Source organism: Lonchura striata, chromosome 4 (genome assembly GCF_046129695.1).
Source record: "Lonchura striata isolate bLonStr1 chromosome 4, bLonStr1.mat, whole genome shotgun sequence".
Classification (NCBI taxonomy): domain Eukaryota; kingdom Metazoa; phylum Chordata; class Aves; order Passeriformes; family Estrildidae; genus Lonchura; species Lonchura striata.
The window spans coordinates 71,259,711-71,363,815 of NC_134606.1; the positions used below are offsets into that span (position 1 = coordinate 71,259,711).

At 40.8% G+C, this 104,105-nt stretch overlaps 1 protein-coding gene and 3 long non-coding RNA genes across 8 annotated transcripts; 3 read left to right on the forward strand and 1 right to left on the reverse strand.

Annotated features, from left to right (window-relative positions):
* Nucleotides 1–1,066: 1,066 nt before the first annotated feature.
* On the reverse strand, nucleotides 1,067–36,914 carry UGT8 (UDP glycosyltransferase 8). Of its 4 annotated transcripts, none has more exons than XM_021531494.3 (6): nucleotides 36,575–36,914; nucleotides 20,752–21,575; nucleotides 7,482–7,624; nucleotides 5,912–5,988; nucleotides 4,316–4,535; nucleotides 1,067–3,376 (listed from the first exon to the last, which is right to left on the reverse strand). In XM_021531494.3, the coding sequence occupies exons 2-6, from the start codon at nucleotides 21,571–21,573 to the stop codon at nucleotides 3,013–3,015; spliced, it is 1,626 nt and encodes a 541-aa protein (XP_021387169.1). In that variant the 5' UTR covers nucleotides 21,574–21,575; nucleotides 36,575–36,914; the 3' UTR covers nucleotides 1,067–3,012. The 4 variants fall into 4 exon arrangements, with proteins under 4 accessions (XP_021387169.1, XP_021387170.1, XP_021387171.1 ...); XM_021531495.3 differs by lacking the exon at nucleotides 36,575–36,914 and adding an exon at nucleotides 35,403–35,562; XM_021531496.3 differs by lacking the exon at nucleotides 36,575–36,914 and adding an exon at nucleotides 34,440–34,460.
* Nucleotides 35,874–49,729, forward strand: LOC144246236 (uncharacterized). Its single transcript, XR_013339904.1, has 3 exons — nucleotides 35,874–36,070; nucleotides 46,933–46,983; nucleotides 49,072–49,729. It is a non-coding gene; the product is annotated as an uncharacterized LOC144246236 (long non-coding RNA).
* Nucleotides 49,730–55,470: 5,741 nt separating this feature from the next.
* Nucleotides 55,471–68,437, forward strand: LOC110471177 (uncharacterized). The gene is made up of 3 exons (XR_002465547.3): nucleotides 55,471–55,598; nucleotides 67,058–67,197; nucleotides 67,997–68,437. It is a non-coding gene; the product is annotated as an uncharacterized LOC110471177 (long non-coding RNA).
* Nucleotides 68,438–76,024: 7,587 nt separating this feature from the next.
* Nucleotides 76,025–99,393, forward strand: LOC144246237 (uncharacterized). Of its 2 annotated transcripts, XR_013339906.1 has the most exons (6): nucleotides 76,025–78,696; nucleotides 78,958–79,081; nucleotides 81,077–81,137; nucleotides 83,433–83,511; nucleotides 85,026–85,110; nucleotides 97,340–99,393. It is a non-coding gene; the product is annotated as an uncharacterized LOC144246237 (long non-coding RNA). The 2 variants fall into 2 exon arrangements; XR_013339905.1 differs by lacking the exon at nucleotides 97,340–99,393 and having other exon boundaries at nucleotides 85,026–85,495.
* The last annotated feature ends 4,712 nt before the right edge of the window (nucleotides 99,394–104,105 follow it).

Consider the following 104,105-nt stretch of genomic DNA (forward strand, 5'->3'; position numbering starts at 1 on the left):
AGATTTCCCTAAATACTGTTCAACCTTCCATCCCCTCAATGTATGAGGAACTGAGCCTTTTCTATCCAAATTTTGTTTCATTACAGAGAAACCAAGACTACCCAACACAGTGTGCTTCTTCAGTTAACAGTGAAATGAGATTCAGCATTTGCTGGCCTGTTTGAGAAAACACACACACACTCATAAATAAATCAGGTTTATAACTTTCAAAAGGTGTGATTTTGATTAGGATAAGTAAGGCCCAACTGTGGTATTTTCCAATCAGTGGCACAGCACTGTCTTGGAAGATGAATTCAGTTTCTTCTAAGTGTTTTGTCTGTTCAATGCCTAATAACTACTATTGATCAGAGGGGTGACTAAAGCCTCAGTCCTGATACTGTGATGCAGTCTGGAGACACACAAGTATTTTTAAACCCTTTCTTTAGCATTCCTTCAGCCATTTGACTGATTTCAACACTGGCTGGGCACCAACAGCAATCACTGCTCAATTCTGTGTCTGAAACACAGGAACAATTTGCTTGCTGTGGTAAAGAGGGGATTGAAATAACCACAGTAACAGCTTGTGCTTGAACTTAGAAGTTGAAACACAACAGGTATTTCTAGACATGAGGTGGATCCGCCTCATCACGAATTTGGCAATACCATGAACGCAGCAACTGCCTCTTGCAAAAGAATTGCTGCGTGTTTGTACCTACAGAGACTACTCAAGAAATCAATCCATCATCCCAACTAACATCACTGTCAGCCCTGCTTTTCAAGTGAAGAGCTTACCACATACAGGGAAACAACAAAACACTGTGCCAGGTATGTACACCAACCTCAAAAAATTTGAATTGCTTTTAAGAAACATTTCTCTTTCAATTCAAAGCCCCAATAGGAAATGGACCTACACTCACCAAAAAAAAGATATTTTGGATTTCAAATACATACCATGCAACACAGTAAACATTGAGAAGAAAAGGTGTGTGTACCCCAGTAAGCATCCACATTTAAGTACACCACATATAATGGGTACTAGGAGACAACCAGCATTCAGCTGAATAAAAATATACTTCCAACAACAGAATTTCTCTATTAAATCCATGTTTATTGCTTAAGTTTTATCACAGTGGAGATTAAATTATGCTTAATCATCCGGTCAGTGCTTTTGTACCTTCTTTAATGCCAAAAAACCCCCACATTTTAAACCAAGTCATTCATACACTCGAAGTCTTCTCACCATCCCACCATTCATCGCCTCTGTGTGCTCCTGTAGTCGCCACGGGCTGCGAGATTGTAAAAAGGTATAGCTAAGAGGCTTATATTTATAATACCATTTTTTTGTTCAAGTATTCAGAGAGCAGCACAAGTAGCTGCCCTGCATATTAGAAACATATCTGCACTGTTATTTATTGCTGTAGGACCGAGGCTCCTGATGGAATGGTGATGAAATTTTGCATCACTGTGTATGAAGATGAGCTCAGCATCCCGTCATCATCCCAACTCCTCCCATGTTAGTGAGCGACACAGGGCAAAACGGGCTTCCCTCCTTTCTCTTTCAGCCACAGGACCTCGAACTACAAATAAATAAAGCATACACTCACAACATGTGTAGTGCAAATTCCAAGTAAACAGAATGACATGGAAATAAAACTCATAGTTGCCAACTTTGGTTGAGCAGGGCAGCAACGATTCCACGCCCGGCATTCCCGCCCTGGGAGCGCACACCGCCGCCAGCGTCCCGTGTCGGCGACAATGATTGAAGGAGGTTTTGGAGGCAGGGGGACACGGGGCCACCTTCGCACCCCAGGTGGCCAGGCCTCACCCTACACATGCCACCAGCCCCGGGCAGGATGGGTGGACACCGCCCGCGGCGTGGAATTCCTATTGGCAACTACGTGGAACATGGATTGCGTGGCCCAGACTAATAGAAGGTAATATTTCTGTTTCTCCAGATACAACCATTGAAAGAGAACATCTACAACATTGCGATTCAGAAAGAACTTAATGAGAATTAACAGGAAAGACATTCAACTCTGGGGGAGTGCTGTGTGGGGGTTGTTCCCTTTAAACAAACCCCAAGGAGTGGTTTGAGTTTGCACAGCTCTGGGCCATCACAAAACCTTCTGCACTAAGCACAGAGCTAGATTTTTATAAGTTCTTTTTTTTTATTGTTGTTGCTGTTGTTTCACTTATTTTTCTTAATTATGCAAATCTATTTCCCACACAGCCGTATTTGGAACTGAAATAAGACTCCCTAATATTTTTGTGGCATAAATTCTGTATGCAGAGAAAGGCGACAAAAAAATTTGTCTCAGTTAAAGTTAGGACACACTGTAGACTTACTCAGGACCCTTTTCTCCAAAGTACTGTAGCGAGCAGAAGAGTCATGCAGCTTTATCAGTAAAACGAGTTCATATTTTTGCCATTTTTCTTCAGTGCTCATTAAGATTACTCCTATTTTTTTTAAAACGTTTGTTTTCTCAGTCCACAACTTGCTATTTCTCGCATAAAGACTGGGGGAAATAATTTGTGTTTTAAATAGCATTCTTACACAACAGGTTGAACCTTCCACAAAGGAAACAGAACTAGCACTAGAGAGTTCTCTCAGCTAAAAGGATGGAGATATTAAAATAATAAAAAAATAAAGGGAGAACACCTCTGCAAATAAAAAGAAACCTCTCCTCATTTGGGACACACACACCGAGCTTTTAAAAGCTGAAAATTCATAAATACGGTCATCATATAGAATTTTAGAGAATTAAGGCTTCTAAAAACTTCAGTGCCAAAATAACCTCTCTGCATATCAGTATTAAGAATAAAATATTTTTCATTTTAGGTTGTGCTTGCCTTTTTTTTTTTTTTTTTTTTAAGACTTCTCTTAGTTCCATAGAATTTTGTCACATAATATTACATACTGAAGGGGAGTGTTAGAACTGCTTATTGAGGTTTTAAGTAGTTGTTAGACTAAGTTACAGCGATAAAATTCGATTACTGATCTGATTCATTACTACTTTACAAGGGGCTGTTGGCTCATTTCACCTTTTTTTCATGCTTAATGTGGCCATTTCTTCTATACTTGCCATTGGGGATCCCGTTCTGGTAGTGTCCATTAACAGCGCTATGTTTGTCATTGGACCAGAGATGCTTGCTCTGCTTGCAGATTAATTTTGCCATCCTGGCCAAAACATAGTAAAGTAAGGCAGCACCCACTAGTAGGACCAAGGCAATATCCAGTAAGAAATACTGAAACAGGGAGATGCTGTAAACAGCAGCACGTAGATGCTGGGCTCCGTTGTGGCGCAGGATGTAATTGATCCAGTACACAGTCCGGTTCACGGGGTGTCCAGGCTGGTCCTTGTGGATCTCCGACAGCCTCCGCGCCCGCTGCCGGTAGCTGCGGGGAGGAAAGCAAACAAGGAAGAAAGGAAAAGCTGTCATCTCGTGTCACTGTGCAACTGAATCACCAGAGAAATGCCCAACAGTGGAAAAACATGAGGTTGATTTTGCAATAAACCATTTCCACCCAGGTCCAGAGTTTCGCCCAAAACTCTTGGTTTTTCACCCCAGCAGCCGATCCTGCCAGTTTCTTCCTCTCCTGTCTGCAGCTTATTTATACAGGACTTGCCTTTACACCAAGGATAATTGCACAAGGGGAAGGTGATGCAACAGATGTTATCAAGATCACTATCAACATTCCCCCTCTCTGCTGCTGCCCTGCTTGCTCCTGACAGCAATCTCCTTTCCCAGAAAGACTCAGCTGCCATGAAAGAAGGAAGCATCAATAGCACCACACTCCAAAATTAGGGTTAGCCCAATACAATATACTTCCAGATAACACCTCACTAATATTAATCTGGATATGAGTGAGGCCAGGACAGGAAAATAACACTTTAAACACAATTTTTTTCATAATAAAATCACAGAGCTTAGAGTCACTCTTCCTGAACACCTCCCCATTCTAGCTAAAACCCAAACCATGTACATGTATCTTGCTCCAGGCAGCACCACAGCCAGACTGCTCGTGTGGAGTAATCAAGACAGGCACAAAGGGACCTTGGTCTGCAACACGGAATACGTTGGGACAGGTTTGTTCCCATAACCTCTGTGCCTTCCACATGGCAACTGCTACAAAGCGCAAGCAAGACAATTGAATTTTGGTGCTGAGCAACAAGCCCAGCACCCACACAGAAACCTCGGCTGTTGGGTAATCTTGGGAAATAGGACAAACACCCAGACTTGCCTCAACTATACACACAAATAATAAACCACATTTTTTTTCCACTGCACAAAGGTTTCATATCTACTCACGCACAACCAATTGCTTGTTCCATACCTGGGATCATTTATAACTTTTACTAGGGCTTCATAGAGCTCACTCTCAGTCATGGTCTTCCAGTTGAGCAGTATTCCCATCCCTTTGGCCTGCACACGGGTCATGGTGTCATAATGGTCTCCAAAGAGGGGAATGCCCACCACTGGGACACCGTGGTACATGGTTTCAAAAATGCTGTTCAAGCCTCCGTGACTGAGGAAAGCTTTAATGTTAGAGTGACCTGGAACCACAAGAGGCACGAAGGTTACAAAATGCACTTCCATCTCCTTTATATAAAGTTGTTGAAGCACGTGGGTATGACAGATTTTTCTTCCTTTCCAGGACTGTCCTTTTAACCTTTCTTTTATTTCCCACATGTACAGCTAAAAATTCTGAACTTTCAAATACAGACGGCAGTAACAAGACTAGTATGTGTCATATGTTCTGCTTATTTCAATAAATTCCTGGCATCTTGTAAATTTTAATTTTTCAAAATCTTCCTATCTAATATGTTTAGCCATGTTGATTTTTAGTAGTTTATTTTAAGCAGACAAGTGGAATTATTTCATTTCGTGTTGATGCATTTGTCTAGTGGACCATAACTGCAACTCAGGCAGGTTAAAATTACTGCAGCTTGTTCTGAAGTTCTACCTAAACCTACTCTGCTGAAAATTCCTCATGCATTAAATCATTTCCTTATACACTGAGAGAGAGAACAGCCAAAGTAAAGAAAGAAAATTCTCATGTGTATGAGTTGTGTAAAATGATTAATGGAGTAATTAATATGCATTACCTGCTCCTGAGGAGCTGCAGGTGGTGACTCCAGCAGGTTCAGCTGTACACATGAGCAAGGGGGAGCACACTTTTGTATGGAATATATTTTTTTTTAATGGCAGGACAACTGATGTCACACTCTCCCTTAAAGCTTCACATACCTTATTTGAGGTTAGCAAGACCTAACAATCACAGCAACAGCCTCACATGGTAGAAAAAGCAGCCTGCCTCAGAGCAGCCCTGTAACCAAAACAAATCTACCTGCTCTAGGAGTCATCTGCCTACTCACTATGCTCTCCAGCTCACACACACACTGATGCTTAATGCTAGTTAAGCTCCCATCAGAGCTGCTTTGGGAACACACAAACATCCAGAAGCAGTCAAATATTCTGTGGCCTCTCAGATCTGCAATGGGCTTAAGTACGCTTTGACAGGGAAGACAAAGAAAAATAAAACCTCGAGTTTGATTTCCCTCTGAGAACCTGAAGCACCTCAGTTCATCAGAAAGGTTATCAGCTTGCATCACCTACCCAAGTTCTGGTGAAGCTTGTCTTTATAAAACAGTATTTACAGACTCCTAAAACTTACTCTGATGCTCAGTTTTATGACTCCTTGAACAGTCTTTGAACTTAGGGAAAACATGAAATTCAAATCAGGGAAAGACAATTAACAGAGAGGCCTTCAATTCTCTCTTCAGATCCTAATTTAATATTCTTGCTCCATGACTGGCATGATAGAAATTATCCTGGCTTTATAATAACTCCTAATTCAGTGGAGTACTTTTACAAGAACAAACTGAACTCAAGAGAGAATAAGCAATAAATAATGGAAACAGATACTCACCAAGGAGGTCATTTTGTGGCAACCATTCGATCAGCTTGGTATTGTTGCCTAAATTCCTTGGTTTGTTTCCTGAAAACCTAAACCAGTAACATGAAATGGAAACAGTTATCAACTCCTCCAAAGTAACTATTAAAGGATAGGTCTGTTTTGTTCATTAGCGAGGACTAGAACTGCAACTTCAGAAAGAACCAGCTACGCACTACAATTAAGCAAGACCTACATCTTTTACAATTTGCTTGTACTTTTGTAAGTCAAAAAAGGCTACATTATTTATGCAAAGTTATATAAAAGGAATTGATTATCTTACTGGTTTGTCCTCCCTAACTAGAAGGGCATAAAATCTACAAAAATCCCTTGATTTAGCATCATGACATTGAGACTGCCAAGCACTACTCACCACTTTTCTGTTGAACACACAAGTTCATGATCTGAGGCACAAAACCAAACCCCAAATCCCAGAAAAGGTTCCAAATTACATACGACTGATGTATAAATACCTAAATTTTAATAGAAGGCTTTAAATGAAATTGTTGGGTTGGCATTAAAAAAGCTGTCCTCAAGAAAAATCCTCCAGATTTCTTTACTACAAAACAGGGAAGCTTCCTAAAGAGACATATTCCAGTGAAAACATAGTAAAAGGACAGAAGAAAAGCAGTAAGATAAATTTGGATTATTAATTAGAAGCCAAGCAGTGTTGTGGGATTCATAAGGAAACAGTGGCTCTACTCCAAACTAAAACTGATGTCACCTTTACTACCATAGATTCTGTGCCACAGGCTGAAAAATTCACATTTTTCCTGTTCATTAGTGGGATTTGATCCTTGAACTACACAGAGCAGCAAGGACATCCCCTAAAATATTGTGGGGAACAGGCCACCAAAACTATTAATACAGCTCCAGGACTGTGGCAGGTTGTGAGACACCTACATGAGGTGTAAGACACTGAATATGTGAAAAAAATATGGTTCACATGAACACCACCAAATTATATCAGTGATGCTTGATGCAAAGCACAGCTGACTAAACTGTTTTTTGATTTTTACAGGGAATTGTGAACACCACTCAAGATGTTTTCAGAAGTAGGACAACTTCTTACTGATTCTAACTTCTGAAAATATCTCTTCCTTCAATTTCTCACAGAGAACAAGCAAGTGGAAAAATGAATAACAAACATCCGTGTTTACACATAAAAAAGAAAAAGGGGCCTTAAAAAGTGAGGGAAAGGGGGAAGAAGAAAGAAAAGGGAGGCTCTTAATCATCAGGTTTCATTCTTGAACCCTGGGGTAATTCTTTCATCAAAAATAGAGACAATATGTCCTAAATGTTATAATCTTTGCTTGTTTTCACTGTCCCCAATCCTTCCAAGGATATAAACTCAGCCGAGGAGTGTAACCACGCCTTATTGTGCCACGACAATAACTGCTTCTCCTTGTTACCAGGGCATTGCAGTATTTTCATGCCCAATGTTTTTCAGAGTGTCACATCACCTCTACCACCCAAAGCAGTCTCAACTCCAGCGGGAAACAAGCAAGCTCCAAATCACTCTAAGTTCATCCAACACTGCCTTTACCTCCAGATAACCCTCTGGGGCAGCCTTGCCAGGGCGTGTGCCAACTTATTGGCGATGTCTTCAGACAGGTACTTGACTCCAGCACCGAAGGAGACGAGGACAAAGCCATTCTCGTGAGCACCGTTCACCCACGCCTGCAGATCCTGCGGAAAACAAAGTTCACACTGAGCACTCGCAAACATGGCTGAGAAAGAGCAGTCACTGGTGCCTTCGTTGCCTCAGAAGCCAAAGTTCGCAAATCCCCAACATTCTAGAAGTCACCGAGAACAATGGCTCATGATTCAAAATCCAGGGCAGAGGCCACGAACAGAAAAACGCTTCCGTGTTTGTTTTAGCTGCACTATTACCCACCAGCGGCTTCAGACAATTTGTCCCTCCTTAACTGAGCAGCTGACACACATTCACAAGTTAACAGGCTGCATTTTAACTCGGCAAAGCATAAATAGACCCCATCTCATAGTATCAGCTTGGAAGCCCTGCACAGGAGAAGTGTGAACAAAGCCCAGGACTCATGAATGAAATGACACTGGAAATGTGTCATTTCCAGCCTTTAGCAAAGTGAGAGTGCTTCAAAAGCCTTGTTTTGCTTTCATTTATATAAAAAGAATAAACACAACTTGAAAGAAGCCAGAACTTCTAAAGACACTGTCAGTTTCTACTGCTCAAGGAGTAAAGAAAATGTACCCTTTTACTTTTTAAAGCATAGACTTAATTTCTGGGTTTTTCCTAACACAACTGTTAGCAGTGGAAACAAAAAAAATGCTACAACTGGCATATCGGTCAGATGAAGAGTATCTCATGATATGGTTTAATTCAGGTCTCGTCAAGTTTAAGCACAAGCCTGCTCAACACCAGTTCGGCAATAGGAAATGAGCAAAGAGAAAAATGAAGAGCCTTGCTCACAATGTGCCTCTTGTCCTGGTAATAAATAGGAGGGCAGACAGGAATGGAGTAACGCCGTGCTATCGTATCCGAGCACAAAATCCAGCACACTGCACTGGGGGCTGTGCACTGCTCTCTGCTGTAAAGCAGAAAATATTTCCATTTTCCTTAAAATCCACAGCTTGTCCTTCTCAGTGGACTCTCTGCCTTTTTTTAATTCATGCGGAGGGAGAGGGAGAAGGCAAAGGAGGGGAAGTGGCTCTGACCTGCCTCAAAGCTGAATCATTTATTAGGGGCTGAACTTATGACACCAAAGTTTCCAAGTGGTTTTGTGATTTATTTAAAGCTCGTCCTTGAATCCTACTGCAGGACCTAAGGCACGCTGCAAATGTCATTATATTACAGTCACTGTCGTGCTTCAACTAGTTACATCTTGAAGTCTTTCCCATCAGCTTTGTAAAGCTAAAGGGAAAATAAGTTTTTTGTGGGCTCTAGGACAAACCATTCTGAAAAGCCCAAATATTCACAGGCCCTGGTCTTCACAGGGCACTCACCCAGCCAGAGAGGCAGATTCTTGGAGGTTTTCATAGTGCCTTCCTGATGACACCTCCCTGATAGAGGTGCTCAGGAAGCCACAAACAAGGTGTTGGTGCTGGCTCTCAAACATACAGACATGGCAGACCTCGGGACACAAAGGTCAGGGTAGCCTTGCCTGCAGTGACTGTGAGATGGAGTTCAGGATACTGAGGCAACATGGCAGGCAACAGCAGCATCTCCTGGACTGCAAGAAAGCCAATTCCAGCCTGGAAAAATCCCACGAGACGCAGACGTAGAAAGACAGGCTTGGGAGAGCATGTTCCAGCACCAATTCCTCCGAGCTCAAGCATGGTTCATGCTGATGAGCTGGAGGCCAGCAAAGGTGGCAGAAAGATAAACAAAGATGTAAAAAGAAAAGAAAGACAAAGAACACTTGAGTCAGAAACAGGTTCAGGTAGAATATCCAGGCACTGCTTGAGCAGGCAGGGATGGGGTTTAGAAAGCCAAAGCTGAATGCGACAAGGGACCTGGTGTCAAGAAGTTCCAAGTGCTTCCTGCTTTCTTCATTTTAGCCTTTATTGGTTTGGCCTTTGGCAATGCCAGAGCAGAGTTTTGAGTCTAAATAAACTGGACATAGATTGCTTAGACAGGGCCTGATAGGATGAACCCAGAAATGCCAGGTGTCGGGAAACTGGTGTGGAATGGGCGGTGAAACAGGATAAACAGCAAATGTCACTTGTGTTCTTAAAGAGGAAAATCCAGGGAGCAGTCTACTCTGCTTCAAATTGATCCCTGAAAGGGATGGAAAATAATCCTAGATCATCCTGGCATCAGAATGTCCTACCTGTGACTACCTCTCCTTGGCCAGGCACTTGATTTCAGCTGTTGGAGACAAGTCTGTTCTAGCTGAGAACTGTCTCCCAGTCTCACTGTTCCTCTGTGCTTTATGAGAAATTCTGGGAGGCTTCACAGGCCCCATGTATTCACAAAGTAACAATTACACTTCATTATAGAACCATAGAGGAGGTATAAAGATTCCCCTGTAATGGAATTCTTAAAATAACATTGAAAAAAATCCCTATGCATAATAAAAAATAATGCTAAATACTTATAACTTTATGTAGGGTAATAATGATTTTAAAAAAGAACTTGACTATGTCACCTACAGATTTTTGCATTTTGCTGTGCAACAGCAAAGCAACATGCTCTGTGTTATGGTGGTTTCATAGCCGAGCCTCTGCAATCCTTTTCCCTTTGAAGGTAATCCCACTGGCTCAGGGGAACATAACATGGACAAAGGCAAATTTACAATCTTGACAGGCAAGACAAGATCCTGCCATCAGGCTGAAAGCATGGGATTTGTTCATCGTATTAAACAGGATTACATTAACAAAAATAACTGGAATACAAAATAAAATAGTCTACATCAACAGAACTACCATATTCAGACGAGAGCTGGATGATGCCTGGCCAGAGCTGAGGAACCTGATGTTGTCCTTGGAGTTTCTTTTGGAATGTTAAATTAGCAAGAAGGTAATGAATTCCTAAGGGTCAAAAACTGCTCAATGCCAACTTCAGGAAGACCCAGAGTTTCATCTCGGCTTGCTGTGTTTTGACATCAGCTCAAAGATTCTTTCCTACCCCAGATTTTATCTATGCTTTACATGGTAGTGCTAGCAAGAGGAATTGCTTACCTGCCCTCTGACCTGCAGCCCCTTTCCAACCTGCTTGCCCAGAGGGGTGCTGGACATCACTACCGTGCATGGAATGCAGAAAATCAACTACAGACTTGTCAGGATGAGGGTTCTTCCTGCAAACATCTGTGTCATTCCTGGCATAACACAGCCTCCATTCAAGGGGATCACTACAAATGTAGGGAGCTGGGTAAAAACTAGGCAATGGAAAACAGGGAACTTACACTGCATCCTCTTAGAGCTCCCTGGGTTTGTGATCTTGATGAGTCCCTTCTTCCCAGGTTCCCCAAACTTACTGTAATTATTTCTGTGACAGCTTTTTAAACAGAATTTCTAAACAGAGAATCAAGTGAAACTGATCCCAAGTGAGTGGCATTGCCAGCCTTGGGTTCTAAGACACATCTGAACGTCCTGGTACAAATAGCCAGGGCATGGCACAAAGCCTCAGTATTTTCTTGTATTTTGCCTGTTCTTTTGTGCAGTATACAAGGTGTAGCTGTGATACCCACAGCAGATAAAAAGCAGGCTGTGCTCTTGGCACATCTCTGAAAGGGACTGAATACTTCAGCAGCACTGTGACTGTGGCTATGAATGTCACTTAATTCTTGCATGTACACTCCTAATGTTGACCAAAGAATCCGGGAGCAATGCTCACAGAACCTGAACACTGGCAAAGCACACACTGATGCCACAGAACAATTTTGGCTGCCCACAATTTCAGCAGCCTTCAGTCGCCTTCCTACCTTCCCACTCTCTAGGGCCATATTAGCCATAACATCCCCGACAGCAGCCTCGATGAACCCACAAAAAAGCCCTCAGAGACAGCCAAGTTCATCCCCCATGAACTCACCCCCTTCTTTCCCTTAAATCCACTTACACTTTTGACCTCCAGCACATTCTGCCCCGGCGATCTAATTACTCTCTGTATGAAAAGGCACTGAGTCAGGATGAGTCATTAGAGCCGCCCTCATTAAAATCAGCATTCCCTGATGGGGCAGCAATTCACGGCTCCTGCCTTGCAACACAGCCACCTCCTTTTGCCCACTTTAAAGAATTTTCAGGTTTTCTTTTAACACAAAGGAAATTACCATTTTGGAGATCTAACCTACAGGGAAAAAAATCGGGGAAGGGAGCTTCTTACAGGATGAGCTGCTTTGAGCCTTCCTCAAACTGGTTCAAACGTCAACTGAGCACATACATGAGAAGTTAATTCAAACTTAAGATATACATCATCAGGCCATGCATTTCTTTTAAAGGCTCTTTCTTTCAGTGACTGGAAGAGAACACCTAACCCTCTCCCTCACCCCAAAATATAAGTAATTTTCAGGTTTTCTTTAAACTGAGGCAAGGGCTTTTTCTTCTAAGTCCTAGCACAGCCAAGAGACAAAATTGCCCCTCATTGAGGCTACTCGACAAACCTAGAAGTGACAGAAATAGGCAGCTGGCTTTCCCTTTCCAAACCAGCAATCACACCTTAAGGAATTTTAACCCCCAAACGTCGATGAACTTGACAGCAAAACTGCCAGTAGAAGTTCTGATGAACAATCAGAACAGACATAATAAAGAGCTTCTGTACATCATGTCCATTGAAAGTGCAGGCCTGGCAAGTCAATATAGCACATTCACATTCTGAACTGAACTGTGAACTGTATTTTCCAGCTCAGTTTTGTTTTTCATCCAGTTACAGCTTTACACATAGTCATAATAAAGGACCACCTAATGCACATATTATAACCAATTCAAATTTTCACTTGAATCGTTTAAAAAATAATAAATAATGCAACTATCACCCAATACCTATGTTAATAACCATTTTCACCCACGTTATTTTAAGAAATAATAAAAAATGCATACTACAGTATAAAAATCTTTAAGGGCCTCTAGTCAGAACACTGTGCCCAAGCCTGCCAGGTCTCTGCTTGTTTCCATGTAAGTTCTGTGCAAATCCATGTCCTTTGGGAGAAATAGTACAGGACTCTGTGCTTGCATAAGGACAAGAAACACTTATTGATCCGTGCTGTACTATAGGAGCGAGGGGGGAGGAATAAAGAAATAAAATCCATCTTTTGACCAATGTGAGACAGGAATGCTATTGTGCCAGCCCCACTGTGTGGGCTTTGTTCTGCCTGGCTGTCTAATTAGCCATTCTCTGCAGGCCCCGGTGCTGAACACACAGCTGTGAGTAGGGAGTGAGGGCCCAGCTGGCAGTAACCAGTGGTGCCTAATACTGAGCTTTGTTTCAGATAAACAAAGTGCACAAATACAAACATAACCGGGTGTAATATCCGAAGCTTCCCCTGTTCAGCTGCTCCATTCAAATGTGCAATAGCACAAACGCCTGTTCTTCGAATATGGTTGCAAACCACCCTTTCCCCAAGGCAGAGCACAGGCATCCTATGCAACTTCTCCTATAAAATGCTGCTTAGAGCAGACAAAAACAGATCTATCTTAAAATAAGAAGCCACATTAAGCCATCTTTAGAAAGGAGAAACTCACTGATAAATTAACAGAAAGGTATGAAGAACATTTTTTTGGGCGTCCAGACTTTTCTGCTGTCCTCTGAATAGTACTTCTCTCATGTGACAGTTAAATTGTGTATTAATACATTTTTATTTCAGATTTTACTAACACAACATATCAGAACAGGTGGCCTAAGGTCATATAGGTGCCCTTATACAACCTTTATCATCACAAAACAGGATCACAGCATATAACCTTCAAGTTATAAAAACCCATAATTCTACAGCAAACTCAGAGAAACTATCACTCCAAGCAAAGTAAGTTATTTGTATTTACTTGCCATGGATTTTTAAGTCAGTCTAGCACCAAAAATAGGAGTTTTTATTTGCTTGGAGCAGCAAAGGACACAGAACAGGCCAGTGCACACCCAGGGCACGAGGCAGAGGATGGAGTCAGCCTCCCTGACACCGCACATCCAGCTGCTTCTGCTGGCTCCGCATCACCCGGCGCCTTGCTCACACTCCCAAGGTTATTTTCCACTGACTGAATTCCTGCCTTTTAAAACCTATGGCTACCAGGACTTGCTCCCTTCCAGATCACCCATCTTAATTAAGTTCTTCGTTCAATTAAGAGCAGACACACAGCTCCCAACTGGGACAGGATCCTCCCAAGCTCTCTTTTCCCTCTGCATTAATAACAAATTAATTATTCTCCTCCCTGGGCTTTATTAATGAGCTTTACCACACAAAAAGCACATGCAGTTAATACGCACACAAATTTTTCAGATTTTGTAATTCATACTGGCACAGAGTAAGGTAACTCCAAAAACAATACCTTGTGCCCATTAAAGGAGAGTACTCGGATTGTGGCCTTAGACTAAACCTCTGTTTTCTTGCTGGCTAAATAGAAAGAAACTTGCTACCAGTTGGGAAACAAACTCTAAAGATCTGAACTGTTTCCTATCAAAACACCAAGCAGTACTAAGTACACTTACCACATATTAATCTAACAATGTTGTTAAGTTTTTCAACATTAGACACAGAATTCAGCCCTTCTGAAATACAGACAACTTTTTCCTTTCAGATTTTTCACTAATTATTTGCTGTTGATATATATACACTGTGTATCTGCCTTTTCCAAAATACGAGTATAAAACAAAAGCCTTTAAAATCCTAAAAAGCTTTCCAGTGCCTAAAATGTTGTATTTTCTTATACCAGACCTTTACTGCCTTTTTCCATCAGGCATCCAAGAGGGACAGCAGGTTTAAGTCCATTTAACTTCCAAGAGGAAAGTAATTCACACTCCAAACCAGAGTCGGGAAATGCAGTCCTCCAAGCCTCTGCTGTGTACCTGAGCCCCCTCTGGAGTTGCAGGCGTATCCAGTGCAGCTCCGGGAACAGGCTCTACCCAGAGCTAGAGGTCAACCAGAAAAGTGCCGCGCAAGGACTTCCCTGGTGCAAAAATCCATTACTCACCAGACCTCTGGCAAGCACTCTGGAAAGGCAACCTTGCCTTTCACATGAATGGGAGGAGTGGAAAACAAGGAGCCTGCCCTTCAGGAGAGGTTATTAAAATCACTGCAGAGAGCAGTGGGTGCAGCAGAGGGATCCTCAAACCCAGGACTCCAATTGAAAACCTTGCTGGCATTACCCCACAGGCAGCATTCTGTTACAAAACACCCCCAAAACCCACCTTCCTAAGCAGGAACAGAAAAGTTGATTATCAAGTGGAAATGCAAACCAAGGTCTTACCAACCATCTCAGCTGCTCCATATGGAGCAAAAAATTCTACAGGAGTTAAGAAAAAACAGTATTAAGACTGAGACTCTTTTTACTTACTCTGTCTACAGAACAAGTTAAGAAGAAAATTGACAAGCAGCTAAATCATAAATACAGACCTCTGTTTTACAGATACTGACATAAATCCACTTGATAATTTCATTTAACTGGGAAACTTTGTCTGTCATTGTTCTAGTATGACACCTGTGCTCTGTGGATGGTAGGTGATAAGAATTCTGACCTGGAGCTTTAAATCCTTTAATCTAATCATAGCAATTTCTTCTTCATTTTCCTCTTCCAATAAAACAGCTTTCCTTTCTTCCTGGGGTTTAACTCCTCCCTTCTCTTTTTTTACAGCTTTATAAATACATGAAAAGTACACAATACATACACAATACCCATATATATTTTAATATTATGTTTAAACAAGCCATCAGTCACCAGAATTTCTTATAAAAGCCTATGATCAGCTGGCTTCCGAGCTTGTCTAAGACCCACATCCTCCACCCACACTCCCCTCAGACAGGGTGAGCAGCAGAACACACACTGCCTGCAGAATTCCCCTGGGAACAGCCTGGGAAGGCTCAGGAAGAGATCTCCTCACCAAGCTAGAGATACCTCATCCCCCAAAGCAAGGTATTAGCCATAAACAAATTACCCACTTCACCTTTAAGCAACTAGGACATCTGAAAAGCAGTCTTGATTAATGATTTTTTTTTTTCAAGTCAGTAATCTTAATAATTAGGTTTGCTACTCATAAATGTCAAGTTTTGAGTACATCCCAACTTCCCAAATTATAGGAATATGATACCCAGACTCAATGATATTACATAAACCCCAGGAATAAAGAGCACCCTTTAAAATAAATTCCCATCTGTTATACATGGGAGAAATATGGGAAAAACACTGGCTCATTATTTGTCCTCTATGGAGGTCATGCCTCAAAATTTTCAAGAGACACTCAGCTAAACCACTGCACGTTCCCAAAATGAATAAATCTTGTTGGTTTGTGTGTTCCAATATGAACATGAGCAAATAGAATATTTAAAACCACAAAGCCTGTGGTAGTAGTAGCCTATTGAAGTGTTGGGTTGCTAGGGGTTTTTGGGTTTTTGTATGAATAAAAAAACCAAAGTCACTTCTCTTGCTTTTAGCTTTCATCATCTGACCTATCCAACATCTAGGTCTGGAACTTCTGTTTTCCATTTCCCAATACAAAGAACTGCTTGAACTCAACAACTAACTATCCTGGACTGTAATGCATGAACCCAGAAAACTTGCTTTTTGATGGACAGCACAGGCTCACTGAAAGTTTGGTGCTCCTTGTTCACCTCATGGGATGCCAGCTTTATGCCTGGCATGTGCACCTGGAGGACCTGCCTTCCTCACAAGTTTAACTGGAGCTTGATTTAACTTAACCGAGCTCCAAAAATCAACCCTGTGTCCTTCTCCCTGTGTCTTGCACTGAACAGACAGATGCTGAGTCACATTTCTTCCCAAATTTAAAATGCAGCAGTACAGCAGAACAGACATGGTTCACCAACCCAGTCCTGCTAGAGCAGCTGAGAATGGACACTACAATTTTAGGACTGCGGGTACCTGGAGAGCTCACACGTTTTCTTGTGGATCAAATCATCAAATTCTGGGGGGAGAAAAAAGCTTTATCTAAAATAATTTCAGAGCCAAGATACATGATCATACAGTTCAATACAGAATTTACATAGTGCTGCATCATCTCCATAATCCTTAAAAGACTTTTTGCCTCCCCAGCTGACAACCACATGCATTTTAGAACAGTTCTGGAATTGCTTCACATCACCAGAAATTTACTGGCTAAACAGGTCTGTAAGAACCATTCCCTGGACTTGAAAAATACTGAAATGATGGTACTACACCATGCGCAACAATCTACTTCTACACTTTGCAAGGGCTTACAGATGCATCCTTGAATCTGAATGAAGGAGAAAAAACAGGTTTAAGGAATAAAACATGTCTTGATTCTTCCACATCTTTTTCAATATACATATCAGTATCAGCTAACACACCTAGTAAACATACAACTGTCAGCAAGGCTCAGGGAGGGGAAAAAAACAAAAAAAAAACCCAAAATACTTTTTAGTGAAGATATTTCAAAGGCACCCATTTGCTGCATAGACTTTGATCTGTATGATAATCTCAGATAAGAGATGTTCATGGAGGAGTGAGGAAGTTCCTGTAATTATCTGTTGACAGCTGTGGCTGTAAGGACAACTTATTACTCCAAAATGAGAGCACCCTCCTCTGCAGCACAAATTCAGTTTCCTCATGGACTGAGTACTTCCCAAGGCAGCTGCCTGGAGCACCCTGGGGCTTCCTACCCTGATTCAGGGACTTATCAGGCTGATTAATGCCTAGTGTGCATCAACCTGGTCACAAGGTATAAATGCCAGAGCAGAGGTTTCCCTGCTGTTGCTTAAAAGGGTGTCCCTTTAAAAATCCAGCTTCATTCAGGTCCCTCTGGAGAAGTGTGGTGAGGAAGAGGCAGAGGAGCCTGTGATTTTCCTAATGGTTAATGACAGTTATCTGGGAAATACTGCCAGGGAACACTACACCCTCAATAGTTTAAATCACTGATGACCTTAAGGACTTCATAGCCAGTTTGTCTTTAGCTTTTCATCTTTTAGGACTAATTCTGTTCACACTGTCCTCCAAATAATTCAGCACATGGTTTTATGAGATATGTACACAAATCCTGGACTCTGCACCCATCACCTGTAAGTGAATAAAATTTCACCTGCATGTGGGATAAGTCACCTTAAACCATCTCCTCACCTTTTACTGAGCAGTACAGGACACCGTGCAAGAAGCACCGTCCAAACCCAGTTTAACCAGTGAAAATCCCACACTGGCTCTCACAGAACACAACAAAAATCGCCTATGCGGAGCTTTGCAAAGCCACCATTAGCCCTCCCAGCCCGGCAGAGCAGAGTGACAGGGTGTGCTCGGCTTCATCCACCTGCAGCAGGGATCCAAAGGGACAATGTGCCAATCCCCAGGCACCTCAGCTGCTGCCTGCCCAGGTGAGGCTGCCCCTGCCCTGCCAAGGAGGGAGCTGCAAGGCACCGCAGGGAGCCGGGCAGAGCGGTGACCTCCAAAGGACCCGCTGCTCTCGCCGCTGGCTCCCCCTCCTTGGCACGCCGATCACTGCGACTTCCCGAGGGACACTGCGCCAAGAGCAGCCCGACACCCGGGCACTGCCCGGGAGGGAGAGCAGGGAGGAGGATCGGAGCCTTCCCGAGGCATCTGGGCAGGCTGCAACCCAAAGACAGGCTCGCAGTTCGTGTGCCACAGCCGGCGGCTGCAGCGTTAATCGCTACAGAGCTCAGCAGCAGCTAAAAATCATGCTTGACACAAGCTAACTGCAGGAGCAGCAGGGAGGATGTGCCCCAGGATTGAAATACTAATGCAGATGGGACAGCAAAGCTGGGTCAGGTTATGTATTTTAATATGTACACATAAACACATATACCTGATCCAGCTTTGCTGGTCATCTGTGTTAATATTATATTTTATAATTTTCCCCCTCACACTGTTACACGACATGAATATTCAGCACCCACTGCTATGTGCTACCTTGAAAGCTGGGCTTTTCCAACTTTTCTTTCAAGTTCAAGGAACAGATGCAGAATCTGCAGAATCAGCCACAAAACAGAGTTAACCCATCCCCTAGAAAGAAAGAATGGCCACCTTAAAAGATCTTGACCTTTATCTCCTCATGGAATGCTTGTTACTATCTGCCTCTTATTTTCAAGATGCTGCTCATGAACAGAAAGCTAGAACTTTTAACTTATGTGTAGGGATTCTATTACAGATAAACAAACTACTTGTTTATCTTTGGTGGGGGCAGGGGGAAGGAAAAAGCTGTTGGCAACACAGGGGTGCCACTACTGAGGTGCCCAGGTAGTCTGAGCAGGTATTTTGGACTTAAAAGAACACCCCTGATTTTTTTTCCCCAATACATGTCTAGCAGACAAAGTTAGGCTACTTACATGCAATTTTGTGAATTTAAGACACTGGAAAGACTTGTAATAACAGCTTTAGTGGGCAAATTTTAGCTGCTGTGTCCTGCTACGTGCTCCCCTTTCTAATCATCATCCACGGACAAGAAAATAACTTGAGAATGCTGCTGAAGCATCACCAATTCCAGCCCAGCACAGAAACATGAACTAGCTCTGCTTCTGGCTCACCTTAATGCACCAAACTGGAAGCTGCAGAAAATAAATTAGCCAAGGCTGCTGCCTTAGAGATGCAGCAAGAGCAGACAACAGCTACAGCACACACTATCTGCACTTGCAGTTCTCATCTGCCAGGACAGAGGGACACGTAGCAATTTCATCCAATTGCTCAGCAAACAAACTGATTGCCCAGTAATTTACCTACAATACACACCACAGGGGTATGCATAACAGCTTAGGCGTGCGCAAGTGACAAGATCAAAGAGGAACGTGCTCACTTCGTCCCTCTCCCTCTCTCGCTTACAATGAAAACTCCTCCTTCAAACACTAAGAATGAATTGCCTGATAAAACTGAAAAGGTAAATCATGTCTCGGCTCACAAGTAATTATAGGTAGTTTCTTACCCCCTCTGTAACAAATATTTACCACCACTTACTTGACCTACAGGTCTGTTTCAAGGTCACTCTAACTCCTGTTACACAGAACATCAAAAGACACACAACTGACAGCATTAACCTCATTGCCCAAACTGATTATGCAAATACCTTTTTTCTCTTACAGAAAAAGGAAATATCAGTCTGGAAAATGAAGGAAAAACTCAATCCAGACAGCAAAGTTTTCCTAGAGGGAAAATAGGGATGATCTTTTAGACAGAACAAGGGTACCTTCAGTCTGCTCTCCCAGGCTATCTGACCCTTCCTTAACACAAACACATTGATGCACACGTGGAAAGAGCTGGTGAGAAGCAGCACTGCTATGGTCATCCATGCTGACACACCGGACAACAGACAATAGCACTTTTCATACAAAAAAGCAAAGGCTGAAACAGCCATTTTAAGAAGCAAATTGTTGAGCACTGCAGGTCTACCTAGCCCTTCCTATCATCCAGCCAAAAGCATCCATTAAAAATTCCCTCAAATTGAAGATCTATTTGTTTATGTACACATAAACAGAAGTGCAAATGACATTGTTTTCTGTGAGATTGTTCTGCCTGCCACTCACCACTGTATTGCTCGACAGAGGCATTCTTGGATATAACATATCAAAGATCACTGAAGTAATCAAACTTAATAATTAATCTGTGCAGCCAGGTTTTCTGGAGTCAGTCCAGTCACTATCACTGTTCAGTCTGAAGTTCTGAACCCAATATTGTGCACGTGCACAGTAAAAACTCCTGAGTGCAGCCTTAATGCTATTTATGCCAACTCTTATCTCCATTTCTCACTCAGTACAGTCTCTTCATGCTTATGTACTCGTAGTCTTAAAGTCACTCCCAAACCTAAGGTACAAAAACAAATACCATAAAAACAGCCATACCATGAAGGTACCTAGTACAACCAAACAGCAGGCTTCTTTAAGCATGAACAGTATTCATCTATTCTCCCTCATGTTCATTTTAAACCATGTCTGGTTAAAAGCTACTGATGGGATTTCCAAGACAGAGTGTACTGTTTTCATCTCTAGTGCAGCATTAAGCACCTCACTTGAAAGCGGAATACTTCCTGCATCCAAAAATGATTAATTTTGTTGAATTTGTGATCAAACAGTTCCCTTCACCACCACATGAGCTGGCTTCCAAGGAATACTTCATCAAGCAACAACAGAACAGGTCCCACCTGAAAAATCAGTGCTTAAGAACTGCCACTCATCACATGAGGTCAAGCAGAAAGCACAGAAATTACTGTAAAACTCAGCAAACCTTACTTCTGGCAGAGGGCTGGCCGGCTTCGTTAGGATTCCTCCCACATAAACAACATTGGGTAGCGTAGGTCTTGGAAACTCCAGTGCTACATCAGTACAAAGCATCCACAGGCTGGATCCATGGACCAAGTCGTACATGGACCGCTCTGGAAGAACCTTGTGTTTCTGCATTATCCTTTCATATTTTGGCAGAACCAAAAAACTGACTCCAAATCTTGAAATAAGATAAACAACAGTATTTTTAATCCTCTCTAATAGGTTCATGTGATCTGTGAGCAGCGAGTTAAATTCTGGAACGTAGGACAGGGGAGCTGGAGCGCCCACTTCTGCTGGATACCAAAGGCCAGTGGAAAACACGGCGTACTTAACTCCTAAAAGATGGGCTATAACAAATCCACACATCTCATTGGGATCTACCAGGAGCAGGTCAAACTTCTCCTGTTTGAGGGCACGCATGAGGTTGCGGTTGCCAACGATCATGTCGCAGTTCTTGGAGTAGTGGTCCAGGATATCAAACAGTTCGAGGGCAGTCAGCCTCCCCGAGAAAATACTCCTCATCTTGGACTGGAGGAAATCATCCGAGGTGCTGCTGTTAAAGATCCCTGGGTAGCGCTGAAGTCTGTAGTGATTAGATGGAGGAATCTCTCTGCCCTCAGAGAGGAGAAACACTGTCTGGTGACCTTGGTCATGCAAGGCTGAGGCCAGAGTCTTGAAAATATAAAGATGGCTTTCAAACATAATTGGCGGCACAACAACGATTTTGGCAGCCCTTGCTATCCCAACAGCACTCCACAGGAGAATGAAGGCTGGAGCGTACAGCTTCATAGCTGGAAGGAGAAATAAGAGCATTACATCACAGACAACAGGACAACATTTTGCAGTTTAAGCAAGCCACCCTTTCATTTGCATGGTTATGAGCACTTCCACTGCGAGGTCTTGTCTGATAGTTACCCACAGGCTTCAAGCTGTCCTCCCTCAAGCCGCAACTTCACTGTGATTTTAGCATAACATTTTCTGGGGTTTTGTTTTTACATAAGCTAACAGGACAGTGAAGATAGAGAACTTTTCCTCCTAAGATGACATGCAAATTCATGCTATGTTTTTCTTTAGTATCAGTGATGATCAGATACGTAGGAGCAGAAAGCAAAAAATCAGGCAGGAAGATGCTACCATTGACTAAGAACCAACTTTGAGCTTCCAAAAATGACATTCTGCTTATAAGAACAAGTGTAATAACAAGGAGTTAGTACTGCCTATGTGAACACCACAACTTCCACTGAAGCACTTTAACAGGTACTTGATTCTCAACCTATTTAAATCAGCACTTAAAGACCCACTTGAACGCCAGCCCTACCTATGCTGAAGGACCTCACTGCCATTCTAAATGCACAGTTCCTGACAGCAGCACACTGCTGGAGAAAGGGAAAATACTTTTCACACGTGGTTGGGTGATTTAAAATGCTGTACGCCACAGAGGAAAGCAAAGTGCCTTGGAAGCACAACAAGGACACGTCAGAAACTCCTCAGTCACCATCACCCTCCTAGGTCAGAGAAATGAGTACAAGCCAAACCAAACAATCTGCTCTTTCCTTGTGCCAAACCAATCCAGGTGGACGCCTGAGTCTGTTGCAGCGTCCTTTATAAATAAGAACAACAGAAAACACTGCTACTCAGTCCTTGGTATCTCCCCCTATAGTATACCCATATAACCCTACTACCCCTCCTTGCTCCTGAGATTGCTCACGACATTTTCTTAGTTAATGTTACATGGGTTACCAGCTAACAAATAGAGCATCTCATATTTTATAGCTATTTAAATGACATACCTATTTATAAATTACTGTGTTCCTATATGCTTATTATGTAAAAAGTTTAAGGGTTTTTTTGCGTTCTATTACTCTGAAGGATGTCCCTTTGAAGTAGTTGTAGACAGCAGTTAGGTCTCCCCTGAGCTTATTTTTCCCCCAATTACTCCTCACAGGACTTACTCTCTAGATCCTTCACCAGCTTCCCTGCCCTTGTCAGGGTGTGCTCCAGCACTTCCATATTGTTCATGAGGTGAGAGGCCCAGAACTGGACACAGCACTCAAGGTGTGGTCTCAAAGGGCCAAGTGCAGAGAGGGACAATCACTGCCCTGGCCCATGCTCACTTTTCCTGAACAGGACCCCACTGGAGGTTAACGCTCCTTAGCTAAGAGAGGTGTTAGAAAAAGAACATAAACATGGCTCACCAATGAAACATTCAAGAAAAATGATTAATCAAACTCAGAAACATCCCATTACTGATTCAATCTCCCCATGCATTCCCACGGTATTGAGTTACTGCTCCTGTCAACAAGAGCAATATTACAAAACCATGAATGAAGGTGCAGGACTAGGAAACTCAGTTATGTTTCTATCAGCAGCAGAAATCAAAGGTTACAGGAGCCTAAGGGCTCGTGAGGATCCAACACGTTGCCACAGGCTAGCCCTACTTCCAACTCCTGATCTGAGGCATAGAGCACAGCAGAGACAATCCTTAGCCCTAAGGCATAGCTTCCATGGCTGGGTGACACAAGTGCCACCAAAAGCTATGAGAACCTCAGGATGTTGACAGTGTTTCCCCACTGCCTCCTGTCCCCACACTTACCTGGCAGCCAAGTTTTAAACAGGAATCACACTGCACATTCTACTCCTTGTGAAGCCATTATAAAGACTAACAAAAACCTGGCAATAACTAAAATTATTTACCAAACAATTTTTTATCCTCTTGCAGTGTATCAGTGTCAAGAGATGACACAACACACTCCCCTGGCAGTCTGTACCTAGAGATACCTTCACAACTGGTAAAACAATAATCACTTCTCAAAAACCTATTATGCAACTCCCCTTTTCAACATAAGCACCTTCCACAGGAGCTGGAAAATATATGAACAGGACCTGCCAAGCCATAGCAATATTAAACACATGATGCTATTAGAGAAATGCCGATTAAGTGACATTTTTACTGGGAAAAATGGCATTGACCTTCTATTGAACTTCTGGCAGGAACCTGCAGCCTCATCATTTCATACCCTGGCCAGACAGAAGCAGGGAGCTCAGGTTTGAATTCTGCAGGAACAAGGGCAATAGGTAACAGCATTCTGTAAGCCAATTAATCATAAGCCTAATTCCCATTTGGCAGACTGGACTGGGGAATAAGTGGGTGCCCAGTGCCATCAGCAGGGCATCAGCACACTACCACCCAAGCTCAGCTCCAGGCTCTCTCCCAGACACTCCCTCAGTCCAACTGCCCTCAGCAGTGAGCTCCCCCAGCACAGCAGGTATTCCCCCAGGACACTTGCCTATTCCAGTGGGAATTTCTGATTCAGCTCTTCTCCCAAAGCAGCAAGCAGTGCCCAGGCACAGAAGTCTTGAGACATTTCAGGACAATGCCAAGGCGGTGCTCAGCTGAAACCAGCTAATCACAACTGGTGCTCAGGGATTCTTCTGAAGTTCTACTAACTACCAGCTACAATCCAGCTGTCAACTCCCAGAACAAATCACTGGCCACAATATATAAAAAGGATCAATGTCCAATGCAACTGCCTTCCATTTCTGCACACCAGGAACATGAAAAAGAATCTGTCAGGTGTCCTGACAGAAAAGAGGAAAGTAAAGCCCAGAGACACAATGATGCATTTCTCCAGGATGGTTAACAATATAAAACCATTTTGTACCTCTATCTTAAGTCCCTCTTCTTAGGATCTGCCTCCATTAAACAAGACTGTTTCGGTGTCTGAGCTGGCATGCAACATCCTTTTATCACAGAAGGTGAAAAGGAAAATCCAAATTTGCTAGCACTTAAAAAATCCCAAAAACACCATAACACCCAACCAAACAATACCCATAAAATGATCCCTGAATTGAAGCCATTCCTTTCAGCCGAAAAGCCCTAAAAACAAGGATATGGAGAAGAATCAGATGCAGAGTGGCATTGCAGTAGTAAAACCAACTGTTCATTGTCAATGGTTCTCCTATTGGAGCACAGCAAGAACAAGTTAATGTTTAACTTCTTGGTATGCCTTTAACTTTATGAGTAGCTGGTGTTGGAGAAGAATTAATGACCTCTGTGTAGGGGTTTTCAAATGAAAGAGGAAGCATGAGTTTTAAAGGGTTACAGAAAATCAAACACTCCTGGACAGACTGTTGGAGCAGTTTTCAGCTGACCAAAACACTTCTAAATTATAATTTTTTTGTTTTAAGGAAGTATTTTTCCATTCACCCAGAAGGACTAAGTAGAACCTACAATAAGAAGTGTGACTACACAGAAAATAATGACTTTCAGAAGAAAAAAACAGGAGGGAGTATCTTCCCTTCCTTCTTCACAAAGCTCTGATACTTGAAGGTTGGACAATGTGGAAAATAACTGAGTGACATGGAAATAAGTGTAGTGCTAGCTGACTTTCAGAATAATAATTTAAACATTAAGACTTAATGTAGTTTATATAAACATCGATCTTAAATTATTTTCAATAGATTCCAAGCAATAATTGGTCTAACAGTCAATTACAGTCCTACAACACGTACCCAAGATTACATTTAGATTTGCTGCCAATCCTTAATAATCTGCTAATCACTGCTAATAGAACTTTTTGGCATGTTTGAGGGTTTTCTTCTGCTTTACACTCCTGGCTACCTACCTGCTATTTCTGAAACTCGGAAATAGCTATTTTCAAGCCAGCAATACCATTATCCACATTTTCCTCCATCACAGAGAGAACCAGAGGCAGAAGAGCCTCTCGCTCACCTCCATCCAGCACAGCCTGAATGCAAACTGCTCCCACACTATCACTACTCAAAAGATGAAGCAGTTCTTATACATTTGCACATAAGGATATGAAGGCCTTTTTATTCACTAAGCAAGAACACTCCTGACTCCAAAAGCAGCAAAGGAAGTTTGACAGAGCTTGAGTTCAGTGATGCAATTTGCTTTTTTAAGTTCCTCCCTTCCATTCAGCCTTTCTTGAAATTTGCTAAGGTTTGCTGAGTTTACCTGGGCAGTTTGAGCAGGACCTCTGGCGGGAAAGGTGCCCTTCATCCCAAACAGCAGTGCTCCTCTGACAGCAAAGGAGCAATCTCTGAGCTGCTGATCACTCACCTTACCCAAAGGGCTCAAATTACTCATTACCATTCCACAGAGACAGCACAGGTTAAAGGAACAGGCTGCCACCTCTGCAAGCCCAAATCCAGGAGCTAATTAGCAATTAAATGTCTATGCCCAAATGGAAAGCTAATGTTCACATCCCAGGAATATTATTCTTTTTTTTTAAAGGGGAAATGTAAGATTTTCATGTAATTCAGTAAAGTGTGCATACTACAAATCGCCAGAGTTGTGGTGCTAACACACAGATTTATTCCTTTGTCTTGCTCTCAGCATTGTCCCACTCCCTTTTCTACACCTCATTACACAAAACTCCTTATTTTAGAAGGAAGAACACGAACTCTGCTCTTGGAGCTGCAAACTCTCTAAAACTTCACTTTAGCATCTGAGCCAATTGGAACAAAAAGGCAGAAACACCCTTTTTAAATTCTATCTTTTTTCCGAAAGAGAGATGTATTTAATCAGCAACTCACATTAAACTGCAGAATTGATGCAGTTCCCACACAGGTAGAGGGACCTTGACCAGTTGTCAGTTACATACAGCAACCACCCATGCCAGGCTCCAGAGCCAGTTGCTTTTCTCTCACTAAGGCATATTTGACCTCAGTTATCCCACCTGAAGTCAAAAAACTGGAACCATGAGCAGGGCAGTATCACCTCAGGAGCCAATCCCACCCTACCATGCCCAACTGCAGCGCTCATCACAGATTAAACATAAACAGGATGTTGACTCCTCTCAAGATCAGATGTACTGTACCTGTAGGAAGAGACGTGGTTGAAAGCATAGCAAGAGAAATGCTGAGGGAAGCTGCAGAAGAACTGGTCATGGAGAGCACTACAAACTGCCTGTGGGAGAAAACAAAAAAAAAACCCAAACAGCTGCTGACTGCAGCTTACTACTGCTCTCAATAGAAAGGAAGCGTTAAAACAGAGCAAGAAATGACCAGTGATCTCAGATTGTTGCTGACATTACCCCATTCACTGCTGTTCCAGCCCTGCCCACTCCAAACCCCACTGACATGAATTTCATGTGAAGTTCTGTTTGCTTTAGCTGCTATTAAAAACTGTTTTACAGGTAAAACATGATACCCATCCTCCAGAGGCTTGTGAACACCTCAGCTATACAAACACAGAGCCAAGCCCTACAACCCAGGTTGCACAACCAAAGGCCCTGTAAGCAAAGCCTTTTATCAAGCCCCAGATAGCCAGGAATGACTAACTGAAGGCACTTGCAGTTAGATAAAATGTTAAAAGACAAATAAAATACTTCAAGACAAAGAGAAGGTTTCACTAATACTAAGTACAGGATGATTCTATGCTAAAATGCACTCAACTGAAATCTTAGCTGTGCCAGCCAAATACATGTAGTTGATAATAAAGACAAAACACAAATACACATACACACAAATATGCATTGATTCCAAACCAAAGGAGTGAGCATTGGAAAACTCTTTCACACATCCTTCAACATGTCTAATTTTTCACATCCCCCGCAAACATTTTAAGATTTAATAGCAGTCCACCTCAGCATTTTTTTGCCAAGAACCCAGAAATGCTACCTGCGTGAGGAAATGCACTGACCAAACTATGTTTGACAGCAAATCTCAGAAAATAATTTTATCATGGAGACAGGAAGATTTCAATTAGTGGCATAACAGATGACACAAGTAAGGGTCTTCAAGCTAAAACTTGCCTCCTAACCATTTCTTTAAGCTAGGAAATGTAAAACATGTTCTTAGCCCACAATACTGTTTGCTGTGCTGTACATATTCCACAGGCAATCCAAAATATCCTAATCCTTTAGGAGCATGACAGTAAACCAGGCCCACAAGCTGACTCGAGGCAGCAAACAGCAGTTTAAGATCAGGAAGCCCTTGGTACTAAGTGACCTGCGTGCTGAAAAGGAGCAAAAAAGCACCAGAAACAAAGAAATGTGCTGAGTCTCAGAGCAACAAATCAGGAAATCATCTCGGAAGAGACTCTGGTACCAGGTATTGTACATCCTTTGTGTTTATGTCCTTAAATTTTATCTATCACACATCCTGTTGCTAATTGCTGAGGCAATTAGTATGCTGCAATTGCTATTCTGTGTTGCAATGCTTTAGATGAGTGGTGTGATTTGGCTTTCAACCAAAGGCTCCTTTTTTCAACTAAATGAATAAATTAAGAAATTAGTAAGACACGTGTATCAACAAGAGCAGGTTTTTGCATTTGCTTTGTACAGTCTCCCAAACACTTTCTATCCAATGACTGAAGCATTTCCACGAGTACAAGAACATCTCATCCACAGGCAAAAAAGGAAGATTTACAGGCATTACAATCCTCTGTCAGACAAAGGAGCTATTAAGAAGGAGTCAAAAGGATATTCAATTTATGAAACCACTTTTAGTAACCACTTACTGTATGTGCAACAGGTTTTATCAAACACTGAAAGGTTTTACCTAAGCTTTTGTACTCAACCATGGTAGAAAAAAAGATTTCAGAAATCCTCACTTGACAGGTGGCATGGCAGAAGAGGAGCTTCTTCAAAATACAGGTTCAACAGCTTATACACAAAATATTTTCCAAAAGGATGCTAGCAGATGGATCTTTCAGAAGTTACATGGAAATACAACTCTTATGCAAGGCATTCTGTCCTGTTAAAACAACATTATAGCAAATGGCCAAAGCATAACACTCCTGGTAACACTTCGCCACTGGCTTTTGGAAAGAAGTGCTCTGTGATTCTTCATGGTTACAGAAAACTGCCCCAAGCTTCTGAAAGACTGATCATATCTAAAAATATTAAATACTTACAAATATTATCTTTATGAAGTGGTTATGCTGTAAATCTACTCAGGATTTCCAAATCTATTAATAGCAGTAATTTAATCTTTTAATCAAGTCTCTTATAAACCTGTATGCTTTGGGGTCATAATGCTGCAGTAGTGACTGTATCAGCCAAAACCTGATTTCCCTGAGAGCAAAAGATTCAAGTCTAATTAAATATTTTCATAAGGTGAACTGAGTTCCAACAGGGACAAGGCACCTTCCACTCCACATGACCTACATTCCTTAACACTCCACGCACTAAAAGTAAGCAAACAATACACAGTAAAAATTATAAACTTTATTCAAGGTCAGTATTGTACAAGCACCCATTTTCCATGTTCAGCCCAACTAACTGCACGGAATTGAGTTTAATCAAGATTTTAAAACCTGTGAAACATTAACCTCTGTGGACCTACCAGGTAGAGTAATCAAAACAAATCAAAAGACATTCTTGAGTCATTTTAATAACCCAAATAAAAGCAAAGACAGCAAGAACAGCCAGTCCTTTTTGTCCTGTTTTGCACTGGGCATCTCAAACAGGGCATTTCAAGATGCCTATAATTTGCAACACTTTACATAGTGAAGATTAGCAAAACCAAGCACTCACACATTGCTCCAAAAGCTGCGTGCCTTCCACCAAGGACAACCCGACTCGGTGTGCCAGCAGCTCGGATTGCTCCGCATTGGCGCTCTCCATGAGGCAGCTCTGCTCCTTGCTGCCTGTGGTTATCCCAGCCCTGGCACCTTGGAAGACAACTGCTGCCTGCACACAGCCAAGAGCCATCTGTTTGCAAGAGAGACACGCACGCTCCTGGTGGAGAGATTTGTCTGCTTCGTCCAACACGACGTGAGAACCTTGCCTGACAAATTACACCTCTTCCTTCTCATCTACCTGGAGCTCACCCACAACACGGTGTTTTGGCAACAACATTCAAGTCCCTTGACTAAGTCACCTCAGCTCCTGGAGACCCTCCCTCCAAGTACCCAGACCTGAAAGGCTAAGTTTCTCCACCCGCTGCAGCCACTTTACACCAGAAAGAACCAGAAATATTGCGATGATATCAGGGCTGGGGGTATCAACAGAGAGAAGCCAACAGGTTATTCCACATTTCCGGGGACACCTGTGCTGGTAAAGATGTTTTATACTGGCCCTGCTCCTGCTATGTGACCACTGTGCCCTGAAGAGCCCAGAAACAGAATAATTCACCACAGGACTAAGCGCTGAAAATAAAAGGAAACTTTCTGCCTGCAGAGAGGATGAGGCATAAGCACCACAGGAGCTGATGGAGACAAAGATGCCTCCACTTTAGGGTCAAAGCTGCCCATGAAGTCTTTGGTCTTGCACTGGCATCAAAAGACAGGCTGAAATAGCAGCTGAATTAAGTGCTAAAAAGATGGAAATATGCACAAAAGAAAAAACCTGACTCTGATTTTCAACACTTGAATTAATGGCTGGATGTCCTTTGCTATAATGGTCCTCTGAAGAAGGGGCTGGAAGAAATCGCAGTGCACTTTGCTGTAAGCCTAACTCATTGGTGCCTGTAGTTATGTGCTACCAATCACCCGAGCATGAATTTTGCCTCATGAACAAGCCTCAGGTCCTGAGACAACAGTAGTTTTAAACTGAAACCCATTTTACTGGGATTTTCACTTAACTTTGATAATTATTGGGGGGATGCTTTGCTTTTCACTCCAGCTGGCTTCAGCTTGGTACAAGCTCTCCCTGGTCACGCCATCACATGACACCCAGAAGAACTCAATGAATTTCTTTGTTCCGTTTCTGACTTCATCCTATAGCAAATAAGCACATTTTAACAAGGCACACAAACAATCACAAAGGAAACTATCACAGGTTTGTTCCAGCAGTGGGAAATACAACCTGGAATAAAGTAAAAACACTTGCTTTCATCATGGTTTGCTCTTATTCAGCCCCATTAAAATAATTGCAGCAACACCACAAATGCCAAAAACATTTAGCTTATTCAGTCTGTTAATAGCTTCTGTTTTGAAATTGACAGGTTTGTTTTCTTCAAATTCAGTTGTTGCCTGTTGCTCTCAGACTTGTATTTTGAGTGCCTCCTTTGAACTATCTTCTAGTAGAATCTGGGCCTAGAGTCAGGATAAAAGCAGTATAACAGCTTTCCTCTATAGATAATCCTAAGATCCTGATTTTAAGAGCAAGATCGCATCACTTATCAGAGCTACAGGGTATAGAAATCAACTCTGGAATCTTCTAAAAGGTGCAAAATATACTCCAGTAAGGGTTGGGGCTTTTTTTTTTTTGGTAGCTGTACAAAAATTTTTAAACACACATAAGCTTCTAAGCCTCGTGCAAATTTCTAGCACCAGTAGTTGAGTGAGTCTAGAGTATAATTCAAAATAATTTCAAAGACAATCTAAGACTTAAGTACAACCTGTTAATTCACAAACATTAGGGACAAGAGAAAATAAATGCAAAGGTTACAAGGGGTCAAGACAAAGATGGTTCCCATCTCCAAGACTACAATTTCCAGAACAATCTGGGTATAAAACCAAAACAAATGAACAATAACCCATCCAGGTACACTCCCAAGTAGTTCTACACATGCATGTGTCTGTTCCTACCCACTAAAATGGAACTTCCCAGGTATTCCTTTACTTCTGGAAAGCAACTAAAGCTTTCTCAACATTAACACTACATAGTAATAAATACCTGATGGGGGTTTAATACAGAAATAACTTCATAAACTGTATCGTAGTTATGTCATTAGTAAGCAGTTTAAGGCAAGACTGATTGTCTAATAAAAGTATAGTCTGAGATAAAATGGTTTGGAATACTCCAATCCGAGTGTACTTCCATGAAAATAAAGCTAATTGATAAACAAGCAAAATAACTACCGTGTCACAAAGCACAGTAATTAATGGTTTATCATTAGGAGTGGTTAAAGAAATAGGACAGCTTTACTCCTGTATTTTATACACTCAGATGTGTTTTTCAAGATTCTCAACTTGGGAAAAAAAACCTCAGATAATCATCAACCATCCTTGGGCAAGTTTCCACACAAGTCCTCACAAGACTGACACCAGCAGCTCCCATTTACTTTTAGCCCCACGAGTCATGGGTGCCCCAAGCACTAGACTGGCCTATCCAGACATGTTACTGAAATACACGTGGAATTTTCCACTCTGCACTGCTGGGAAGCAAAATGTGTAGGGACAAAACTTCACACAAGCATTTTAAATCACATTACTTATGGTGAAGTTCTGTGCCCAGGGACCAAACATCACCACACACCCATCAAAGCTCAGTTTAAGGCAATAAAGTTTTTCTAAGGACCAGCAAGGCTTCATCAGGGGTGTAATTCTCAAGCAAAGCTTTGCTGGCATTTACAGAGCATTGATGCAAAGGTTTTAACTGAGCTATGGTGATTTTGGACCATGCCAAACCCAGAACTCCGGTGGCAGCAAGCTTCTAGCCAAGAACACTCCTGAGCAGGGTACTGCTGCAAGGTCCACCTCAGCACACTGTACTATCAAAAAGAAGTACTTCTGAGCAGATGTTTGCATTATCATCAATTGGTACAAGTGGCTTCCCAAGCAAACCTGCCAAAAACCAAACATTTAGGTCCTTGCAAACACCATTACACTCTATAACAACTCTCTCATTTAAAAAATCCCTAGCACTTACAAATCTGAAGCAGATAGTACATCTGAAGCTGGGGTTGGCCATGGCAGCAGGCTCTGCTGCCACACTTCCCACCTCACCTCACAAGCTGTGCTTCTCATGCTGACAGCAGTACCTGGGGCATAACTCCTGCTCCTCACCCCAATTTCATTCAGACAGATGCTCCTTCCACACTTACAGTGTCTGCCAGAAAACCTCACTTCACAGTGTCAAGCAGACCTCACTTTGCCTCAAATTTGAGTATTTCTTGGTTGAAACATTAAATTGGGAAGACAATGATGATGTCCTGAAAATAAAGTTAAGAGCAAGTTAGACCACATGAGTACAGCCATCTGTTTTCTTGAGGCCTTTTTGTTTCTTTTTCTTTGCTTCATGCTAGGTTTTTGTGATTTTTTTTTTTAAGCTAGTACTTAATTTTTGTTGAAAGTTTTAGCAATACTTTTAAAAATGTGCATTTCATGAATTGGTACTCCTGGCATTAAAGCATCTTATTCATTTGACTTAACTAAAATAACTTTCAAATGGGATAAGGGCTGCAGAAAAAAAAACCAAAACAAATACAAAATATGCAACTGCATTTTAATCTAAAATCCTGGATGTCTAAATTTCATGTTTGAAGTTTTGGTTACACTTACGCACTCCATCTGCAGGTATAAGAAATAAGTCACTTTTTCCAGATTGATGGTGAAAGTAACTTCTCTAATGGAATATAGTCTTGAACTAAGAAACTTGAAAGGTCCTCCAACTTCTACATTCACACTGCTACCTCCCTCTAAATACACTGAGACACAGCCTTAATATTTGATTTTTTTTTTAAGGCATGCTGTTTCTGCAGGGCATTAAGGCTCACTTTCAGAAGCTGACTCAAGACTTCCCATTAACTCTCCCCTTAGTTACTGAGTAAGAGGGGAAAATACTCTTAAGTTGCTTATTTTTTGTGAAGCTGAACCATCCATTCATAGGAGGAAAGAACAGCACACAGCAAAGAAGAAAGCTATGCTTGTTTCCCTATACAAATAAAATTATGGGCATGACAAACTAGTTCATAGGCAGAGCTTGGGCTAAACACCATTTAGGTACTTATTTCTTACACGGAATATCAGGACCTCACACCCTGAGCATTTTAACATGCGCACATCCAAGTGTCAGTGTCATAAAAGATGAAAAATAATTCATCAAAAGGTTCAAGAAACCTTATGTCACAAGTCTTGAAAATTGCCTCCCAGCAAAGCTGTCCTGGGGGAAGGACAGAATTCTATTAAATGCTTCCAGTGTATTTTACTTCCTGGAAAACAGAGAGAAGAGCCCTCTACAATATCTATTCACAAACACTTGGAGCTGTTTCAGAAAGTCAGTTTTCAGCCCAAAGATACTCTCTAAAACAACAATAAACCAATCCATGCTGAATTTTTTCTGAGGACTAGAAATACCAACAACAGGAGGTGAATGATGTCAAATGCTTCTCATGTGTCAGCACCTCTCAAACACAGTTCTGTTCTCTTCACAAATATGACTTTGTAATAAACAGAAATAAAAATATTTGTTGAAATATGGAGCTGGAGAAAAAAAGTTATTTTATTTGCTAATCATCCCACAAATTTGATCTCACCACAAACAGCCCAATAGGCTTTAATACTGGAGTGGGATTTCTCTTGTGATTAAAAGACAAGAGATTTGACCAATAAGGAATAAACCAAGGTAAATTCTTGTACTGTTCTGAAGGGAGCAACCTGGTTAAAACAGCAATGTGGACAAAAAGCACTTGAAAGAGCCCTAGTGGATAACAGCAGGCAAGGTAGTCAAGGACAATAAACACTGCAGTTTAAGTCAAAACTAATATATCTCCTGCTCAAGAACATCAATTAGAAAATAACCAAGTCAGGACAGACATTGTTACACTTTTAATTATCGCAGAACACTTTTCAAGTAGTAGGAAGAGTATTCCAGCAAACCACGTCCTCTGTGCACGTCTCAACAGGTAGAGAGAAGGCCACACTCAAAGCCGTGCCAGCGAGGCACAGTAGCCACGCACCCAGCTGCAATTGCCATCGATTCCATCCACCAAAACCAGCCCACTGCTTCATTAGCACTTACTCAGCACGCCACTTGCCTCCAATCCACTGGCACCGGCAAGGAGAGGACTCAGAGCTCAGGTGACATCACCCTGCACAATAGAAGGTTGCAGGACCTTTTCAGACGTCCTCACGTCCAGCCCTGGTTAATCCCATGGGTTTCTCCACCCAAATCCTGCTTTAGAACAACTCAACTGTTTAAAGGCACCCTAAGAAAATAAAATCTCCTAAAACACTGACATGATTCTCACCTCTGAGTCTCAATATTTAACAGACACATCACAAAACAAATAGCTTCTTTTCTTGGGTTCCATAAAGAGCTTCTGCTAACAGGAAACATGCAAAAAAAAAAAAAAAAAAAAAAAATCACAAACATTTTGTGCTAAATACTCATTTCCCTGTATTTCACCTGAAGTATTTTCACAACAGCATGAAAGCTGTCTCAGAGCACAAGACTCCAGCACAAACTGGTTGGTCTTTTGGAAAAGAAAAGCCACTGCAGTATCCAGTGTTCGGCCTGGATCAATGACTGAAACAAAGGAACAAAAACAAGGAAACGTGAAGCAAAGGTTAATTGCACACTACAAAGTGTCCGTGCTTTAAAACTAGCTCAGCTAAAAATCTAAGTGCCCTTGTGTGATAATTGCTTGGAAAAGCAGGCAGCTTCAGACTGGAAACGTTAAGTGGGAAAACACTGGCAATGAAAGTCTGGAACTAAGTAATATCACGTGAATTATTCACAAAACGAAGTCATTTGGTCGTAACACAAAAAAAGAACTCAAAATATATTCATTTCAAGGTTTGTTTCGGGGGAGAGGACCTTCAAGGATGTCTACTACTAGAGTTGCTCCCTGCTGTCCATCCCCAGGGAACTCTGACGAGCACGCAAAACGGGCTGCGCAATTCCCAAAAATTCCTTGCTTGTTCCGCAGCCAGGGCCCAAAAGAGTAGGTTGTTTAGACAGAGACAAAATGCCACTCGATACCCGCTTAAATACCGCAACTTCAGCGATGTATCGCCCGAAAAGTTCGCGCATCACGGTTTTCCTCCTTTTTGAGCTCAACCGGGAGGCGCAGCAGCAATTACGCAACGCTGCTCCTTCAGAGGCGGCTGGACTGGAAACTGAGGGAATATCCAGGGAGGGCACTGCATCCCGGCCGCTCTGGGAGCCACCCCAGGTCTACGATGTCCCTCACACCGCGTCCCCAAGCCGGCAGCCGGGAGCCAACCCAACAAGGGGCGGGGGGGGGGGTCTGCTCCCACACGCCGCGGTGCTACCCGCGCTGACACCACGGCGGGGCGGCTGTCGGCGACAGCCCCTCACGGCGACGCCGAGTAGCAAACGGGGACCGGCCGAGAGCGGCCAGAATTCGGTGTCCGAAAAGCGGCGCCGTCCCGCGTCCCCCCCCCACCCCGCTCCGCTCCCGCCCTCAGCGCCCCGCGCGCGCCCCTCAGCGCCGCGCGCGCGCCGCCCCTCAGGGCTGCGGAGCCGCCGCCGAGGGACCCCCGCGGGCGGGCGCCCCTCAGCCTCCCGGCTCCCTCTTCCCTCAGGGCGCTCCGAGTCCCTCAAGGAGCAGCGCCAGCACCTGCCGGGCTTCCCCGCTGCGGCGCCGGACGACGACCACGCCAGAGCCCGCCTGCCGCGCCGCACAGGTACCTGCGCGCCTCCCCCGAGGCCCTCTCGTCTTCCCCGCCCGAGCGCCCCTCAGGAAAAGGGCGGGAAGGGATGTGTCCTTCTGGCGCCCCTCAGGACATGGCGCTCCCCCACACCCCTCAGCTCCCTCCTCAGGTCACACCGTCCCCTCGCTCAGAGACACTGCATCGACGCGGCTCCCCTGCGGCTCCTTCTCCCGGCTCTCGCCTCACGGCGCGGCTCTTCCCCTGAGCTCCCCAGTACTCAGCCCGACTTCCATGGCTCTTCCCCCCAGCCCTTCGACTCTCACCCCTCCCATCCCCTTGAACGCCTCTGTCTCCTCCCGCTACATCAGACCCTCCATCGCGGACCCCCTTCCCCTTGCGGGAAGGGAAGAGAGCGAAGGCAGACTGGGACAAGCAGCGAGGTGGAACGACATTCCCTCTCCGCCTCCCCAGCCGGCCCCTCCGCTCCGCGCCGCACCCGGGACCCCTCGGCCCCTCGGCACCGCCGAGGCCCCTCACCGCTCTCCCTTCAGGGCCGCTCCTCCGCGTCGCTGCCTCTGGTAAGGAGCCGACGACCGCAGCTCCGCTCGGGGCTCTTGTCCTTCACCGGGTCCGCCCGGCCCGGGCTGCGGCGCTGCTGCGGCGCCGAGAGCGCCGGGCCCGCCGGTGCCTCCGCCCGGGCTCTGCTGCACCTGCTGCGGGGCTGGGCTGCCCTGCGAGCAGAGGAGGCTCCCTCGCTCCGTCCTCCCTCAACTTCGCATCACTCCGGGCTGCCCCCGCTCCGCCCCACCGCATGCACCGGCGCTGCCGCTCGCCCCCGCGTCCGGGGAAAGGCTCGGCTGCCCTCCCGCCCCATGCACTGCCCCGCTGCCGGGACGGCGGGCAGCTCCCGGCACAGGGCAGGTCCCCTGTGCCCGCCTCTGGCGGGCGGGACCGGGGTCGCCTGCACCAATCAGCCCCAGTGCGGCTGCTTTTCGTTTCCAGCCCTTTGCCGTGGGCAGAGGTAACTTCTCCTGGACCAGGTTACTCCAAGTCACATCCAGCTGCTTGGTTAGTCAAGTAACAACTAAACGACGTAGTTATCACCACCTCGCTCACCTAACAGGCTTTAAATACGAACGCTAATTATCCAATTGGTTCTGTGTGTGTGTGTGTGCGTGTGCGTGCGTGCGTGCATGCATGCATGTATGTGTGTGTGCGTGTGTGTATGTGTGTTTCGGGTGGATGTGGATTTGGGTTTTTTTCCCCCCGTGTTATTTCTTTGTTATCTAATAATGATATATCAAAATGTAATAAAACTGTAATCTCATAGCTGACAGACAGTAAAGTTCTTTGAAACAAGATTTGCCCCTCACCTCTCACGCACTCTAAAATCCAAACTTCCCCCGTTTCTTAAAACTTACATGTTCACTGGAGTTTTTGCAATGAGCTTTAAAGGACAAGAAGTGTCAGGTTGTCTTCCTGATTTGCTACATCAGGTTACTCCTTTAATAAAAGCGAATGTTTAAGTTTTGTCAGACAAAAAAAAAGCTAATGAAATTGGAATCATAGGTTAATAAAATAGCACGATAAGAAAAATGAACATAAGCTTTAAATTGATACCCATTTCAGTCAAGACAGCTTGAAAAATAAAATGAAACAACTTCCATTCAAATTAATCCAATTTATTTGGGGCATACAGTTTTCCTTTGCATTAATGACAGAGTTTTTAAGAGCTCTTCTGTTTCTCACATATAGAACAAATCATTAAAGCTTCTCAGACCTCTAAATGTGGCAGTCGGTGCAGGTACCTTGGGAATTCTATTACAATTATTTACCAGACCTTTGTAAAAAATTAAATGTTTCTTCATGGAATGTTGTACTGAAGATGTCTCACAGTGGTGGTAGCACTTTGAATTTAATTACTGTGTGCTATTTCATACTAGCTCAGGAGTGAATGTTATTTATTAAAGCTTTTGTATTATTCCCCACCCACTCTACTGTCAGCACATCAGACTTGCATGATTTTGTCATTGTTCTGCCTTCCCAATTTCCTACCTTGAGCAGATGAGAATAGGTCAAACCCCTTGAGAATAGGTTTTGTTGAAAATTACTGGGTTCAAGAGTTAATGATTTTCTCATAACATCCTACATTTATTGTAATGGCATCTTTCCTTGCTTTGTAATGGCAACTTGCCTTGAGTTTCCATCAACTCTAGGAGTATGTACATCATAGTGTCCTGTCTTTGCCTGTTATGATTCCATGCTAGTGCCAAATTGATTTTATTTCAAACTCCAGATATGTGCAAAATTTTGTATTTAACAATTTTGTATTTCTTTCAAAGTAAATATGAGGCATTCATTATTAGCTAAACTATGATTATAAGGTGTGTAAGGTATACAGCAAAATACTGAAACAGAGGATTTTCATTTTTTCATATTTTCCAGACCCTAAGAAAGAAATTCTGTGTTGCAAAAATTTTGGAGTCTTAGAATCCAAAATTGTGATAAGGAGATCAGATTCAAATTTTAAAAATAAATATGAAGCATTCTTAATTTTTGTTACAAATTCACAGTGTTAATAAACACTTCAAAGCACTTTTGAAGAACCTTAAATTATTTTCCAAAGGGCCACCCTCATATTATTTTTCAAGGCAGAAATTTAATGAATTTGCTTTTAATGTGAACAGTGATGTCATCAAAGTTATTTTTACTGGCTGAGGAGCAAGAAATGCCTCTTGATGTGACATATTTCTCCGAGGTTGTGGAGTGCCTTCATCCAACAGAATGAGATTAGAACTTGATTGTGTTGGAGGAAGACAATGGTTCCCTGTTGCAGTTTCATCCCAGTGGAGTTTTTATCATGCTCATAAAAATCAAGAAATACTACACTGTTAATTCCAGCTTTGTGATTCTGAAAATCCAGTTAATTGAGCTGCACAATATGCGTAAGTTATATTGAAGATGTGTCCCTTTTGCATTTCTTCTTATTCGCACAGGTCTGGCCAAAGTGGAAGGAATTTCTCCAGTAGATTTCTGGATCATGATGATTCACATTGAGGTCTTTTAAGTGGTTTTTCCTCAGCCTCAGTTGTTTTGGCTATACATGCACATACCTCGAAAGAGTTTTTAAAGAGCAAAGTACAAGTATCACCTTCCTTGTAACTGATACCAATTGATACGCAGTCATAAGCAGCCAAAGTCATTTATTTAAGTAAGGTTCATAGTTCTTTAGCCTTTCCAATATGCCAGAATGAATTGATCATCTGAAATGTATAGTAGCCCATTTCACTGCAGGGTTACCAGACAACCAGCACTTCTGGATCTGCCTGCCTCATCTTTGGAACCTGCTCACAGATCCTCACAAAAGCAAGGAAAACTTAGAAATGAGTCTGCCTTTGCCGTAGGCAACTGTTAGCCTTACTGCCTCACACAAGTGACACTAACACTCTAACACACCAGTTAATTCTGAGTGGGAGAACCCCTCGACTGTGTGTTGTTACAGCTGTAAATGGTGGCTCCCAACAGAGAACTACAGTGATCATCCCATGCTTTGTGGCTCGTGGAGGTGTGAAATGGTAATTCCTATTTAGCTGATGTAATTTGGGTAGCAGCAGACTATTTTTCTCCTAGGTGAGAAATCTGTGATAAGCCTGCAGTTGTTCTTTCAGTGCAGTCTGTGTAATTACAAAACACAATGTTCTATTTCCTGGGGCAAAGATTTTAACAAAGGAAGAAGGAATCCTTTATGGACAAATTTAGGTGAGACCTCATGTCTTATTTATTCCTTGCTTGGCAGTAAGTTTCTGAAGAGGTTTGTTGACCATGGAGCTAGGACACGTTAACGTAGAAAAATATTAAAACCATAAATCCCACTTTGCTATGCCTTGTTGTAAGGGACATTCTGTGGTTAGAGAAGGCACAGGGAAGAGCACTTAAAGCGTTTGAGCAGATCAAGCAGCTCTCCTATGAGGAAAGACTGAAGAAGGTTGAACTCTTCTGTGTGGAAAGGGAATAGCTGAGAGAGGATTTGGTCAAGATCTGCAAAACCGTGAAGGGGGTAGAAATGACAGCTACACAACTGCTTTTCGCTACAAGCTGTGGTTCCAGAACAGGCGAGAGTAACTGCAGCAAGCACCAAAGCAGGTTAAAGAGATGAAAGGCAGGTTTTCACGACAGGCAGCTGACCTTGATTTCCTTTATTACCCCCAGAAGTTAAAAAGGCAGGCTGATTGAGCAAGGTTAGTCATGGAACGAGCAGCTTTGTGAGTGAGGGCAGTTCAGCTCTGGAGATCAGCTTTGGCCCTGTTGCTATGCAGATGCAATAACTCAGTATTGTGAGTGAGTAATAGGGGAAGTGGTTAGCAGAAGGGGTTATGCTGTCTCTCAAGGGTCTTTTCTTTTCCCACTGTTAGAAGCTGAATAGTGACCTGGAAGAACTTCACTAACTCTCAGAGTATTTTTTGTGTTGAGAGCTCTAGTCTAGGGATCAGAGACACCAATTAAGTTATTTTTTTCTCTTTTATTTTCTGCTTTAAGCAGAGTTCTGAATGTGAAAATGTAGTCAGAAGACTGAAAGACTCTCTGAGTGGTTTTCCTGTTAGTGGGTGGAGAGACTATGGTTTTGTAAAAGTTGCTTCTGGAAACTTAGACTCTGTTTATCCCAGAATATTTTCGAGTTCTAGAGTAATGCTGAAACACAAACAGGCAGGAAGTGTTAGGTATGGTGTAGGTGCTTCTTAGTTGAATTGAGTTGTTTATGTTATATGTTCTGGTGACTTTTTGTTCACTTGATGTGTTTTTTTTTATTGTACGCTTAATAGCAATTTAGTAATGGAGGTTCAAAACCTGTGACACTCCTTGTTTCAGTCCTGTGTTTCAATATTGTTTCTCTCTGATTGTGTAGTCACTTCTTGAGTAGCATGATAACATATGCTTCAGTGTGCCTTTAAAAAGGAATACAGAAACGGATTAAAGTTTCTGTTTATACTTGTGAGGGTTGCTTTGAATTCAATTTCATAAGATTAGTCATTAAGTGTGTAAAAACACCGCATGTGAAAACAGTGTCCTCTTAGTTGTAGTTAAAAATGTTTGCACATGTACTTGGCTGTTTTCCAGGTTTTTATCTTAGCAAATAACTAACATGTGTAGCTCTCCTCACCCCCTTCAAAAAGAAGCCCTAGGACTTGATCTCTTTAAATCTGAAGAGGGGAAAAAAAAAAAAAAAACACAAAATAGGTAATGGTGGTAGTCTTTTTTCAGCCTAAAACACCAAAAGGTATTCCAAGTCTATTACCTGGTGGGGGTTGCTTGTTCTAATTTGTTCTTTAGACAGGAAGAAGCAATTGCAAAAGGCCACTGAAAACTAGGGTAGTTTCAAAACGAGGCAAAAAAGTTTCTAAAATATCCTAGCTCAGACCTAGTACTAGTTTTATACCTAGCTTTTGCAAGAGGCTTTTTCAGACCCCACTGACATTATGTACAACTTCTAACAAGTATTGAGTTTAAAACCTGGCTGCAGAGCGAGCAAGCCCATCCAACAAGATGATTGATAGTGCTCTGTTTTTACTCTTCCTTGGGAGTAGCTTCAGGAAGCACTACTTAGTTTTGCATCCATGGTTCTAATTTAAAGTATCCCTAATAAGCTAGGGTTTGTGTATCTCTCCTGTGTAGAGTAGAAAAGGTTAGTTTGTACGTAATAAGTAAAATAATTAATAGTGCCTGGATACTCTACTGAAAGGTGTTGCTGATTGACTGAAAGGAAAAAAAGAGCAGGAAAACAAACAAATGTATTGCTCCAGCGGTAGTGTATTGTGTTTGGTTCTTGAACCATTTCTCATTGATAAAAGAGCACTTGCCACAACTATTAAGAAAACACCAAATGCCAAAGCTCTGTATAGCTTGTTTGTTCTCCTTAGCCCCTCTGGGCAGTAAGGAACAGAGTGAGAGGGCAGCATCTCAAAAGGGCTTCAGGGAAATAGATAAATGAACTGAGATCTGCTTGGTAACTCCACACTGACACAGGTGATAGGGGTGTGGTATGGTGTGGGCATGTTTGGTTTTCTGTTTCATAAATTACTATAAGGCAGTTTTCATAGCCTTGGCTGTAGTGTGGTAAAAGCTTGTCAAAAGATGAGTTATTAAACTCTTTAAATGAAGTTCTGTGTTTCCTTTGTGTCTCATGTAATTGGCTCCTTTTCTCTTTTTCCTTCTCTTTTCTTTTTCCTCTTCCTGTTGTCAAGCTCTACTGGGCCTGGTATTTTGGAGTCTTTTTAGTTGAAGATGACACTAAGCAGCAGTCTGAAAATATTTGTTAAATAGTATTACTGTTAAGTGTTTAACAGTATTTGTTAAACACAAAAAGACAGCTTGTCCTTCCTTCATTTGATGTGTTCTGCCTCCTCAGGTAGTGCTAAGCTCGACTTGGTAAATTAATTACAACTCTACCCATTGTACCAGTTCCTTTGTCAGAAAGCTGCTCTGATTTTAAGATGAATTTGATGGGTCTGTAAAAGTCATTATAGGACTGGGTTCTATATGAGTTAATAGTCCCAGCCCAGGAGGGCCCTCTCAATCCTGAATTGCTGATCAGGTATTGATGAGAACTGAGAGATTGAGATTAAGAACCAGAACAGGGCTCTCCAGCCTTCTTTTTGGGATGTTTGGGAATGGGGCAGAGATCCCGAGTTTAAGCTCCAGTGCCAGATGACTGATAGACATACACTTTAATAGAAAACTTGGGAGGGGTTGGGGACAATGACTTCCAGCAATAGGTAAGAAGCAAAACAACCCAAGTCTGGTGAATTCAACGTGCTATGGGAATCAAGTATGGCCACTGATGTGAGTCCAGAGAGGGGATAGAATATGGCATTCCAGTTGCCACAAGCATATCTCAGCTCTGCAGTGCTTTGGGAAGCCAGGAACTTCTGACACTGAACTTATGGTGCAGCTGTGGCCCCTCACCAGCAGTGCTGGTTCGTCTTGTTGTAGCTCTGTTGTTGGGGGTGATGGGGAAGCTTGCCAAAGTCACTCTATGTACCTACCACATGCCAAGAAGTTGTTTCCCAATGTTTGGGTAGCCACCACCACATCCTCATGCCACATCTTCCAAACAAGTTCCTCACTTGTGTGTTTTATTTTGCAAGCCTTATGATGAGACTGCCATGTTGAAATAACTGCTTCAAATATCAGAGGAACTCTTTGCTCTTCAGCTGGAGAAGCAGGCTTCCCAGGAACTTTTTCTGTTTTTCTCTTCAATCTTTACAGTAGGAGACTTTCATCTTGATGTATTCCTTTCTGCTTTACCAACTATTTTTCCTCTTCTGTGCTTTTAAGTAGCCCTAGTAATAAAAGCCTTCTGTCAAGCTGTTTTCTGAATGCTGAAGAACCCTTTTTTACTTAGGTGTCCCTTCTGCGCAGAGCTAAGAAATGTATCCCTACTGTGCAATTCCACCATCAAAGTCTGTTTAAGAGACCACAGCCTTTTGCAGCTGAAGTTGTCTTTTTTTTTTTATAGCTGCACCTTTTAGAATACCTGCTGGGTCATTTTACATTGTCCCTTTTGTGGCCTTACCATTTCTTGCTGGTTTATTTGTTTTTAAAGAGTGTGTCCAGTACCATTTCCTACAATGTCACGTTTTTCCTTGTTGGTTTCAATTATTTCATGCTGTCCTTGTGCTTAAGGCAACCAGAAAGCTTGGAGGCCTGAAGTGCAGAATGAATCATTTAGGGCAGGCGATCGGCTTTGGAAGAGAGAACAAATTGAAAGTCATTTTCTCTCCAAACTGCTCTTGGTAATTTAGTTCCCAGTGTAGCATTTCTTCTTCCCTTTTATTTAGAAGATGAACTAAATACCAAGAGAAGGATGGAAAAGACACTTCTAAGAATGTCAAAAAAACCCATTTCCATTCCTCCCAAAACTAGGGAAAAGAATAGCCACATCAAATTAGAGCTCCAATAAGCTAAAAAGAAATTGTTAATTATACATGTAGCTATTAGAAGTCTATTGGTGTGCCATGTCATACCCCTGCTGACATATTTGTTTCTTTCAAGTCAAAGGTCTCAAATGAGTCATTATATGTATATTTGTCCAAGGTCTTCATGAGTTCCTTATGTACTCGCTTTTGAATTTTTTGTGCATTTAACAATTTTGATGTAATTCTGAATAATGTAATATTAAAGGCTGCTTTTCCATCACAGTATTAAATAGAACAAGGGAAATATATTTAAGTAAGTAGCAAGTTTGTACAGAATATCGGCAACATGGTTTATACAAACTCTAGGAAGTTGGTTTTAAATAGTTGCCAAAAAAGAAACTAACATTTTGTATTATTGAAAAGATGTTCTCTCCTTTTCAAATAAGCATTCTGTCTGCTTTTATTTTCTAGGAATCTTCTCTTCTTGAAGGGGAAATTTGCCTTGAATTAATTCTCTGTTGATTTTCTTTGCTTTGTTTTTCATTAGTACATTCTCAAATAGTTGTGTGGAAATGCAGCTAACTAGCTTGTGTTTTTTATTTGTGGGTATCTATGCAACCCCATCTGTGCTTTTAATGCACCAGGTACACCAAAATTGGCTAGGAATAACCTAATTTCAGGCACATGTGTTGGCCCCAACTTGTGACATGGGGCAGAGCAGATGCTGTTTCCCAGTACGGAACTCTTCCATCACTCTGCAGCCCGGGGCTGTTATCATCACATAATGATGTTCTTCCTGTGTTTGTCTCCTCATATCAGTGATCTTCGTTAGCAGGACCTCATCCTTTACTCAACCGTCAGTGATTTAATTGAAGCTATTGTCTCTAGCTGGGTGCATCCATGTTAAAGCCCTCCTAGGAACGTTGAATAATGCATTGGATGATTTGCTAAGGGAACCTGGATCTTATTTCATATCAAGAGTGTGTTAAACATATGCAAGGGCATGAAAATCTTTGGAGTACACTTCCCTTTGTCCCATTATCCAATTACTCTAGCTGTAGTGACTGAACTGCAGCTGATCAAAGTGTATGTTTAGGAAAAGTAAAAATCTGCCATCTCATGATTAGCCTTTCTTCTTATGCTGTTGTTCTACCAGCAGTTTTGAAAATTGGTTCTTTTATTGATAAGGCATGGTAAAGCTTGTTCAGTTTGCAGTTAGTGTGATTTTTTTTCTTTTTGTTGTGGTTGAGGGAGGGGTTTATACATTTTTCTATATGTGATTATTAACTGAGACTTATGTTTTTGATTTTGTGTGTTGTGAATGGAACAATGTACTAAAATCCATTATGGAGCTGTCATGTGTAAATTTGAGTATTTGGGAACCTTAATCCATCTTCCTTCTGTAGAAGTCTGCTGCTTCATGTTGCCCTTGTTGAAGTTTTGGAACAGCTTTGGAGATGGCTACTGGCTACAGTTACTCCAGATACAGGCATCCATGAGCATGTGAATCCTAAAATAATCCAGGTTAGAAGCTATGTCCAGAGGTCTAATCCCATTCCAGCCAGGAATTGATCATATTAGTTTTGGGTGCTTAGGGCCTGGCTACTTCAGTCTGGAACACTTGAGTATCAGGGTTCCACAGCCTATCTGGGCAACCTTTCTCAGTGTTTGACAACAATGATGGTTTTTTAAATATCTAGGCAGCTCTTGTTGGCCTTTGTGTCCACTGCCTTTGATGCTATCACTGAGCATTTCCCAAAAAGCCTTGATGTTCCTTGACCCAATCCCACTGTTCAGCTGAAGACAGTAATGAGTTCTCCCGTCAGCTCTCTCTTGAGATATAGGACACCAGAGAATCTAGTCACCTGCATTCCTTCAATCTTGCCAGAGTGTGGATTTTGAGTGAGAGTATGAAGATATCCCTCCACACCTACTGAAATCTTGGCTTGTTTTGCAATGCTGGTGCTGTGAGTTTGTGTGGATCAGAGATGGTGATTCCCAGAAAGAAAGTGTTCTTTATTTTTATTGGATCTGCTAGGGCTGGAAGGAAGACAGAATTCTCTCTTTGATTTTGTATCTATGAAATGGCTGGGAACACACTTGGGAAGGAACTTATTGCAGAGGAGGCAGCTTGACAGATGGAGTAAAGCAAAAAAAAAAAGATAGTATTAATGAAAATGAAGGCATTAGTAGTATCAAAACCAGGAGTTAAGTACAGGTGGTGCAGATGCAAAGAGCAAGTTGGAGTTACTGTGTGGTGGGCAGGGGATTGCAGACATTACATCTTAATTGCCTCAGGCTTTGTCTTTTTAATATCTCAGTAATGTGTTTGTGGACAAGTTAAGAGTGAAAAAATTAATACAGATATTGCAAGAGAGGCATCATGGATACCATAGAGTTTGATTTTTCTAGAGTGGAGAGAGCAAGATTATTGGTTGAAGGGGGAGGAGTTGTTCTGCTTTTTCAGCCGCTGTTTTGAATAATGAAATATTTATTCCCTTGGAGAAGAATAGCTGAAACAATAGAGCTGTGTTTATAGAAAAATGGTCATTTGTCCAGACTCTGATTTCTGGTTCATCAATACCTCTTTGTGAGAGGTACTTCCCTCAAATATGCCTTTGTTTCCAATGGAATGCAACCAGGGGCGTATAGTGCAAGCAGTCTTAGTTGGGCTGGCTTAAACAAACAATAAAACAGTGCAAAGACTGAAATTAAAATGTATATATTTGTTCTGTGCCATGTTCTATTCATTACCTGACTAGAGCATGAGGCAAATCAAAACATCTTGAAGCTTCCAGCTGGCTGAGTTGCATATCTGTACAGCAATGTTACATGTTTTTTAAAACATGATTAACGAGGCAGTTGCCAAGCTTTTCTTATGGTTTGTTTAACTAGCTTCTGAATGGTGGAAATAACCAGAAGAGTTCTCAATTCATGCCTGTTCATAAGGACAAATACCAACTTTTTTCCTTTTTTCCCCAGACCACTGAGCCCAGTGATCCAGTCTTATGCTTGGAGGGACTGTGACAGGTGGTAAGTGAGATGGCTTCAGGTCACTTTGAATGTAATTCATCTTTTTTCTGAAAATGACATCTGCTTGCCCAGAGGGTGCTTGAGTCTATTTTCTTCTCTCCACGCCCTGGTATCCTTTGCTAGAAGCAGTTGAGAGCTCGGAATATTTATTACCACGTCATTGCTCGTCATGTCCCTGTTGTGATGACAGGGTGTGTTAAGGCTCCCTTTCTCTGCCAGAGAACCACAGCCTAGCCTAGAATGCAAGTTTAATAACATAAAGCTATGTTTTTAGTTTGATTTGTTGTGCTTTTTTCTCTCCGTTCTGGTGTGTTGACCTTGCCTGCTGCTTTGACTTGACTTGTTTAGTTCTCTTGAAAGCACCATCTAGTGGTACAAGCTCATTAAGGAATAGGTTTTCTTGCTTCTTTCTGGGGTAAATCTGTCTCTTGTTTTGTCTTTGCTAAAAATAAGGCTCAAGAGAATTTCTCCAGTTTCCCTTCCAGCCTAGCTCACATTTAGAAAAATTTGGCTGCATCCCCCTGCACCTCTATGGTGCCTTTAAAAAAATTTTTTTTGACAGGAGCTTAAGTCAAATGGGTTGATCTCCAAGAAGAAATCAATGGTAAGTGTAAAAGATGATTGCTTTATTAGAGCAAGAGGTGGTACTGCACTGTGGTTTGTTCTAGAAGCAGAGATGAGTCTGCAGGAGGGGTGAGGAGAGCTGCTCTTCTGCCAACTGTTCAGGGCTTTTTCCCAAGGGCTTTATGCATATTTTGGATACGGCCAAGTAGTAAGATGTAAGGATATTGCCCTCTCTGCAGCAAGAAGGGTGGCATTCAAGGAACAATGAGTGCACCCTTCAGCAGGATGTGAAACAAGGAAGCTTCAGAGATTCAGAGAGAGTTTCTGCCACCTATTGCAGAGCAAGCAAACACCATGGGATACAGGGAAGGAAGTGACTGGGAGCCAGAGATTAAGGAACTGAAGCAATGATAAATCATGGAGAATATGAATGTGAAGTCAGTGAATCAAAAGCAGCTGACTACAACAGTGCTAATGTGTGAAGAGTCAATTGAGAAGTCAGGACAAGTCATCAAAGAATTAGTGAAGTGACTTGCACATGTTGGTGACAGGGCTGGCAGTAGTTGCCGTGTTGGGTCCATATGATAGCCTGGGTTTAACAAGATGGACATCATTGTGCCAATAACTTATTTGTTCTGGTCACTGAACAAAACACAAATACATGCAGCACTGTGAAATGAGTAATATTTCATTCTAGAAAACAGAAGCAACATTCATGAACAACTAAATTTCATTAGAATTGACAACCACAGTGATGGGCAGATGGTGTCACACCTTGCTGCCTTGTCTGGATCAAACACTTTGTGTGACTGATAATGGGAAAATCTCTCTTGGAAAATTTCTCTCTCCCTTCCAGGTTAACGCTACCTGCCCTTTTTAGTGTCCCAATATTACAGAGCAGCAGAGGCATCTTTGAATTTATTTTTAAATATCAAGGAAAAAGTATTTACTAATGCCCAGTAAATATGCAAATATGTAAGGGTGGCATCTTGACAGATCCATCATAAGGGACTTGTCCTGTGGGGTGATACAACCTGCTTGTTTGAGCATTTGGACAGCAAAATCTGAGTTTGAGCATCTTTAAATAGAAAGAGATTTGAAATCTTGTGGTTTTTGGTCCATGAAAATGACACATAACTACCCAAATAAAAATAATGCCTTTAATTTTTTTGATTCTAGAAATATTTTCAGCCTAACTTCATTCAGTTTTTCAACCAACTGATATGAGGTTTGTGGTAAAGTCAACCATCAGAAATGAAAGAAAGGCTGCTCATCAGTGTTATGCTTCAATATGAAGTTCTTGCTTACAGCAGAGCAGTGATGGTTTTCAAATAGACAGCTTAGCTTCAAAGATACACTTAATGAGCAAGAGGGAACAACTGTTTTGACTATAGAGGGAATGACTATAGACTGAAAATGAAGGTGAAACACATATTTTTTGTCTGCAGTACATAGCAGCACCACCACTAAATGCATGGCATTAGTAACATAAATTGCATCCCATTTTATTCCATATTGTGACAGTACATGCCCAAAGGAAACACAGAAGGAGAAAATCTACAGACTGAAACAGGGAGGACAGGGGGCAAATTGTGGAAATACTTCATGCCTAGAATGTTGCTGAGGTAAGTGAAATTTAAGCATGTGAACCTTGCCAAAATACAAGTTACCAGCTCCTATTCCAAAATTGCAACATCCTGGCAGATGAAGCATTTGTAAATAGTGACATGGCTAGAAAGAAATGGATGCTGATAGTTGGGAGATATGATGGGATTCAATTTGCCTTAAGGAAAGGGTCATGTAGTGATGCAATATCAAATTATGTGTGAGAAAATGAACTGATTTAGATATCAATTGTATGAGATGGGAAGCTACAGTTCATGCCTGGAACTTCCTGTTGTAGACAGGTTATATTTACCTGGTCAAGTTTGAGAACATCTGGGGCCTGGAGCAGTGCAGGTAAGCCCTGAAAACCAAGGATCTCTGATGGTATTGTGCTGGTATTCTGCTCTTGGTATACCACACACACACAAAAACTCCAAACCAAAAAAAAAAAAAACCAAAAAAAACCCCAAAACCCAAATATTAGAAACAGAAATAAAAAACCAGACAACCACAAACCAACAAACCCTATCACCACCAAAAAAGAAAATAAAAACAATTAACCCAACCAAAAAAAAACACACCACAAAAATCCACCACCAATTAAACAAAAAACCCCAAAACAAACAAAAACGCAACCACCAAAGATGCCAGAAAAAATAGCTTCCTTTCTAAGGTGCAATTATTTGTTCTAGCTAACATTTGATATACTTGCTGATTCTGACCAGGTTAAAGGCTAAATAAAAACTATTTATTTAAGTCCTTTTATGCCAGTAAGGTGAAGTAATCACTGGTGCTGTCTTTGGTTGTGTCTCTTTGCAAGTCAATCAATTAATTTTTTTTATTTCGTGTTTAGTCTGAGTTGAATTTCATCTGTGTGGTGGAATTTGCAGTATCCCGCTGGCACCTGTGCCATGGGATTGTAGTTGAATAAGTGTATTTCCCAATCATACTTGTATTATTGTCTTGAGTTTTTTTTCTTGCCCTTTCTTGGAGTGTTCTGTGTAATGGCTGTTAAATTATTTTCTTTACTTTCTATAATGCTGCTGACTTCCTTTTGGAAGGCGAGATGTGACACATGCCCCTAATTTCTATTCCACTATAATGCAGCTGGGGGAACAAAGTGTTGACTGTCCACTGATTTGACTGTGTGAGCTGATAGCTTTTAAAACAGTGGGTTTATTGGCAAAGGGTTTCCCAAATGTGGTTTTAGTAGTGGTTGTATTCAGACTGACATAAAAAGTGCATATATTGATATTTCAAAGAACAGTCGTGCAATATATGTATACATTTCTCTTCAAAAATGGGTGAATTTCCAGAAATAGCTTGGAGCTATCTGCCATATAATGCACTGAAGACATATGTGAGCAGCAAGAAAGCAGCATTTGTGCCATGAGAAGTTAATTGGTAAGTAAAGTATCATTTCTGAGCTGTGGGCTCCTGAAGCAATTTCAGGTTTTGTACACAAAAGCTTCATCAGATGGATGCTATCTTCGATGTGTGTCTTTGTATGCAAAGGACATTTACATATAGGAGTCTGTAGTTTTATTGTAGTGCTGATGTGATGTGAATACTCCTTTTTACATACAGGGCAGAGCTCACATGTGGCCCCATTATCAAGTTTCATGTTAGGCAAGAAATTTTTGCATGCTCAGTCATCTTATTCTGGTGTTTTTTCTGGCTGCGTGGATTCACAAAGGTGACTTTTCACTGAGTCCCTGACTGTGTGCCCAGGGGTTTGCCTAACAAGACTACCTGTCCCTACGAGCCTGACCTCTCTTAGATCACCACAGCTATGGAATTACTATCTCAGTGTATTGTGAAAATCTTTGATTGGCACAGCTTTTGGAACATGTATCTGCACATCTCACTGCAAAGATCCCATTAGTTGTCTGAGGCACTGCCTTCCAAGTCCATGGCAATCAAGAGCACGAAAGTTAACTTGGAAATTTTATTAGGTTCAACCAAAGATTTGGAGCCAGGATAAGCTGGTTTGGTTTTTGGGGAATGCCCCTTGCTCCATACAGTAATTTCAGGAACAGAACTTTAAAATTAATTTAATAGTGCAAGAGTTTCCAGCATGTAGTTGTCCAGGTAAGATGTAGGTCCATGGTCATTGTCTTTACTATGTGATGCTGTCACATGTTTTTAGATGGACTACAGGAAAACCAAGCTTTTCTTTACAAGGAAAAACTTTGCAAGTTTTTGGTTTTCCTTCTTCTTTCTCAGAATCTTTCCAGTCACAGTTGTTGATAATATCTTGGTGTAAATGAGAAAAATATCTTCATCTGTTCATGTTCTCCTTAAGGGGAATGCTGTGAAATATGTGAAGCATTATCCATGGGGTTTCTCTATTCCTATGCAATTTCTCTTTTTATTATACTCTGTGATAATAAATATATCCCTTTATTATAAGATAAGGTATCTCTGTTCCACTTCCTTTTTACTGGATCTGTTTATTCATCTTATTCCAGCTCAACCCATCATGCTATTGCTTCCATTTTAGCTTGTTTATAATTTCCCTGTCAGTTACATATGATAAATATATTTGTAAGAATCAGTAGATGTATATGTTTAAAAAGATAATCTGGATGCAAGTGTTCAATCTTTTTTTGCCTTCATTCTGAAACCTGGTAGTGACTGAAATTAGGATGAGAATTTAAACATAGAATCCTAAAATTGATGGTAACTTTTTTTGAGATCCTGCAAGGACTTCAGTGAGGATTAAATGTGGCCTTAACTCTGGTTTGGCAAACTTCCTGCCATAATGCATAGTTTTAAATATCTCTCAGACTCTGCAGGGGAAAGCAAGGGATGATATGTGACACTGTGTAAGGAATACTACAGTAACAAGCTCCTGTGAGCCGTGCTGAGTGTTCAGATTGCCTGTACAATCCACGTTCCAGGACATCAGGCACTGGGTACCACAGAGGCTGCTCTGCCTTTTCAGTAACTGCCACCTAGTCTGCCAGGCAAACTCACTGTGAATCACAAGGAAGTTCTGGAAAAATATTTGTTTCCTTTATTTATGGTGTGGGAACAGAAGCGTGCTAAACACAGCTCTTCATCTTCATGCTTGACGTGCCTCATCTTAGGCAAAAGGACTGGATTGTGTCATAGCCTGGCAATTGCCTTGGCAATGAGTGCCAGTGTGACCACAGTGGCTGGGCTGGCTTCTGCCCCAGACGGGTGTGGGGATGTCAGTGTGCCGATATGATCTCTGCTGGATTCACGTTCCACCTCAAGCAGCATCAGGGCAAGGGTCATGAGTGTGTGCTTGTGTCTGGACCACTGGATTCACAGGTACACTCTGGAAGCCATTTGTTTGTGTGCCAAAGCCTTGTGAGGGCTTAGAGCAGAAGCCTGACATGCTGCTGCAGTACAATCAGAGCTTAGGAAAGCATTAATATACTTCTGGTAGAAGCTGCCTTATCAGGCATAATTCAAGTTGCTGACTCCATGTACTTTGTGGATGTTGCCTTTGGTATACAAATGGTAAAATCATCAAGCTTGTAGCTTTAGTTCAAAAGGCTCCAGGTCATAACTCAGGAAATCAAGTTCTAATTTCTTCCTTTGCCAAATTTTTGTGACTCATTCAAATTACTTGATCTTTTACTGTCTCAATTTACTGCCTTGGAAATCAACATAAACTCACCTATTTTTTCCCTAAATGTTTTTCAGCCATTTTTGAGGCATAAAAGATAATGACTAATTTCAGATGTTCTCCTCAGTAGGATTGGGAAGAAGTGCCATTAACTTTGTGGTGTCATTCAGAAAAGTTGCTGAGGAGAAAAATGCCAAAAGTAGAGCTTGTATGATCCTCTGTGTATTGCGTAGTTATTCTTCTCCGTGTGTGAGAGGAAGAGATCCCCAGAAATCAAAGGTTATGTAAACCTTTTGGAGGTATGCTTTGAACATTAGGAGATTATTCTAGACATGTAGTAACCTCATATTTTCAGTGCTAAATACCCTTATTTGTTTAAAATATAAGGTGGCCAAAACTAAGAATCCAGGGGGTTTTCACAAGTATTTTATTGGAAAACAACTTGATATTAAAATATCATGTCTTGGACTTTCTCTGTTGAATTATAATTTTAAGGGTAGTTTTTTTATAAATTTAAAATCTGGGTGAGGAATGTGGTCGAAAATGTTAAAGCTAAGTCAGACAATGGTAATCTTTGGTATCGGGAAGCCTTCTGTGTGCTGGCATGTTGTTTTCCAAACAACAGATGTCTTTTAATGTCACTCATTAACCAGTTGTACGAGCCATTAAAAGCCCACTTGCCATTTTCCTAGCATTACTTTTCCTAAGCAGGACTCTGAGAAACCTTCAATTTACCTTAGCTATGGCTCTACAGAGCAGTCTGTGGTGTTTGTGCCTGGTAGGGGACAGATTGTAAAGACTGCAACCTTAAGTATGCTTGTGAAAATAGGAAATAATACATATTGATTATACAAAATAATAGGAAATCATAGATATTATTGTGGTTGTGATCAAAAACACCCCAGAATGGGCTAATTAGTCAGGCTGTTTGTAGATAATGAAGACTAGTTTTGTTTTTACAGTTTAGGTTTTTTTTGTCTGAGGAGTAATGTGGGAGTGCTGCCTTAGGTGCCTGGCTTAATTTCATTCTCATGTTGCATCTAATGTAGTAGATTTCTCTGTTACATGTTAAAAATTTGGCAAGTCCAAAAAGTTTATTTGCACATTGTGTACAGGGAGTGCTTCATACTCGCACAGATCCCAAACTGATGGTGATTTAATCTCTTATGCAAAGGAGAGACTATATAGCACTATGTCATCCAGATATCATGGAAAAAAAGGGGGTTTATTTTCTGTTTTTTTGACCTTAGGAAATTATTACTGGGAAGTCATTCAGCTGATATGATAAAGTTTTTCTGTGTAACAGCTGTGAAGTAGTAGCCCTAAAGATTTCCAAATGAATCTAAATATCTATGAGATATTTAGCAGCTTCCTCAAAATATGTTCTGTTAGAAAGGCACACTTAATGGGAGGATGAGCAATTAAAACAGAGATTAAGTACTTGAAGTTCTTAGTTTCTCCTTGTTTCTGAGCTTGCCAAGAGGATTCCAGTGCAAACTGAAATGAATGATGGCCATGAGAGTCAGGCAACTTAAACCACTTGCTGCGTTGGTAGTGATGACTTGTTAGCTATGCTATGGGGAAATCATGTTTATGAAGAGAATTTATGACAGCAAAACTGGGATCCTAATGTTCTAAGTCCTTTTTTATCTATTTTCCTTGTTGCAGTGACTTCTTTTAGGTTGTTTAGGAGCAGCCTACCTACTTTTAGCTTGCTGGTGTTCAGCACATACACATGGTCTAGACACATTTGAAGTGCTGGTTTTAGCAGCAACTCATCAGAGGGAAAGGTGTTAAATCATCTTGAAGATTTTGGTTTCTTTAGGCCTAAGCGTGTGACTTTCACAGCTCTGTGTCTCTGGCATTGCATTAAGTATTGTTGCTCATTTTGTGGTATGGAGAACCATCTAAGAATGTTGATATTAAGATTTTCTCTCCCTCTCTAGATACAGATAACAGTACTGTAGTCTCAAATAGTCTGGATCTGCTATAGGAAAGTCAGTGAAATCACTTGTGTAACAGAATGGCTGCTAAATTTCAAAATATTTGTCAGGTGAGTTTAAAACAAAATAGGAAACATCTATTTCTCCCCATCAGATTGATTTCTTATGTGACCTCTTTATGATCAGGTTTCGTTGTAATTAAAGTATTACACATGTTCAGGGAAAAATTTTGTAACATAGCCACATAGCTCTCAAAAGAGTGACAGGCTTGGGGGATTGTAAATTGGAAGTAAAAATACCAATCTGGGAATATATCTAAATGTGGTGAGGATGCTTAGAAAAAATTATTTTAAAAATACTAAAAATATGGCTTAGAATAAAAAGATGCTAAACTTTCTCACCTGCTCAGACAATTTGACTGTTTAAAGACACTTAATGTTCACAGCTTCTGCCATCTGATGATCATCTTGACTCTAGAGAAAGCTCCATTCCTCCCTCCAAAGAAAACCACCAAAAAACAAGAGAAGCTATATCTGTTCAGCTCAGCAAATCTTCTAAAGGTGTCTCTGTAAGTATAGTGTTTTTAGGACACCATTGATTTTAATGCTGACCTCTGACTAGCTCAGGTAGCCTTTCCTGCCCAGAGTTTACAGCTGTTGGATGGAAGGACATAAAACTGTGGTTTCCAAGGTATGACCTGAACTTCACCATTCATAAACTGGACTTTCATGGGTGTTGCCCACTATACAGCAGTGTAAGTCCCTAGGAGATGTTCTCTTACCTCTTGCATTTTATTCTTAAACTGTACTTTCCTTTCCAGGTCTAGTTCTCAGAGTTATCTGAAATAGTGCCATCTCAATATCTGCTTTAAAGATGGGAATGTAGATATTGGCAATAAAAAGGTGATGTTAGATCCACACACATTGTTAAGAGTTTTAGTATTGCCCCAAGTTAGTGGCACAGAACCTTCCTGTCCTCCTGCTTTGCTATGAAGTAAATTAATGAAATACAGATTATCTTGGATTTCAATATTGTTAAGCAGAAAAGTTTCATGTGCTCTTGGCTTGAACTGTTTTGCTGTTAGACCTGTAACTACCAATAATGTTTTTAACTTCTTGTTCTTTAATGTCATCCTGAAAAGATTTTTTAAAAAAGCATTGCTCTGATGAGCAGGTCAGTCACATCTATTAGAAGAAGTTCCACTTAAACATGGAATTCATCTGAATAATGTACCAAACATGGAAGGAATTCTTCTGAATAATGTACCTCCACTTTGCATCTTTTCCCCATGCAAACAGAAAGTACTGTTTATGCAATAAAAGTAATATCCTTGTCTGCTATTGCTGTTGGGAAGTTTGAATGTGTCCCCTCTGGGCAAGTCCCACTATGGCCAAGGAGGTGCTCATGGCTCACTGGTAGTCCCGAGCTGTTGGAAACAGCTCTCTTGGAAACGATGCCTTTTTAGGGATAGCTTTGTGGGAAAGAGAGATGCAGAATTAAATAAGAAATTAAACAGAGATGACAATCAGCTTCTACCTTTCCCTGTCCATTGAGAACGATTGAATTTGGGTTTATCTCCTGTGAATAGGGTCTGTTGTGAAAACGGTGGTGACCCCTCCTGGGACTGCAAGTTGCTTTTAAATCTGTTAAGCATTAGAATATTGTGGCGTGAAGCTTGGCTTTCCCTGAGTGCTATCTTGCACTTGCTACCAGAGACAAGGCAAGGCTGATTCCAAAGGTACAGCACTGCAGCAAGTGAGGCTGAGAAAAAAAACAGCTTCATTTCTTAGGTGTGAGCAAGAGGGCTTGTAATACTCCCTGCTGTCTATGGAGCAGCAAGTGTTACCGGGACTCCAGGGCACGGAAACGGCAACCTGGCGAGTTCCAGCATCCCCCTGAGCTGCCGGCACCAACCAAAGGCACGCTGCTAGCCCCAGGCAAGCGGTGTGCCGAGGGCCTTTGAGCTGCCCCGGGAGTTCCTCATCCAGGGAGAAACGGCCATGAGACTCTAGAGTTGTTTGGAGACACTGCCGTTGCACCCCTGCTATTGGCAGATCAAAGACAGCCCCTTCCTAAAAGACAGTTTTATTCCACAAGGGAAGCCATATATTTAGCTTAATTGTTATGATCATAGGGAGAAAAAAAATCAAGGTTATAACCACAGGGCACCAAGTGATGGGTTTTAGTGATGCAGTGCTTCAGGCAGGTGGGATGTGCAGCTATAGAAAGGCATTTTATCTGTTTGAAGAACTGCATAGATTTAATTGTGAACTTTTTCCTTGGGCTTTGGGGAATTGGGTGGGGTGTTTTTGGGAAGTGATGTGTGAGGGTAAGAAAAGGGGCAAGATAATCCTAAACGTGACTCATGATGAAACGAAACTGTTTCTACTTTGTTAGTTTCATGCTGGATTTTTTTTTCTGGTATTTGCTGAATGTGGGATGTTTGCATTCCCAGCAATGTTAGTGCTTAGAAATTGAGTAGAGATGTTATTACACCTGAGATGTAAGATCTCATTTTAATGGGTAACTTATTGTACACTTTCCAGTTATTAGCAGAGATTAATCTATCACTTAAAAGCCAAAATACAGCTCCTGGTTTTCTATGTGGCAGCTCTGATCTGATACTAGACTTGTAATTTTATTGATCAGCTTGGTTATTTCTCTGTATTCCTCCAAAACAGGTTTCTGAATGGCAAAATAATTGTACAGAAGTGTTATATTATTTTTCTACAGTCACAGGGGTCTAGCATGTTCAGTTTTGGGGAACCTCAGTCTCCACCCAGAATTCAGTTCACAGATGTAAGTAACTGTTTAGTGTACAAATATTATTTGTGTTGGTTCAAGGGGAGGCAGGTGGTAGCTCTTGTTTGGAAGAGTAGCCTGAGGAACATGACAGATCTAGGTGATTATATCACAGAATGTATGCCCTGTGTGTGGTGTTCTGAATTTATTGCTGGTTAGTTTAGGGAAATAAAGAGAGAAGAGCTTTCTGTCGAATATATTAAATATCATATGTGAGTAATTGCTGTCTGATCCCAGATAGAAATACTAAAAAATGCCTTGTTTTCCCTCTGTTGTGAGTTGGCCAACTGCTGAGCTGTGGTCCTTAATTTATGGTCCAGAATTTTTTCTTACTCTTGCAGAGTTACTATAAAACAAGTGTAGGTCAAGTTACTAGGAAATTATAGATACAGCTGCACTCTGGTTGCAAGCACCAGCAGCAATGTGCAAGATAGTGAAAAAAGGATGCATTTTGGATTTGGAAATCCTGGTTGTTTCCAAAGGGAACAGGAAACACTGAAACAACAAATACATCCCTTCTGAAAGCTCACTCAGGCATGTGCTGGGAACTGCTGTCACAGCAAGAAGAACCTAATTTGAACAGCCTGAGTAGCACAATTGCTTACAGCATTGCAGCAGCCTCGAGGTCACTCCTCAAGGTCTCACAGCACCGTTTGGTGTTGTTAGGCTTTTTCTTCCAAGGAGCTTTGTGTATACAAGCTTTTCTGTTTTGTCTGTATTAGTAGCAATTGGGAAACTTATTCATTTTCAGAAAAACTGTTTGCACAGAAAATGGAATTGCTCCTTCTTCCTCGGAGAGTGTGTATTAGTGCTTCCAGGGCAGAGAGAGTCTGGCTGTGGGAATGGGGAGGAGGAACAATGGTTTCAAACTGACTAGAGGATAGTTCAAGGTGGGATATGAGGAAGAACTTTTTTATTAAGCTGATGAGAGAGGTTGCCTAGAGAAGCTGTCAATGCCTCATCCCTGGAAGTGTTCAAGGCCACATTGAATGGTGCTTGGGGCAGCCTGATCTAGTGGAAGATGTCCCTGCACATGACAGGGGGGTTGGAATGAGATGATCTTTAAAGCTTCCTTCCAACCCAAACCTTTCCGTGATTCCAAGGACCTCAAGTTGTTCTATCCAGCCTCTGGGCTGCTTTTCTGCAATTGGATTTTCTCTCTTTTAATTACAAACTTTGCCTTGGTGTCCAGTGTGATTTACTCAGGATAGGTCAAGATCATGATTAATGCATAATTTATATCTATCAGCAACAATCATTGCATTTAATAATAATTAGTAATTGCATTTAATTATTTCTGCAATTATGTGGTATTAAGGATAATGTCGCAAGGTAACAATTAAATTGAAGTTGTTTTTCCTGTAATTCAATAGCCAGTATTTTAGACTATTAAGTAGAATTTGAACCCTAAAAGAGAAACATTTCTTCTCAGCTGTGTTTTTGGATGATAGCAAAGCAGTATCTGGCTTCTGGGAGTGTCTAAAAATGCAAATGAGAGCAATAGCTAATTTGTTTTACTAAATAGCCAATCAGTTTTAGAGAAGCAAAGGTATGACATTTGTCTTCATTTTTCAGTAAAAGATGTTATTTGAAGAATAAGCATACTTATTTCACATTAAGAAGACTTGAAGGCTTGAGGCAATATGACCAAGTTGTTAGTGTACAAAGTACATGATCAATGTGAACGTTAAAAAAATCCTTTTACTGTTTGGTTTATTTTTTTCTACAGCATGTTTCATAGGCTTACATCTTGTTGATGTTAGCATTGCAGTCATAGCAGATACAGTTCTTATTTCCTAAAAATATGTGGTCATTGCAGAGCTAATACTGTGGTGTGTTCCCATGCAAATTTTGTTTCCATAACTCTCAATCCTTATGGGGATGTCCAATGAAAAGTTATATGGCTGTGAAACTGAGAAAAAGTGGCATCTTCTCGGATTTTCTTACTGTTAAACGCAATGTCTGACCTGCGGATACCAAGTGATGCTCTGTATTGTGTACATTCTGTACAGGCAGTGGAAGAAGCAACTAAAGGAGGCCCAAAGAACTTGCTGCACTGTTAGTGCTCCACAGCAAACATGTGTTAGCTACATTTTTAAGATCCAATCTGTTCCAGCCTAACTCAGATGGAATACAGGCTACTGAGGAATAGGAGTTAGCATTGTAGTTAAAAATAAGAGTGTGTCATTTTTACTACTTTTGCCTCTTGGATAGGAAAATTACTGTCATTCCAAAGGGGCTGTGTTGGTAATATCCTATACACAAGTACTTCTCTGTGTACACAAAATATTAGTGATAACAATACCTAGTATAGAACATGGTATGTAGGTTCTAAAAGGAAAGTAAGATGGGAATGAAGATGGAAAGCTTCTATTCCTGTAAGGAAAAGCATAATCTGCTGAGCATCACACATTTAGAAACAAACAACCATAGATAAAATTATTCAATATTTATTTATTGAGTTGATAAATTACTTGAGCTGTAATGGAAGCCCACTTGTGTTCTTCTGACTCATATTTAATCCAATCTAATTCATGGTCTCTGTGTAGAGGCCATAGCAACAGTTGAAATTGTGCAAGTATCTTCTGGCAACAATGCCATTATACCATAAGCATGTACTGAACCCAGCTCTGGTGTGCTCAGCATCAGCCCAGAATTCCTAGCCAGAGTCTAGGTCTGTTGCTGATAGACACCCCTGTGTGTAATGGGGAGTTAAATGTTCTCAGCTGTAACCAGAGTTCATGATGATTTGCCACTGCTGTTTTTAACTGTGCACTTAAAGATGGTCAGTGGCCGGGACCCAAGAATTGTTCTTCAGGGTTCATGGTAAGTCAAGAGGAAATTTGGGTCCTAAGATGAAACTTGTGTAGTTAATGTTTCTGGAAAAGAAAACCTGCAGATACCAGTGGGAAAGGAAAGCTGCATGTTTGTCCCCATAGAAACTGGGGATTAAATTTGCTGTTATTTATGGGGGGGGGTACCTGAGGTAGGCTCTCTGGTGTGTGGCTTTTCTGGCACATGTGCTGTCATTCTACTCTGATTTGACAAACAGATTTCTAATCAATCATATCTCAGTAGATTATCCTTTTCTGCCTTTTATTCCTGTTTAACTTTGACCAGCATAGTCCAAAAATAGCTTATTAGCTGAAGAACTGTTATGTATAGAATGATGTACTTGGTCCCTGGAACTTGCAGAATCTATTTTTTACACCACTGCTTATGAATACACTTCAAATTACTGATACAAAATCAGTTGGTCTTTTTTCCCTGTTGTATTTATCACAACCATGTAATTATGGAAGAAGAGTTTCATGAAGCATGGCATGTCAGCAGTACTACTTAGGAGTAAAAAATGTGTCAAGCTCTGAATAATATGAATTAAATAGGAGATGAATTCTGCAAGAAGCTGGTCCATCCTGATATTCCCTGATGCAGTTCTCTCGGTCTAATCATTTGAGTGATGCTTGTGATTCAAGCACTAAGTATAGGCTGGGATTTTGGTTTCTGCTCCTTAGATGATGATGGGAACATCTGAGTAACAAGAGGTGCTGGTAGAACAGGATGGTATTTCTTCATTCCTCCCCCTGCCACCCCCCAACTACGCCTCCCCAAAAAGGACTCCTCAAGATCCATGTCAATCATAGAGGTAGAGGGTGAGGCCATGGAAGCAATATTATTGACTAACCCTGGACTATGTTCCTGCATATCCTGCTGGGTGTCCTTGGGGTGGGCCTTTTTGTGTCCTTTGGGAGTAAATCCTCACTGGAAGTCAGTGTTGCCCCATGAATCACAGCTGGTTTGTAGCCATGGGATCCGATACAGGAAGAGCTGAGCGCTCCCTGTTCCACTACTTTGTAAAAAGCACCTTCTGCTAAGCAGGTTGTTTTTGTTTTTTTTTAATGTCAGAGAAGGTGGTGCTTCCCTCTACAACAGTTATATTTTGAAACAGAAATCTTCACAGAAAAAATATTGCTTGTTTGCAGTTGTGTGAAGTTTTTTTCTACAGGTTTTTTTTCTGAATACTCTAGGGGAGAAAAAAGAATTAATAAGCAACTTCAATGACATTAGGAAATTTCATAAAATGTATTAATGACAGAAGCACCCTAAACACTCATTTTCTTAATGGATTTTGCATTGCTTGTGTCCAGGGTCTTAAACCATGAATATAGGTTGTTTATTTAGTTTTAACACCTTCCCACTTTAATTCAGGTGGGGATAAAAAAAAGACAAAAGGCTCTGAGATTTCTTGAAAAGCTCCAAAGCTAAGAGGGGAAAACTAAGCATGCTCCTATTTTGGCTAAATCCAGCCCATGTCAGGAGTTTGAGCAAGGCAAATTGCCTTCACGTAGTTAATTTCAGTGTAATTTTTGGGACTCAAAACCTAGGTAGGTGTGATGAGTGTTGAGGCTCCTTTGTGTGGCAGGGTTAATTCCTCTCTCCAGAAGTTCAGGATTTAAAACCCATGCTAAGTGCAAGTAGCCTAGAACAAAGTGCTTTGATTCTGTGCTGGATTTTTTTTTTTTGTCTGGCAACAAAGAAACACATTCATTTTATGGAATGCTTTTCTCTCGCAGTTCTGGAAAAGCTCATTGTTTATTCATGAAGGAAGGTCAGTAAAGTCTGGTTAATCCAAGCCTTTCTTATTTCTAATTTATTTCCTAAAAGGGATGACTCTTGCCTTATCAAATAGGAAGACTCATAGGGAAAATCTCCGTGGCTTGCAGAAGGGAAAACAAATGGGAGATGCAAAGTGGGTATGTGTTTAAAGGAATTTTAATTATCAGAGCAGGTGGTATTTTTCAATTATTTTTTCTTTTTGATCACTGACATCAGTACTATTTGCATTTTAATTTTATTAAATGATGATGGGTGAAGAGATGAAAATTATACAGCAGGGGCAGTTTGTGTGCTTTAGCACTGTCCATTGGGAGAGCTGGTTCTGAAGCTCTCCTCTAGAAACGTGATCCTGAGGTTACACCAAGCTGCATCCTTTTAATAAGTGAGACACACTGATTCCCCTGTGGAGGAAGGAAGAGATGTATGCAGGAGATGCCATGGCCTCCAAGCTGCTTGGCACACTGCAGTCTGCTGTTTCCTGAGCTGTGACTCTGATGGATGCACACATTGCCTTTGGATTTGTCCCTGATGTAATTTATGTGGCAACTGACTTGGCCTTTTTTTAACAAGTTGTTTACCTTGTGCGTTGCCCTTAAAAAATTAAAAAGCCTATTAGATAGTTTAAATAATTCAATTAGAAGAAACTAAAGGGCCAGAATTCTTTCTCATTCTAAAATAAAACACCAAACTAAAGCAAATTTTGACTTCCCAGCATTTCATCCTGACAAGGTTCTAGTACACAGTGACAAAATTTTCCATTCTCAATTATTAAAATGCAGTTAAGCAGCAATTCACAAGCATTACAGAACACCATCTACTGCTAATAACTTGTTTATAAGAGAATGTGTTAAGGCTTCAAGGTTAATGGAAATGTAGCCAATAAATGCTGATTTATTTGATTGTATTTTTTAAGGCAGCACTGAAGCAGTTTTCTTATTGACATTGTTAGTGCAGCTGCCTCTGTTTTGATTTGGAGTTATTGTTCAGTGTAGCTGAGAGAGTGAACTGAGACACTGACAGTGTGGGAGCATGCTTAGAGACAGAGATATCAAGTGAGCTATTTGAGCTGCTCATCAATTGTTAATTGTCTACTGATCCTTAAACCAGATACCTAAACTGAAAAGACCACTTTCAGCAACAGATGCAAATTATATGGATCCTGTAGGTGTGCAGGCCCTACAACATAAGTGGGGTGCTAAATATTTTATTATGTATTGTAGCTTTCATATCTGGGCAGTTCTAGTGTGGGCCTCCAAACCTAAAGTTGCTCTGAATTCATTTGTGATGAGAAGGTAACACCTGAACTGAAGCTGGATTAACAGCTGCATATTGGCTAGTTGTCCATAAATATATTTATTTGGATTTCCCATGCCAAATGCACTTCCTCTAGAGTAGGCCAGGAGTTGGAGACCTTATGTGTTTTCCATAAACTGGGATTTTTAGGTGCATCTTCAGCCATGTTACTATTAATGCCTCAAAGCAGCACAATGCAAGTGTTGCTCATGGTTACCAGTAATGTGGTTGAGGTGTTTTGGTGGAGCTATTTGAGTGAAACATGATACAGATGATGTATTTCATGTTTAAACTCCTTGGAACATCTACCTGTTTGCTTTCAGTGCTATGGGATAATGTGCTTGTGTTGTGAGTCTGCCGTGCCAAGTTGGAACAGTCCTTGATTTATGTCCCTATAAGCTCTCCACAGTTATTGTGTGTGCCAAAGGAGGGAAGCGCTGCTGGGAACAAGTTATGCGATTTTTAATTTTTTTGGTGACAGCATAGATAGTTTCCACAAAACAAGCCTGTGCCACTTTTTATATTAAGTAAAAAATGTACATATTTGTACATCAGATGTTTTTGACAGAAGAGCAGCTTGAAGGCTATGATCTTTCAAGCCCCTCGAGTAGTCAGAATCAGTCTCAGACATCAGTGACTGGGCTCTTTTCTACCCTTGTACATAATTCTCTTGCTGCAAAGGCTGCTGGCCATTGGTGGAGTAAAGATATCAAAAGAAACATTACATTTTCCTTGTCCCTTCTTACAAATCAAAGACAAAACACCTGGCCCTGGAACATCATCTGTCCCACAGTAGTTAGTCTGTTGTATGAGCCCCTGGGAGCATGATGTTAGATCTGTCATCCTTGTGGATGCAGCAGTGCTTTTTGTCACAGCACAAGCTGCTCTGCCCTGGTGATCTGATGGAAAAGCTGTCTTTCTTCAAGGTACCTTAAAAGTCTATACAAATAAATAAGGAAGGACTGTGCCCCTGATTAGCAGTTTCATGGACAAAATAGCAACCTGACTGAAGTTGGACTGATTTTGTTGGTTTGGGCTTTTTTTTTGGAGTGAATTCTTGTCTTGATTTTTTTTGGAATGTGTGATTTGCAGTTTTTTGACTGTTTGGGGTCCTTTTTGAGAAGCCCTGGATTAAACGCTTGCAGTTCATCTCTCGCAGACCTTGTGATCTGCTTTTTTTGAGCTTTAGTTACAGGTGAGTTTGTTACTTTGAAAGTTAGGAGCTGATATCTATTAACTCCAGCCTTCTGTTAAGAACATTTTTCAGAACTTAGTACTCTTCTCTATCCAACATAGTATCAAAAATTCTATTATCTGCTTTTCTGTTACATAGATCTGTGTTTAACTGAAATCCAAAATCCTCTCTAATGTGTGATGTTTTTCAGTGCCCGAGATAGCAAATGCCAGCTTCATCTTTGTATTCCACATTACCTTTTCCATTCCTGCGTAATGAATTCACCCATTTTTGTACTCTTTTTTGATCCAGTATATTCACAAGTTTCTTCTTGGAGACAAAACTCAAAATTATAATTAGGACCTTAATTTCTGTCCATTTATTTGAAGACAGAACATTTAGCTAGTAAGGGGTAGTTGCATTTCTGCTTCAGTTTGCATATTGTCTTACAGAATCAGCTGTATTTTAGCTTGGCTGAATAAATTTTTAAATCCTTTGAGTATAGCCCAAAACTCAGCCAAGATTTCCTCCTGGCTGTGGTGTCATTCATCTGATGGTGCTGAGGAGAGAGTGCAGAAACAGCACAAGCTACAGCTGTCCTGTTCCTGGTTAGCTGGCATTTCATGCACCCACAAAACTTCCCTGTGGGGTACCCAGTCATGTCTTGGTGTGCTTTATCACCCAATATACTTGGCCACAACTTGGTGCTTTATGTCCCAAATGACACTTTTTTAATCAGCTGTTTCTGGTCGTGCATCTTGTCCTGGTTTATCACTCTGTAATCCCTGTGCTTAGTTACAAGCCTTTGCAACTCTTCTCTTTTCCAATGATGAATGGAGTGTTTTTGCTGCTTTATAGAATGTATAATATCAGGTAAGCCTTCCTTGTCTGACTCATTACCATTTGCATCTTGAGTCAAAGTGGGAGCTTCAATATCAAACTTATTTATCTGTACTGCAAGCAAGATGGACTGGGTATAGGATTCAGTATATTTGATTTTCTTGGGTTTCAGTGAAAAGTAGCAGTCAATGCCTACTATGTCCTTTCTTTAGTATCGGACTTCTAAACTCAGTCTTTGCAGGCTGCACTGTCCTTCTTTGATGTTTTTGCATTCTTTGTTCATTAGAATATTGAGTTTTTTGCCTCGCTGTAATAGGCAAATATTTCCTAGAAATTCAGATTTTTAAGTATGCAGAAATTTTTCACAAGCCTCAAACTGTTGTCCCTGTGATTTGCAGTAGTTTCCTAAGAGCCCCTTAAAATACGGCTGTTGCTTGTTCTTATCAACAAAAGCTGGGGAGCTGGCACTTATCCCTCTTCAAAAGAAACAATCTGTTAATTGCCTTCCCTTCTCCTTTGATCTTCATGACCAGTTTTTCTTAACATTGCAGGACTTCTCTGAATTCTGAAATGAAAGGAGGTGTCTCATAATCGGTCTTAATGCTTTGTATAATTCTTGTTCCCCAAAGAAACCAGTTCATAGCTCAGCTGAGCAAATGTGTTTAAAAACACAATCTGGGTCATCTAAACAATAAAGCAGCTGGAAGTCAGCCTTTAGTTTTCCTTCAAAAACAAAATTTAGCAAGAAGCAGACCTCAGCCTGTGAATTTGGGTATGAGAGCTTTTTATCTCTCTTAATAGTATATCCTGTTCAGGTTGTACCCTCAGTAGAGAGGGTATGGGCTGTCCATGGGTTCCATTCAGATGCTGCTGACCTCCCTCATTGCTTTGGCAGTACAGATGAAGTCACAGAGTTGCTGACAGATGGATTTCCTATCACTCATCTGAGCTGAAGAGACACTGAACCAACAGAATCAACATCTCAATGCTACCAGGCTGCAAAAAGCTGCATCTTCCAGAATGACACCTTTGTCCTTCAGCGTTCATTCAAGGGCTTTTGGAAAACGGTAGCTGAGCATTAAAATAGCACAAAGATCCAAGCCCTTCACAGAAGGGGAAAAACAGATTGAACGTAAAATGATACAGCATTGTTTTCTTTTATTTTTTTCTTTTCCCTTTCAAACTTACCTTTCTTTTTTTAGTGACATGGCTGCATTGTTGTTTGTGTTGTATGCTCTGCTTGGTGTCGTTGTAAATAAAACTTAAAGCTATGTGTAAGCAGGTCCCTTCCCTATGGCAACTGCAGCAATACACAATCCAGTTCAGATGTCATTCATCACTGTAAATAAAAGCATGACACCTTACATCTCAGAAACTGATCCTCTTAAATCCCTTTCTGGTGAGAGTCCGTTTAATTTCACCTACAGCTGTTTTCCAGAGGAGTTTGATTGAAAGCCTTTTCATTCGTAACTTGCTGCAAATCACACGTTACAAATGTGGACTTAAGTACAGGAAGAAAAAGACAGAAGCTAACCAAGTATTTCATGGAAGCACTTTGTTGCAGGTGAAAGCAGTTCTGGGATTCAAGTTTTGCAATACAATGAGAGATAACACTGCTATGTAATGCTTCTTTAGGAACACAGTGCAAATTTGACGAGTAAACGTGTATTTTGGACAATTCCTGAGTGACAGGCAATGAATGTGCATAACAGTGGAGCAGAAGTGGATGGAACTTCATTTGTGTATGATGATCATCTGTCTCTCAGTAAGCTGTGGTGAGTAAGCACAATAGCAGTTCCTACTATTTGGGTACTGGTGAGGGAGAAGTAGCAATGACATTCTTGTGTGCTTGTGTTGTCTGTGTGCCTCGCATATGAAAACAATGCCATAAGAACCACTTGAGTTTGACTCAAATAGGGTTAGCAGTGTACTGTTTGTTATAAATGGGAAAAGGAGCACTGCTGAGGTCTGAAGCGGGGAATGCAGCACTGAAGATGAGTGAGGTGTGTACCTAACCCTGCAGATGGATGAACTTCTTGTGCTGTTCCCCTACACCAAGCATTTTCTTGTTAGCTTTCAAAAAGTGCAATTCATCTCCAAAAAGAGTTCTTATAGTTCCTTTCTTTGCAGTCCTTGTAAGCACTAAAAGTTGTGGAGTATATAGGATACTGTAATTAAACTAAACTTGTGTATTGATGGTATTTACCTAAACAATTTGAAGTAGTTGGACATATCCCATTCTAGTGTAATTGCTACATTCCCTCTGGTGTGAGTGCTAGCACAGCTTTGTGGCACTTGGGTAGCTTTTTTTTCCCCTATGGCAGTCTGCATTTGCTACTCTTTTCCTAATGGGATTCAGTCTGTCAATCAGGCTTGAAGCAGTGGAGTTGATGCAAGGAGGACAGAAGTGTTGTTATTTAGGCATCAGGTAACTCATAACGCAAGTTATGAGTTACTTAAGTGCCTATTGCTGTAGTACACCCTTCTTTCTTGTGTATCCATGAGAGGCAGAGAAAATTGTGAACTAAGATTAAATTATTGCTTTATCCTTGTACTGTATTATGTTGCTAATAGGCATCAAGTTGTGAATGTAATGTGTGTGACTGAAACCCAGTTTCTACCATGAAATGAGCCAATGGAACAGTTGAAGTGCTGGCATTTCTTGCTGCTGTTCTGCTCTCTTAAGGTAACATATTTTAATATTCCTAGCCAATAGCTACATTTACTTTAATGGGTGAAGGTTAATTTTAGGCTGTATTTGAGTTCAAGGACTAGGTAATGCAAATTTTTTTTTTTATTTCTTAAAGAGCTCTGGGATTACCTTGAGGTTCCCCCCCCCACACCCCTTATTTTATTACACTGTCTTGAGATATTTCTTTTGCTACATATCTACACATTCCTGTGCATCCCATAAGTAATTTTTACAGAACTCTAAGCCACTGCCACAGGGACCAGTGTGGTTTATGTGACTCTATTAATTGGATTTTTAAATTTCTTTTTTTTTTTCCTGCACTGAGGCACAATAAGAGATTGGCTCTAGCAATTAGGCTACCAAGCTTCTATGGTTGTTTCTTACATTTTGTCTTGCTTGCTTACAAAAGATAGTTGGCACAGGTGAAGGTGCACAGCTGATGTTTTTTTTCCAGCTGTGAGTGCAGACAAAAAGCAGGTTTGAACTTGCAGTCAGTAGGCTTGGTGCTGCCATGTTATGGAGCCTTTGATACCTAGTAATAGGAAAAGAGAAGAATCAAGATGATGGTAACTTGCTAGTTCTGTTGGTAGGGAACTAGCAAGTTCCCTAGAATTGTGCTTTTTCTAATTTCTGTAGTATGATTCGGTGGTGTAGAAATGGGGTAACTCCAACTGATGATATAACTTTGGGGTGAATTAGTTCACCTCTTCTGGCTGGTTCCTTTGCTCTTACTAGGGTTAATTTTTCATAAAGTTTATAAACATTTGGTTTAAGATCAAATTGTATACTGGAGTAGGCTTTCTAGTGCTCTTTTGCCCTGGGAAATGCAAAAGACGCATGTATTATGTGACCTTTCGTTTCTGCTGTTTTCGTAATGCAAGTAAGACTTCAAGAGGCCAACAGGGGAAGGACAAAAGTAATTCAGCTTGGAGAATGAAAGGGGCTGTAGAGTTTAAAGATCACTGATGGATTTGATTTGACAGAGCAGGAAAATAAATTTGAAGCTGTGAGCCTCTAGAACCTGTTCTGAGTGTTGGAATGAGAGGGGAAAGAAAAGTGGTCACCACAGTGATGGTGAGCGGATGCTCTTAACCTGCTGACTGACTTCTGCTATGGCTGACAGAACAGTTCTCACTCACTTGCCATTGGAAGCAGCTTAGGGACACCTCCCTTTGGTCTCTTGAGCCCTACCTTGGACACACTTCCATATGGGGAGTCCTCTATGCCTGGGACAGAACTGCCAGGGACCCAGTGAGAGCAGCTGACTCAGGAAGTAGTTTTCATTACAAAATGGGATGAACATGAGACGAGGAATAGCGCTGGTAGGTAGGCAAAATACCAGCTGCTCCCATCTCAGGGCAGATGTTACCTGGCCAGGATGATGCCAAAGCAGCAGGGGAGCATAAACATTCAAAGGCTGATAGATTTTCTTATAAAGAAATGCTGAGCTGGTTGAAAGAGGAGTTAGAGGCACTTTGACAGACACTTGGCTTTACAGTTCATGGGGATCTGAGACTTTTTGTAATGAGAATTTCTGACTTCATAGGATGATGTCTGATCTTTAGATTCCAAGAGCACTTGTGCTGTGGATGTGGGCTGCTTTCAGACTAGCTCATGAGCTACAGCTTGCCTCTGGAGAGCAGAGGTGCTATGCTACTGCTATGGTGCATTTAAAAATCGTTCAGAAGGACGTTATCAAAGTGCTTGTATTCTGATGAATTTGTTTTTTCAAGTTCACACTAGCACAATCACAGTTTTAGAGAAAAAGAACCCGGTAACAAGATACATCAGGTATTGTTAAAAATGCACAAGCAGGAGGAATGCAAGAAATTATCTGTGAAATTACATCAAGTAAAGTGGGCAAGAATCAGGGTTGTTGGTGTTTTAGAGAATGAGGAGTGTGCATTTATTGTCATTAAGGAGCAATGTAAAAAAGAAGTGTGTTTAAGGGTATTTTAGAATTCTTGATGGCTTTGATGAATTTGGTCTGAAATCAAGCATGACATATGTGGTTATTGGCATCTGTGTTGTTATATGCACTGCAAACTTGTGATAGATAGGGGGTCTCCTCCATACCCTGCTGTTCTGTCCTGTCACTGGGCAGTGTTCTCTGGTGCTTGGCAGTTTATTTCCCAAAATAACTTCTGCAACTTGCAATTCTTCCCTCATACTTTAATGTGTCAGTTAGATTTATATTTTTCGGGATGTTCACCAAAGCGATGCCAGCTCCTATCTCTAACATCAGCACTGAGGAATGCACTTCTGGGTGCTGCTTTCAGTAGAACAGGAAATGTGAGTCTTTAACGAGAGGCAAAGCCTTCCAGCTCCGTGTCAGGTGGTTCTTCCTTCGCTTTGGGCTTGTGCCAGGATGTCTGCTTGATCACTTAGGTGAATACTGTAACTTAAGCTCCTTTTCAGTTCCATATCAGTCAAACATTAAATGTTTTGACTGTGTTTTTGCCTCCCCCGTGCTTGGCTGTTGAAAACTATTCTGTTGTGTTTTTCCTCTGCTGATTTATACTGTTCAGCACAAGTTGGTTTTCAGAAGAATTGTTTCATAAAATTGTTCTCTTAAGCCACTTCTAAGAAACTCTGTAATCCTTTATTGAAGACGTTACAGGTGTTTTGTGTAGTAAGAAAAATACTATGTGTATAAAAAACCCTAAATATTATGTCCCAAATAATGTTATCACAAATATACATAGGCATACATAAGTATTAATTACAGAAGAAAGTGGTAGTGCCATCTGTTATAACTGCTCTGCATTCTAAAATCCTGTCTTAGAGCACGTCATAGTATTTTCTCTCTTCAACTTGAATTGAGATTTTTTTCCATGCTTTTCTAGAATTGTAATGATATGATTGTGGCTATGATATGAAGGTCACTTGAAAAGAGGGATCAGGAAAAATACCCTACTTTGCCAAAGTGCAAGTATAAAATGTTGAGAATCAGTAAAGCTTTACTACTTCTATTCTGAAAGGCATGAATTTGGCATTTGATAGTGGAATAGTTTAATAAAAAAATATATATATGTCCAACTTGACAGATTTTTGCCCTGTAGATATAGAAGTGCCCAGGCAGAGTCGCAAAGAGTGTGGCTGCTACATTCTGCCAGGACTGGGTGCTGTATTCACCACACCTAGGACTGCAGTCACTAAGACACCCTTTCCTGCAATTGGATCCCCTGATAGGCAGAGGTGATTGTGGCACTGATTGTTTGTGGAACAGAGATCCCCTGGAATCAGTTTCTGCCTGTAAATGAAGACTCTGCTGTGCCTTATGCATACGAGAGAACAAAATGAACTTCACTGCTCTATTATTCATCTTTGGTTTTGTAAGACACTCCTTTAACTAGTTTGTGGCAGTAATATGTGTTTGCTCTCAGGTAGGTACCTGTTCTGCTCTCATTATATACTGAGGAAAGTGATTCCAAGAAAATGAGGGAGTTGGTGGGGAAAAAAAAAGCTGGAAGAGCTTATAGGGACTGTGGCATTTCCCTGCTATCGGTGTTGTTCCTTTTTTTACTGATGAATTGGCACAATCATCATCAGGAAACTAGTGCCAAAAGCTTTCTCTTCCAAATGGAGAAACAAGAAGGCAATTATGGAGTGAGCCTGTCACAGGGATTTGTCACTGCTTCTGAGAAAGGGTTTCATTTCACAAGGTTTAACTAAGGAAAATATTCTCTGTAGGGTGTGTCACAGCATATAATGGATGACACTTGACAATTGTTCTTGCTGCTGCTGCCCTGCCTGCAGCTCTGGTGCTGTTCCCTACAGGCCTGTGTGCTGTGGTGTTCCAAATCCCAACTAATCCAATAACAAATCAAGTTCCTGAATACACAAGGTTTAAGATTTGTGTTTTAACTACTGGGGGACTTTCTGTTCCAAAGTTGGTACACTGAACAGGAAGTCATCTCCTTGAAATGATGAGGATCCTCCAAACACTTCCCATCTAAGCACAGTAATTGTAACCCACCATGGTTTCACCAGACAAAACTCATAGGAATAATCAACTTGGAATGTTAGAAATTCCAAGTATAAAAAGTATAAATGAAGTGCTGTATTTTTAACTGTGACTGAAGTTTACCACTTAAATACTACATGGAGGTGTTTTTTTTTTTTTCTGATGAGATTTGTGTTTGTGTCAATGTATAAGACACAAAAGTAGTGCAGTGTTCTTGTTAGAGATTTTATATAGCATTTGGGAGGTTATACTGCACCTTTGCTCCTGACCCATGAATGACAAGTAGGGACAGGAAGAATTGAAAATTAGACTAAGAATTATGTCCAGTAGACTCAGATGATAAGAATTAAGGAGCATTAGGGAGTTAGCCATGTCCACAACTTAGGTGTGCACTTAGTATAGAAAACTGGCTATGCTTATCTGGTGAGAAATTTCAGTGTAGGACACATGTCTTAAGTTACTTTGATTGAATTAAAGACAATTTTATTAAAAACAAGACAAAAAAATGGTGTAATGACTTGGGCAAATGCAAGAAATGCTGCAAGATGTTCACAAGGAAATAAGAATGAAATCTGTAAGTCACAATAGTGGAGTGATGGATAAAGGTAGTGCAGGACACATCTTTACATTGACAATAACAGTGTTACCTTTATGAAGTCATCACCTGGAAATATATAGAAACAATTTTTTTTTTAAGCTACCAAAAGAATTGGAATTTTTCCTCTGAGCGCTATGTAGCTCTCTTGTGTCCCTGTATTACCACCCTCCGTGGTATTCTATTACACTATTGTATCCCGTTGAACTTGCTGGAATGCATTATGCAAATCTGTGACCGCTCCTTGCATATCAGCAAGAAAGATCTCGGAAGCGCAAGAGCTGCTGCTTAGCTACGACAGCAGTCAGAGCAGTCGAGCACTGCCACAGTCTGCCCCTTGAGAGCTGGGTATGGAGAACACAGGGGCTGGGCTGCTGGCCTACCCTTAGCAATGCAGAACAGCCCAAGCCTCTCATGGTCTGAACAGCAGCTATCAGTGACCAAAAGCGGGAATTCTCCCCGCGACTGGGACTGTTTAAAAGAATTTTGTAATGCACATTGGAGGGGGTGTGTGTGAATGGGGAAAATGAACCAATGCTTGGCGTTGACAGGTGGGCAGATCACAGTTCTTTTTGTAATGTTGCACCCAAGCTGATGTGCCTGGTTTTGGGGGGGTGTTGTGTCACAGCTAGGGATGGGGTAGCTGGGTGTTTATAAACCACATATTGATTTGATATTAGGTGGACACGGCTCCTGATTGAGCCATGAGCTTATTGAGCTATGACATGTCACTTATCACAGGGTATCGCACTTACCACACTTCTCTTGCTGCTGTGTGCGCCAGATATTCCAGTAATGTCTGAATACTCTGGCTAGGAGAAGTCAAACCTTGTGGCTGCTGTTGCTGCAGCACATGAGTGTTTAGACTTGATTGTCATCAAACCCTGTTGTGCAGTTGTAGTTGCTGCCCTCGTTGATGTTGTGGTGAGAGAATTTGCCAAGGAAATTCTGTGTGATGCACCTCCACACAGACTTGTGCCTATCATGTGGGGTATGAAATCACATCCCAGCATGGAGGTCTCTATGGATTCCCAAACTGGAATGGGGATAAGACTTGAAGGTAGCCCTTCCTGTTCCTGTGCAGTGATCCAAGTTCTCAATACTCTGTGGTACAGTTATGGGAGATGGGAGCTATGGCATTTGTCACTGATAACTCATCACATCAGCTCTGCAAAAAGGATTTGGGGTGATTTCTTAGCTACTGTGGACACTGAAAAGATGATGAAAAGCCCCTATAATGCAGGAGAATGTTGTATAAAAAGGAGTTGCATGTATTGTTCCTTAAACCTTGTGTATAATTTACTTAATTTGTAATTATTGTGGGATACTAGTTAAGCCCTAAGAAGCATTGATTAAAAAAAAAAAAAAAAAAAACACCAAACCACAATTTGGTAGCTACTTGAATTTAAGAGAAATAGCAGCCATGGGTTAATATGAATAAACCCTGTTCCAGCCATAAGCAATTCATAGGGAGAGTGTACTTCATTATGAGCTTTTTCATTGCTCAGCTTGAAATGCTTCTTGCAGCATCTCTTGTTTGCAGAGATTTTGCAAAATGTAAAGTATGATGCCAGAATTGATGATGATGAAACTCCAGCAGTTTGTATGTTGTAAGTTTGTGCGTCAAAACCAGCATGGAGATCAGAAAAACATTGGAAAGGGATCGACACTTAAAGATCAGTGGGCAAGGCTGCAGCTAAATTGTATTCATGTGCTTAGGCCAAGCAAAAGTGTAGGTCAGCTTTCAATATCCTGTAAATGTATTGTCAGCCTGAGCCTTCAGAGCTGTCACAGATCATGGACAAGGTACTGCGTTCAGCAAAGAGATCAGTTGCAAGTTCTGTTCTTCCCAGCTCATTAATTGTAATCGGCGATTGCGACAAGTCGGTGATTCACAGCCCCCTTGGTGTCTAGCCAAAATCAGTGCGAACAGGAGAGTCGAACGCAAAGGCGCTGATATACTTGATGCCCTCTGTTTCAGTTCCTGTCATTCGCAGCAGTAGTCAGGGCTGCTGCGCCGAGAGGGTGCCTGGGCTTGTGACAAAAGCCTGCTGGAATCGCTCTTGCTGTAGGGGTGTTCCTCTGCGCGGGTCACTGAGCAGCCGCAGTGCCACGGAGACCCTACCCGCTCAGAGCGGAGTGGCACGATTTGTTACCGGCTGCTCGTGGGGTAGCCTAAGCACACTGATCCTGCTGGGATGTAAATGAGGTGCTTGGGAGCAATCACTGATTTTCTGTTAGTTCATTATATATTTCCACCCGTTCTGGAGAAGGCTTGTGTAAAGGACGGGACTCTGTGGCGTTTACATTGCACTCCTGTCCTCTTTCTACAGAAAGCATTTCCTTGAGCACAAAGCAGCGCTTGCCCTTAATGTGAAACGACAGGGATTGTCCATGCTGGGTTCGCGGTACAAACAGCTCCGAGGTCCCACAGCACGTTTGGTTCTGCAGAGCTTGCAGGGTTGCCACAGAATCTAAACAGTCACATGTGGTTCTAGTTCTGGAAGTTGCTTAGTGCTCTCAATAACATAATTGCCAAATGAAATACCTTTGGGAAAGGTGTTGAAATTATTCTTGCTGTGCAGTGGGTTTCTATTTCTTCAGAAAACCCCAGTCTTTGATTTTAGGCTCTCATGACCTATTTGCCAGCTGACTGTGGATGTACAGAAATTATTTTCTCTGCTCTTTCTGTTTCCATGCCATGTATGATTCTATCCCTAGGAGAAAGAAATGAGTCTTTAAAGTTTTGGGAGCTCTGGCCAGGATCTCCAAAACCATCAGGCTGACCACATTGGCATTTCCATACTCAGGCGTGCGTACACACACACACACACACACACACACACACACAAGGAGGCTTCTACTGAGATGCTTGTCATTCTTCTGCAGTTCATTGCAGTAGGCTGCAGTTGATGCTGACTCTCAGAAGCCTGAAGAATGTCCTAGCAACACACATTCCCTCCCAGCCAGTGGGAGTGGGCTTTTAGAGGAATGTAGGTGGACATCCCCTGCTGCCTAACCCTCCAAAGAATACACAATGTCTGCATTGGAGACAACTTGCATAATCAGGCAGTTTTGTTTTTATGAAGGGAGTTTTTTTTCTCTTCAGAACTTGATCGTTTCCTTTAAGACCATGAACATGTATGTTCTTTGGTGTCTTGACAGACTTACTGATCCATAAGTCAGAAGTCTTGGACAGTGTTCTCTTGTGCAGTTCAAAATGCACTTTAGTAGCTATATTTGCCAGAAACAGCCACCTATTGCAGCAGGTATGCTGAAGGCATTTGCTTTAACTTGGAAATATAAAAGGGGGAAGAGAGACAAAGAAAGAAAGAATTGACTAAAGAAAGAAAGAATTGACTGTAGTTGTAGAAGGGAAGCTCAATGCTAGTCAGTAGTAACCACTTGTGAAAAGCTTCTTCTGCTTACTATAACAAACGTTAAATGTGGTGGAGGTTGAACTAATTGTTTAGTTCCACCATACAAAAAAGGAGTGGGTGTCCTGGAAAACAGCTCCCTGCCAGTGTCCAGAGTGGAGCAAATGAACTCAAAAAAATGTGTGTAGGCCACATGGTCATCTGAGGATTTGTTTTGATTTTCTTAGTCCTTGTATGTTGCTTTGTTGTCCGCATAATGTGATAAGCTGTTTTTCTGTCAACAGGATGGAATATTCTGAACCACTAATTTAATGAAGATTTTTATTAGATTCCATTTGCTTCGCAAAGATTAGAGAATTAAGAAATCAAGTGATAAGCACAGCAAGGGAGATGAAATGGGTAAATGACGAGGGGAGAGGCAAAGGGGAAGGGATAAATGTTCCTATCTATTTCCCTGGGAAATCTTAATCTTGGCAGTCTGTGCATATCCAGTCCTTCAACAAGTGGAAAGGACACCTGCCTTTGCATACCTCACTATAGTGAGATAGAGTAGTTTGTTTCTGCAGCTGCACAGTTCCTACTTCGCTGGAAATAATCTTTGCTGTCACCCTGACTGGGTGACATGGAGCTGGTGGTGTCTGTCCTCTGCTTTCTTTTATGAGCCTTCTTACCGAGTTTATTACTTCTGTCCCTTGACTGAGGTTGCCTGTGCCTAAAAAACCCACAAGAAATAGGGGCAGAAAGAAAAAGCTCTTGGTGTTCTTTATTTGTTTAGGAACCCTGTCTAGTGACACCAAGGACCCAGTAGTGTCATACTAAATTGTGATTTCTGTTCTATCACTCATATTCTGATACTCTGCATTTTCAAACAAGGACCAAGGCTTAACTAGCAGTGGTTTGGTCTGGGTTCTGAGACAGCTGCTCTTCAACTAATTACAATGGGAACAAGTACAATATGAAAATCAAGTATTTGTTCTGATCTTTAGCATCTTGTATTACTTATCTCACAAGTCAGTAAGATCATCAGCTGGTTCTGCTGCTTCATGAAAAAAAACATGCAACTTGCATAGCAACCCCATATTAAAATGCTTATTAAGAAAATAAGTACAAGTGACACAAGACACAAGAGCAAACAGGGGGTTGCAGTAAAACACCAGTTTGTAATTTTCCATGCTGTCTCTCCACTTGGGATGTCAGTTGTACTGCAAACACTTCTGAAAATGCCAAGCAATAACTTTAGATTTAAGTAGGGAGTGGCTGAATCCAACCCATCTATAATCCATGATCAACATCCACATAAGAATTAAAATCATCATGTAATTGCACTGGTGCTCTCAATCTTTTAATTTCTTTTTTTATGGGCTGCATCCTATAATGTTGAGTGGCTCTTGAAAGAGGTTAGGGTGTATTAGCCTTTGTCCACATGGCCACTTGTGGCAAACCCCCATGTTCCAGTTCCCAGCTCATCCAGATCACACACTTGCCTCCAAGGATTGTTTCTTCCATTATCTTGCATGTCTGGAGAGCTATTCATTTGTTTGTTCTGCCCAGCACAGAATAAATGATCAGGTCAGATTACAACACCAAGTCAGGATGCTCTCAGGGTGTGCATCCAGCATCCGGGAACTGCAAACCCTCCCAAATTCCCTTATCTAAATGGTGTCATAGAAAAGGAATGTCATCCCTCAAAAATGCTGTTAACTCACCAAAACAAATTACTGTGTGTTCAGTGTTCTGTATGTTATTGACTAAGAGACCTTCCAATGTATGTTTAACCTGGATGTTTTTTCCTTTTGGAATAAAGCTGCTGGAAGTGCCAGAAATGTGTACGTGCACCATGGGTGTGCTCAGGTGATGCAGACCAGCAAGTCATGGGCGAGGTATCAGAAGATCTTGGGTGTTTGCAGACGTCAGAGCAGAAGACCATGTGTCATGGAGCAGCCTGATGGAATGGGGATAGCTCTGTGTCCATCCATGAATAAAGGTTGATTTATGTGCACATGGGAGAGGGGTAGAAGGAACCAATGCAGCAACACAATCCACATGAGTGTTACAAAAATTGGTAACAAACCATCCCAAAAGCATTTTTATGTAGGAGGGAAGGTTCTGGCCTGCAGCTATATGTCAGGGAATAGTCATTCCTGAACCCACCACTGACCAAGGCAGATTAGATCCTGAACTGTTAATGGAAAATCATGAAAACATTGTTGTTTCTATCTAGTGTTTTCCTTTTCATATGTTTAAGTGCTTATTTTGAATACCTTTTCCTTATTTCCAGAAAGAGGAATGTATGGCTATCATATTACTCTCTAGTAACACTGTTGAATGTATGCCAGTTTACACAGTATTGAAGAATAGGCTTGAACAGAAACCTCAGAAATCTGTGGATTTGGTTGAAGTGCAACTCTGCCTTACATATAAGAGCATGTGAGTGTTGTCTCAAATGTACAGGCACTCCTCAGACATGACTTTTAGAGTTATAACAAAAATTATGTTGATTTAGTAACTTTACTGCTTTCTCTCCTTACTGATTTCACAGTGAAGAAACAAAGATAGAAATCTTTGTGTTCCTTCAATACATGAAGATGCTATTTCTGAGATTATCTGGGACAATAGGTATGATGATACCATTTTAGATATGGGGTAAGTTCTGGACTAAAGGGAATATCTATATTCTTGCAAATACTGGGGTTTTCCTTACTGTAACTTCTGGACAGGCATTTAAATAATACAAGTTTTTATTGGTCAGTTTATCATAACTGTTTAAATGCTTGATGTGTATAAGCCAATGTTTCAGAGCACTTTGTTTTCTGGCATTAAAATACCTATGTAAAATCCAAGTCCTTATCTGTAATTAATGGAAAAACACTTCTAATTATCCTATGTTGCTATTATTTTTTACAGCGCTCTTGTACAACCCCATTACTCAGGTTACTGATGAAGATCTGGATTCAGCTGCCCTGCCCTGATTTCAGTTTCCAGTTCTGACATGGGATGGCTCCTTTTACAGCTCCCTGTGAATAGTCAGGTATGTATGAGTTCTTGCTGAGTAGGCTTGTGTGGTACAAAGTATACATTCTGGTATTTACCAAGTCACAAATGTCAACATCACAAATATTCTACGCCCCCGTGCTACGGAAAAAAAATGGTTCTTTGTGAGGAGAACTGGTTCTGTCTTACCATCTGTTTCTTGGAATATTTTAGGTATTCTGTAATTCAGAAATAATTGAGCAAGTCAAAATCCTTGAGAACGAAGGACTTCTAGTAAACTAAAGTTTTGTTCTTAGAAGTAGTAGGGATAATTAACTTCAAAGGAGTATAGAATGAGGTTCTGGCTCCTTTGTACACTGATTAGGTAAGAGAGGTGTGTCCTTGAGGTTAACTCTGAGTGCAGGTGAAGCTCTCATGAGAGTACATGTGAAAAAGGGATCAGAATGCTTTGTCAGATTTGCTTTTAGGTAGCAACTGAATATGCTGGACAGTTAAGAGGTTTCCCAGTATTTATTTAGGATAAGTACCTCCCAGTCTGCTGTTACAGAATACTGCAGCTCAGAGCAACATGGACCAACCAGTTAGAAAAATTTGTTGGAGACTACATAAAATATGGCCTTCATACACTGCAGCATTTATAGGGTCTAATCTTTTAACCTATCAATGCAATAATCTGAATTACTGTGTTTTTGTATCATGCAGCCAACACTTGGTGTATTTATTTTGTAGACACTTGTGTATTTACAGGCTCATTTGAATATACATTGGTACTCTTGTCAATGTAACAGCTTCAGAAGAACAGCACAGGTAATTTTCCTGATCGATCTGGAGGTTACCAGATGGCAAATAAAAGGAAAGGAAATCTTGAACACATGATGTGAAAACAATCCTGGCTTTTGTTTCTGGAATTGCTTTTGTACTGTGGTGGTGTTCTTTAGGGAGATTCACAAATAGGGAGGGGAGAACTATTAACACAGATAAACTGGACTAAGGCTCTTGGAGAAATATTGTAGTAAGATGCAACACAGAATTGAGTCCTGGTGGACAAGTTCATTAAGGCATTTGGCATTTTAGACTATACTGAACTGTCCTGTAGCAAATTTTATTATGACTAGAATCATCTAGTGTAACAATGGAGGATAGATTAGTAATTGAATAGAAAAGGAAGCAAGATTTGGAAACAGTTTCTATTACTTGAATAATATTTTATCGCTTTTAGTCTTCCATGAAATAGTTGATGTATCCCTTGAAAGTAAAAAACTGTGAGAATCTGATAATTATCTGCTTAAAAAATAAAATCAAGCTACTTCTATTAACATGCTTTGACATGCAGTAAGCAGCATTTCATTAACATCTCTTAAGCAGGGGCTGTGTTTGTGGAGTAATCAGAAGCCAAGGTTATCATTTGTGTTGCAGTGACACCCACAAATGGCCCCTGGACCCTGGTGTGTGGCTCCTGGTATATGAGAGAGCTGGTCCCTGCCTTCAGGTACCTCCCAGCTAATTGCCAATGATGCACTGGAGGTGGGGAAGGTGAGATGGAGGATAAGGGTAATTGACAGCGCCGTCAAGTTGGGTTACCCTGGTGCCAAGCCTGCAATTATCAGCAGTGTTGGCAAACACAGGCCCAGCAAGGTCTGTCCCACCACCCACCAAGCAGGGCCCAATGACCAAGGAGGAGTTCATTGCTCCTCCAAGACTGCTGTTTCCCAAGCAGATGTCAGGGAGGAGATCCTGTGTCATTACTCCCGGGTAGGTAGTGTTGCACTGGACTCTTGCCATGCAGCTGTGAGAGAGGCAAGTCTTGCTGTGAGGAAGAGCACTTTGAGGTTGGAACTTCAATTAGAACTCCAGAGAATTAGTGGAAAATGCTACTTTAAATTAGTACTGTTCAGGAATGTCCATATACATAAAGCCTTGCTTTCCCAATTTAATTTTTTTCTCTTTATCTTGTTGGATATATGACCTTTTTAAATCAGCAGACATTAAGTTAATGGAGCTGCATTTACAATGATTATTCATTTCTACTTAGGGAAAGAGGTCTACAACGAAGCCAAGGAAGTTGAAAGGAAGGCTGCTGCAGCATGCCCATGGTACTGTTCTAGTTCTTGTGTTTTAGTGGCAGAAAAGGGATTTGTCATCTGCTGATAAGCAAATAAGTGCAGTAACCTTTGAGGCATTTCCCATTTTCTGCTTTACAGTCTTGATGGGAGAATAAATTTCCCTACTGCACGCTTTACCCATTGTCTTTCCTACATGTACACTTGAGTAATCCTGCTGAAATTAATTCATTGAAACTTCAATTTTAATGTCTTTTTCCTCCTTCAGTAGATATAAGGTAGCATCACAATCTGCATTCAGTGGTTTCCAAGGGTACCCTGTCTGAGTTGTGTTTTCAGGCTGATACCAGAGGCTGCTTTGTGCTGTCATTGCCAAAAATGAAGATGCATGGCAGGGCCAGAAAACACCTTTCACTGTTGAAGCTTAATTAACTCTTCTGTATTAGTGACAACTGCTAGTTTGGGACATGCCTGTGACAGTCAGTGCCACCATATTCTTAGAGCTGCCACTGATTTAAATGCAGTGTGAGCAGCTGTTTGGGTGAATGCAGAGGGAGGCGGTGTCTTATTCGAGAATACAAGCTGCAGGTCCGGTGCCGCTCAGCAGCAGGGGACCTGCAGAAGCCGCGGTGGTGGCTTTTACAGGTCGTGGAGGACCTCTAGAGAGCGAAAGTAGGAAATGGTCATTCCTTGCTCTCCTGTGTTCCTGCGGCACTGGGCCAGTATGCACAGGAGTGTCCCTGTAAGAAATCCATAGGTGCTCAAAGGCTCTGTATTTACACAAGAATTGAGTCTTTTTGTGGAAACCTGGCTTTTATAGTTCGTGGGTTTCCAGGAACTTTCAGTGTGTTTTCTAATTATGGAAACACACACATAGATAATAATTTTCCTTGCTATAGCAATTATCCAAGAGTCTGGATGCTAGATGACCTGCACTGGTGTTCGAAATTCATCTTCACATATGACTAAAATGTACTGTCTTGTCAGTTAATACCTGATTTTGGTCAAGTTGAAACTCATAGTAGCCATTCTCATCTAAGTACAGGTATAATTTAATAACACGCCAGTCTTTCTTGCAGCCTTGGGGTTTAAGAAGGATTCATTTGTGCAGAATGCCCAGGAGTAGGAGCTGCTGCACTTCATAGAGGATCAGGAATGTTTATATTGAAGTTCCTTCTTGGTCTTTACCATGCCTATTTCAACTCCTTCATTTTACAGTAGGAGCACTAGTTACATGTATGTGCTTTTTATTGCTTTTAATTTTTTTTCTGCCTTCTTATTCCTTTCTCTATTCATGATAAATAAAAATATACTTTCAGCTGAACTGATTGCAGAGAGGGAGAGTGTTTAACAGAGTTTCTCGCTAACAGTGTTCTGTTTAACCAGGCAGCTGCAATATCTGTGTCCTTATGTTCCTGTGTTTGGGTTGGGGTGGTTCTGTTCAGAGAAATGAGCACTTGCTTGATGAGTTTTTTAATGAAAATAGTTTGTGCTAAAACTTTGACTTGGAGATAAACAGATTAAATAGTAAAATGCTTCAAATTGTAAGGTCTTTATAAGAGGCTTTAACATGGTATGTTAATTTCTCAAGTAGATTAACATTTGTTTGAATCACCTGTCACTGAGACATCTGAGAACATCACTTACTATCCTATGAAATTATATCCTTGAAATCCAGAATAAAATTCACCAAAAGCCCTTATAAGGAAAAAAAATCCATTTTCTTTAACAACACCTACTTGAAATATCATTAGAGTACCTATGTGCTGAGAAGTGCCAAAAGTAGAACTGCTCCTTGGGTATAGCGGAGTTATCAACAGGACCACAGCATTTCAGTACTTTTTGTCACGATTATAAATTCAGAATTAGCTTGTTTACTTGCTTTGATAAAAATGAATCCAAATATTGAGAGTGCATGTGATGAAAAAGGTCTGCTAGAAACAGAGAAACTAAAAAAAAGCTGTGTTTTGCTCTCTTGTACCAAGACTATAAATTGATTATAAATTGTTGGCTTTGCCATAATAAGTAAATCCTTGGGAAAATGTCTCAGTAAAGAACTGTAGATTTTATTGACACTTAATAGGATATTTTGTGAGAAACTCTCATATTTTTGACATCTTTCAAGCATTACTCAAATCACATATTGGAAAGGCTGGGGGTTTTTTCATGTCTATGCTAACATTTTGTAACTGTCTCTGGAGCCATGTGTAATTCTTTCAAAAAAAGAGCCAAATTAGTAAATCTTGGAAGGAAAAACCTGTTTCAATAATTATTTCCTATTTGAATGGTTTATATTCAGCTTGTCCTATTTTTCATGTACTTCAATAGGTCTTCCATCTGAAGATGTCAGTGTTCTACAGCTATTGCTGAAATAGATGATTAAAGTCTGCAAATTATTCTTGTCAGAGTAAGTACCTAGTACTCTTGTAGGATTATGTTGCTATGAAAGCAATTTACTATTTCTAAGTGAGTCTTATTTGGTTGCCCTTCTTAAACATGTTTTTCATGACTACTTAATTTCCTGTAGAAGATTTGAGTTGAGCTCCAGAAAGCAGAGCTGAGAATATTTGGTAAGTATTTTTTATAATCTGAAATAACATAAAAGCTAAAGAAAAGGAGGCTAAGAAGAAACTATGGGCAGCTGCTGTCACTTATTTGGTGAAAGCAGTCAGGATCTAGCAGACAATCAGCTGCCAAGGAGCTTGTCCTTTTGCTGGGACATGTCATGTTACAGTTGAGCAGGTGTATTGATGGAGAAGTGGGAGACCACAGACAATCCAGGTTCTCCTCATTTAATATTTGTTTCAAAGGAAATTTATTGAGACCTAGCGATGTAAATATTTTTATTTGCGATACAGGGTACAAATTATCTAATTTCTATTCTTGGGCAGTCAGTCTTGTAAAAGATAAAAAAACCTGTATGATTGTTGTGTAGACATCACAGCTATTCAAAGTCACAGAAAAGGCAAAGGTAGGGTCACTGTGGGCAAGTCCTGGGTCAATCCTGCTAAACTAAAGGAGAGCTTTAGTTCTCAGATTCTGTGTGCAGGCTCTTTGGTTTGCTGAGGAGATATAGCAAAGACATTCTGTCAAAATGGGCAGCAAAATGTATACGTTCTGACCAAGTACGTAATCTGGCTTTCATGTTGTAAGGAGATCAAACAGTGAGGTGAGCATGAGCTTTCATGTCCTTGTGGTGAAAGCTGAACGTTACCGGTGCGGTCACGGATATAAGGACTCCGAGGGACTCCCACCTTCCCCGTCAAAATTCACAGTGCCATTTTGTTCTCATGAAGACAAGAAATGGGCGGAATTGGGTGGTTTTCCTTTCTGCCCTGCCTTTGAGTGTGGAAGGCCGTAAAGCTCATCCGGCTGCACTTGCAGCCAATGCCCACAAGGCGGCACTCGGGCAACACGGACAGAGGCAAAGCATCGTTACCTTCCTTCCTTCGGTACGGGAGAATTGGGATGCTTTTGAAATGGGGAGGGAATGTTAATTGAGAAATGTTGTCCTTAAATCTAAATTATTCATCGAAGTACAATTTCTTAATGCGAAATTATTTTCTATTAAGTATATCAAGTCCTGTAATGATCAACTTTATAAAATACCCTTTGCACTATTCCATTTAGTAGCTAAGGGATTAAGAATAACACTAAACTCTGGAAGACCCTCAGAATACTTTTATTAGAAGATTATTCTATTTTTACCTGTATCTGAACTGGTTGTCTGCTTTGTTCTCTGAACTCTAATGAAACTTTGAAAGTTTAATACAAAATTTCATGTCTTGAATAATTTCACATTTCTTAATTTCCAGCCTAAAATTATCAAGGATAAATTTATAATTATTTCTTTTTGCATCTGCATGGTTTTACACACTCTGCATGTAGTGAATTGGTGAGAAAGGGGTCTTGTCCTTTCAGGTGGACTCTGAAAATCAATACCAACTGCAGCCCTGTTGCTATAGGACATGTGAAAGTATGACGCGAGCTACTTGTTATTTGCAAGGTAAAGAAGAAAGTTTATTCTTTGACTCTGACTTTTATACTTTCCTAAAGGTGACATTGGATTGGAGAGTGAAGGGGCCACCTCTCCAAAGACATTGGACAAACTACTAGTACATCAAGTTTTTCCACCCCCATAAAAGAATGCAAACAATATGTTGTTTACAGAAATTGTGTGGGAAAGTTTTACAACAGAATGTAAACTCAGAAGGCTTTAGAAAATCTTAAGAATCAGGGTGACACAGCCCATTTCAAGTTCCCCTTCCTTTAGCTTCCCGTGACAGGAACGAGGCATGGCCAGTTCCTGGTTTGCTGCTGGATGAGTTGGCAGAGCCATAGGCAATGTCTCACTGACCTCTGAGCAGCTCTGTCAGGTACAAGAGGTGAATTAAAGGTGGCAGCTGTGTAACAGGAATCAAAATTGTAGAGCAGAAAGTGAGAGAAAATAGACATCTGCTCATCAAATACAAGCTGCTTCTGAAATCTGTTGGAAGAAAAGATGGCATCCCATTCCTCAAGTGCTTCAAGTATGTGGCACTTTGGAGCCTTATGGTTTAGGAATTTCCTAGGGTAACACCAGATATGTTGTGCTTCCTTCCCAAAATGTAGTTGGTTTAAATCTTTTATGGGGCACAGCCACAAGACCATGACTGTCAGGAGTAGGAAGCATTTGATTTTTCACCCTGGTGTTTTATTCCCAAATCTCATAAATGCATGTGATAGGATGGTGAGACTGAGCAAACTGAGCTGCTGGTTTAAGATACTGATTTGATCTAGCACAGCCTTACTGCTCTGGTCTCTGAGACTAGGCTCTACTGGTACTTCAACATTTGTGCCATATCTCTGGACTTACACAGATAAAATACTGAACAAGGGTGTCCAGAATGTGTGTGTGGAGTCGATGGAATAAAAACACAATATGCAAGTTTGCCAATATCAGTGTGCCTTGATAGCAATTCTGATTCAAGCACATGAAAGAAAATGGAACTTCATTTTTCCACCCCTTCAGTTCAAAGGCTGTTAGAATAACCTTTTAATTTAACTTCTTTTATTCCTCTTCAATTTATATTAAGTAACTGAAGTGAGAGAAAGTGAATAGAATTCATCCTTCAAGAGAAGAAAACTCAGGAACAGTGCCAATGAAGTTGAGTCATGTAAAGCTCATGAGTTGGCTAAATATTTTATTGCTTTATTCTCTTCTCTTTAGGCAGTGTTCATATCCCTAATAATACACAAGGCACTCAAAAGATGGCAATGTTTCCAGGCAATGCTTTGGTAGAAGAAAACCTGTTTAGGAAAGGGGAAAAAAGGGAGACTTGGCAGCTCTGCTTCCTTCTTTTAGATAATGAGCTTGATTGCCCATTTGTGATAATTAGATCCACATTAGGTTGTACCTGGTGTTGAACTGGTAGAGTTTGAAAGAGGAAAAAATACTAGTTCAAGATGAAAAGCCAAAAAGTATAGAGTATTTGTAGCAACTGTATCCCTGATAGTGGGGGTTTTTTTGGTTTTTTTTGGTGGTTTTTTTTGTTGTTGTTGTTGTGGGTTTTTGTTGTTTTTTTTTTTGTTTATTTTTGGTTTTGTTGTTGTTTTTTTCTTTGGAATTTTTTTTTTTTTTTGACTGCATGAAATCCTTGGGAATCTCAGCAATTTATCAGGGTGTATGGATTCAGCCCTGTAGGGAAGATAGCTCACTTCTGACTTCACTTTCAGAAGCAATGTTCCATCTATTTCTAAAAGAAAGATGGCCATTATGGGTTGTCTCTGGCTTCTCAGCCTGAAGAAGCTGAGGTCTAGGCAAAAATCAGTGAAGCTTCCCACATAAATAAACCTGCCTTTGTCTTTATCTCAGGTGTAGAAAGCTCAGAGTTGTCATCAGAGAAGACTGTGGGTGTTACTGAAAGCTGTAACTTGCCCAGCATCCAAAAACATGACTGGTCTTTCTCCCAGTAAGAGGTCTGTGGTCATGCAGATGAAATAGGATTATTGATATATGTGCCAAAATCCTGCAGCAGCATGACAATAGCTATGAAAAACAATGACTAGTATTAATTCTTAATTATTTTGATTCAGTTTTTAGGATGTAGAAAGATTTTCTGCCACAGGAAGTTTCATAAATATCATTGCATTATGACACTTAATTTATACCACTGCTTTGGAGTGGCCTTAATTTACCAGCCCCTTTGATCCTAGCACACAGGATCTGCTTCTGAAAATTATTATTTCTTACACAATGAATTTGTTTTCTCTATGCTCCCCAGCTGGGCTGGAGGCAGTCCCATTCCCTTTGTTTTTCTGGACTGGGAGTTGGTTTCTAAATTCCAGTGGCGCATCCTAGAGCCTTTAATCTTCCCCTGCTACCTCAGTGCCTACCAAAGAGTCCATCAGTCTGCAGCCAGCATCAATTGCATAGTCAGATGTGTCTGGCCAGGAAAGCTCATCAAGAATTTGTATCATGTCAAAGCTGAGGGATGAGGTTAGTCTCTGTTAGTCAGCAAAGATTCGGGGAAAATCCATCTTCCCAGAGCATCCCCAAGCCTTAATTAGAGAACTGATTCATTCTCAAACAAGTCAGGATGCTATCAAGTTTAGAAGTCAAATTCATATCATATTTTTGTTTCTCATCTCATACTTTAAGTCTCTATCACTAGATGTCATGAGTTCTGTAATGCCTCTTGTGAAACTTGACATTCTTAATTAAAACTTACAAATACTGATTTTACTTAGAGAATAAATCTGTGTAAAATAGATTGTGTTTAATCATTGTCTGGGCCAGACAAGGCAGGTGGTTCACCTGGGAAGCTTTCTTTGCACCAAAGAGACAGAACAGGAGACAGAATTGGCCCAATTTCACAGTGGAGAAAAAACATGATGACTTGCTAAAACAAAAATGCAACCAATTATCAGCATGCTGTCCTGGGAAACCTGCTTTTGTGGCTTTCTCAGCACTCTGTGTATAAAAAAAATAATTAGGAAATGGGGTTTTTATGGTAGAAGTTGTTCAAAATTGGCCTGGAATATTGTTTTTTAATTTCTAATGTTGAGAGTAACCTTCTTGGCAAAGCATTCCTCACGCAATAGAAATGTGTGTGGAGTAGGTCATATGTAAAAGCATATAGGGGATGTACGAGTCATCCCCGAGACACGTTTGGTTTATGAGCGGGAGTAAATTGAAAACACTGATTGGAACATCTGGATGCAGTGCTTTTAGATGACTCTTTGCAGGAAGGCACAAGTGAGAATTGCTTATGTTGCAATTTCAGGCCTGTTTGCAGGCAGCAGAGTTTGCCAAGAGTTGAAGCCTCACGAACATTCCTGTCACTGCTTGCAGTGCTGAGGTAGAGGAGCAGCCAGCAGAGCTGGACACCTCATTGTCAGTCCCAGCTCAGCTCATCTATTCACCAGCCCACTGTAGTGCTCACAGAGTTTGCTGGCAAACTTCTTTCTTAATAGGAATGTTCTTGGTCTACAGCAGAGCCACTTGAAGTTGTTCCTGATGGTGTTACTGTGATGTGTGAAATCCAGGAGGGCTTTTCAAGTGCTCAGCATGAGGAGAGCTGGCACAATAGTCACAGGCTCAAACACAAGGGTGTGTGCAGGCAGGGCTCTAGCAGGAGGACTCTGCTGTCCTTGAGGGATATCTGGCTCCTGGAGAAGTCAGCCTGTGGAATTCAAGCACTGTTGCTTGCCCAGTCATTTGCTATATCTGGCTGAAGTGGGAAAAGTTCTTGACAGTCATGATAGTGTAATTGCTTTAATTAAAGGGGCAGATTGAAAAAAGTATAAAGTGTGTGCAGCATGAAATACTAGCCAAGGCAAATCTGATGGGTTTATGTACTCTTTTATGAAGGAGTTTGAAGTATAGGAATTTGGAATAGATCCTTGCTGTAATGGTTTCAGATTTGATATGATGACAAGCATGTGCTTCTCCAGGGTGAACATGATCCAAAGCAGTTCATATACACTAATCCTGTGAAGATAGGTTGTCTTAAAATGGTTTAGCATATTTTATTATTGTATCTGCCTGCAAGATCTGCTCCAACAGATGTGCAGTGAGAAAATAAAGGTACAATGGTGGAGGCAGTGGAGCTGAGAGACAACTTTGTGACTGCATTGGCAACAATTGGCATTTCCATCGGTGTTGTGGTGTGTACTCTTAATTGAAATGTGAAAGGCCTGTGCTTACAGCTCTGCTGTCATTTAGGCACAGCAGAGTTTTGTATTCAAATGCAACTGAAGTATTTTAAGAAAGCCTCTTATCAAACAGTTGTGTTTTGTACAAACAGGCAGGTATTGGGGCAGGAAATGAAGGAAAAATGACACTTTGTAGTCACATATGAAAGAGTTGTGCTTAGGTTCTCAGTGTATATTCTATGTAACATTAAAGAGTTCTGTCAGCTTTCTCCAGTATGGCTTGTTTGGGACTGAAATGAACTGTCTGAAGTAGTTCATCCTGATCCCCTACTGGTTTTTAACTCTTCTATGTAGTCCTACCCTTAAGCTGTACACATTAAGCAGCTGTGGAAAAAATATTATCTTGCCTGTATTAGATTTTATTTTTCCCCCAGGAAGTGCAGCATTTATATCGCTTTCTTTATGAAAGTGATATTTTTAAGTGCCTGAGAAGATGTTTATCTGTGAACACTATGTGCATGAGTGGCAATGGTGGTAGCTTTCAGTGTAGCAAAAGTGAGGATTTTTGTATTTGTGTTCAGAAAATTATTAACTGGTTTCAGTGGACTGCTTAAAAGACTAGCAGAGGTCCATATAATCCAGACCTCCCTCAGGACCAAATGCAGACAGTGAACAGTCAGATACCAAAGCACTGGTATCACTATTTATCAGTCCAGTGAAGCCAGTTAATAATGTTCTGAACAAAAACCAAATCAGTATTTTCCAGCTGTAGAGTTAATTGGAACAACTAAAAAGTCAGGGTCTTGTAATTACTGCTTGGAATATAGCTGTTTTCCGAGCTGAGGTGGTTTCTTTCCTCAGAGGCCCTTTACAAGTTGCCTTTTCCACAGCATCATATTCCATGAGTGTTTTCTGCACCCTGTCAAAACTGCACCCTTGACTCAGCTTTAAAAAATTGCCATTTCTACACAAAGGCCTTTGAAAGAGCTGAAGTTTATTGTGTTCTTTGTGTCACTGCCTCTCAGACCTTACTTAATCTGGGTATTTATTGGGAATTATATAAAGGGTGAGGAGGAACTGCTTATTTCTCTTGAGTTTAAAAGCAAAGCACAATGACAACAACCATTCAAATGACATAGCCTATGTGACAACTCAGTAGAGAAACACAGATTATAGGGAATCGTTAGCCTTATTTTTCCTTTGTATCCATCACATTTATTACTATTATCATATCTTGATCTGTCAGTACTTAATCTCATCTTCTGCTACCAAGAGATTTTGATCCTGAAATGGATCTCTCTAGAAAGGATGGGTTTCCAGTGAAATTGTGAAAGAAACACTGCAGGTTTAATCCTGACAGAGATGCCTGGATTCTGTCTTTCAAGAACACTTATGTCAGCCTTAACTTTTCAAACTTAGAAAATTTATTTGCTGTAGTGTTAATAAATCTGAGAAAATATGCCTCGAATGTATCCTAAGAACAGAGGAAAAGGAGTAAGAAACCCTAAGAGAAACTGTTTCAGGGTGAAGTCTTCTGGCAGGTAATTCTAGGTGGGTGCATACAGCTTTGTCTGCTGTTTGCCAGCAGGAAAACTGTTCTCTTTAGCTTTTTACCTGGCAGCTTCAGTAAAACACCTGGTCATCATTTCAGTGACTATTTCCTGGTAGACTTAAGCTCCTTCACCCCATTGAATGTGCTCACTGTATCCCTTTCACACACAGAATGTAGACTGTACACAGGGTGTTTAATTTGGTGTGGTTTTGAAAGAATTAATTAAACCTTCCATTTGTTATTACGCAAACAGTAATTAATTTCAAATTAGCATGCCAGAAAACTGAAATGTGTGGGGAGAACTGGGTGGTTTGTTTCCATTTATCTCTACTTCCATCTAGATATAGCAGCATCACTTCACTTGAGCATAGATGTAGAGAGCAGACAGAAATTGGGCAATCTTTTATGTCAAGTTGAATGGCCCCCTGCAATAGCAGTGAATCAGCTCTGTTTTCCACTGTAATGGCTTCTGAGGGTTAGAGCAAAACAAACTTGAAAACCACAAGAATTGAAGGTTGTTGGGTGAAGCCTGATGATATGTGATCCATAAGGGCCAATATTGCCAGTATCCCTTGCCCAAATGTGCATCTTCTGTGCCTTGTAAAGTAAGAGACTTAGAATAGATATTGCAAAGTTATTTTCTAAGTTCTTGCTTGTGCCTTTTGAAAATTGTTTTTGTGTTCTTTAGTTGTTTATCTTTGCCTCATTCTGAGAGCAAGGCAAGTCTTCAGTTTGCATTTCAGCACTGCACAGCAAGGAGGGCAGGAGGTTATAGCTACCCCAGAAAAGAGGGAAAAAATAAAAAAAAAGGGCAAGCATACTTGCTGTCTTCGAGCCTTTTTTTTTATGTATCAGGGATCAGGTTAAAAAAAACAAAACACTGAAGCTAACAGGACTTACTCTACTAATCTTACTGGGTTTTGAACTAGACTTTAATCTCTGTCCTTGCCTTAACCAGTAGGGGAAAAAATGGTAGTTTTTGAATGTGCTGCCAGCAGATGTCTCACACATTTCCTTACAAAAGCAGATTAATGATTTAGCTCGCTTTGATCACACAGCTCTGAGAAACTGAAAGTTCATGCAATGGTTTTCATTATGTTATGGACAATCTTCAGTAGCTGCAGCATCAATTATTTTTAGACCTTTCATGAGACAGGGTTTACACAGTAGTCAAACCAGAACAAAATTTCAGGGGTTCTTCTGGTGTTTTCATACTCAATATGAAATTTAATGTACCTGAAAATGTTCAACTCCTCACCTTAAAATATATTTATATTTCAGGCTTTCTCCTTTTTTATTTATTCTTCTGCCCTTCATACTGCTCATACAAAGGGACTCTAAAATGGCCTGGAAATTGTGATTTATCACAAAAGTAAAGGATTTGGCAGAGTACCACTGATGCAAATGAGGTTGGCTGTGTTCTTCCATAATAACTGCCTGCATTAATTATTCTTTCTGGTAGTAAAGGAGCACTGTGAATTACACTGTATTTTACACAGCTTGGCATTATACAGAGATTGCTGCTAAAATCCTCAGAGGTCCAGTTGTGCTGTGCCACATCCCCTTTCAAAGCCATTTTTGGAAGTTCAGTGCTTTGCTGTGCGTCTGAGGTCTATGCAGGCTGAGAGCTGCTGAGCTCTCTTAGCTGTGGAGCCAGAGAAGGATTAATAATACTTGTGCTCCCTGAAAAGTTCTTAGCAGCCTGATTAGTCTGATTGCAGAGCTGGATCGCAGCAGGAACAATAGACCAGGAAAGTAGAAGTGTTGTGTCCGTTCACTTGAGATGCAAGAGTGATTGTATAAAATTGAGAGCTACCTCTATTTTCTGTAGAAACAAGGGAGATCTGTCCCCAGAAAAAGACAAGGTACCCTGGTGCTTTTGTGATCTTGGACTTGGATGGGAGTGGCTGCTGTTTTTGTTCTGCATTCAGACCCAATGAGCTCCTGACTACCTGGAAAAACAACCTATGTAATATGAGCCACCTGTCCTTATTTCACAGGAATGCTGGGCCACAGTAACAGGGATGGTTCTGAATATGTTACGTTTGCTTGATATTGTGTCTAAAGGGAGGAAATCTATCCCCAGCAGTCTTTGGGGAGCTTTTTAGATAGGTGGGGGGATGCTGTTGAGGCATTTCACAGCTGGCTAATCTTTTAGCTGTCTGATTTTGTACATCAAAAATTGAGGCCAGTGTTTCTCAAAATTCAAGGCCTGGATCAGGGACAGAAACAAAAGACCTGAGAAGGGAAATAAAAGTAGGTGTATCAAATGTAAGTACACAATTCCACTGTTATGCTTGTGTTTTATATGCCTTTCTGTCCATTTTCTGCTGTGTTTATTTACTCTGTAAATTCAGTGTGTTGAGCTTGATAAGTAATAGCAATTTAACCCAAAGCAGGCATTTAGGAGGTGAATGGACTATAGGCCATTATTTTCTGCTAAGCACACTTGTTCTTATAAAGGAGGAATAGTCTAACAAGATCACAAAAGCCAAAAGGAGGAATAATAAAACCAGAAATAGAGACAGTGTGTCCCGTATTCCTCAAGGGCAACAGAGAGTAGCATAAGCTAAATACAGTCAGTCTCTACCTCTCAGACCTCCACAAAAATCCTGGGGGCTTGTCTCATCCTTGTCTTAGAAGGCTAATTTCACATGTGCCACCAGTGTAATAAACCAGGCAGGGACTATATTTTTACAGCCCAGGACTTTGACATTGAGCTTTAAAATCATAGCTTTTGGTAGATTTGGTCTCTGGCTGGATGTATGCTGAGCTGCCTTAAAATGTGAACTTTAGTGGGAGTAGCACTATCAACAGTTTGGAAGTTAATTGTCCTTGGGTTTATGGGGTGACTGGATTGAAATGTTAGAGACAGAGGAATAACATGCAACTCAGAGCCTCTGCTTTATTCTCAGCAATATAGTATGCTAATAGGAACAGCAGCTTCAAAATGTATTCAGGTCTCTTTTCTGAATACTATGGAGTTCTCTTTCCCTACTTCTGTAATTTTACATGATGGTTTAATGAGGAGTTTACATGAAGCTGTGTCTGCTGTATCAATACAAGCAGAGCACTCCAGTTGTTTTCTCCATGGCTGATGTTGTCACAGGCTGAGCTATGGAGTCCCTGCTGCAGCTCTAAACCAAACCCAAGGAGGCAGGGACTGTATTGGTTAAACCAAACCCAAGGAGGCAGGGACTGTATTGGTTAAACCAAACCCAAGGAGGTAGGGAGTCTATTGTTTCAACCAAACCCAAGGAGGTAGGGAGTGTGTTGGTGATCCACTATGGCCCCTGGAGTAATATTTTGCCTTCATGAGGGTTATGCACACGCATTTTGTGGTTTGACCTCTGAGCCATTCCTAAGGTGTCCAGGAGCTGGTCTCCCCATGGCCATGCTGTCCTTCATGTGAGGAGAGCAATGCCTGTGGAGCACACACAGAATTCTTTGTGTCTGGTGTGATTCCCAATCAGTTCCCTCCAGGAGAGGAACCTTGTTATAAACTTAGACTCAGGTTAACATGTGGAAGTCAAATATTTGCCTCTCATTCCTACTACTGCTTACTGCTGTGCTCGCAGTTGCATGTTTTATTTGGGCTTTGATGAAACATAAACATTTGGCCTCAAGTAACTTGATCCATTGAAATTTTTTTGAATGCTTACCAGCTTTGGGAAAACGTGCCGAAATCTCCCAAGCTAAGAGAGATTCTTATGGCAACAGGCAGGATATAGTGGCAGAATGACCCACAGGCACGAATGTTTCAGTCATGTCTCCAGGACCTCCACTTCCCTGAGGAAGTGTTTGAAAGTTTGTGGCTGACTGGAATATTTTAGAAGTGATCAGAAAGCCAGATTTTTTGGCCGATATTTGGCCATGTCGATGAGTACATGACATTAGTATGATTTGGCACGCTGCTTTTTCCTTGAACATGTGGCCATGTTGCTTGAAGACCAGCCAGATTTCCCTGACAAGGGGGCATCACACCACTGTGCTGCTCCCTGGCTTCAGATTTCTTCTCCAGTGAACTTATTTTAACTTATTTTAACTATTGTTTGAGTCAGCCTTTTAGCCAGTGCACTGAAAAAACAGGTAATTACCATCCAGTTATAAAACCAGGTTATTTGATGTTGGACCTGGCCTTGTGAAATGCTATTTCAAAGTAGTGCCCCTGTAGACCAAGCAAGGTTTGTTGTTGGAGTTGCTGGAGCGAGTTGAGGGGGAGGCCCTGAGGACTGGAGATTCTCTTCTATGAGGAAAGGCTGAGAGAGCTGGGGAGGTTCAGCCTGGAGAAGAGAAGGCTCTGGGGAGTCCTGAGAGCTCACAGGAGTGCCTAAAAGTGTCACAACTGGAAATGCTGTCCCTGCTTGCCCAGCCTCCTGGGCTCCTCCTGGCTCTGAAGGAAGGCAGACAAAACCAGGCAGACTCACAATAAATGCAGCAGACAGTCTATGCTATAAATCAGAAGAAATTCAGCAGTTCTGTCAGACAGCATCCCACTCCAGTTAATGATAGTTCATTATGTTCTGGAAAAGAGATGGGACTCTGATAGGTCTAATTAGAAGAAAAGGAAATATAATTCTATGTCTCTTTCACTGTGTTTCTGCACATATGTTTTCAGGGTGGTTTCCAGGTAACTCCTGAAATCATAATAGAATTGCTGGAGATGGATTACGTGCGTTTAGTCATTATCCATTGTTTATGTAGCACCAGGGGCTTGTACTGCCCTATACTACACAAACATGATTAGAAGATATACATAGTAGAGATGAAGTCATATCCTTCACAACACATAAATAAGCTGAACATTTGTCCTTTATGTGAGTATAGATCTTGTCTTTACTTTTCACATCTTTCCAGAGGCAGAGGTCTGTTGTAAAAATGTAGTTCTTAATAAACTACAGTGTCTAAGGCAAATTCAGTTAAGTAAACTATCTTACTACTATGGATTCTTGTGCTTCCAGCTCCAATTCAAAATCCCTGCCTGTCTTGATTGGAAAGTCTTTAATGGAAATTATTTTACCAAATGAAATGGAAAGGAAAGGATCTGAATAATATAAAACTCGTAATAAAAATGCACTGAAGTGTTCTGACAAGATCTTTAAAGGCAAAAACACTGTTAGGTTGGCAAGGCTGCTAATGTAGCACAGAGTCATAAGCACCTTTTAGGCTTTTTAGGCTTCTGTTTCTTCTGTAGGTTTTCCATTATCTGAGCATATTTTCAGTTCTAAACTGTAATTTTAAAAACACCCAACACTTCACTTTTGCTATTTACATGCACTTTCATTTCTCAATCTTCTCTGAAGTTTTTGTACTTCAATGGCTAGTTCTGTAGATCTTCTCACTTAGAAAGTCCAATCAAAATATATTTTTAAAAATGTAGTAGAGGTTTTTCTCAGGACTTCTTCCTGCCCATGGAACTGGGTGAGCTTTAAGGTCTCTTCCAGTTCAAATAATTTTGTGACTTAGAGATGTTTTGTTTCAGCTCTCAATGCAGTCAATGGATGTGCCCATGGCTGGCAGTCAGGAATCTGTGTGCGTGGTTGTCTTGTCCAGCTGCCTTCAGTTAGGAATTCTCCTGATTAAATCCTGTACTGAGCCCTTCGTTTCAGTGAGGGTAGGAGATGTAGCTACTCATGTGGTTTCTGTCTAGTTGCAATTCTCCTCTATTTCCCTTGGGTGTCACAATTAAAACTAACAATCTTTGGAACACAATAATGTGTCTGTGGGTCACTTAAGAACTGCCTGCTTGTGTTTTAAAATACCTCTTTTGGGATGAAAATTGGCATGAATGTATTCTGCTTCATTTCTATAATTAAACTCCAGATATTAGGTAGCATTTATTGACTAAATTGTTATTTTATCTCTCTTATTTCCTGTGGCCTGCAACAGCAGCCTTAGAATTTGTGTTGACTATTAAGAAAAGAATGCATTTTTTGTTTGTTCTCATATAACAAACTATGTAAGGCTGTAGCTCTTTTCCTGTGCAGTTGTTAAAATTGGTTTTTTATATTTGGAATGATGGTGAATGGTAGGTTTAATAAAATTGAGGGCTGGAAAATTCTGTTCATTCTAAATTGGCTAAGGCAATAAAAATATAAGCCTGCTTTTAAAACCATTTAAAAATTTTAAAAGAAACTGAATTATTCGAAACCTGGTCATTTTGTCTAAAAGTAGATAAAGTAGGTAAAGTTATGATTCACAGATTAAAAACACCTAATATGTTTAAAAATTTAGGTGTTACAAATTAAACCTCGTACGTGGTGTAAATATTTTTTGAGTAACTGTTAAAATTTATAAACATCAGTGAAGGTGAACAAGACCACAGAACCCTATCCCATTAAAACCTACTTTAAATTTCTTTTATAATTACTAATAGGCATAACATTAGTTTGTAAGATGAAAAGATTTCCAAAGTCTACATCCAGACTAGGAAAGCTGAAAAATGTTTTTCTGCTGCATGTGGTCATAATTATCTTTTCAGAGTGTAACAGACAGAAATTACTTCACTGACTCTTATCAATAAATGCTAACATAGATGTACTTTAAGATTTCCAGAGACCATTAATCTAAGAATTCACTGAAGCCTGAAAAAGAAGACTAAAAATCAATCTCCAAGAATTTTCAGAGGGAAAATGAAGTTCTGACTACTGGAACATCCTGGCTCAGGTATGTGGAATGCACACAATTAAGGATGGCCCTGTCAGATGTCCTGCCAGCAAAGAAAATTGGCAGTGAGGAGGTATCTGCTATTTATCTCACCCTTTCACACCAGAGTCAGCCTTTCATATTTTATTGGTTTTTGTTTTTATTTTCACATTTCAAACTATGCTAGGTTAAAAATCTGCAACAAATACATTCAAAGCATTTTATGTAACATCTAAGGATCCACTAACTGGAATTAACATTGGGAGCATTGTCACTTAAGCAGGAAAGAAAAGGAGCGCAGCATAGGAGGGAAATCAGAAACAAATATGCCTCCTGACCCTCCCAGGATATGTTGTGTTCTCAGAAGAATCAGGGATTTGAATTTATTTATGGAGTTTTCCAGAATCTTTCAAAATACTAAATTCAGGTAAAATCTTTTTTCCCTTTGAAAAATAATGTGGAATTATTCTCTTCTTATTTAGTGAGAGTATGCTGCCAGCATGCTTGCTGTCTTCTCCTCAGTGAGTGGTTTTGCCAGCATGTGCCTTTTTATGCTGTTTATTTGCAAGCAAAATAGTTTTCAGCTTTGCTTTTGGGGTCCCCAGGTTTTTGTTTGCCATGGGATATCATGGGACAAATTCAGCTGTGCTGGATCCATCAGCAAATACACAGCTTCCAAATAATTGTTGAATCTTGAGTTGTTTGGGTCAGCTCTTTTTGAGGCTTTTCTCTATTTGAGGCTAATCTCTATTTGAGGCTTTTATACTACCATTCCCTGGAGAATGACAGGAATTCCTAAGGGATTTATTGGCATCAGCCAGCTGCTGCTGTATTCTGCTAATGCTGTGATCTGTCAGGTATAGTAATTTATTCAATTGTCATGCTTTCTGGCTTTCAAGGGGCTGTCCATAAACATAAAAATCAAATCTTGTGATTTCTCACCTGTTTGGTTATTGGACCATTTAGTAAGGGCATGTATGCCTTTGTGAGTGAGACAAGCAGAGCTCTCTGACAGGAGAGAGGCTGTGGAGGTCTTAGTTCACACTAAGCATAGCCAGATGTACTGGTGACTGCCAGGAGTGTGCTGACACTGCGTCCAGGAGTTTACACAAATATCTTGCAGTAAATGTAAGCTATAATCTTAGACATATTTCTCCCTAGCAAACAAGATGAAAAATTATTTATCTGCCAGATAAATCATAGGCTGTTACTGACAGAGCTGCGTGAGTGGGACATTCAATCTTCAAAGTGGTTTCTAAAGAGCTGCAGGACTTTTTGTGCTAAAGATATAAAATTGCACACTAAGAAGTACAATATGCTGAATATAAAAAGTTTTCACAAAACATATATGCATGTATATATGTCCAGCATTAATGTTTTTTAACCGGGATGTGAGAAACTACCAGAGATAACCAAAACCACATAAAAATGAATGTTGAGATGTCTACCCCAATTTGTAATGATGTCTTTTTATAGTCTTTTGGGCAATGCTACAGAAAATGGGAATACTCTGTATATTTTTACATGGGACAGCAGTGCAATTTGCCCATTAGCTTGTGGTGAGAACTCTGTGGTGTCTGACGTGGCACAGCTCTGGGACATCAAAGGTTTTTGTTGCACGATATGAGGAGAGAATTAGAAAGAGTTGATGATAAAAGAATGATGAAAGGGTAGGTGCTTAAAGCTTGCCAAAGCAAAGAGAAATCCAGTTGGTTGCTTCTTGAGTTAAAAAAGGACCATTAAGTAAAATGGTCCTTAGGAACTCCTCAGCTTATTCCTAGCAGAAATTTCATTAAGCCAAACATACGGCTCTTAAAAGCTCTTTGCACAGGATCAAAGGTCTCAAGATACAACAGTTTAAAGACACTAAAAATATGGAGAATTTTCTTTTATGGATTCTTGCAGTGTTCAAAAGCCACCTATTAAAGATTAATAATATTGAAAAGAAAAAGATATTGGAATCCAAGTCTTCCCTGCTGGATCATGTCTGGGTTAATGGTAAATTCCTAAGTGGCACTAAGCAGAAGTTCCAAGTGCTGTAAGTACTGCTCTTACCCACAAAATCAAATGAGATGTGACCTTTTAAACTCCATAAAGTAAGGTTGTTCTGAGGCTCATGGCACAAAGTGGGGATCTTGGTGACCTGGATCAATTATTTGCTCTGACTCCTTGAAAACCTAGGCTGTATTTTTGAGGCCCGCAGAGACCCAAGTTGACTCACTTGGTGCTTGGGGTTTTGGCCATGCTGTGGTTACTGCGAGTAACCTCCAGGTACTGTGTGCTGTGCAGCTCTGGGGAACTGTGTCATTCCCAGTCTGGAAGTGGTTTATGGCTGGCAGGATTGGAGCTCAGGAAGACCAAACTCTCTTCCATCTGCAGAAAAGTCTTTGCACAGACATTTGGCTTCCCTGCCTGTCTTGCTCTCCACATACAGCTATTAAGGATAATTATCCTTTCCCACTGCTGAATTTTATAGATAAGCACATTAGTTGAGAAGTACAGGGGAAAGGAAATCATAAACCTTCATTTATTAATTTGCTAAAACATATCCAAGGAGATTATGCAAAATATATATGCACTTTTGAAAGCTTAAGGGCTTTTTAATTAATTCATCTAATCTGTTAGCAAAAGAGAACTGATTTATAATTTAGTATTTTTGTGGAACATCTCTGTTTAGTGATGTTACAAGGGCAAAGGATAAAGAATGCTGTATCCATTCAAGGACATCCATTTGAAAAGAGGTTTTTAAAACACTTCTCTGTTCTTTTCAGCTCAGTGATATTCAAGGTAAGAGCCTAGAAGGCACAGAAAAGCAGGTACTTAGACCACAGTGAATTTTTTTACTTCTAGGCCTGATCTTGCTGATGTCAATGGTAATGTTGCTGATTTCAGTGGGAGCAGATGTTTGCACTAAAAGCATCTGTAGCACACCAGCTTTAGGTGTGCTACATCTAGGTGAGGTATCCTAGTGAACTCAAAACCAGTTTTAGATTTATCTGTAAAAAATACTTGGATTTAGCTTACAGGAGGTGGCCTATAGCAGCCACACCCCTGAGGCCATGGCTTGCCTGTGTATTCAGCAGTAAGCACTCTGATTGAAACTGAAGTTGCTGCTAAAAAGTGGAAACACTTCAAAATGGATCCAGGACAAAAATAGCATTTGTCAATCCTGTTTTTCAAATAAGAAAAGTCATGCCTTAAAATACTACTTGACTAGGCTATGCAGTGATTTTTATTTGAAAGAAATGCTGCCAGTACCCACTTTGCTGTCAGTCACCCACAAGTTAGTAGCAGTCTTGAGTGTCAAAACTCAATCTGTAAATTTAATTGCTCTTTCTCTTCTCTGGTCTCTTCCAGCAGGGAGTCCCAATTCTGAACCCCAAAAATCACAGTATTTGTTAGAAGTTCTGCTTTTTCCCTGTGTGTATGATCTTTAGGTAATATCTCATGTAAATCTGTAGTTCTGGACAGAGAATCAGGCAGTATAGAAGAAGATACTTGTTATATTTTGATTTGCAGATGCATGTTTTGATCTGTTTCTCTTGGCTTTCAGCTTGATCTTTGCTCTCTCAGATGTCAGTCCCATTAATCTTTCCTCAATGAGTGCACTGAGAGAAGGTTTTTTCAGCATGCCCTGCCTATTTCTACCAGTGTGGGTTGATTAGGTCAGTAAGAGCTCACCTACAATTTACACTAGGCTGCTGGCTTGTGCTGCAAGTGCTCTCTGAGAATACTCTGAGAGCTGGAAGTGCTCTTGGTGAGAAATACACTCCAAAGCATATAAAGGCATGTCATTTCCAATGGTGTCAATCTCATCTTACTGTCAAGTGTCTCAGGAAATACCAGACACATTCACCCATCAAATCAAGCAGGAGCAAACCCTGTATTCCTACTGTAAGTTGTCACTAACAGTGTGCTGGAATTGATTCCAAGTTAGCAAGATCTGGGAGGTCAGTCTGTGCAGCATTTGTTGCAGAGACAGAACCCTGTTCAGATAATGCACAAGAGTTATGGCAGTAAACACCATTCCTACAGTTAGGATATCATCAGTGGCACTATCAGATAGGTAAGGCCTGCCTGTGAATCCTTGAGAACATTTTCAAGAGATGTCTAGAAAAGGTCAAGATGTTTTCCCACTGCTTTATTGAGTCATGCTTGTTTAGGTGGATTTACGGTTATTTTTATGTGCATGTGTGATGTTTCAGTTGAGATAAAATTTGTGGGATGGTCTCGTGATAGGTATAGCATAGCTTTTTTAATTAAAAAGGAGACCTGCAGTTCTTAATCACTTGAGAATTCCCTTTCATTGGTGCGTGTGTGTAGACAGAGAAACTCCACATGCTGGAAACAAAAAGGAATTACCTCTATATAAAATGAAGGTTCAAAATTTTGCTGTGTAGTCTTTTAGGCATGAAAGCAGAAACTTTCCTAAAATAGTTTAATCAAGGTGAATGAAAGCTGCCTTTGAAAGCATCACCCTGGATAATTCTCCAGCTTAGCTGTCTATAGAATAATTATTATAAAAAATATGTATTTATCAACTATATTGCACAGCAGTATTTGGGAAAACTTTCCATCCCACTCTTGGGAAAAACAAGTTAAGTTTGTAGGTGAAAATACCAGCAAGCCTTAGTTTTAGCAAGCAGCATGAAATCATCATGCTTACAGTATCCCTTTTCTTTTTCACTCAAGCTGAGTCATACATAATTGACTGTCTGCAGTGTATAGAAAGTGTTTTCATGTCTGTGTAACATTTTACTGAATATATTCTGAAGAAGTTTTGAAACTGAAAACTTGAGAAATAATGAGAAATAGAAAAGCAGAGCTGAAAAAACCCAAAGTTGGTGAGAGATTTTAGAACTTCTTTCTAGGAGGTTAGTATGTGTAAAATGAGGTCAGTGTGAGTGCAGCAATGTTTTATTGCAGTCTGTGAGGACAGGTAAGGGTGGTACTGGAGGAATGAATCCAATGAGTCCTGCAATACCATTTCAGACATGACCACTGATTCTGTTTGTTTTTGTGTGCTAAAGGTAGGTCTTTGAGCAACACTCATTTCAGCTGTAATGCCAGGTATTTCAGCTGGGATACCTGTTTTTCAGCAAGGTCTGTCTCCAGCCTAGGCTTCTGGTTGAAAGAAATGCTACTGCATGGTTTTCTATCCAAGAGATCCAGACACATTGCAAAGTTTCAAAATTATACAATAATCAAAGTGAATATTCCAACATTTAATTTCAGCAGTTTTGAAACCTGTAAGGGCCTCATGCCAATGGCATAAATCATTTGCTGCTATAAATTGATAAAACTCCATTAAAACTGAATGATTCATGGACATACCAAAAATTAATTCAATCCAATGTAAATTTTCCTTGTGATAAAAAAAATCTAAATTTTACCTTCCAAGTTCTAATGACCTCTGAGAGAACTACAGCTGGCGTTTATTGTATTTCTGATAAATTACTCTTCTCAAACATATACAAGTGCTGATGTGTTTTGCTTAGGCTGATATTTCATCAGCTGTCAAAGTGACCAGAGTTCCTGTAGGAAATTTTAGTATTAAGTGAACCAAGCTGTGGCTTCTGATATTGTCCCAACCTTTATTATATCTAACTCCTGAATGCTTGCCATTGGTTTGCAGATGTAAAATCATGATTCGGTTGTTGACTTCACGTTTCCATGTGGCAGTCCTTATTAGATCCAAAATCCACTGAAATAATATATAGGATCTATTAAACAGGCAGAGCAAGGAAATTTAGATTGCACCAAAATTTAACTGCAAGATGAGAACCAGCATTGCAGAATCTCAGTGGCATGAGGGCACAATGGGTTGGATACTGTTGAAATTTGTTGAAACAAAAACTAAGGCAAAGGGAAAAAGTTTTTGCAATCAGAAGATTTGAATTTATCAGAAAAATTATGTGCATTCTTCAGTATGAAAGATAATCTAGGATGTTTATTTTATTATTTGAGTAAGTTGTAGTTTTGAAATTGGTAGGTAATGCTAATAAAAACAGTGATATATTTGCAGTGGTTTTATTCAAAATGAAAATTTTCAAGTTATTCCAAAAGTGCATGGGAGTTTGGCTCATAACACTTTGAGGTTTCCAATGTTCTGCACACATAAACAGTGGAAAAACCAATCTTTCTGAAATGTTCAGAGATAAAATTATTTCTCTTCCTACTCTAATGCCATATATAAAAGCCAGGATTCATCTGTGTGAGATCTCTGTCACATCTAGTTTATTACAATAGGAGAAGCAATGGAGTTGAGCTCTCAGCCTTTCCAGAAATGAAATAAGGGATGGTTTTAAATCTCTTGGCTGCCTGGGGTTGAATCTGTTCCTCCTGGATAGAAACAATTCAAGTGCACATTGGAAATGAGAGGAGGCAAATATGGAAGGAGTAAAACATGGAAGCATTGGATCTCTGGAAACAAAGCCTGTAGGGTATTAGCAGTAACTGAAATTTTGCTAGGCAAACAAATAACCAGTGAGAAACAGCAATACATTGATTTAGAATATAGAAAAATGAGGCTGGAGGCTTGAATTTAATCTGTGGCTGAACTGTTGAATTATATGAGAGCTGGATGATTTATTGGGATTTCATTTCAGTTCAGTCCTTTCTGTCACCATTAACAGTGAATATTTAAATTGTTACTGAGGAAGAATTAT

Bases quoted from the DNA above. Each gene is read 5' to 3' on its own strand.
- UGT8 (XM_021531493.3), bottom strand. From the start codon at position 26,697: ATGACCAGTTCTTCTGCAGCTTCCCTCAGCATTTCTCTTGCTATGCTT. The intron at 21,576-26,627 runs GTACAGTACATC...TTCTCCTTCCAG, and splicing joins AACCACGTCTCTTCCTACAG to CTATGAAGCTGTACGCTCCA. The intron at 7,625-20,751 runs GTAAGGTTTGCT...TGTTTTCCGCAG, and splicing joins CGGCCAGCCCTCTGCCAGAA to GATCTGCAGGCGTGGGTGAA.